The sequence below is a fragment of the Perognathus longimembris genome, chromosome 13 (assembly GCF_023159225.1).
Source record: "Perognathus longimembris pacificus isolate PPM17 chromosome 13, ASM2315922v1, whole genome shotgun sequence".
NCBI lineage: Eukaryota > Metazoa > Chordata > Mammalia > Rodentia > Heteromyidae > Perognathus > Perognathus longimembris.
Genome location: NC_063173.1, coordinates 53172343 through 53316521, shown reverse-complemented (window position 1 = coordinate 53316521; position 144179 = coordinate 53172343). Strand labels below are relative to the sequence as shown.

Sequence of the window (144179 nt, the reverse complement as noted above, 5' to 3'; positions counted from 1 at the left end):
CCCATCTTTCACCTTGTTTCCAACAGCAATCCCGAGGTGTTTAAGCTGTCTTCACTGGATGTCGCCCATGCTACCTTGGTGAATAAAATGTGGAGTTTCGGTGGCAATGACAGGAGCCAGAGATTCATTGAGCGCTGTATTCGGACCTTTCCCACCTTCTGTCTGCTAGGGCCTGAGGGGAGCCCAGTGGCCTGGGCCCTAATGGACCACACTGGAGAAATGCGAATGGGAGGCACTGTACCCCAGTATAGACACCAGGGTCTCATATCTTATGTCGCCTATTCTCAGATACAGGCTCTGGGGAAATTGGGCTACCCCATGTATTCCCATGTGGATAAAGCCAACTACATTATGCAGAAGGTGTCCAGCAATATGGGTAACGTCCCCATGCCCTGTCACTGGAACCAGTGGAATTGTGTGCCTTTGTAAAGCCTGTCCCAAGCCTCGGCCGCGGTGGGGGGTGGAGGGAGGCGGTTGTGCATGTGTCTGGAGAGATGAGTGGAACATTATCAGAAAAGAACACGTTGTCATGAAGTGGATCCTGAGCCCTAGGAAGCAAGGATGTAAGAGAACAACAGAAAACTGGGACCCTGCCCTCAAAGAGCTCATATAGTCTTTCTGTTATTTTCTCTGTTTCTCCTGTTTTGCTCTCACATTCTCAGGATCCTTATCATGCTTTTAAATCGGATGCGTTTCTTTCTGGTTTGTTCTCCTGGCTGACTGACTTGTTATACAAAGTGGGGTTCTGTCATTTTCCCCTCTGGTTTTCTATGACTTTTTTTTTTTTTTTTTAGATTGACTGGCGAGTGCCCTGTCTTCTGAAAGAGGTCTATTCAAAACCGGCCTCTTCTGAGTTACTTCTTAGGCCTTGAATTATAGTCATGTAAGTCAAATAAGAGTGCACGCACACACACACACACATATGTATACCTATATATGTATATATACTTATATGCATATTATACATGCATGTGTATATAGGTATACGCACATGTGCTTGCAATGTGTATAATAGAGTATTGGCAATTATTAGGAAAAAGAGTAAGTTTTGTTACCATTAGTACTAACCATCCTTTGCAATAAGTGATCTATTTCAATGCATATTTCAGAAAAGAGAAAATAGTATTGGTTCTAAAGGCTTGGTTTCCTTAAGCCACAGTGTCATTATAATAAAGAGGCTCTCATTGTAGAAGCTTAAACTACATGGCCCACAAAGGGCCATAAATGTAAGGAGAGGAAGAAGTGAGCACACTCACACTTAGAGAGGTGGATGTTAATTATCTAGGATAGGGGCTATGGAAGCTTTGTTCAGATTAGAGACCATGTCTCTCCTGGCAAGAATGCAACGTTTTGAAGTCAACTCTTTACAGAACAAGGAAGTGTTAGATGAGAGGAAGTCACTATACTATATAAGCCATTCCGAAGTAGCCATAGGAATAATTTCCCATAAGTGCTTGAAGAGATCATCCATTCAAAGCTAGAAAGAAGTGAAAGGAATGTCACTGGATTAAAAATTCTGATGATGGGCTGGGAATATGGTCTAGTGGCAAGAGTGCTTGTCCTGTATACATGAAGCCCTGGGTTCGATTCCCCAGCGCCACATATATAGAAAACGGCCAGAAGTGGCACTGTGGCTCAAGTGTCAGAGTGCTAGCCTTGAGTAAAGAGAAGCCAGGGATAGTGGTCAGGCCCTGAGTCCAAGCCCCAGTACTGGCAAAAGAAAAAAGAAAAATTCTGATGATCCCAGCCTGCTTCCTCAATATATCAGAAAAATAATTGTGCTTCTATTGGATGCCAGCTAAAATAGTAACCCTGGAAGTATCCTGAAATCATCAAGAGAAGAGATTCTTTATGATGAGGAAGTAAGGAAAGAAAAGTCTCCTTTAAATGAGAGAGAGACACAAAGAGAGGGGGGAGGAGAGAGAGGGAGAGAGAGAGCACTATCTTCAGGTCATTGTGAAGTTGTGTCTTGATATCCAGACTTGTTATCGGTTAGCTGATATGAACTAAAATTATGTGAAAACAAATGCAACAATATATACTTAAACCTCTTTTGGGAAAGTAAATCTGAAGAGGAAGACTTTCTAGAACCATCCCTGGCCATGGCCTTGAACTAATTCAGCTATTTTACATCTCTCTTATTCATGGAAGGCAATATATCTTGTAAATAATAATAATAATTCTCTTGATCTTATCCAACGGCTATCCCCTCTTACTAAAAGAAACAAAATTTATAAATCTGTATAAGCTTCTCTTCCCTTATCATTGGTTGACTGGAATAAATATCACACAAAGAAGTCCAGTCTAGTTTCAGGACTTTACTCATTCAAGAGGGTTTAAACTAGGTCCATTCACACCCACCCACTACCCCCCCCCCCAATTTGGCCCCAGACAAGCTCACATTTTGAATATGCAAGTGTTGCTTCCAGTTATGATCCCTGGTTAGTGAAGAACCTTTAGTGACCTCTAGATTCTTGGAATAGACTTGGTAAGTGCTGATGTAGTAGCTGAAGTCTGCTTTTATCTCCTGATTGGATTGGAGAAAGAAAACAAATGGCCTCTGAATGCTGTGAACTCTATGCAAGTAGAAACACAGTTCATTCCAACTCTGACACAAATATCACAGGAAATAATCCCGGCCCCTGATAAAGAAAACAGTCACATAATGGAAGGGCTAAATAAATCTTGTAGCTTTACTGGCATTTAGTTGATATTTAAAAATTTCAAAGTTGAGTGGTCACATGGCTGAGCAATCTGTACCTCAACCTTTGGGCTAGATTTCTTCTCAACTCTGCACATAGACATGTTAATTATTTACAGAAAGTTTATCCAAAGCTAGTACATGGCTGATTTCCCTCCAAAAATGTACCTGACTTCTCTCCTCCCTCTTCAAGACTGAAGACAGTGAGAAAATTAACTAAGATGTTTTCAAGATTCACAGGGACAGCGAGATCAACTCCCAAGATCCCACCCTAACTATCTGAGCACCCAATGATGACTTAAACATCATTAAGTCATGGAGCTTGGATCTGCAAATTAGTTGGTTTGCTGGCTTTCCAACACAAACCTTATCCCAGCAATTTTTGCCACTTTCCCTTTTGAGCTTCAAGTAGACATATGTAGCAGTTACTCACACCTGTTCTCCTGGTCAGAGAAGCACTCTATTTAAGTTAGGCCACTACATCCACCAGTACTCGAAGCATAAATATATTCCTCTGAATTAGTTGGAAAATGATCCTTATTCAACAAGTGGAAAATATTGAGACAAAGCAGCAAAATATGCTTTGGGCTTTATGTATAGCATATTCACCAAATGGTGACCCGTTAAAAATAGTGTGAGTTACAGGGAATGTGCAGACTTTAACAGCCATCTCTCATTTAAAAGACTTAGCATTTTCTTTTAAAGTAAGTTTCTATTTATTCCAGTATTTTTCTTTTCATTCATAATCTGGAGCCATGAAGAATCATTCTTCATTTTAGACCAATAGAACTTCCTGTGACTGAACACTACTGCCTTAGTAATAATTACCATTGGCTGGTAAGCCTGTCTCAGGCCACATGAAATAGAGCTATTTAGGAGATGGCTATCAGTCAGATTATAGTCTGAGGCTGGCCCCAGGCAAAAACACAGGTCTTATTCAAAAAACAAATAACACAAAAAATGGCTGGGGTATGACTCAAGTGGCAGGGCAACTGCCTAGCAAGTACAAGGTCCTGAGTTCAAACCCAAGTACTGCCAACAATAAGTACATACGTAAACAAATAAGTAATACATCATATACACCAGCTTCTTTTTTTATTTTTTACTATTTTTCTTATAAAAGTGATTGAACTCCTATAAATACCTGATTGGGCATACATTATTATTTCCATTTTGGAAGTGACAGAGCCTTTTAGAACTTCATTTGATTCATAGAACTAGTAAAAATTCCAAGCTCCAGATACTTCAGATTTCCCAGACATGTCAGTTGCCCGTTAGGTTATTTATCTAGTATGATAACTTGGCACTTCCTGCCGTTACAAATACACACACCAGTACCCTACACATACATGCATTGCCTGCCTCTTCCACTGATGGTGGTGAGGTCATTTCCTGTCTGATTATGATCGCCGAAGATAACTGACATATCACTGACGGTTACAATATTGAAAGTAATAACTTAGAATTGTGTAATGATAATGGCGTTCATGATTACAATTCACCACTGGATTGTATCACTTCATGAATGAGTCACCACTTTTTTGCCAGATACAATTCTATTTTCTCTCCATGGCACAGGCATCACCAGACTGTACACAGTTTTCAGAGTGATGCTTTACATGAAGAGAAACATCTCAGTGAGAGATGGGCGCCCAGCATTTAATTTTATTCTTCAGTGGAGCCTTTTCCCTCTACCCACCCAGTCTTTCCATTCTTCATGCATCCTTCTCACATTCTTCAGACAGAAGCCTTGGTTTGCTTATGGAAAATTTAATCTTAAAGGAAACAAGAGTGATTACGTGGAGTTGCTCCATTTTCTGTCCATCGCTCTAGGTGATAATGAGCTGTCATTTAGACAGACCTAAGCATTTAATGACAAATCCTCTGATTCACGATCAGACCAATGCTAGAGGGAGGACTCAGAGACCTTCCTCCCCTGGTTCGAATCTATCTGGCTGGCATTCTACCCCCAGAGTTATTGACACCTTCTTCAAGGGCTGGATTCTGCTGGTAACCTTTGCCCAGTCAGAAGACTTGGGCATCAACCTCCTGAGTCTGTTTACTTTTAAATGTTCAAATACTCTCTTCGCTTGGCTAACTCTCCACACTCCTTCTGGATTGACTTCGTTCAGAAGTGCTTCCCAGAATCCTGATGAGAACCACGGAGACACTCCCTGTACTGCACAGTGTCGTGGACCAGAAATGGGCCACATTGCTGGGACAGTGTGTAACTCTTGGAGGGCTGGCTGCCCCTGCCCCTGAGCCCCCCTCCACATCTGCAGAAAAGGACACCATCCATAATCCAAGCACAGGATGGGGAGTGAGGTAAGGAAGAGGGTAAATCACAGATCTCTGCCGTGTCCTACTTCAAGAAGAAAGACAGCCTTTGACCTCCACTGGAAACTGTTTTCTGAGGAATCTGTCAGAGAATGTGTGTACATCATATATCTAGTAATGGGTTAATATTCAGAATATACATATGACCCCAACTACTGAATGACAAAAAAAAATCTCACAATTTGATTTTAAAATGGGCAACACAGGGCTGGGAATATGGCCAAGTGGCAAGAGTGCTTGTCCCGTATACATGAAGCCGTGGGTTCGATTCCCCAGCACCACATATATAGAAAAGGCCGGAAGTGGCACTGTGGCTCAAGTGGTAGAATGCTAGCCTTGAACAAAAAGAAGCTGGGGACAGTGCTCAGGCTGTGAGTTCAGCCCCAGGACTGGCAAAAAAAAAAAAGAAAGAAAGAAAGAAAGAGAAATGGAATATACATGAACTCATTACTTTACTTGGGTAACTGCCCCTGTTCATCACCTCTACAATAAAGATTAAAAAATTAAAACAAAAAAATATATTTTAAAAAATGGGCAACACACTTGAATAGGCATTCCTCCAAAAACAAGAAAAGCAGGTGACCAAAAAGCTCATTAAAAAATGGTTCAAGGGAGAGAGCAAGGGAAGGGGTGACATTGTCCAAAGAGAAATGCACTCTTTCCAGGTACCAGTGGCTCATAGCTGTCATCCTAGCTACTCAGGAGTCTGAGCTCTGAGGATCAAGGTTTGAAGCCAGCCTAGGCAGGAAACTCCATGAGACTCTTATTTCCAATTAATCACAGAAAAATCCAGAAAGTGGCACTGTGGCTCAGGTGGTAGGGTGCTAGCCTTACGAGAAAGGAGCTTAGGGACAGCATCCAGGCCCAGAGTTCAAGCCACATCACTGGCAACAAGAAAAAAAGGAAACAGAGAGAGAGAGAGAGAGAGAGAGAGAGAGAGAGAGAGAGAGAAGAAGAAGAAGAAGAAGAAGAAGAAGAAGAAGAAGAAGAAGAAGAAGAAGAAGAAGAAGAAGAAGAAAGGAAGGAAGGAAAGAAGGAAAGGAAAGAAAAGAAAAATATCTATATCTATTGATCTACCTATCTATCTATAGAGATAGAGATAGATATTCTTTTTACCTTATGTACCCATAACCCCTCTTGTACATCACCTTTATAAAAACAATAAAAAAAGAGATGTTCAATATCCCAAATCATTCAGAAAGTGTGAACAAAACCACAATGAGGTGTTATCTCATCTTCATTAGGATAGCCTCTACTGGAAAAAGCAGAAATTGACAAGTATTGTTGAGAATATACAGAAGCTGGAACCATTGTGTGTGATATAGAAATGAAAAATGTTGTCACCAATGTGGAAACAGTATAGAATTACAAAAAGCCAATAAAACAACACCAGCGTGAACCCCCCTCCCCCAAAGTAAGCCAAGCATGGTGATACATGCTTATAACCTCACTTCCTCAAAAGACAAAGGCAGAAGACTCACAAGTTCAAGGTCATCCTGGCCAATTTTAGGAAGCTCTTATGCAAAATTAAGACACAAATGGCTGGAGAAATGACTTTAGTTGAGATGGACCATCATTCAAGAGGCACTAGGTTCAGTCCTTAGGATAGCAAATAATAATAATGACAAGAACACTTGAAAAATAGAACACTTGAAAAATGTGATCTGGCTATATTACTCCTAAATATGCCACCCAAAGACTCGGTGAAAGGTCTCCAGGTGATGTTCGCATATACTTCTTCATGGAGACATTACTCACAATAACTTTTGGCTCAATCCCACCTGCTCTACTACTATCAGAGCCACGATAATTACATTGTTGGCATTTATGGAGAAGTTACTGTAAATGTATAATCTCATGTAATGTCTATAACAAGAAATACTATGCTATTCCATGTTTTATAGATCAGGAAAGTGAGACAAAGAGAGTGAAGTAAATTGCCTAAGGGCTCCTGGCTAATAAGTGAGTGGCCAGCCAACCAGATGAACCCCCAAGGTCCAACTACTGAGGGGTTTTTAAGAGCTGTGCTATCTCTAGAGCAATCAGTAGGTTAGGTCCTGCATGGCACAGTCACTATTTCCTCCAAGCCCTCCCCTTTAAATCCAGTAGCTTTCTTATGCTAGACCCAAAGGAAGTCAAGGTCAACTACGAAGTAACACAATTGTTGTTTTTGAACCTCAGATCTGCTCACCAACTAAAATATCTTTCACATAGGGTCTTGAGTTTCATAAATCTGTCCCTGAACATCCCTTTTCTCCAACTTTTATCATCCTACATGCTTAGGACAGGGTCCAAACTCATACACATCTGGGATAGAATCCCAATTTGCTATTTACTAGCAGGTCTTGTATTTTCTTCCAGCCTCAAGATCATTAGCTCTAACATAAGAACAGTAGAACCTTTCTCCCAATGTCAGTAAAGATTGAATAACTAACTTAAATGTCTTATGGTATTTCACAAGTAATAGGGGCCATTAACTCTAAAATGAGAACAGGAGGACCTTTCTCCTAATGGTAGTAAAGATTTAATAACTAAATGTCTAATGGTACTTTACGTGATAATGATGATGATGACAATGGTGATGATTCTAATAGAATGTTCGCAACAGCATGAAGCTCTGTCAGGTGAAAATAAAAGGAAGAACTTTTACTACAATTCCAAAACTGATATTAAAATATGAAATCATTGAGAGAATTAGATTTCCTTTGAGATCTCTCTAACTTAAACTGCGGAAGCAGGTGCCATCTGGTCGAATGGGCTAAGATACACAGACTCTAACTTTGGCAGGTCTTAGAGCCTCTGAGTGGATTCCAGGAATGCTCTGCTGCCTTCTCCCCACGTTTTGACAATCTACTTTTGGGGTTGCTACTGATTTTTGGTTCCAGTGCCCATGTAAATCAAAGGAATCCATTCAAGTTTCAGGTGTCCATGGACAGGCAAGCAGTCATCATGGAAGAGCAAGCAGGAAGACTGCCCTCCAACTTGGACCTGAGATACTTATCTCTTTTTTTTTGCCACTCCTGGGCCTTGAATTCAGGGCCTGAGCACTGTCCCTGGCTTCTTTTTGCTCAAGGCTAGCCCTCTGCCACTTGAGCCACAGTACCACTTCCAGCTTTTTCTATATATGTGGTGCTGAGGAATCAAACCCAGGGTTTCATGTATACTAGATGAGCACTTTACCACTAGGCTATGTTCCCAACCGCTGGACCTGAGATACTTTTACAAAAGTTAAAATAAACAAATTATCATTCAGGTTATTTGTTTTTATTAGCATACATTGGTTGTTTGAGGGAGTTTCATCATGATATTTTTATCTGTGCATACAGTGTGTCTCTTGATCAAACTCACCCCCTCTATCTTCATCATTTCCCTTTTACTCAAACAATTTCAAGTAATTTTACAGTTCTATCTTTATACCTGCGTGTAAAAGACCTTGTGCTCCTTCTTCTCCATTTGACCTCACCCTTCCCACAGCAATTCACCTGCTTATAGAACCTCATACATTCGTGCCATTCACTTTCTCTAGTGTGTGTATATTGATGGCACAAAAAGTTTCAACATGCTATTCCACCCACGGAAACATTGTAGTTTGGGTATGGATTCCTGAGTGCTCAAAGAAAACCTTTTCATTTACTTTTTTCAACTTGTCCAGGAGAGGACAGGTGGCAAACACTAAATTAGTCTACTGTAATAACACAAAGGATTTGCCAGGTGCTCCTGGTGGCTCACACCTGTAATCCTTGCTACTCAGGAGGCTGAGATCTGAGGATCATGGTTCAAAGGCAGCCCAGGTAGGAAAAGTCCATGAGACTCCTTTCTCTAATTAGCCACCAGAAACCCAGAAGTGGAGCTGTGGTTCAAGTGGTAGAGCATTGAGTGGAAGAGCTCAGGGATGGTGCCCAGGCCCTGAGTTCATGCCCCACAACTGACAAAATAACAACAACAATAATAATAACAATAATTCAGAGGATTTACAATAGGACCTTGGCCTTCCAGGCACCAGCAGCTGGGCATAAAATTTACAAATTCAAGGTGAACAGACATTTGGGGGCCATTTGTCAAAAAGATGGTTTCAGTGGGAGCACAAGCCTTGGTACTCAAGGTAGGGGGTGGGAATTCTGCTCCTAGGCTATCTTATACACAACCTTCCTTCAGGAGCAAAGACCTCCCTTCACTTCTTATCTGAGTAAGTCTTGTTCATCCTTCAGGTTTGAACTAAACCACTCTTTTCATGAGAGGCTTCTTCATGTTCTGCAGATGCTTCCCGGGGAGCAAGTACTGTGGCTGTTCTCACATGGGCGGCCATTGGAGCCTGTCCGCTGATTCCCTTCGCTTAAAACCAGTCTTGATGTTTTGAATGTGAACTGGGTTTCCCTTTGGGTCACCCCTGGTGATTCCCAGACATGGGAACACTGGGTTAAAGGACAAGCCTGGCTCTTGCGGTAAGCTAGGAAGCCCTTGGTGGGGACTTTGCCCAGTGAATGACTGTGCTGGTTATATGGTTCCTTCCCCATCCTGGGGCTAACCCAGGCATGGAGCACCTGCTTGTAGGGGTTGAAAGGGGCACATGGATGCCACCATTCACTGACACATTATGTATGGCAGGCACGAGGTGCTCCCATCAAGAAAGAAGAGACTCATTGCCTCTCATAAAACAGCCAGCAAAGCAGGGATACATCCCTGGGTGCCCCTTAATACTGAATGGAAGGAGCTTGTTGGGTGACTTTTGTGTCTGGCCTGCCCTCTGCTGGTCAGTGAGGGAAGCACAGAGTGGAGCTCCAGGCTGCCAGAATAAAAACAACAGGTGGCCACTAGGGGAGCCTTTTAGTGTTATCTTCCTGAGGCCTTTTTTTTTTTTTTTTTTTTTTTAAAGCAGACAGGAGGATGGTCACCATTAATAACTTAGTTAAAAAGCTGTACTGTAGGGGCTGGGGATATGGCCTAGTGGCAAGAGTGCCTGCCTCATATACATGAGGCCCTGGGTTCGATTCCCCAGCACCACATATACAGAAAATGGCCAGAAGTGGCACTGTGGCTCAAGTGGCAGAGTGCTAGCCTTGAGCAAAAAAGAAGCCCAGGGACAGTGCTCAGGCACTGAGTTCAAGCCCCAGGACTGGCCAAAAAAAAAAAAAAAAAAAAGCTGTACTGTAAATTAAGAAGGGTGAATAGACTCCTTTCTTTCCACTTTCCCTTCCAGTAAAAAGACTTCCCGATTTCCCTCATAGTCACATCATGCCTACTAAATAAAGTAGCCTGGGTTACCAAAGATGAATGCAGTTTTATCTCTGCAGGCAGCACATTTGGTGTCTACTTTAGGCAGTTGTATACCACAAATTCTTCTGGTCCTTGATGATGAAGAAGAAACTCTAAACTTCCAGACTCACCTATAAATACCCATTGCCCATAAAGCATATTGAGTTGGTGGAATATTATTGATGGTGAGGCCAGAAAAGGAAGGAAATTTCCTTTCAGGAAGTTGCCTGTCTCCTGTTGGACTTCAGCGAGGAACTAAGAACTTCTTTGTGAAATGGAAAGTAGTGGGATCGTGGAGTATCCCCTAAAGGGCTGGATTTTAAGATAGCCTTTGACCATGGGTGTTTGGTTATCTATTGCTGCACAAAGTACCACAAAACTTGGTGGTCTAGGAATTAATTGGGAATGGCAGGATACATTCTTATTATATGAAAGGATCTCCTAACACTATAAATAAATAATGCTTATTATGTGGAAAGATTCCTAACACTATAAAAATAAATAAGGAAGAAAAAATTAGTGGACTAAAACAATCCTTTATCACTCTCTGTTCTGTGGTTCCACTCGACTGTTTCATGGTGTGTTGGCCAGGAGCTCAACTGGGTTCAATGTCAAATGGCTCTGTTACATGTATCACATGTCTATGAGAAAACCACAAAGACTGTGATAAGCTAAACAGCTGGGCTCTCTTTCTCTCCAACAGTCTTATGACCTCTCTTTCCACAGAGCCACTGGGTGACTCAGATTCCCAGAGGCAGAAATTCCCAGACCTTCATAGGTTGTAGAGACAGCTTCATGTCTGCCATATTGAGTTGGTTAAAACGAATCACAGAGCCAACGTTGATTTGCTGTAGGCTAGGCCACCTTGGGAGTACCGATCTTGGAAAGGGGGTTAATTTGGGGACTGATTTGGGAGGTTACTTTAGAGCACAGATAAGAAAAGGATACAATGAAAAAAAAAGAAAAGGATACAATGGAGCATAAGGATAAGAACACAGAGCACAAAGACAGGGATTCAGGTTCAGCTGTAGTCTTGCTACAATCTGTTTAGGTAGGATCTTGTGCGCGACACTTCCTGTCTCTGGGAATCAGTTTTTCTGCTGGTAAAAGTGTGCATGGTCAGGTGCCACCTTTGTGAAGCACTGGGTACATAACTCTGCATGCAAACCTGCATTCTTGAAGTCATGATAAGTACCCACTTGTTCACAGAGGGTTCCTCTGAGGGACCCAGCTGGGGGGAGGAGGTCTTGCTCACTTTACATAACTTCTTTACTAATTCACAACAAGTATTTGTTGCCATTTTAAATAGTTAGCTTGAAAGTGCTGTCTGTTCCTATTTTTTAAGGAGGAAGTCACACTTATTATCCAGGGCTTGAACACCTGACTCTAAAGGCTGTCTAGCTCACATGGTCCTTGCACTACTTAGAACAATTAGGGGATGTGAGTTCTGGGCGCCAGCGGAACCCTCCCAGTCTCTCACCCTCAGTAAATGCTGCCCAAGGCTGGTAACAAAACATCCTCACAGTTGTGTTTGCTCTTCCTCCTGTTGGCATCTGATCCAAGTCAGCAAATGTTTAGCCACCATTCAGCTGAAGCATATTTATGTCCTCTTGTATCCACAGCTAAGCAATGCCCACAAGCTCGCCCTGCCCGGGTCCTGGGAAAGAACCATAGCAAACAAAAAGAACTGCAGGACGGCTTTGGATTTATAATATCATGAGGTGCTTATTCCTAGATCTCACTAGGTTAGCGAGCAGGCAGGATGTGGGGGAGCAGCACAATTCCTTGACCTTGGCATAGGAAGGAACACTGAAAGAGTGGGGAGGGGGGTGTTTTATTGTTTTCACAGATAACCTTCTCCACAGGAAACAACACATCCCAAATACATTAGAATAAATCAATCACACACAATCAATCTGAAAATCCACTTCTAGTAAAACTAAAGGTGGGAGGGACTCTTTGGATTGAAAGAACTGTAGGCCAGACACTGGTGACTTACTCCAGCAATCCTAGCTACTCAGGAGTCTGAGATCTGAGGATCGTGGCCACAAGTCAGCCTGGGCAGTACCATCCTTGAGACTCTTATCTCTAACGAACCACCAGAAAGCTGGAAGTGAGGCTATAGCCGAAGTGGAGAGCACTAGCCTTGAGCAAACCACCACCACCAACAAACAATAACAATGCAGGAACAGAATTTCGGAATTCAAGCCCCAGGACTGGCATTAAAAAGAAAAGTACTAAGCTTTAGCTTTAGACAAATCCAGATTTTAAGTCAGTTATTGGCTCACATCACTGAAATAATAGCATTTTTTGGCCATTCTCCTGGGTATTTCACTTCTGGTAGTTCAAGCCTAAAGAGATTTGTATTGTTCTCATGATGTCACAAACAGTGGGGAGTGAGGCTCAGGTAGAGCCATATGACTTTGGAAGGCTCTGAAAGAGCCCAGGCAGGAGTCTGTGGGGGAAGTCATTTTACTTATGTTCCTGGGACTCAGGTGCACTACAATTTAACCCCAGAATCGAATCTAATCCTCCGAGAACATACAGGGGAGCTCAATTAATCCCAGCCTTGACCTAGTCCAAATTGGATGTGAGATTTGGACTCTCTTTCTGTCTCTGTCTCTGTCTCTGTGTGTGTGTGTGTGTGTGTGTGTGTGTGTGTGTGTGTGTATGTGTGTACACTTGTGCCAGTTCTTGGGTTTGAACTCATGGCCTCGTTGCTGTCCTTCAGATTTTTCACTCAAGGATGGTACTCTACCATTTGAACCAGAGCTCTACTTCTGGCTTTTTGATGGTTTATCAGTAAGAATCTCCTGGACTTCAAACCATGGGTTGGCTTCAAACCACAATCCTCAGATCTCAGCCTTCTGCATAGCTAGGATTACATGACTGAGGTACTGGTACCTGGCTTTGAACCAATTTTGAAGCACAGGGAGAAGGTGTAGGTGTTGGTCATGGATAAGCCTGGAAGGTTGACTGAAGTTTCCTGACCTTCTGGGTGGCCCCAAACAAGTAACTCATGTCTCAATGTTTCAATTACTCTAACTACAAATCAGAATGAATCAAAGATTCTCCTCGGGATACTGGTAACAAGATAACAACACAAATTCTTAACATTGAAAGAAAGAGAAAATTGAAATCGAATTACACAGGGACATTGAAGAGCACATATCCTTTGAGCCTGATTTAAGCCCAACAGAACTGATCGACTGGAAGCTCTGCTGAGTCCTTTCCTTACTTGTTTGAGAATGAGATCATTTCTACCTATAGCTCCTTCGTTATATTCCCATATCATCTTCACAAACTCTAAAGTAGTACAGTAATTCTCATGTCAGACACAAGAAAATGGAGGCAACTGACTTGCCTAAAGTCACATGATAAATAGATCATTCTTACCTATCAACAATCATTATACCTATTACTTAATATTTAGGATTTACTTTTGCAAAGATTATTTTGTTTAATTTTTTGAAAAATGACTTTAGTGTTAGGCACTGAGAACTTCCCTTTTTTTCTAATTTGTGGCTCAGAGACATTGTACAAGACATTCTATATTATATGTGTACAAGATATGCAGCTTAGCATCAGAGTAAAACTGGGGGCTGAGTCAAATACTGATCTCTGAGAAGTTCTTGTACTTTTTGTTTTGTTTGTTATTCTATCAAATAGACTTGGTGTGTCAAATTCTTAGGTTATGTGGGAACGTTTGGTGAACGAATGGATGCAAAGCACCTGAACAGTATCTGGATTTTCTCCACGTGGAGCCTCAAATCGATGATTCTTTGAGCATTGTGCTAGGAGTGGAATCCATGAGCCAAGTCACAGACTTGAGCCCGACTGCAGCACACTGGCTTCCTTGCTCTGTGACCATGTGTGAATTGTCCCAACTCTAAGAGCTGACCTCATGTACAAAGCAAGTGGGTGTGAATGCGCAGGTCTGGAATGTGTCTCAGAGGCTCAAGTGTTAGGGGCTTGGTCCCCAGGCTGATGCTGTTGTGTCTTGTGGCCCCTTTAAGAGGTGGGGTCTTGTGAGGGGTCATGCGGGGAGCTCTGGGCAGGGATTATAGGCTACAGTTCTCCTTCCCTCCCTTTCTCATCCACCAGGTGTCTGGCTTTGTCCTACCACCCACTTCCAACCATGTTATACTGCTTACCTACATCAACAGGGCTGGGACCTCTAAACCCCTGAGCCCCCAAATAAACCTTTTCATAAGATGATTATGTCCGGTATTTGTTATAGTAACAGAAAGGTGAGTAACTCCGTGGGGTTAGTCATCAGGCTGATGTCATTAGATTACTGCCACGATTAACAGGATACGTCCAGGAAATCCCTCTCACATGCCCAGTGGGTCACCTTGAGCTGTCTTGATTATGTCATTGCTGATGTGCATAGGTGAGAGGCAGTGGAGCCCCAAGGATCTGGAAGAATCCACAGGTGTCTAACTGGGGCTCACAGCTGAGTGGGAGCAGAGCCACACAGACTAGAGAAGTGTTCATTGTGAAGCGGCAACAGAGCTTCAAGCAAGAGTGGAGAATGAACTAGAGACCCACATCCTGGGAGAGCTAGAAAGGCTTCCTGGAGGGGGAGGAGAAGAGGGGTCAGCTGAGCTTTAAAGAAAGATGAGAACAAGAGAAGGCTTTTCCATAAGGACACAGTTTGCTCTGGGGTTGGGAGGGGCAGCAATGGAATTCTGGTCTGTGTTCAGATTTCTAGCCTGTGTTCATATTTCTGGCCTATGTTCAAATATCTTCCATCCTGATTGCCAGGAGAGACCCTAAGTGCCCCCTTTCTGATAGTCTCATTTCATTTTCTGGAAGAGACCCTGGTCTGGCCCCAAGCTCCAAACATTAAGCTCCTTCTTCACTGACGAGACGAAGTTGGAAGACTGGGCAAAAGTTCCTTAGTCCAGAAGTAGGGAGAATGAAGCACCAGGTCAGTAGACTAGCTATATGATTTATTATCCAATCCTAGATGCTGGTTGAGACAAAAGGAGCTTCTATTAGTCATTCCATGGGATAAAGATCAGAAACTAGAAGATGCACCAGTCTACCTTTCTACACAACTGTTTGCTGTTGTTCTTTGATCCACCTCATCACATGAATCTCCAGCTAGCTTTCTGATTCATGTGTCCCTGTGACCCACACCCACTGAACCCCACATACAGGTCTTGTGGCACTGCACTTCAGTTCCAAAGCATCCCTTTACTGAATGGAATTTTACTCATCCATGAAAACTGGGTTGGGGTGCCTTTTCCACTTAGAATTTGTTTCTATCTGTTCCTTTGCTTTGCCTGCGTGTGCGCACGCACGCATGCACGCACGCACGCACACACACACACACACCTCTTCAATATTTCAGGGAGATTTTATCCCTTATTCTTCTTTTTTTTTTTTTGGCCAGTCCTGGGCCTTGGGCTCAGGGCCTGAGCACTGTCCCTGGCTTCTTCCCGCTCAAGGCTAGCACTCTGCCACTTGAGCCACAGCGCCGCTTCTGGCCGTTTTCTGTATATGTGGTGCTGGGGAATCGAACCTAGGGCCTCGTGTATCCGAGGCAGGCACTCTTGCCACTAGGCTATATCCCCAGCCCCCCTTATTCTTCTTAACCTCATATATGAACACGAACACACCACTTGGCATGGTTCCTTACCCAATATGATTATGATTTTATTTTTATGATTAAGGTGATGTACAGAGGGGTTTCAGTCAGGTAAAGCATACATTTCTCTCTCGGTTTCTTGGTGGGTCCCTGGCTCTCTTCCCTTTTCTTTCTCTTGGCCTTGAGGTGATGACTTTGTTGGTTTGCTTTTTCTGCCTTGTTTTTTCTGTCTTGTAGGTCACCACAGGCCCAAAGCAATGGAGCAAAAAACAAAACAAAAAAACCCCATGGACTAAAACTTACAAATCTGTGAACCAGAACGAACATTTTGTCCTTACACATTGATCATTTAAGGTCTTGTTTTTACAGTAAGGCAAATCTGACTGTACGGTGTGGAGTCATACAGGGAAGAATGAGGAGGCACACCTATATACTAAAGCGGATAAAATGAGTCCTGTCTTGGGACTTTCTCATAAATTGAGAAAGGAAAAGTTTTTCTGATGCGCTTCAAGCTTACACAAGCTCTAGTAATCCTCACAATGAGAAGGGCTTTGCCCTTGGATTGGGATGAGGAGATCCTTTGCACCTCTTTTTGGGGCAAGAAGGGAGATTCCTCCCAGACCATTCGGGTCTTTCCAAGGCTTACTCTAGGAGGGACATGGGTCAATGTCTATCCAATGAAATGGGATTTCTCAGATGACACGAAGCAGCCTTCAGAACTTGGACCCCATGCCTCCATCCAACCTCATCCCTAGTCAGTCATTCCTCTTCCCTTTCCCTTTTGCCATACTTCCTGTTCTCCATTTTCAACTCAGCATTTAATACCCAGATTTGTAAGCCTGTGCAACATTCAATGTCTAGCCCCTGCCCTTGCTTCCCTCCTAACTTAATTGCTGGCCCCCACTTGAGAGTGCACACTCTTTGGTTCCTCTTCAAAAGTACCATTCTTGTTTTGTTGTTGTTATTGCCAGTCCTGGGGCCTTGGACTCAGGGCCTGAGCACTGTCCCTGGCTTCCTTTTTGCTCAAGGCTAGCACTCTGCCACTTGAGCCACAGCGCCACTTCTGGCCGTTTTCTGTATATGTGGTGCTGGGGAATCGAACCCAGGGCCTCATGTATACGAGGCAAGTTCTCTTGCCACTACGCCATATCCCCAGCTCCAGCCAAATGTACCATTCTTTACTCCAGCTTTCCCTGCCAAATCTTCTCTCCTGTTTTCCAGAACTATTCTCTTTCCTTCATGCCCATGGTTGCAGTGTGAATGTGTGTGTGTGTGTGTGTGTGTGTGTGTGTGTGCACACACACTTGAACTCAGGGTCTGGACACTGTCTCAGCTTTTTCTTTCAATGCTGAGGCTCTACCACTTGGGTTGTCATATAACCACTTCCAGCTGTTTGTTGTGGTGCTCCTCCTCCTCCTCCTCCTCCTCCTCCTCCTCCTCCTCCTCCTCCTCCTCCTCCTTCTTTTTCTTTGCGGGGGTAGTTAATTGAAGATAAGAGTCTCATGGACTTTTCTACCCAGGATGACTTCAAAGCTCCATCCTCAGATCTCAGCCCCTTGGTTAGCTAAGATCATAGGCATGAGTCACTAGCCCCTGAGTCCATGGCCACATTTTAATTAAGGCTCACCTCATATGAATTGTTGCTTCCACTTTTTGCCTCATAAACTCATCTGAGCACAAGTGCTCACTTTGCCAATACAGAATACCTACACTACATTATACACCATTCCCTGCTTAAAGCTTTCCATTCCTTTCTCTTTGCCCTGAGGCAAAGATTACCAGAACAGTGCCTGAGCTCAGAGCCAGTTGGGGTTACTGGCTTGTGGCAATGAGCTTTGGGGCATCTCAATAAATACGTGTGAGAAGTCCTTGTGATAAGATTGGGATTTGGTGTAGTTAATTTGGGGAAGGAGTCAATGAAGCATGAGTTTGTCTGGAGTGGATATGGCCAGAGAGAAAAGTCAGTTCTTCAGTTTGGTGTCTGGACAGTTTGTATTTTTGTTTGTTTTGTTCCTCTGTGGGAATTGCTGTTTATTATCTAGATGGTTTAGTACCAATACAAGACTAGTCACACAGTGGCTTTTCTGTCAGAGCCAATTATATGCCTGTTGCTAGCAGCTATGGTGAAACCCAGATTCATGTCCACACATACGTAACCTTATCACTAGGGAGAGAGAAAAATGTAGCCCCTCACCTCCAGAATTCATCTAATGTCTACTTCCAGACTGTGATATTATGATAGACTAGGCCAAGGCTCACAGCCCGGTGAACCAAAGCAATCGAAACACTTTCATAGAAGAGCAACTTAGTAGTTATCCTGAAACCATGACAAAGTGACACAGAACAGACACCTTCATTACTTTGCCTAAACACAACACAGATTAAAAACAAGGTTACTATGCTACCCAGAAAATATTCACAGAAATATTCACTCTTTTGGGGGGAGGGGTGAATTATAGGGCTTGAACTTAGGGCCTGGGCACTGTCCCTGAACATTTTGCCCAAGGCTAGCCCTCTACCACATGAGCCATGGCTCCACTTCAAGCTTTGTTGTGTAATTTGTTGGGGATAAAAGCCCAATAGCTATGCCCTTATGAATACATAAGATGATGCTAAGTGAAATGAACTCCATGTTATGGAAATGAGTGTTATATCACTGTTATAATCACTTTTACCATGCCATGTGAAACCGTAGCTTTTTTTGTTGTTCCTCTTGTATCCCCTTCCTGTGGTTGTCCCCGCACTATCACTGTATCTTATCTGAGTACCCTGGATACTGTTTATACTGGTATTAAAACTAGGGAAGTGAAAGGGAATATCAAAATTGAGAGACAAAGGATAAAAAGACAAATGACTCCAAAAGCAATACTTACAAAACCACTTGGTATAAACCAACTGAACAACTCACGGGGGAGAGAGGGAAAAGGGGAGAACGGGGGGAAATGAGGGAGGAGGTAACAAGTTATATAAGAAATGTACCCACTACCTTACCTATGAAACTGTAATCCCTCTGTACATCATTTTGACAATAAATTTTAAGAAAAGAGTATTCCAGACTTTCCTACTTTGAGTTGGCTTTGAACTGAGATCCTCAGATCTCAGTCTCCTGAATAGTTAGGATTATAGGCGTGAGCCACCTGTTCTCGACTTCCATGTACTTTTTTGAGGAATATAAGCCACATCTTTGCTTGTGTTGTTTGTTTTTGCATAGGAAGTACTCTTAGATGACATCATTAGCCTGTGAGCCACCACACAGGCCCAGTCAAGCCCCTTACAGAATTCTCCCTCTTGGTCAGCTTTACGGAGGCCTACCCATTCCTTTTCCTTTCTTGTGGTCTTGTCACCAACCTTCATTTGGTTCATTTGGTGTTCAACACTGCCACCAGCTGCCACCAGCTTGCCTTTCTGGCCTCATCATGCAAAGATGGCCTTGGTGGTCCTTGAAGGCCCTGGCATCCTTATGAATTCAGTGGATGGGGTGGGGTGGGGGGAGCCGAGTCTGCAGCATCCTGTTCTTCATTTCCTTCCTTCCAGTATCTTTTTCTTTGTTGAGATTCAGGGTCATTATGTAGCCCAGGATGACCACCCTCTTCATTCACACTTCCAAGTACTAGGAGTGCAGGTGTGTTCTGCCATACCCCGCTGTACGGTACCTCTCACAAAGCAGCATCATGTCCCAGCAACCTCTGGCAGTGACATCTTCCTTGGCTAGGGCAGTGGGTTATGGCTGGAGCCCCCATCTCAAACGCACCCACTTCTATCTTTACATAACTCTGTGGAAGCTGAGAAAGAGCTGCCCTCACTTTAGGACAGTGTCAAATTGACAGCGAAGTTCTGCTCCCTTAGACTCTTCATCAACCGTCAACCACAGCTTAAACAGCATAACTTTATTTATTTGCCAATCCTGGGGCTTGAACTCAGGGCCTAGGCCCTGTCCCTGAGACTCTTTAGCTCAAGGCTAGAGCTTTATCACTTGAGCCACAGCTCCACTTTCATTTTGTTTTATTGGTTTTATTTGGGGGGGGAGGGGAATTATTGGAAATAAGAGTCCTAGACTTTCCGGTCTGGGCTGGCTTAGAGCCACAATCCTCAGGTTGTCTCCTGGATGGCTAGGATTACAGTCATAAGGCACAGGCACCCAGTAACACCCCTTAAATCTTATAGCAATTTCTAACAAGCTCTTACTGGGACATGTCACAGCTCCCTTTGCTATGTGGCTCTTCTCTGAAACAAGAAACCCAGTCTATTGGCAGCTGGTATTGCTCCTAGTTTCTGGCTTTAGTACTGGCTTCGCTCCTTTGCTTAGCTGGCTTCAGCCCCAGTGGCCTGCTTTCATTTCCTTCAAGACAGAAAGTTTGTACTTGCCTCAGGTTCTATGCTTACCAGCTCCACGCTTGGCTAACTCCTGGTGTTCATTTAGAGTGCAGGGGAAATGCAACCTCTTGAGAAGGAGGATTATAGTAATAATGGCAAAGATTTGTTTTAAGAATGAAGAGTCATGATAGAATGTACAAACCCATTCATAGGGCCACAACAGAGCCTGGCTATGATTCCGCCTGAGGATGTTTACCAACAAGAGCTCTGCAGAAGACAACAATCTCCCAAAGTTCCCATTTCTCTCTGGATTTCCAGAGGCTAGGGTGTTTCTAGAAGTTACTGAGCCGCTGCTGGCTCAGGTGTCGATGGTGAGGTTGTAGATGACCATCCCTCTGGCCTTCCTACTCTACCATTTCCTGGTGACCTTTTGATTTCCTATCAAATTCTTCTTTAACATTTCCATGAATAACTAAAGCATGCCTTACCTTGAGCATCTTCCTAATGGATTCCTTTGCCTTCAATTACTTCCATCTCCAATAGAGCTAGAGCTGTCTGAATTGCTTTTCTAAAGGAGAGGATTGATGCTAGCATTTCTGGTCTTTAAAAGCTTTTATAGATTCTCTCTTCAAGATGTCCTCACCTCTCTCCTATGGTCTCATCTTTTTTAACTCTCTGAGAGCCCCAACATTCAGTCATATCTTCTAGCAGCCAAACCTTGCTTAACAAATGCTGCTTCTTCTAATTGCAACATTTTTGGGGAGAGGAAAGGAGGGTCAGTCCTGGGGTTTGAACTCAGGGCCTAAGGGCTGTCCCTGAGCTTTTTCACTCAAAGCTAGTGCTCTACCACTATGAGCCACAGCACCACTTTCCAGGGTTTCTGGTGATTAATTGGAGGTGAGAGTCTTTATGGACTGAGTTTTAGTGGCAGGGGAGGGAAGGGAGGGAGGATAGAGAGGAAGGTGAACAGAGAAGGGTGAATGTAGTCAAAGGACTTTTATGCAACCTGTAAAAATAAAATGATGAACCCAGTTGAAATTGTTTGAGAAAAGCACAAGTAGGATAAGGAGGTGTGATAGGGGAGAGGAGGTACATAGTGTTCACTGAATGGATGTATGGAAATATCACATGGAAACTTACTTGTACTACTAACATACACTAATAAAAATATCTAAGTGAGTTATCCCAGAAGTAATCACATATTTAGCCGCTACTCCAGAATGAGTGTTAACTTCTCTTATTTTGTCATGGGATGGATGGGACACACAGCCATTTGGCTATAGGAAAGGCTAAGGGACCAAAGAAATCAGAGTCATAAGTTGCAAAGTGATAATGGATTCTCCAAGAGTAGGGAGCATTAGAGAACATTATTTATTAAGAGACCATTAGACGTAAGATAATTATTAGAAGAGGGATACAGAGAGGACATAAACAGGAATACCATGTCTCCCAATGAGGTTGGTCTAATGGAGAAGCAGGCAGAGTGTGTGTGTGTGTGTGTGTGTGTGTGTGTGTGTGCACACACGCACTTCCTTAGGCTGTAGTTTTCTTTCACTTTGTAGCTGGAATACCAGCACAGATTTCTGAATGGACTTTTTTGTTGGTGTTTAACAAAGGGCTTGAACTAAATGAAGTTTGAGTTCCTTCCTGTGTTAAGAGGAGGGTGTGGGTGTATGGCGGATGACTGTTAGTCTAAGTGCAGGCTATAACATATCGAGGGTGGTGCCTTGTTTTCTTGACTCCCTTGAGAACCTGCCAGGCTTCTCTAGGACTTGTCTGACTCTGTCAACTGTGCAAGCCATCCTCAGGGTACCGTGAACAGCTGGAGCCTCTACTCTTCACAAAATGGATTATAGTTAGAGGCTGGGAGACTTGAGCTGGTCTTTTGTGGCCAAAGGCCAATAGAGTGAGATCTAGCCTGGGAAGTAAAATAGTACATGGCTTGCTACTCAGTCCAGAGTCTAGCATGGATCTAAGTTACCTTGAGACATTCGATGTTCTTGGGGTTTGCACGTCATTTACAAGTATTTTTAGATAGTCAATGCATCTAAACTATATCACAACCTGTGACATCAGTGGCCATTTCTATTTCATCAACGAGGAAGCTTAGGAAAAGTGAGTTGTCTCCATTTGGAAATTTACATAGGTTTTGCTAAAAGTAAGGTTTGGCACAAGTCTGTACTGGCTTGTTGAAGGAAAGTGAATTACAGAGATGGAGAGTGTATTTCAGGATAAGAGGATCTTGATTATTGGGTGTTCACAATGTGTCCATGGTCTGGGTGTTTTAAAGTGGTTTGGAAGCCAGAATTAAAACTTCAGCCCTTGTCTGATGCTAGAGGAATTAACTCGGCAAATGAATGCTCATGCCATTTCCCTCATCTGTAAAAGAGATAAGATCTGAAAAGACTAAGTCATCTATAATGGTCTGGATTTGTCTGACATGCAAAGTATGTGCATTCTCTTTCATACCACCTTAAGTATATGGGTGAAGTACAGACTCTCACAGTGTGTTTTCATGAATGATTTTCCATGACTTCATTTAGGCCTCCAAACTAACTAGAAATGGAAATGACTTTCATCTGCAGGTAGTCGGTAGGGCTCACATACACAGAGGGCAAAGCACCACTGGCCTGGTAGGGCAGGAGCAGTCAACCTTTTCTAGATGGATCCTAGGAGCTTTGTCCAGTGGCCTGGCATCATGGAGATTGACCTAGCATGCTTGATGGAGCCCGTCCCAGGCTTAGGGGGATTACATTTCATCCAGTTGTTGAAATCACTTGAAATTCCCCCTGCTTATCCAGAGAAAGATGCACACAAAGGAAGTCATTTGTGATCTTGCTGAACAGAAAACTTCATTGTTAGCATTCTTGCATCTTTTATTTTTCTAGGTGTCCCAAACAGTTAAATCCAACAAAATATATATCTTATGTTAAGAATGTCAAGCACTTAGATTTTTCATATCCCACATGCTTCATCAAAAGATTACATTCTCTCTTTTTAAAATCTGTATCATTTTAGTCTTTACTACCCCACCAAAGCTTGTGTGCTGAGACCAAGTTTTGTTTTGTTTTTAATCACTTGTTGGTTTTTAAATGCACCAGCAGCCAGAAGGTTCATTCTTAGGTCTGACACTGGAGGTGAACAGTGGGACAAGGCAGGAGGCCAAATTCTTTTCTTTTAAAAGAATTGCCTAGGCTTAAACACGACACAGACATCCTTCAGAAAATCAACCCAAATCCCCATTCCACTCGCTCATTTCCTCTTCAGCAGTCCTTCTGCCATGCAGGTCAACCTCTCTCAGATCTTGCAGTATTATTTTACTCCTGGTAAGTGCGAGATGATACTTAAGGAGCTGAAGATTCACAAAGGAGTCATTCTAAACCTGCATGCAACTCCCTGAAATAGTCACTTGTCTCTTCTGTTTGATCAGTGGTCACAATGATGAGTCATCTCCCTGGGCTTTTCTCCACAGCAGTCTGAAATAGCAGCCATACCAGGGCAATGACTTTACACTTTCCATTTTTACTAAACCAATGACTCCCCTCAGTCCTGAGCGAATTCAGCTTCTGTACTTGGCTTTCACATCTGTGCTAACTTGCAAGCCTTTTCCAAATCATCTTATAAAGATTTTTAAGAAAACAAAAGGTTCTTACCTCTCACTCATGCATTGCCTTTGGGAAAATGGAATCTCTCTTCCTGTAGACAGAACTTTTCAAAATAAGTTAAAAAAATTACCTTACATTAGCTATACAGAGTAGAACAAGCCTTTCCTGGAAGTTGAGGGAAGAAAGTAATTATTTTTTTTAAATAAAGGGTAAAGGCCTAACACTTAAATTTATGCACCTTCTTATGACTCTATAATACATGATTTCCCTGGATAGTCTATCTATATAAGACCTAAGTATAAGGATTAAAAAAAAAGAACAAATATCTCTTTTCAGATCATGGATCCTTAAAAATTATATACTTCCAAGGGATGGGGGATATACCTCAGGTGGCAAAGTATTTGCCTAGCATGCGTGAGGTCCTGAGTTACAACCTTGGCACCGCAAACAAACAAATGAAGAATGAACAAAACAAGCAAAATAAAGTGAATGCCTGGGTTCCATCTCTAGCCTTTAAAACAAAAGCAGAACACCAAAGCATCACCAAACATACATACTTCTGTGTCACTGCCATGACTTATATTCATATCAGGCTAGATAGCCAGACTGATTCATTGTTAGTCTCTCTTTTAATGTGTCCATTTCAGGAATATGTGATGCAATATCTGCATATTCAGATCTCACATGTGGGCGTTTTTGGTACATGGCTAAATGATTGTTTTGTTTTTATCTAAGTTCCCCAGACTTCTTTTGAGGCACATGGCTATTTTGAAGGAGAAGCTGACACACAGCTCTTCTCAGTGTTAGGAGTACACTCAGTGAGTGCTAGCTGCTTCAGTGAGCTTGTACTATTTCCTGGTTCAGCTTTAAACCTGCCTCATTGGCATGAATATGCCTTCAAATGCAGCTGAACAAAGCTCGTGTCAGGCTCCATTGATTTCTGAAACTTCTAACAGATGTCTGGGCTGCCGCATCTATGGGATATTGAGATACAGGACCGGGGTCACTCAATTCAGGTCCAGAGGGTTTATAATCAGTCCTGGCTTTCTCCATAGAACACAAGAACTATCCTGATAACTCTAAGAGCTTTATTTACACCAATAATGAGATAGCTGAAAAAAATACTGCTGCAAAGCAGAAGAAACAATATAAGTTGGACAAGTGTGAGTAAAATAGGCTTCTTTATGCTTGGTGGGAAACTATGTATTTGTAACGAAACTAAAAAAATATATAATTTCTAATGGTAGCTGGCCCAAATGCTTATCAAGCTAAGTTTCCTCTATCTTGTACTCAGCTAGCTTCTCACATTCAACTCCCATCGCTCCCAGAAAATGCTTTCTGGTTCTCACTGATTATCTTTTCTCAACATTCCAAGTCTACGATTCCAACCCACGACTGACCTCTGTGCCACCAGATTTCACAATTGCAGCCTAGCAAGCAGCGCCTCACATCATCTCAGCTCAGTTCTGTTGTCACCATGTCCCTACTTCTAGATGTGATCTATGACCGCAATTTCAGCCATCCCCACCTCATTTGACCGATGGCAGCCAGCTCTGTGTGTCTCAGGGTTCACTTACTGAAAGGGCCTTCATTAAACTCAGTTGATGTAGGACCTCCAAGATCTTGAGTTTTAATTAAAAGTGTAAAAACAAGCGGCTTTTTGGCCTTAGGAAAATCCACATTTCCTGGCCTCCCAGGCTATCTGTGGTTCTTGCAAGCACATTGCTCGCTGAGCTCCTGTGCTCAGTGTGCAGCACAGAGGCTTTACTGTATATTGTTCTGGAATCTCTGGCGGTGCCAGCTGGACCGGTGGAACCTCACCCTCTCCTCAGGATTAAGTCCAGAGAATGCGAGGCGATAAGAATTCTGTGACTTTTTAATCTGAGTAATATTCCACTCACGGTCATCCATGAGTGCTTTAGTCACGGTGTCTCTATCACTGAATGAAAAGGTACTGAGTATAGTAAATGTGGGGGTCACCCAACCCAACATTTTAAGGACATTAGTACACACTGAGGCCAGGTTGCATCACTGCACATTTCCAACTTCTAAGATTTTGAGAGTTAGATCGACCATATCTTCTAAATGGAATTTTCAGATCTGCAGGTACTTTTTTAAAAAATTATTTATTGTTAAAGTGATGTACAGAGAGGTTACAGTTTCATACGTTAGGCCTTGGGTACATTTCTTGTACTATTTGTTACCTCCTCCCTCATTTTCCCCCTCTCCCCCTTTCCTTCTCCCCCCATGAGGTGTTCAGTTGGTTTACACCAAATGGTTTTGTAAGTATTGCTTTTGGAGTCATTTGTATTTTTATCCTTTGTCTCTCAATTTCTATATTCCCTTTCACTTCCCTAGTTCTAATATCAGTATATACAGTATCCAGTGTACTCAGATGAGATACAGTGATAGCGCGGGGACAACCACAGGAAGGGGATACAAGAGGATCATCAACAATAGAAGCTACGGTTTCACATGGCATGTTGAGAGTAATTACAACAGTGATATAACACTCGTTTCCATAACATGGAGTTCATTTCACTTCGCATCATCTTATGCGTTCATGAGGGCAGAGCTATAGGGCTCTTATGATCCTCTGCTGTGACTAGCCTAAACCTGTGCTAATTATTCCCTATGAGGGAGACCATAGAGTCCATGTTTCTTTGGGTCTGGCTCACTTCACTTAGTATGATTTTTTTTTCCAAGTCCTTCCATTTCCTTATGAATAGGGCAATGTCATTCTTTCTGATTACTCTGTTTTTTGCCAGGTATGAGCAACAATCTTTTTTTTGGGGGGGGGGGCATGAGGACATCTGTTGTGGGGTTTTAACTCAGGGCCTGGGTGCTGTCCCTATTTTATGCTCAGGTTAGTACTCTTATCACTTTGAGCCGCATCCCCACGTTAGGTGGTTTTGAGGTGGTTATTTGGAGGTAAGTCTCATGGACTTTCCTGTCCAGGCTGGCTTTGAACCACGATCCTCAGATCTCAGCCTCCTGAGCAGCTAGGATTAGAGGTGTGAGCTACCAGCACATCAAATAATGTCTTTTTTTTTTTTTTAACAGAAATTGGCTGCTAACTTATGAGGACTTATAGAGGGACTTTAAAGGATAATCTTCCAACCTTTTGATACACATAGACACAATAATAGGGTTCACAATCATCCTTCTAAAGTGATGGGCCACAGGCTTCCAGTGAAGACAAACTGCTACTTGCTGCTGTGTAACTTTCATCAAGTCTCTGAGCCTATTTTCTCATTTACCCAAGGAGAATAACACTACCACCCTATAAGGTTGTTGTAAAAGCTGTAATACCCAGAACACCTCTGGCACAATGCCTGAATATAGCCGGTAGTTAATAAATGTTAGCTATTATTATTTTTATTATCATCATAAATGTTTGAATGGCTAGAGAGTCCATGATTTTCATCTTGGTGGTTCAGTCTTCTCAGAAGTTCTCCAAAACTACAGTCAGAATATTTATCTCGTCTGTAAGGCTGTTAAATGGCTACAGAGGTTGCTTAATGGGTAGGTTATAGTACCAAGCTGGGTGATGTTCCTGCAACCAGTTCCTCTCAAACACACACACACTCACGTGCACACACACACACACGCATGCACACGTGCACTTATATACCAGATAACCTTTATGTTTGTCTATGTCTCCATCCCTACTTGATGAAAATGCTTGTAGTCTTAAGAATTGAAGATGGGAAAATGTGCCCCAGAAAACCCTATGTATTTCCTTGGAGCAGAAGGAAAAAAAGGGAGAAGGCTGCTACATTTTCTTTTCCTTTGCTGCATAACGGTTCTCATGTGCTGGGATTCCCATCTGATGAGAAGAAACAACACGCAGGTCATGGATGGACCTCACAGTCCACTGTGAAAGCTCTTGAAGCACCTTTAGGCCCCACAGCTTCTTTTCAAAGAGGCCCCCATCTCCAACAGCAACAGGCATTCCATCATTTGGGGGGATCTTGTGCTCTAGGAGTACCATTAACTCCTCCAGCTGGTAGGCAAAGGCAGAAACCTGGAGGAGCAGGGTATGTATTGCTTCATGGAAGTCACCTTCAGTTGGGGTAAAATGCACCTTCTGGTCTTCCAAAACCTTAGCCAGCATACCATGGAAGGTACGATAAGCTTGGAGGTTATCTTGGAGTCTCTCTGCTACAGTCAGCTCGCTCCACTGATCAGTACTTGCCACTGGTACACCGTCCACTGAGTCCAGGTTGACATTTTTGTTCAGGCCTTGATGTTTCATCTGCCCAAAGATACACACAAAAAACATCCCATCTACAGTAATTAGCAATGTCTTTAAGTCACACATACCACCACCTTTTTTACTTGGCCAAGAACCCAAGTCATAAGGAAGATACAGTATCTCAGAATGTTTTCATTTGGGACCCACGACTGCACTTTAGGAAGATCCTACATACTCTGATACTGAACGTCTATGCAGCTTCCCTAGAATATACTGCTTTCCTCAAGTTTTAGAGGATAGGATTCTACTGAATTCAAATTTTTCTTTCCTACTTTTTAAACTATCCTGGAAACACCAACATTTTAGTCATTACAGATTTGAGTATTTTAATGAAGACATTGGCCACACCTACGGGTCTTAGGGTAGCTGTTAGTGAATTTTTCTACCTTCCTTACTCTCATTGTCCAATCTCCATGGTGAGATCAAGCCTTTACATCAATTCAGACATCAGGATACTTCTGTTGTACAATGTTAAAATGTATACACTAATTCTATTATCTCTTTCACATGGTTCAAAAATGCAGAACAATGTCAAGGAAGCACCCAAACATAGAAGACCTGTGGTTAATGTGTTCTAGGAGGTCTCAGCATAAAGGCAATCTAATTTTGAAGTGCATCTAAGACATACAGTAATCCTACCTAGAACCCCATATGTGCATGTTGTGAGTTCAGGAACAGCATGTTTCAAAAGCCTGGAGGAAGATAGTACCTGAAAAGGCCATACCCAACAGGTGGCCCATCTATGAATCACTGACTCTAAGATGAGGACTTTCCTAACTGGTTATGGTGCTGGAAAGTGATAGTAAAGAACTGGGTAGGTAGAGATGAAGGGAAAATAGACAAAAGTTAAAACGTAACTTACATAGGATTCCATAAGTGCAGTCAGGTCTGAACGAATCTTCCTTGCTAGCCAGATAGAGCGGCTGCAGAGGTCCCGGCGATGGAGGGTCAGCTGTGGATGCTCTGTGAATGCCATCCTCCAACTCAACTGTCCCAGGAAAGCAGGGAGCGCCTAGATTTGCTTCTGTCTACACTGGCCCAAATAAGAAATGTGACTCTCACCGACTAACTCCACTGGGCATTCTCTAATGGGATTGTGCACCCCCCCCCCCCGCCTGACTCAGAGGTGGCAGCAAATTCCTGGCTGTGGATTTTTGTGCCTGTGGAATCAAAGGGCCCTTTTTAATCAACCTTTTTTTAAATTTTTTGGTCCTGGAGTGTCTACCTCTCTCTCTCCCTCCTCCACTTGGTATTCCCTTGTTTTCTTTCTCATTGTTTTGCTTTTTGTACTTAGCAACAACATCACTACCACATTAATCCTCATGACATCCCTGCCTAATGTAATCTAGTTTACATACATATAATCAGTTCATTTTATTATCCCTTCCCTTAAGTTTCTCAAGTCCTTGCTTTTATTTTTATTTTAGCCGGGTATAGATGCCATTTATTAGATACAAACTATGGGCCAATTACTGTGCTACAAAACTTTAAAACTGACAAGGCAACAAACAGTACAAGAAATGTATCCAATGCCCAACGTATGATACTGTAACCTCTCTGTACGTCAGTTTGATAATAAAAATTTGAGAAAAAAAAACTTTAAAACTTTATTGATCCTTATTACAATGATTTGAGTTTTCCCACTTTCAATATGAAAAGCTTAGGCTTATAGTTAGGTATATGGAGGTTTTGTGCTACAGATGACTTTCAAACCTCATATTTGATGCAAGAAACAGATGATTTGAAATAGGTCCTTGAAAAATGTACCATCTTTTCACCGATCCTTTTGGTTAGCATTTTTTAAAGTTACTGTATATGTGGTTAAGCCTGAGCTAAAGAAGCATCTCTCATGTCATTTATGGCGCCTTCTCAGTGGCTTACAGGATGTGAAAGGCACTGTTTAGGCCTGTTCTTTTCTAAAGGAAACACCCAACCCAACTTGGTAATATTTCTCAAGTAGTCTCAATCAAGTGACAACATGCTTCATTCTCTACCCTGTCCCAGTCCTATCACATGCTTCTTAGTGAAGAGAATGAGCTAGGCGTTGAATCGAGGACAAAAAGAGTTAAAAAGGTGTGTGGGGAGTTTCTTCCTATTGCCTTTGATTCAGTAAGTAATAGCAGTATAGAGTAATATGAGTTGTATTCTCAACTGATCAGTTAGTGCCCACCATTTCTGATCATTTATGCTGCCAGGAACTTGAAGTCCCTGCCATCTCACCAACAGATTTTAAGAGGTAAACAATAAGGGATGTAAGGGAGAAAGGAGGCCGGAGCACAAAATTTTTTAAAGGTAGGTTATTTTTGGTGTTGGTCCTCAGGCTTGAACTGAGGGCCTAAGGCACTGTCCCTGACTTTTGTTGCTCAAAGCTAATACTCTAACACTTGGGCTACAGCTCCACTTCCGAGGATAACTTTTTGAAAAAAATACTTGAGACAGACATTATGTTTTTGTTGTGAGCAAACACCGATATTAATTGCTGCCACAGTATTATCATCAAGAATGAATTGGTGAATTCCCATCCTTAATGGTTTCCTCACTAGATGAATAGGGCTACTCTTCCTACTGAAATATCTAAAAGTTTTTAAAATTGCTGAACACAGAAAGTGCTGGCATTTCAGCACTGGAAATCAAGAACTGAGTCAAAAATTTGACTCTCCTCAATGAACAAACAATAGTATACCACACATAAAGCCAGCTGAGGGCACTTAGTTTTCTTCTTGCTAAGCAGCATTAATTCTTTCACCCCTACAATGACTTAAGTTGATGCAACTAAGGAAGACACGTTGCTTCCATGAAATAATTTTTATTTCTCTTTACATATTTGTTTTGGATGTACCTTACACCTAGATGAAGAGAAAACAAGGATTCTGAAAAGCAAAGTACCCCTTTTTATTATAATTTCTTTTTACATAACCTTCCCAATCAATCTAGATTCAGTCACCTACCCATTTCTCCCATCAAAGGAGAAGGGACCTGCACATGTCAACAGGCAAAAAAAAAAAGGTACTTGGGAAATAGAACTGATCTATTACATTTTCTGTTTTCTCGAGTACATGGAAAATGGGGAAAAGACAGGAGGAGGAAAAACTGGTACATAAAATAACGAGACCATAATAACCTTATTTGGATTGGTTAATTTAATAGATTTTTCACCCCCTCCGATCATGTACAAAGGAGGTTCAAGTACTCTACATGGATGTTTTCTTGTACTTTCCTAGTTCTTTATCCCAAGGACTCCCAGCCAGCATTGGTTTAAATGTGCTGAAATATATTGAGAAGTGTAGTTATAAAAATTACCCTGGGTAAGCACAAACAAGGGGCAAGCAAGCACATCTCCCCAAAATTAGTTATATCACCTATATCCCCAGAATTTAGAATTGCCAATTCAAGATGAAGAGTATTAAGTTAAAGAATAAAAAAGGTGACTCTATAGAGTATGAAATAGACTTTCAAGAGTAAATGAGTTGCATGGAAGAATGAAATAGCATGAACAGGAAAGAAATAGGAATGGGCTTAGTTTGCTTCTAACCCTCTTATGCTAGGCACTCTTTTCTCAAAAGAAAAAAAACCAGTATAATTCATAAAAATACTCGACTGTTACGGTAATTAGTTTTTTTCAGGGACTCATCCACCTTCCCCCATTCCAGAAAGAAGAGGCATTTGTTTTAATGCACTTTGCTTTCCTGTGGATGGCTACTGTATCTAATGAATAACCTTAATGAAAACCTATGGAGATAAACTAAGTGCAATAAGGATCAAAAGTGCAGGATACAGATGCCAGCCAAACAGTACAAAAATTGACAACTGCCACAGACCCATCCCATCAATCTCCTGAATTTTCAAATCCACTCACAAGTACCAAAGTCAACTGTAGGAAGGAGTGAATAATCTATATCCCTTTTCTCCTGATTTCATTTTGGACCCTCACACTGGATGGCAAATCTGCAATTCTCTTAAAGGAAAACAAAACAAAAAACACCCCACAACAATGGCATATTTTCAACTCTTCACTGTAGGTGTCTCACTCCCCATTCTCTGGCGTCCCAACCACTGACATGAGTGGGAGAACAGTAAGCCTCTTTCAGAGATGACATTTTGTTGCTCTTCTTTTTGGGGGGAAAAATAAAGAAAAAATCAAAGTTTGTAGTTTTAGTGTTTGGAAAAACAAGCAGTTTCTTATTTTGTTCTCAGTAAAACTCCATTCTTTCCAACAGCGATCATACACTTGTGACAATGGACAATGAATGAATAGGGGAAGCCTTCAGTTCTAGCTTCTAAGGTTCACAGTACAGGAGCTGCTTTTCTGATTCTCTAAAAATGAGCCCAAATAAGTTTTCCACCTTATGAATTATAAACTAGAAAAATAAAAACTACCTGTGTCTCCCATTGACAGTAATAAACAATACATAGCATATGAAAATCCCTACTCAAGGGAAGTGAGAATTTAGGTGAAAGACAAAGCCATTACATCAATTTTATTTATTGAAGCCTTTTCTCTTCTGAGGTTTATTAAAAGGAAAACAAAGCAGCGACGTTTTCTTCAACTTTGAGATCCCTGACTTTGTTCCTTCACTAATGACAAGTCTTCCACTAACACGGAGCTGGAGTAACAAGAGCAAAAACAAAATAAGAGGCCAGAATCAGGCTTGTAAGGGGGTATATGTAAGGAAATGATTGGGGAAAAAAGAAAACTCACAAGAGAAAATCTTCTATCTGTAATCCAGACCCTGAAAAACACTCTTCTCATCCTTTCAACATTTCTAAATCTTAATGCTCTGCAAAAATGTCAAGAGCACACTAGTTACCACAAACCTATCACCGTTCCCTTTAAAAAGGCTTCCAAAAAAGTACTAGACTACTGTAGTGATTTTGTTAGTTCAGAGGACCAGCTATCTTTTAAGGCCACTGGAGAGCTGATTTTAGAGGCTGGCTGTGCTTCTTCAACCCTATGCTTTGCCTTTAAAGTACCTCTTGTGGAAAGGATCCCATGTCAGAATAATCTCTCCCAGCCCCCCAAATATAGACAAAGGCCCTCCCCCACCCCCAAAAATCAGACTTTCCATTAATAAATAAGGAATCTCAGGTTCCACAACACAAAAGAAAAAAAAAAACACACATGTTCAAAGTGCAAAATTTTGCCATTAGCCTGGGACTTTTCTCATTGATCCAGAGCACTATGGTACAGCCAGAGGCTGTAGATGGCAGCCCATTCCTCTTGGGAGCCTGCTTCTAGGCAAGTGAGCACCAGAAGAGCCTTAGGGAACTTGGGGAGGGGGACTGAGGTGCTGGGATTAGAGGTGGGATGGTCCCCGTGTATCTTTCCTCCCAAACCCAAGGGGAAAGGAGGAAGAGGGGATAAAGAGATGTGTGTTTTAACAGCACATATGGCAAGGGGGGGAGGGGAAGGGAGGGCCCTAAAGTGCCAAGTCAAGCTGCCAGCCTCCAGAGATTAGAATTATATACTATTTGAGGATACATGTGTTGCAGTAGGTAGAAGCCAGAACCATAGGGCAGCAGAAGAGGAGAAAGGATTTAGAAGACAGTAATATACTATTAAGAGTTAAAAGCCGATCCAGAGTACATCAATTACAGGTCTGAGAAGGGGATCTGCCAATGAGCAGGAAGTCTGCTGCTGGCTGGAACTGAGTATGGGGACTGCTTCTTTTTTATCTACCTTTGTGGGAAAGGTAACATCGATATTTTTAGGGGAGATAAGAGAAGGAGTCCAGGGGATGGGGATGGGTGTATGTGCTGTGATCCACAATGGAAAGAGCAGGCCCTTCAGTTATTTTACTAGATTTTAAATGCTTTAAATTGTTGGGTTGTTTTTTTTTTTTTGTCCTTTTTGTTTTAAATACAAAGTCTGAACTGTCCCAGTGCCCAAAGTCTTCCTTTCCACTAAGGTCCAGTAGAGTCTGAATCTTCAATCAGAACCTCTGTGGTAGCACCGAGTATATCCGAGTTCATGACCAGCCCTTCAGCGCCCCCGCCGCTGCCACTTCCCACAAAGATCTTCCCATCAGCCATGAGGCTCACCCGCTCTGTTCCACTGCAGTACGACTTGGACATCCCTTCAGCCTCTAGCAGCAGGCACTCTCCTGAAGTTGAGTTTCCCAAGGGCTCAGGAAGAAGAGAAAGTCCCTGGCCATCTGCAGGTTGTGCCAGGGACTCTGGGTTAGTGCCCAAGATATCTGTGCTGGTGATGAGGGCGCCTGCATTGGCAGCCAGAGCTTCTGCAATCAGCACCTCAGGGTGGCTTTTTGCTTTGTGGGCCACTACGCTGTCCTTCTTCTCAAATTTTTTGCCACAGATATTGCAAGAAAACTGGTAGAAGGAGTCTGCATCGTGTTTTTTCATGTGCCAATTAAGGGATGCTTTTTGTCGACAAGTAAATCCACAGATCTCACATCTAAGGAGAAACAAAGACAGAATGGGTAATCAAAGAGAAATAGAGAGTTCTTACTCAAGGGTCAGGTAAGACCTTAGCCTCCTTCCCCCTGACCTCTCTCCCTGCTCTCCCCCCACCCTCCTGCCCCCAATTTAATTCACTCTCTCTTCTCTCTCTCACATACATCAGTAACATTTACTTTTTGTGAAGGATTAGAAAACTACTACCATGGATATCTAATTTGATTTTTTTTTTCTGTTTGCTTCAAGACAAAAGCCACTAAGTAGCTTCTCTGATCAATATCTGCTCTTTGTCAACAGCACTGACATATTTATAAGGAATAGAGCTAAAAGTGAGGTGTACAACTCTTCCCCAGATGTTTGCCAGCAAGGGAATACTCACTGCAAAGGCTTCTCGCCTGTATGAATCATCCGGTGCACGGCCAAGTTGTGGGAACTCTTGAAGGCCCGAGCACAATATTCACAAATATAATCCCTTTGATCTATGAAGAAAAATAACGTGGTTAGTATTCTGTTTGAACTCTTGAGTATTTTTCTTAGCTCACCAAGGTGCTCTGGTGATCAGACAGGTCAATTAAGAGAAAAAGCAATGCTGTTTTCAATGTATAAACACTGTGGTAAGCAAAATTTAATTTATTCTTTTATGTTCTGATTTTTAGTTTAGTCCATAGTTTAAGTGACTTTTTAAAAACAAGCAAAAGCTAGGTATAAGTAAGAGAACTGCAATCCTAACCTCAGTCTTACCCATAATCCAGATTGAATAAATTGGTTATAAAATAACCACATTTCCCCATGGATTTCATCCTTTTTCTTTTTTGCAATACTGAATTTGAACTCAAGAACCACAAATGAACCAGGCATCTGGTCCTTCCTTGCCTTATTTATTGGACAATATCTTGAGTTTTTGCCAAAGCCAGTCTCAGAGACCCTTTTACCCACGTCCTTTCATGTAACTGGGATTCCAGATGTGCTTCATTATATCTACCATACTTGCTGAGATATACTCTCACTAATATTTTGCTACCAGGCTGGCCTTGAAACTCTTGTCTCTCAAGGAGATTAAATTACAAGCATAAGCTACTATTATCAGCCTGGTGTTTACTCTTATCCTTGGAAAAAGAAACTGACCCATAGCTGAAATAGTAATCTGACTGTTTCAGTCTGGGCTGGACTCATACCTGTGATCCCAGCACTCCACAGGCAGAGATAAGGAGGGCTGGAACCAGTTTGAGCAAAGTTAGCAAGATCCAATCTAAACAAACAAAGCTGTCCTGGTGATGCCATGTGGGTAGTCTAGCCACATACAGGGAGGCTACAGGTAGGAGGACCTGAGGACCTGAGTTCAGTTCCAGGCAAAATAAGAAACTCTGCCTAAAAAACCACTGGGCTGGGCACAGGGCTCAACTAAGGCCCCAGCTCACACTCTAGTACTATCAAAAAAAGTTAACCAGGATAGTTGCTAATATAACTTCTCAAATACATATTAACACTACTCATTTACTTTCCGCTCCTAGCTGCATCTTCTGCACCATTCAACCATCTCCATAACTCTCTTCCCCTAGGCGCCACACCATTTTTGATGAGTAAGGTAATATAGTGTGAAATAATGGGATAAAAGAGCATTGTTTGTACTTATTTGTCTATTTAGTTTGGTTAGAAAGCCAATGGACAAACAGGTTCTCAATGAATATTGGTTAAACTAATACTCTCATTTTCTGTTCCATTTAAAATTACTAAATATATTCAAAGTAAAAATATGAATGTAAATTAAGAGGCAAATAATATCCAAACATCTTTTAAAACTAAGTGTAGAAGAGTGATATTTTTTCTCAATCACATGGGGATCTTATTAAAGCTGACTCACCATGTCAGAAGAGACTCTGACTCTGATGTGCTGTTTTTAATTAAATAGCCATACAAAGAGGTTTCAATTCCACAAGTCATGTTTTAAGTATAATGATTTTTATATAATGACTGCACTTGCTTACCTTTTCTCCCTCAACTTGTGCCCTTCCCACGAACATGTGCTATAGTATCTTAAGGTAACAAAAACTCAAAGATAACAATGCTGACTGGTCTGTGTTCCACACTGTGTACAGCAAGGTTTAAAAATACATAGTCCTAACAAGGAAGTTTTGTCCACTTTTATGAAAATCTGGGAGACACTCAATAGGTAGATTTTATCTGCAAACACAGTTCATAAATGCTAATTTGCAAAAGAAAACCATGAAACTAGTAACATTTGGAATAGAATGTGTTTATAGGACCATTTCTCATAGCAGACTGATGATATTTAGCCAAAACATAACTGTTACACATGGTCCCTAATTTACAGTTAAGGAAAAGTGAGCTACAACTTGCCTAATTTACACAGAGAGCAAATGAAGGGCAGCGTATGTAGCTCAGTATGATGTTAGGGAAGGGGCAACAACCAACTCCCGGTCTTATCAAGATTGAGAAGGGAATATACATAGTAATCAAGTGTTTGGGACATACCCAGTTAGTAGTATGTGCCACTAATTATCAGCCCAATTTGTCCTTTCAAGTTGAACTGCACTGAGGTTGTCAGTGCTACAAATGTGTGGGACTGAGTCCATTCTATGATATAAATTGCACTTTCCTGTAGGAGTAGGAACATGTTATTGGATACAAATTTAACAGCTACCTTTATGAAAATTTCCCAAACTGTCAATTCCAGGAGCTACTTAATGGTTATACATTATAACTAAGCCTCTTTAACTATTTTGGCTTTCTTCCCAATGTTCATGACTTTAAGTCCACAAAAGCTACTACAAGTATCTGCCTAGACCAGAACTCAGAAATCCTAGTTATGTCAAAAAATCAGTCAGCCAATCACAGGTAAATTTCTTACTACTGCTACTACTGCTACTGTTTTTTAACTATAAATCAAGGCTAAACCTAACTTAGGTGTTGGATAGATTATCAAAAACATATATAAACTGTTCAGTTCACCATTGGTAGAAAAATATATGCTCAGTAAATCATCATTATCCTGTTATAAAAGTTGTAAAAAGAAATTAAAAGATGAATGTTCAAAAGCCATTTTGTCACTTGTAAAATTTATCAACATCACATGAATGCAAACTAAAGAGTTTTCTTTATTTTTTGTTGGTTGTGGGACTTTAACTCAGGGTTTGGGAGCTGTCCTTGAGCCCTTCTGCTCAAGGCTAGCACTCTACCACTTGAGCTACAGCATCACTTCTGGTTTTCTAGCTTCCAACTGTGATCCTCAGATCTCAGCCTGAGTAGCTAAGAAAACAGGAGTGAGCCTCCAGTGCCTGGCTTAATTTTTTAAAAATCACTATGAATGTGCGGTGTGTGTGTAATTTGATCAGGTGCAGGGGTATTTCTTTTGTTGCTGTTTAGGCAGGTTTCACTACATAGCCCTGGCTGTTTAAAGAGTCCTCTGCTTTAGCTTCCTAAGTGCTAGGATTATAGGTGCATGTCACCATGTCCAGTTTAATGAAATGTATTCCAATCCATTTTATTTTCAAACTCACTGATAATAAGACTTTTACAGAAGGCTTATTCCTAAAGTACAGTTTATTTGGGTACTTGAAAACATCTTGACCCTATTTCGAAAGTAACCAGTAGAAGAGCTGCCTAGTAGGTATAATGTTTTCTTTGGAGTCAAATCCTAAAATCACTAAAAACAGGAAGAAAAATACCACAGAAGCTACCTGTATGATGTTTAGCATGTCGCAGAAGTTGCTTCTGGAGCCTGAAGAGTCGTCCACAGGAGGGATGGGGACACACATATTTCTTCTTCAGCAAGTGCTGATATTTTATGTGGTGCTAAACAGAAAAGGAAAGCAAAAAAGGAAAACATTACGGTTTCCTGAGAGTTCTTTTCTTTGCTAAGTCAAGAGGTCTAAAGGAAAACCAAGTAACTTTGTTAGGATGAGGAAGTTGAAGAGTAAAATTCTTAAGATTAAGAAGATAGGTTACGTTAATATGCACATCTAGATTCTAATGTCTGTCATCCACCAGCAGTGAGATCTTAGGAGATATACTTACTTAAATACTTTAAGTTACAGTTTCTTACTTGTAATATGAGGAAAACTGTCTCGTAATATTGTTATGAGAATAAAGATCATATATTTTACAGTGTTTAGTACAGCAAATGACACATAGCAAAATAGCAGTGACTGTTATAACAGAACCATGACCATGATCTATCTCATGGTTCTGCTAGAACTGATTATAAACTAAATCCCCACTTCATTTAAAAAAAAATCAGTTCACTAAAAATAAAAAACCCAAATATCTTTTATTGGCTCTGTACAATCAGATTTGAGTCGCTAAATTCATTTTTTCTAATGCACATTAAAATAAAATATATTTTTCTGTATCTTAGTGTATTACTATCATCACCTTTTATATTCTAGAGGTATTTGTTCCATGTTGGGAAATATGGTACCACTCCATAATTCTGAGAGGAGTCCTATGTGGGCTCAGGTTATTATTTAGTCTTTTTGTTCACTTTTTCCCTTTGGAACCAGGATGTGCTAATGTGTAAGTGTATCCCCCAGAGTTCACACACTGAAAGGTAACATCTAAAAGGAAGTATATGAATGTTCTGCTTTCATGAATGAGTGAAATTTGCTAGCATGGAAAGAGGATTGTTATAAAAATGAGGTCACGGGTCCTTCTTTCCTCCTCCTCACCCAAGTCTTCATCTTTGGCCTTTCACTACATTACAGGGTCACCCTTCAAGAAGGCCCTTTCCAGATGGTGGTGCAGTGTTCTTGGATTTCCATAAGATACTAAATTCCTGGTTCTGTATAAACTATCTGGTTTCAAGTATCTTGTGCTAGCAGAAGTGGGATATGTTAGAATTACTAAAATAATTATAAACTTAAAATAATATTTCAGTTAATATTATATGTCAATAATAAAGCATGTACAAATACCAGTTCTCCTGAGGTGTAAGGACAGATAATGGGATATAACCTGAATGGCTGTTATGTTACATCTCTACTCACCTGCAAATAGCGAGGGTGAGCAAGAACAGTTCCACATCCCTCCATCTCACAACGAACATACTGGATTGGAGGTTTTTTTCTATTATCAAAATTTTGGAGAAAAGTTAGCAAAAGAAAAGTGGCATTCTGTATTTTAAACAATAATTACTTTATAATATGAAAAATTAAGATCTCTTCACTAATATATAGGTTGCACAGGATTTGTAATAAAGATAACAAGAAACTGCCAAATGTTCACCAGGGCTTAAAATGGTACAAATAAACTAACAATCCCCTGCAAGAAGAATTAAAATTTAGAAAGTTCACCATCCTGTAATAAAAAGCCATCATTTGTGCATTATGAATACTAGTAACGCCACATTTGTGCAATTTTGTAATAAGCTATTCCAGCAGGTTTAGTATGAAAGCTACATAAGCAAGGCAAGTGCCTAGCACCAGAAAACAGGTGCAAAAGCCCAGGAATAAGCTGGGCCCAGGTGTCTCACACCTGTAATCCTAGCTACTCAGGAGGCTGAATCTGAGGATCATGATTCAAAGCCAGCCTGGGCAGGAAAGTCCGTGAGACTCTTATCTCCAATTAACCACAAAAGTAGCCCAAAACAAACAACAGTGGCTAGGCCCTGAGTTCAAGCCCCAGGACAAGCACAAAACAAAAAACAAAACAAAACAACAAAACCCTAGGAAATAAACTTCTTACCTCCTTTTCGGTAACCGTGGACTTTTGTCATCTTTTCGTCTTCTTCCTCTCCTATAATAAAGAGAAAGTAAATGGTCACATACACTAAACCCTTACTCTTATATTTATATGTGGTTCTGACCAAGTAGGGTAAGCAGATATTCTTGCATGTAGGTTACACAGCTCAGTTGATCCAGAGCTCTGAGCTAGTCCCAGGCTATCATCAGCTGTATTTAAATCATCACCGTGTTTCCCTATCATTAATTTTGTGAAAATATGTCTCTAAGACATAAATGGTACCCAAAACCAGCAGGTAATGTGCTTAATTTAAGCAATCAATGGAAAATTTTAGATCTGTTGAAGGTGCTATTTAGTGGAAGTTGGGCACAATTTGGGAAAGTGAGTCAAGTAATTGTATTTAAGAAAAAGAGGATGAAACAAGATTTGAGTTTTTGGTGAGCAGTACTAAAATGTGTAACAGTAACAGAACACATGCTCCGTGGAGTTTCAAATCATGAATGCCTACAGTATATACAAGAGGAAGGTATATTTAAGCATTATTAGAATACTGAGCTCTTTTGTATGCTGAACACTCATAATTTGTTGCCAATGGCAGTCTCCTTGTAATCACATTCCCTGGATACTAAGGGTCTACTGTATTCTAGATGGTAGGATGGCTGGCAGGTGTCAGACACAAAGAAGGATAACTCAGAATATATAAAACCAAAGATAAGCCAGACTTTATTCTGAAGTAGTACAATGCCACTTTCAAATAAGTATGCAACAGAAATATATGCAATTCATAAACTATACTTTACCATGCTGACCTGAAATTTCAAAATTTCCTGAAGAGTTGTTATAAAAAGTTTGTCAAATTTAATCAGCTTAAATGTAGAGAGTTTATTATCTAAAAACCCTAAAAAAAACAAACTACTTTCCTTGTAATAAAACAGAGAAGTCTAGCACTTAAATCTTATTTCTGAAATGAAAAGGGGTGGATGACAAAAGGCATTTAATCAACTCAAGAATATCACATCCTTTCATTTGTTGTTCTTAGAACAGGAACTGTATTTGCCATATTTGTTAAGAGTTGTTTCTATTCTCTTTGTGTCCTTATAGGTACTGACTCTCCCTTATAGGTACTGACTCTCCCTTGTTTATATGGAGTTGTATTTCATTCACTTAAAAGTTCAAACTTTTCAAGATTCTGAGGAGATTCTCCCGTGAAACTTGCAGCTGATTAAGGCAAAGTTTCTTTTTAAATTAAAAAAAAATTGTATTTTGAAGTATATACATGTTCATATCCCTCTGGTCTCATCCTATTTCCACAAATGGTTTCCAGCCGATTTCATTTTTCATGGACATTGCCTACTTACTTCCTAGGAGGTTCCTCATCTTCTCTAATTTCATTCTCTTCTTCTTTTACCTCTACTTCTACTTCAACTTTAATTTCCTTCTTTTCCTTCTCTTCTTTCACCTTCCCTGATTTCCTCCGTGGCTTTGGGGTTTCCCTGAAAACACAAATGCATTTCACCAGTTATTCTACCCAAGTGTTTTGTTTTTTCTTTCGAGGCAGTCTGTGATAGCAGGTTTAAGTTTATCATTGACCTAGCATAAAATTATGATTCTCAGTTCATGAACTACAATTTCCCATCATATGCACAGTAATGATGTATACATATGGTATGTACAGAAGGAACCCCCAAGGCTAAAAATCCAATCTCATTGTAGTTGTAAAGAGACAGTAAGTAAAAAAATATAAATATTAAGGTTCAGGGCTCATCATGTTACTTTAAAAAGATAAAACATGCACACATCTAATAATCTGCATACACTCAAATTTAAGTTCGACAAATGGAAGAGAGGACTGAAAGAATGTTAAATTTACAGACGAGTTCAAAAATCATACCTTTAAAAATTACTAGTAAATATATTTAGTTTGACAACAAGACAAGTGCTTTCCTACTTATTTTCCATGACAAATAAGAGTTAAATGTGAGGCCTGCCTTTCTAAGTGGGGCTTGTAGGTCTCATCTCTTGGGTCATCTTTGAACGGTATCTCCTCTTCACTGATTAACATCTCTTCTTCCTCTTCTTCCTCACCACTACTAAAAGTAAGCAAATACAAATGAGAAGTTCTGGTTGCAATGGTCCCATCTGCCTGGAGTTAGTGATTTGTTTAGAAGTGGCCAAAAATTCACATAAATTTTTAACCAAGATTTTCATCCTTAGGATGTAGTTGGACTGTAAGCTAGTTGTTTTAATCTATATAATTACCAGAATACAAAATAAAGAAATCTTAGCTATACTATCACTTTATCAAATAAAGATACTGGGGTAACAGTTCAATGACACTAAGAAGCAAAAAACAAATTTATATAATATTATGTCTGGTTATCTCATAGATCACACAAGACCCACCAACAGAGAAAACAACAAGAGGATACTTACTGATAAATTCTCAAAATTGAGTCAAAATACCTTTCATTCCAGTTATGCCTAAAATGGTTATAATAAACCTAAGCACAGAAGTTACACAAGACATGGTCTCTAGACTTATGTATCTAAATATGACAAAGCTTAAGCTGCAATCAAGGTCAAATAAGAGATTTAAGTATAATATTCAAACTGAGGTTAATTTCTGTTACAGCTCAAAATCTTTCAACTTCTGAATTGTTTCATGTGACTGAGTATTCAAGGTTTAAAAATATACTTTCTTACCTAATGCCACCAGGAGACTGATGTTCTTCTGAAACTTCTAGAATAAAGCCAAAACAAAACTTTATATATGAGATCTTTTCTCTGTGTTTCCAAGATTTAAGCCAAATTATTGCATGTGATAATTACATAAAAGGAGATGAAGTAAACTTCCCAAAAGTTAAGACACTTAGGTAAATATTTAACACTATGTTAAAATAAAAACAAACTAGATAGTAAGCAGCCATAAAAGTAACAGCTTGCACTGTACCATAGTCAAGCTGATCTGTAATTGGCTCTGACTTGCAGATGAGCTGCAGTGAACCAGTCTTGGACCGAGAGCTTCGGGTATTCTCAGTGTCCCGTAGGCGAGAGACAGATGTCCTACTACTACTGCGCCAGCCCCGGCTAGGTCTAGTTGTAGCAATGGACACTTCCTGAGGAAGGGTAGACTTGTCTTCTTTCTCTTCTTTGGGATCTGTATAAAAATATATACCATTCTTTTCAAGTTTACAGTTAACCAACAATCACCTCTAAATACCTACTAATTATAAATACAGTCATGAAAAGGCACTTAGGCTCTAGGCCCAATTCTTTTTTTTTTTTTTTTTTTTTTGGCCAGTCCTGGGCCTTGGACTCAGGGCCTGAGCACTGTCCCTGGCTTCCTTTTTGCTCAAGGCTAGCACTGTGCCACTTGAGCCACAGCGCCACTTCTGGCCGTTTTCTGTATATGTGGTGCTGGGGAATCGAACCTAGGGCCTCATGTATACGAGGCAGGCACTCTTGCCACTAGGCCATATCCCCAGCCCCTGGGCCCAATTCTTAACACATCAAAAATGAAATATTAAAAACTTTTCAAAACAAAACCCCTTATCTTTAATGTCATTACCCTAAATGGTTTGTTGCCCTATCTACTAAAAAGTGCTGTACTAAACGAAACATGCAAAATATGTCAGAGTAATTTGATGAAACAGAAGCTAAATTATACCAGTTATTAAAATAAACTAATTGGATTTAATGCACAAATGTAACAGCTAACTAAAAAAAAATCAGGTAAAGGTGACCGACAGAATAAGAAGTATATGTATATACATGGAAATATTAAAACAAAACTCATACATTGTACAATTAATGTGCTAAATGGGGGAAAAGAGGAAAACTAGTGCCTAAGAGAAGGTGGAGAAACTGAAACCCTGTGAAATGCTAGAAGCCATGCAAAACGGAGGGGAGCAGTTGGAGGGCTCTCAAAAACTTAAAAGATTACAACATAGGAAACATCTTAGGCACATGAATTTTGCTAAAGGTCTTGAGATGTGGTTGGAGGGCTATTTTCACCAATGTGTTTGTTTAAATAGGATAAAAGAAATTACTTTTTTAGGAGCTGGGAATGTGGCTTAGTAGTACAGTGCTTGCATGAAGGCCCTGGGTTTGATTCCTCAGTACCACATAAACAGAAAAAGCTGGAAGTGGCGCTGTGGCTCAAGTAGTAGAGTGCTAGCCTGAGCACAGAGAGGCTCAGGGAGCCCAGGCCTCGAGTTCCAGCCCCTGGATTGGCAATAAATAAAGAAATAAAACAAAACAACACATTTTTTTTTTTAAAACTCAAGTTGCTCCACTTATTTTTAATATCACCAAGATTTATTTGGCATAGATATTATACATTATAGATATTATATATCTACATATCATATCTATACCATATGTATGGTATATAATATAGATAGATGTTATTACTTAATATGGATTTTTTTTCATTTCTTATTTGTAGCTATCTCTCATTGCTTACTACTAACTACTATTCAGGGAAGAAGAACTCCTAGGGATACTGAAAGAAAAGGTAATAAAGGATGAAAACTCAAATGAACTTTTATAACATTTCTATAGATATTAAAATTTTGTGACTTTCTAGGTTTAGGCATCAGGTTAATTATTTTGTCTCTTAAATACCCATAAGACTGCTTTGGCTTTAAGAAAGTGAAAGAGGGGCTGGGGATATGGCCTAGTGGCAAGAGTGCTTGCCTCGTATACATGAGGCCCTGGGTTCAATTCCCCAGCACCACATATACAGAAAACGGCCAGAAGCGGTGATGTGGCTCAAGTGGCACAGTGCTAGCTAGCCTTGAGCAAAAAGAAGCCAGGGACAGTGCTCAGGCCCTGAGTCCAAGCCCCAGGACTGGCCAAAAAAAAAAAAGAAAAAAAAGAAAGAACGTGAAAGAATGCTTTTCTCTTTGAATCATTAGCTCATAAAACTAGTGTTGGCTGAAATAATGGTTTCTTTAGGTAACAATTAGCTCGTAGTTGAGATTTAAATAGATTATTACTGAATTCTAAAGGATGAGAAAGTGGCCACAGAAGTAGAGAAGAATATACTGAAGTGAGAACTGGAAATAAGATCAAAATGACTAGAGCAGAGAAAACATGAAGAGTAGACCTAAGTGGAACAGGAACAGCTATCTAGAGACTAGCTAAGGGCTTACTGTAATAATAGGCCACACAAAATAGTTTGAGGGAGGGCAAACACTGAAGACAAAGAATTAGAGATGAGAAATACTTAGCATGAGAAAATTAAAGTTGGGGAATATCTGTACTTAGTACATAAGGTGAGGAGTGGTGGTGGTGGTGAGCTGAGAGGTATTTGGCAAGCACCATGAAAAGAAAACTACCTTTTAACATTAAGCTGTAAAATTACATAATGAAATTACAGGGCATATACAAAGTCACTTAGAATGTGGATCTAACAATTGAGCTAGCTGTTAACTGTTAACAAGACAATCTGACATTCCATATAACCAACATTGTTCGATGTAGTTGATTTTTTTTTTTTTTTTGGCCATTGCTGGGGCTTGAACTCAGGGCCTAAGCACTGCCCTTGGCTTCTTTTTGCTCAAGGCTAGCACTTTACCACTTGAGCTACAGCACCACTTTTGGCTTTTTCTATACATGTAGTGCTAAGGAATCGAACCCAGGGCCTTTCATGTATGCACGGCAAGCACTCTACCACTAGGCCATATTCCCAGCCCCTAATGATTTTTATTACACTAAATTCTGAAAGAAAAAAAACAAAACACCACATGAGACAGTTATAACTACTTTTCCCATTATAGATGGCAACACTCAGGAGGCTGAGGCAAGAGAATTGTGAACTTAAGACTAGCCTTTGTAAGACCATCTCAACAACAACAACAAAAACAACAACAAAACACAACAAATTCTTCCATGGGAACATCTTTTCCTTGGGCCAGTTCATTTGTAGACATTCTTTATCTTGCTATGTAGGGACAAGAGTTAGGAGAGTTTCCCTCCTTTACTACTTATTTTTTTTAACCTCCATTTAATCACTTTGCCCTCAACTCAAAGTTAAGAGTGCCTGCTTAGTTCTACCAGCTCTGATATTAACATTCTACTCAAATGTCAACTTTTGGTAAAGACTTCTGAATGCTCAAATTCCTATTTTTTTTTCCACCAGAGTGCTAGGTTCACTTTTTTCCTGTCTGTGTTAACTTTGTGTATGGTCTCTAGGTACAGTCCTCTCCCTGCCACTAAAAAACACTGGATTAAAAAAACATGCTTAGAATCAGACTTCCATGCATGGGTAACCATGCAACAGACTCTTGCAATTACAACCCCTACTACTGTTTTTCTTGTCTTGCAATCTGTTGGTGGTCAGCACTAAAAATTCATTTAAACAATTCTGAAATATTTGATACATTATTGTTTACTGTTGTCACTGTATATAGTGTAATAGATCACTAAAACTGATTCTTTTGGTCTAAATGAAACTTTATATCCTATGAGAACCATCTTCCCTTTCCATATATATGTAATATATACTATATGTATAACATAATATGTATATATATAATTACATATACATTCAATCATGTCTTTTTCTTTCTTTTTTTTTTTTTTTTGCCAGTCCTGGGGCTTGAACTCAGGGCCTGAGCACTGTCCCTGGCTTCTTTTTGCTCAAGGCTAGCACTTTACCACTTGAGTCACAGCACCACGAATGGCTTTTTCTGTATATGTAGTGCTGGCTTCATGTATACAAGGCAAAGCCACATTTCCAGCCCTTCAAATCATATGTTTTTCTGTGGCTAATTTCAGGCTAATTAACCCAATACCTTCCAGTTCCACCCATGTTGTTCAAAATCATAGAACTGCCTTATTTTTTAAAGGCTGCATAGCGTACTATGTGTGCATACATATACCACTTTTCAAAATAACAGAAGTTAAGGAATACCATCAGGGAAATGTAAATTAAACTCAAACTGCTTTGTACCTATTAAGGGTAACACTTATCAAAAAGAATGGTAAATGATGAAGGTTTAGAGGAAAGGGAACCTGTACACTATTAGTGGGAATGTAAATTCATATAGCACTTTTAGAAAATGGTGTGGTGGTTCCTTAAAACACTAAAAATAGACCCATTGTACTTATTTCTAGGTATATAGACAAAGGAAGTTAAATTGGTGCCCAGGAGCAGAGGTGGCAATCCCATATTCATTTCAGCATTATTCACAACATCTAAAATATGAAAGCAACCCAAGTGCTCTACCATTTTTTTAAACTCCATGAATCAATTCCTTCATATCTACCTCTTGGTCTATCCTACTGGTTCTCTCTCTCTCTGAAGAACCTGGCTAATACAGGTTCTGCTCTGACAGTGGTTCTAGAAGAAAGGAATCTTAAGGAGTCTTCTAAATTGGTTATGGAATTTTTGCACTTAGTTCTCTAACATGATTAGATTTATAATAACTCTACTTCAGTAGTCAAGTAAGCACTGACAGCCCATGGTATGAGGTGGTAATAGAGATAGGCAAAAGAATTACCAAAGCAGACTTCGAGTCAAGGAAAACAGGAAAGGCTTTGGTGACCATGTCTTTCACAACTTTGAACACTGGGGTCAAACTATTGAATATAATGAAATTGGTGAGTGCTGCTAATCAGGAAACCCAAAATGGGCGAAGAGGGGATACCTTCAGGGATTCAAACTGCCAGCCTTAAGTACGGCCTAAACAACCTGAAAGTTTCTGTCTATCCTGAAAAATTCTTTATCCTCTCTAAGTACAGAGCTTAGTTTGCCAAAAAGCAAATAGTCTCATCAAGGGTGGACCTGGTCCACATGTTAGATACAGTTCGTACATACCTATATACTATTTAGAGTTGAACAGCCACTCCAATAAGTGAACTAGTAAAGATACGGGCATTTGATTTTGAGAACATCCAGACCCAGAACAATTAGCTGGTGGATTAAAGTAAGGTAGATTTTGGAAATGAATTACCCTAGAATGAAGTTTTAATCTCCTCACAGTTGTACAAACTATACATATGTCAACTTTGTTTTTTAGGACAGCTACACAAAAATTATCTAATATATTACCAAAAAAAGGGATCCAATTTCCACCATTTCTCCAAATTTCCCGAAAACAATCTAGGGTAAACAGCTCTAATACGTTCATTCCTTCATTTTTCTCACAATCTAAGAATCTCTAGTAAATGAATCCCCAAACACAGAAAATAATTCTTGGCAAATGTAACACTTATTTTCCAAATAACAACGAAGAGCAATAAAACTACTGGCTGACAAAATAATCATGTAAAGCTTTCTACACAAAAAATTTAAATGGTATAAAATATCAGACATTAGTTTTAAATTCTAAGAATCAGAGCAACCCAGAAACCTGAACAGCCATCAATTCAAGTATCAATTCTAATCAGATCACTCCCCTAAATGACATAAAATCCAAGTTTTTATTTTGCCTTACATAGCTGCAAAGCATTCCTTATTAAAAAAAACAACAACACAAAAACTTCAAGTAACACACAAACATACACACACACACACACACACACACACACACAGAATGAAACAGAAGCAGGCTAAGCGGAATGTGGTGGTATGGCACATGCTTACAATCTCAGCTATTTGGGAGGCTAAAGAGAAGAGCAGAGAAGTAAAAAGGGAGGAGAGGAAAAGAAGGAGTAAAGAAGGAAGAGGAGAAAGGAGTAAGCTGTCTGTAAGTGGACTGTGAAATTGGTTACTTCATTAAGTGAACTGCAGGAGTTGGACACTGGCTATGGTAGGACTGGGTCAAGAGTGTACACAATAAATGAAACATGATTGAGAATACATGTTTCGGTTTTAAGGAGGATGTTATGCATTTTAATGTCACATCAAGGAACAGTGGATTACTAGAAAAGAAAAATGTAATAAATGAGCAGCCTGCTCAACATGATGGAGGCAATTTTAATAGACCAATAGGCAAAGCCAGAATCAAGTCTCTTTAAGTATTTAAAAAGAAAAAACACGTTCAGCTTCTTTTCCCAATCCAAAAAAGCAGTAAATTATATTCAGTGTAAATATCCTGTTTGCTAAAACTCTACAGATTTAATTATTCACCAGGTTGAAATGTTAGAACACCTTACTTTCACTCTTTATAACCTGCAATTTTAAGTCTCTATCAGTAAGTACCAAGACTGATGTGGTTTGTTCTGTATATAATACAACTTTTCTCTTGATTCCCTTATTTTCTAAATAATGCAAATATTCTACTGTCTAAATCTGCTTGCTACCAGCTAAATAGGATTCTATCAACTCAAGTAACATTTTATTCAACAAAAGTCCCTTTAAAATGGAAAACTTTTGAATGAGCAGGCTGTAGCTCATTCTACTTTCTAATATAATCAGAGCAGTTTACACATAAGTAAGAATCTTACCTTTATCAGTTATTTTTTCTATGCATCTGAAATAAAGAAAACACAAAAATCAAATGAATAATCTTGTACATTTTCTTGTAATATAACTACTTCTTTCTCTGAGGTTCATCTTCAAAAGCATGTAGCGAAGTACTGAGTACTATTGAAAAGCAAAACCTCATTTTCAGCACTAGTGAGAAGATTCTGTATCTCTACTATTCAATGCCAGTCACACTGGGTTACTGAGCACCTGAAATAGCTAGTGTAATGGAAGAACTGAGTTTTTAATTTTGATTAGTGTTAATTTTAGTAGTCACATGTAACTTTCAAAACAGAGCAGTTAGAATACTGACCTAAAGTTTTTTAATTATAGACATACTGATGTGCAAAAAAATTCCATTAAATGCTTATACATAAAAAAAATTAATGTCCTTATTTCACTCAGATGAAGAGTAACTAGGGATGAAACAATATGTTCAAGATACTCTCTGAAACACTTCTGCCAAGAAAGAAGGGTGTTAGAAAGGCAAGTGTGGGGTTGGGGATATAGCCTAGTGGCAAGAGTGCCTGCCTCGGATACACGAGGCCCTAGGTTCGATTCCCCAGCACCACATATACAGAAAACGGCCAGAAGCGGCGCTGTGGCTCAAGTGGCAGAGTGCTAGCCTTGAGCGGGAAGAAGCCAGGGACAGTGCTCAGGCCCTGAGTCCAAGGCCCAGGACTGGCCCCCCCCCCCCAAAAAAAAAAAAAAAAAAGAAAAGAAAGGCAAGTGTAACACAAAATCTGTGCAAGCTCAGGACCTAGGTGATAACACTGGCTTATTTACTTTAAACATACTCAATAGTTTTCATAGTAAAAACTGGGTATAAACCTCAATAAAACAACCTAAAAGCTGTCTGTTAAAATCAAGGACAGGTGTAGTGACTCATAACTAGCTATATCCAAGCTTGTAGATTGAGGTTAGCCCAGGCAACATGTCAGGCAGCCCCCTGTATCTTAATCAGCATGTCAGATGTTGTGGTACACACCTAATTTAAGCAGTGCAAAGGTAAGAGGCTTGTGGTCTGAGACCAAAGTTGGCTCTAGACAAAAATGGTAGACCTTACCCCTGAAAATAACCAAAACAAAAAATGCCTGGGGAAAGGATACTGTAGAAGGTCTGCCGTGAAAACATGTGCCCAAGTTCAAATCTTAGAACCACCAAGAAACCAAATAAATAAAAGTCTATATCTAAATTCTATATCATAAATAAGTGTAATTTGTACTCTACAGACTAATACATAGCTGGTAGGTATTGTACAGCGAACTCCTCCAAATTATCCCAATCTAGAAATAAACAAGCTTTGGGATTTTATCATAAAAATAGTTTATACTATCCAAACAGTATAAAGATTTTTATTTTTTTGTTTCTTTTGTTTATGTGATACTGAGGAATCAAACCCAGGGAACCATGCATGCTAGACAAGTACTCTGCCATTAAGCCACATTCCCAGCCCTAAAGATTTTTATTTTATGTTTTGCAAATAAAGTTAATACAATTGAAAACTGTAAAAATAGTATCATTTTTTCTTTCATATTTTTAAAAAGGTTAGTATAATTTAAAATTTTATTACAAAACATTCCAATTAACACAAGGTAACTATTCTAGCTGGAAGTGAAAAAAAAAACCCAACAGTAATTGCTAAATATTTTGAAGGGAAAAAAAAAGCTCTTCAAAATGGTTCAATGTGTCTACTACTCTACTGGTGATTCTAGGGTCCTGATCACTTAGGATTGCAGTCTGTACAACTGAAATTCTCTGGAGGCAAAGGCTGTTAGTTTTCTTGACTCACAGTATCAGGGGCTCTTAATTCTATTTAATGGTTGTCATTTTACTTTTTTTTTCTTTTTTTGCCAGTTATGGGGCTTGAACTCCGGGCCTGGGCACCATTTGAGCCACAGAACCACTTGCCACTTTTTCTTTTTATGTGATACTGAGGAATGGAATCCAGGGCTTCATAAGCTAGGCAAGCACTCTATCACTAAACCTCATTCATTCCCAGCTTCCATTTTCCTTTTAGGGAAACAAAATAAACTGAATTCAAAGCACCAGAAAATAAGAATACTTTGTTTCATCTGTAAAATCCATTTGAACCCAAAGGAAGACTTTTAAAAAGACTCAAGTATTGGCTAATAGTTTATCCACCAGTTACCTTGTTTCAAAAAGTATTGTCTGAGTTTTAAAATAGGAAATGCACAGGACATTGTAACAGTGGATAAAAAGAATGAATGAAATGAAGCTATTTGGCATTTTAATCCAGTCTTAGTTTGACAATTCCATGGTTTCTATACTAGCAAAAAGCAGCAATGTTTCAGCATTCCAAAACTACTATACCAACACTACCACATTTCTTATAGAACTTAAAGGACCAAACAACAGAGTATATATAAACTTCTGCATTTAAAGTGAGAACTGTTACCTATGTAACTTATTGTCTAAGATTTGGCAAATGATGGGTCTAATTTTTAAACAGTATGAGTATATAAACTGTCCAAGTTTATCTTTCTTTGCTACTAGCCTTTAGTTTATGATTATATATGTTATACATATTATATAATTGTTTTACAATGTTATACTGTACGTGTAACATATTATTACATTCATACATTCTTCTGTTATGTGTCATGCATGACAGGTGTGTAACACATATTATACACATTATATATGCATTATATATTGGTGCCTGTCCTGGAGCTTGAACACAGATAGGGTCTGGGTGCTGTCCTGGAGCTTTTTTGCACAAGGCTAGCACTCTAACATTTGACTTACAGCTATGTATCTTCCTGCTTTTTGGTAGTTAAATGAAGAAGAGTCTCACAGACTTTACTGTGCAGGGCTGGCATGATCCGCAGATCTCAGCCTCCTGAGTAGCTACAATTACAGATGTGATGGGGGCAGGTAGTGGCACATGCACAGTGGCACTAGGCCTATGACTATATTTGAAATCAAACTTACATAGTTTGATTTCAATTGCCAGTACCTCGTCCATCATTCTCCAAATATAAAAACCTCCATGGGTTCTTTTTGCCCAGTTAGGGGGAAAAATAGTCACAACAGGGAAAACTACTACTGAAGTATAACTACCTCAAAATGCAGACATTTAAATCTCTGAAAAAAAACCCCACAAAACCCTAGTGCTTTTTCACAGGATGGACAGGAGGGGAAACCCACCACTACAAATCATCCATTCATCTGCCATGTCACTACCATTATTCAAAGAACCAAGTTTTACTTAGTATTTACTATAAGGCAAGAACAAGTACTTCACTTGCTACTTAATTTACATAAACTGAGGTCACATAGGTCATTGCTCCACATCTAATTCCCAATAGGGAACAAAATGGACAGAGATTGGTAGGGTAAGACATTTATATCTAAGACTGGTAACTTCTATAGTGTAGAAGACTAAATATAGAAGTATAAAATCCTTGGGAACATAAAAAGTCTCTATCTACAGCTATTACAGTTCTTCAGCTGAAAATTTTCTTAGATTTTGTTACAGAACGAAGTAGGAATTTCATACAGTAAATGCTGTAATTTTTATTAAGTCACCGTCAAAACTCAGAAGGTCATGTGAGTTCAAGTCACAGACTTAACTCCTCATTTTGGAAGGTCTGTTTTAAGCTGTAAAAACATTCTGCGTTCAGTAAGAAGCTAACTCTATTGGCAGAATAATGGGGCGTCTGAAACCAGCACCCCTCTCCTTCAATTTTCCTTGATTATTACTAAGTGTTTTCACCTACGGGGAAAATAAATATGTCTTCAGTAAGGAACTCGACAGTTAAGGTGACTAATCTCTGTAATTTACAAACGTTGTGTGCTTCAGGATTCTTAACCTGTGAACATTAATAAGCAAAACAAAACATGCTCCTGGCTTTGGGTTCGCGATTCCTGTTATTACGTCTAGGGAACAGTTCCTTTCAGATGACGTTTCTACATTTACACAAATGTAAAAAAATAAATCAAAAGAATATATGTTCGCTAGTAGATAAAAAAAAAAAATCCTTAACTCGTGTCTCTTAAAATGGGCAGAGATGTTGTTTATCCCCGAACTAAGAGAATGAGAAGCTAAGTGTGACAATCGAGGGGAGTTTGGAGAACCCTCCAACTACACGCACACACGAGCTGCGCGTGCCCTCATGGGGCCGTGCAGCCTAATGGAGGGGCGCCCGGGGGAAGGGGACGGGCTGACAAAGGGGGTGCGGAGGTCGGAGGCAGGTCGCTCCCCGCAGGGCGCCGGGGTGGGGGCGGGGAGGGTGCAGGAGGGCGCCGGGCCGCGGCGTGACATCTGGCGTGCGGAGCCGGCAGGGGGCAGGGCGAGCGGGCGTCACGTGGAGCGGGCGCTACGGGAGCCGGGAGGGCTGCGTGCGGGCACCGGGGGGTCTCTTTCCCCACCGTCTCAAAACCCCGCGTTTACTCACTGGAGCCGCGGAGTCTTCTTGCCCTGCGCGGGCGACGGGGGCTTCGCGGCCTGGCCCGGCTGCCCGGGGCCGTCAGGAGGCCTGGCGCTGGGGCTGCTCCTCCGCCGACGGGGATACTCGGCCTTCCTCCGACGGGACACCGCGGCAGCAGCAGCGGCGGCGGCGGCCGCGGCGGCCCGGCCCCGGTCCCGACCTCCCCTCAGCACGCGGCTGCTCGTGGTCCCCGCAGGCGTCGCCGTCGTCGTCGTCTCCGCGGGCCGGGGTTGCGATTCCGCCGGAGCCGCCTGGGCCGCCGCCACTCCCGCTGCTAGCTCCTGCTGCTCCGGGAATCGCGGCTCTTCCGTCTCCCCCGGCATCGGGGCTCGTCCGTCCCCCACCCCCACCCCCCCCTCGTCCCAGGCGGAGGCGGTGGCGGCCGCGGCGCTGCTCCCCCCCGCCCCCCTCGCCGCCCGGAGCGTCCGGCTCACTCTCACCCGGACCTGCTCTTCCCCCCCCTCCCCTCCGCCCGCTCCGAGGGCGCCCCCCCCAACTCCTGCCACTCAAGGCCCGCTACCGCTGGGGGCGCGCGCGCGTGCCCGCCACATACACATACATACACACACACACACACACACACACACACACACACACACAACACTTCGCGGACCAATCGGAGGGGGAGGGTCGGCCTCCTGGCGCCGCCCCCCGCGCTCCCACACGCAAAGACGTACTGAGTTCCCGCCTCCTCCCCTGCTTTCAACCAATCAGGAAACGGCTCCAGGGGAGCGCGCGAGGTTTCCTTCCCCGCGCACCCGTTCTCACCGTTAAACGGCTGTGTCTCGCGACAATCCCAAAGTGACCTTCTTTCCCCCTCAACCCCCCTGCCCCCCTCCACCGAGTAGAGCGCACGCTACGGGCAGGAGGAGAAGGCGGTGGATGGAGAGGAAACGCACCTCTTTCCCCGCCTTGCGCGCACCCTGCACCGGCTGCGCGCGCACCCGCCTCCCTAAGGAGCGGCGACTGCCCGCGGGGTTCTTTCTACCCTTCCTTTAAGCCGAACAAATGGCCTGGACGCTCTTCCGCCTCCAACTCGACCCCACTTTCCTGCCTTTGGCCTTTCCTTCCCCAGCTCCGCCAAGTCTGGTGGGAAGACGGGGAGAAATTTTTGAGCAGTCGCTTCTCCTTTAAGAAAAAAAAAAGCCCCCGTCCGTGGCCGGATGAAAGTCTGAAAAAAATGGCGGCGGTAGGACAGGGGCGGGGTTACGCTGACGTCGAGGGCCCGCCTCCTGGCACATGCGTGTGGCTCACTTAGCCAAGGGCAGCCTGGGAAATGAAGTTCTATTTTTGTGAACACTTCAGGGGAGGGGGGGAGGAAAAAAAAGATAGGAAACTGGACGCCGAAAAGAGGCAGGGACGTTCTTATTTGTTTGTTTTACTAATTCAAGACGGGAAAGGTAGTTTGGTCTCCTCAGTCCCTGATCACTTCCGGGGGCTGGGGAAGTCGGGACAGTGCTTCCGGGTTAGGAGGTGTCGCCGGCCACATCCGGGCTCTAAGGCCAGCCAATTACTTGTTCGGGTGGTTTGGATGGGTTTAGCCTCCTTTTTGTGTTTGTTTTTCCCTACTTGTTATACTTGGTGTGGTTTTCCCCGGAGTGACCAGAGCACAGTGCTTATTTCTCTGGCCCAGTGACACCGGCTAGCATTCGTGGCAACATTTCCTTACTCATCTCATCGTGCTGGAGGTCAGGGACCGTTATCATAATCATAATCATGTAAGAAGTTTGTGGTATGAATTTGCCAAGTTGCTTTCCTACCAGGTGTTGGCGCTTTCGGGAGCCGGCATCGGCTCTCTCATCGGTGGTCCCCGGGCTGGGGTGAGGGGGTGCAGGCGTGCCGGCGTGACTGCCCAGGAACCCACGCCCAGGGGCTTGGAGGTCTGGCCGGCTTCCCAGGCCCAAGCCCTCGGCGTCTGCGTTTTACTGAAGCGACAGCAGCACCAGAAGCACCCTCAGCGCCTCAGCTTTGTCAGAAATGGCTTTCCCGTGTCTGGCACGTGCAACTGTTACCTTCCTGAAGAAGAGGCCAAAGGGGCATTTCCGAGTGTGCATCCCCAGGTTGCAGCCCGCCATGCCACGGGGCCACTCCTATTTAGTTCTCCCTTTGAACCACCCAGGAACAATGTGCAAGAACTGCCTCTAACCCTGGTAGCTAAAGCATCTGGGATCAAAAAGGGAATGGATACAAGGTCGGGAAAGATGCAGTAACAAGTTTTACATGGGAAAGTATAGACAAGTACTGAAGTACGTGTCACCCCCCTCCCCCTTCCCAGGATTTGATTTATTTGCCACAGGACATTAGATAAATACCTTTGATTAGATAAATACCTTTGATTTGACACTTTAATTTGGAAAAATGGATACTGTACATAGGAAGCTTTTCAAGCTATGTTTATAGTTAACCGACTTTGGTACAGCGCTGACATCCAATGGCTGCTTAAAGTAATATAAAAATAAAGTAATAGAAAAATTTACACAGAAAAATGTTTCCTTTTTAAAAAAACACCACTGGGGAAGAAAATCAGAGGCTCTGAAGTAAAATTTGTATTAGTGACAAAGCTACTGTTACTTTAGCAAAGTAAATGTTATCTCTGGGGTAAAATCTATTTCAGAGGGTTTTTTCATACTACTTTGAGAAAGTATGCCTTTTATAAATGTTTACTTTCAAAATGAACCAAACAATAGGTAAAATAAGTTTAAAATCTCATTGTCACTCTTTAGAGAAACTATGGTGATGTCACCAAACAGGGATTATACTTTATTCAGACTTCCACAGTTCAGTATCCAGTGTCAAACCTTCCAACTTCATGCTACAGAGATGTTTACATTGTGGACAGCCATGTAATTTGTCCAAAGTGAATTGAAACTTGAATCCATTTTGGTCTTGGTTTTTACAATATATACAGGAAAGCAGGTAAACATAATTTTTTTTGAATAACTAAAGATAGTGAAATTAAAATAAATCTCAAGGATACTATTCTCCTAGGATCCCCCATGTTCATGGAACACAGCTAGTCACTGTGGGATATACACACTAGTAAAACCCCACAAACGAACTCTGATGTGTAATAGGTGATTAGATTTGCAGACTTAATTTTTCATATTTATTACCCTGGCCAATGTACTATCAGAACTTAAATCTTAGAACTTACCTACCATTCTATATCAGTATCTTTAAAAAAAATAAATTTAAAAGAAGAAATTCACTAAATCAAAAGAGAGGAAGTGGTAAGCAAATACAGGAACCAAAAAAGGATTAGAGCGGCTGCTTCACACTGTCTCATTCAGTTCCTTTGTGGTCCCCTTCAACACCACATGCCAGAGCAGCTCTTCATAACCTTTATGACCAGAGCGTCTTGCGTTTAAGACAATGGAGGAGTTGGGTGAGTGAGTTGTTCCTTACAGAAGAAGCACTGAGGGAACAAAGAACAGGCTGTCATGTCCATGTGCGATGGGGTAGATTTCTAGTCAGAGTGAGGATAGTGCTCAAAGACTTTATTACCATTTGTGTCCTCAGCATTGAAGCATGAGGAACTAGGCTTGTTCTGTGGAACTAGGAGTTCACTACTTGTAATGGCACAGTAGACAGGGAGTCTGGTGCTAACCACAGAGTGAATACTCAGGTCATTTTGGACTGAATTATTACTGACGTCAACCATAATGAGCCCTTTTTTTCTTCTTAAGAAGCTACTAGAGATCGTAGGGTAGCTATTACAGCTAGACAACTACAGAGATATGGTTTGGGAGGAAAAAAGGCGGTAGTATTAAAAGAGGAAGACTTCCAGCTTTTTCTGGTTAATTGGAGATAAGAGAGTCATAGACTTTCTTGCCTGGGCTGGTTTTGAACCATGATCCTAATAGCTTAGCCTTTTGAGTAGCTAGGATTATAGGCATTAGTCACTGGCATCCAGCTGCCATTTTTTTTTTTTTTTTTGCCAGCATCCTATATTGAGTTGTTAACTTTAACTCAGTTTTCAAGCTGTACTGATTTCATTCTGTCCTGGCTTTGTGGGTGTTGGTAGGTCTAGGGAATCTAGGGAACGTGCCAACAGCAGAAGATATATCATGCAATCTTTCAAAAAAATTTGCTTTCTTTGTAATTCAAGAGTAGGAGAAATAGAGGAAGGAAGAACAAATAGCAGGAGGAATGAGCTGTTAATGAATGGGGGGGGGAGCATTCAATAAATATTACATTGTCCTAGAAATAACATCTTTTTAGATTGAATCCAAATTTGAGAATCCAAATTCTTATCCTGTATGAGCCATGAGTATTGGGGAAATTTGCATTTTTCTTAAGTTCTATCAGAGTCCAGCTTTTGTACCAAGTATCATGCAAATAATTCAAAAGGAACTAATACTCTGTGACATAAGGTAAAAGTAGATATTTTACATATGTTCATCTTTGGCAGCAATAATCTGAAATAGTATTATTTGCTTTTGTTTATAGATGATGAATAAAAATAAAATGACATTAACCGTAGCTCTTAGGAGAACCTGACACCAAAAGCAGCCTGCACAGTGTACCATAGAAGTGGTTAGTTCAGGCATTCTAACAAATGGTATAACCTTTTTTAAAAATTTGCATATGTGAGCAGGAGCGATGTTAGAGAAATCTTACCCAGAAATACAGAAAATATCAATCAGCCTGAAACATTCTCCAGTTCTCTTCCCAAAATGTGAATTGAGCTCTTTTTTTCCTTCCTGCAGAGAAACAGCATGGGAAGCAAATTGACTCAGGGTAGCAAATATTTTTCTACAGTGCTGCCTTAGAAGTTAGTATCTTGTATCTACTCAGGTTTTACCTAAATGCTGATGGCATCAGACTGGTAGATTGAAAGACCCAGTAGGCTCTGACTCTGAATTAGATGTTACAACCATGGAGATCCCCAAAAGACCTTATTCTTTTCCAGTTAATGTTAACATTGTTTCATTTTTGTGGTTGAAGGACTAGGGAGAAGAACTACAGAATTGCCAGCCTGGTCTCCCCATTGCTGTCAGTAATCCTGTATCTGTCAGGCTGTCATCTTCATAGGTTCTGTAAAGATTTAGTCTGTAAATTAACATGACGGATGGAGTGTGGGCGAAGCTTGCACTCATAAGAAACAGGAAGAGGCCTTTGCCTGTTAACTCATGACCCAGAAATGAGTGTTTCAATAACTTTGATTAGCAGTTCCGCCTAAGGGTACCTTCATCCTTTCTTTTTTTGGTGGCATGACCTTCCCCTTCTCACCTTATTTTATTATTCTAAAAAGACCTTTGACTGCTGGTTGGAACAAAGTTTAGAAAATAGGAAAGGAGTTCTTTTTGATAGAGTGATACACAGTAAAAGAAATGGAATTCTAAAATTCAGAATTGATGTTGGCTATTTGCTATTTTTGATTTTTCTTTTCTTCTATAAAAATGTTCATGATGGATATTTATAAATATGCAAAATTAGAGGTAAGTTCTCAGTAAAATTAGACATATCCTTTAAGCAGCTTAAACAACCTGCCATACTAGTACATGACCTTACATATCACACCCACCATAGCCTTATTAGCTCCTCAATATCATGAATTACCATTATCAAAAAGAATGAATGGCAATCACTGTCACAGGTTCGTATTACCATTATCATACTTTAACAGTTTGTAACATTGACTATACAATGTTCGTTATTCTTGGTTGTTTAATTTTTAAAAGTTTATGTAATGATTAAAATAAGGCTCACATAATGGGCTGCATTATGTATCATAACATTTTAAATCTATGTGTGTCCACCCTTTCTCTTCTTCCCATTACAGCTTACTTAATGAAGAGTAATTTGACTTGCAGAATTTAGCTTTGTTTGCTTATCTGTAAAATGGTGCATAAAGCTCAACATTATGAAATATAGATGATTAAGAAAGCTCTACAGATCAGTTCGGCAACCCCCGCCCCCAAAGATTAGATTAGATCTTTCTTTAAACTATAGAAATATTCATGAAATATTTATCCTCCCCAAATATGAAGTGGATTAATATTTGCTGGTTGTTTTGTTTCAATGACTTATAAAGTTCATTTTTCCTCATCTAAGAATTTAGAAATAATATAACTCAATGTTTTTTAAAACTTTTAGCAATTATAACTTATGGTTAAAAAAATCTACTAAAGGATCCCCTAGTGGAATTTCCTTTATCTAGTGGCTTTAATGTGTAAATGATAAAAAAACAGCTTCAGAGAAGATGTCACAATTAAGATGATTCAGATAATCAATATGAGGAAGGAGCCTATTGCTTCTAATTTATAGTTAGTTTAGGGGTAGGGATCAGATAGCTCCAATTCAAGTGCTGCTCAAACATTCATGAGCCTATGGGAGTTATTTTTCCCCCTATGGGCAAAATGAGGACAATAATACCATCGACTTCAAAGTGTTAGAATAATTCAGTGAGATGTATAGAATCCCAAACGCTGTGCTGCCATGTGTTAAGTTAATAATAATGCTATTATTCATTTCATTGCAACACAATGGTACTAGTTTAATGCTTATAATGTCCATTGGCTGTTGCCAAGAAAATGAGAAAATAAACAAGTCTTGAGTATTTGAATTGCAACATCTTCCTTGATTTCACAATATCTCAATTTTCTCTCCAGCCAATTTTTCTCTCTACACCCTAAAAGAAATAGAATACTTAAATTTTGTTATAAGAAACATGTTGTGCTCTGGGGATAAAAATCAAGATTAAGTTGAGGACAGGTGGCTCACTCCTGTCATTCTGGCTACTCAGAAGGCTGAGGTCTGAGGATCACGGTTCACAGCCAGCCCAGGCAGACAACTTTAGAACTCTTAAATGCAACTAAATAGCAAAAACCTAGAACCAGAAGTGTTGCTCAAGTGGTACAGGGCAAACTGTGAGCAAAATAGCTAAGCAAGGATATAAAGCCTTCAGTTCAAGCCCTACTACTAGCACTAAACAAAGCCCCCCACACACACCAAAAAATAAAACAAACAAAAAAATCAGAGTTAAGAATATGTTGCTTTTCTGGCATGTATTAAAAAAAAGTGCTAATAGTTTAGTTTTTTCTACTAGGCAATATATTTATCATATTTTCATTTGAAGATCTTTGAGTGCTCTTCCCTACATGAATTTATCAATACTTACAATATGAGACATCAAACAGTAGAGTGAGATTATGAAATTGAATGCAACTATAGGAATAGAAAACAAACTACCATCTAAGGAGGTGAAAGGGATCTCCTCATAGGAAGGATACATTCTTGAAGTGAGAATATGAGGAAGGGAAGAGTTTGAAAATAGACTGAATTCAAGAGAAAAAAGGGTAAATGGAAGCATGGTATGGATATTTAAGGGACACATGATTCCAGAAATATACATACCCTGTATTTCAATTCTCTTGTCTCTTGCGATGTAGATGCCTTATTGGAGGAACTGGAACGCTCTACCCTCCAGGACAGCGATGAATATTCCAATCCAGCTCCAGTTTCCCTGGATCAGCATCTCCAAAGGGAGAGTAACCTTGCTGAGATTTCTAAGACCTCCCCTGATGAGGTTCACACAAGTCCCTTGAAGGTACTTAGTTATTTTATGTTTAGTAGATTTCAGAAAGCTACTTCTGTTCTCTCCTAAGTGTTATGAAAAGAGAAGTCTATATCCAGGGATTAAAAACAAGTCTTACAGTTTTCATTTTTAAAGATGGTGGTTTTGGAAAGACAAGAATTATGAAAGTCAGTTAGAACTGTTTTCACAGGGTGTGGTAACAGGCAGCTAGTGCTTGGCTCTCTTTGGGGGCATTCTGATCTTTCTGAGTTCAGAGATACCATGTGTGGTTTGACAGAATGACACCCACGCCAGTTATCAGATATCATCAGATATCATCACCACAAGACCAGGTGGCCGCTGAGACAAGTCTTCTCAGAGGGAATTTTCTGCTCACTTTGTAAAACAACCCAAATTTAGGTTGCCTTGTGTACAAAGTCAGTTGGAATCTTTAGTCAATGCAAGATTTTGACATCTTTGGCAATTTGCAATGTCGTAAAAATAAACTTGTACAATGGAAGCAGCTCAGATTTCCTATAAAAGTTGGGGAGGAATTGAACAAATAGAAAGATCATACCTCATGGGTTTAATTTCCTAATTTGAAATTGTGCAACTCTTGACTTTGATGGATTTGATTCTTGTGCTAAGTTAGATAAGTCCATGCTTTCTATTAGAATGGAATAAAATTGTGGAAGTTTATGATTTTGCAGAATCCATTCTTGGTTATGCTACATGTTAAAAAAGAATCTTAAACAGAGACCACCTGAGAAGCTTTGGCTTATAAGAATATTATTGAGAAGTGCTCTGAATAGGGATAGAAAAAGAATACATGCGAAGATGTTTTCCTCAAATAGTTAATCATTTGAATATTGAAAAACAGAATTGAGGGCTGGGTATATAGCCTAGTGGCAAGAGTGCCTGCCTCGGATACACGAGGCCCTAGGTTCGATTCCCCAGCACCACATATACAGAAAACGGCCAGAAGCGGCGCTTTGGCTCAAGTGGCAGAGTGCTAGCCTTGAGTGGGAAGAAGCCAGGGATAGTGCTCAGGCCCTGAGTCCAAGGCCCAGGACTGGCCAAAAAAAAAAAAAAAAAAAAAGAAAGAAAAACAGAATTGAAACTGGGGGAAAGCGAAGGAAGGGATGACACTATCCAAAAAGAAATTTACTCATCACCGGCTTAAGAAACAATAACCTCTCTGTACAATACCTTAATAATAACAATAACATGTGTACAAAAAAACCCACAGAATTGAGAGTGTCTTCCATTTGCCTGAATTTGCTGTAAACGTTCAGGCTCATCTGCGTGTAGAGGAGTACTGTATTAAAATGTTAGAGTTTTACAAATGAAAGCTATCAACAAGTTTGAATCTATTAACCATAGAGCACAGCTTTGAAGAGGAGAATGAAGTGAAATGAAAACAGAAGCACTGTAGGTGCATCACTTCACAATAACAATAAGTAAATGAGAAAAGGCTGGGATGATATTAAACAAGCCAAAAAAACCAAAACAAAACAAGAGGTATTTCAAAGGAACTTTCCCATATTGCAGCATGAGAGGTAACTATGGCTAAGAGGTCAGTTCAGGTATGTGAACATATCTGTAGCTTCTATTATTGATGATGTTCTTGTATCACCTTCCAGTGGTTGTACCTACACTATCTCTGTAATCTTATCTGAGTATATTGGAAACCGTGTATACTGGTATTAGAAGTCGGAAATTGAAAGGGAATACCAAAATTGAGAGACACAGGGTTAAAAAAAAAAAAAGACAAACAACTACAAAAGCAATACTTGCAAAACTGTTTGGTGAACTGAACACCTCAGGGGGGGGCGGGAAGGGAAAGGGGGAGAGGGAGGGGGGTATGAGGGACAAGGTAACAAAGAGTACAAGAAATGTATCCAAAGCCTAACGTATGAAACTGTAACCTTTCTGTACATCAGTTTGATAATAAAAATTAAAAAATAAATAAAAAATAAAAAGAATAGCAAGAATGATGATTTCTTTGTGCAATTTTGAATATTTAGAGAATTGTTATAAAGTGGTGGTGTTACAGATTAAATTCAGGGCTGGCTCCTGCTAGGCAGACACTGTCACTTGAGCTATGACCCCAGTCCTTTTTGCTTTAGTTATTTTTCAGTGAGGATCTTACATTTTTACCTAAGCCAGCCTGGACTTATTTATACCTCTTCTTATTTATGCCTCTTGAATAGCTAGGATTATAAATATGAACAGCATACCACCAGATCCAGCTTCATTGGTGAGCTGGAGATCTTGTTAACTTTTTCCCAGGGCTGGCCACAAACTGCCTTCTTTTCTCCCACTCTCTGCCTCATGAGTAGCTGGAAATATAGGCATGAGCTACCATGCCTATTCCAGGGAGTTTTTATTATTTTAATTTGCTTTAATCTTTATAACTATGTGTCATTTAAGAATATTTTAGAAAATGCTATTTAAGAAATAAAAGTTGACTATATTATAAATATTATTATTATTACTTTGAAGCAGGGTCTTACAATGTAGCTCAGTCTGGCCTCAGATTTGCACTTCTACTGCTTCAGCTTATTGTCTGTGGGGAATACAACATGCCTTGCCCTAGATTAGAATTATTCTAAAATAATTCTATTTTGTGCCTATAATCCCAGCCCTTGGGAGGCTCAGGCAAGAGGATCTCAAATTTGAAGTCAGCCTGGGGTTCCTAGAGAGACCCAATCTGAGAAAAGACATTTGACTATATAAATTATTTTTAAAGTCTCTTTGTGTCCTCAAGTGTTCCATTTGAACAGCCAATTATATGGTCACTCTAAATATCTGCAATATCTGGAGCTTGTCTTCCTGGTTCATGCTACTCAGGCAGAGTTCACACTGGCTTGCTTATTGTTCTACAAGATGCTGCAGGGGGCTTTCCGGACATTCCTTCTACATGGATCATGCTATCTTGACATCTACTTACTTTTCTCCCCGTCTGTAAGTCCCTGTTCAAGTGTCCTTTACTTAGCAAGTCCTTCCTTATCAATATATGCATATCTTCCATTCTTTTCCTGCTGCCCACTGTCCACCCTCTGATTCATTTTATGGATTAATTTGTCTGCTATGTACTTCTCACCACTAGCGTATAAGCTCTAGGATAGTCAACTTTTATATGATTATTTTCTTTGGTGTTTTGACTGTTACATCCCAGCACTGGTACTTAACAGATAGTCAGTTAGTATTCATTCCTTTAATGAATGAATAAATCAATGAGTAAATTACTGCTCAACCACCATTTAGATTTGCACTTTTTTTTTTCCCTTTTCTTATCCTGGTTAGACAAAGGGAATTTTCTCTGATTCCTGTTGTTTGTTATATGGCTCCTCTCTGACCATGGAGTAGTTTTCTGTTTCATTGCTTTCCAGGCAGCTGGTGGGAATTGCTAATGTTTACATGCCAACGCCTCTGTTTAGAATTTAGCCTTTCTCTGAAGGGATGGCGAGTAATTTTTGCTTTATGAAAGGTGGCCTTAGAGATGTGCTGATTATTCCCTTTATTATTTGCTTCATTTAAAAAATTATTTATTGTTATTGTAAAGGTGATGTACAGAGGGGTTACAGTTACATAAGTCAGATAAAAGTACATTTCTTTTGAACAGTGTCAGCCTTTCCCTTACTCTCTCCCAGTTTTCCCTCCCATCCCACACGGGTTTGTATGGTTCATTTGTTTTATTGAGGCCAGATCTCACTATGTAGTCCAGGATAGCCTTAAACTCATAATCTTTCTGCCTTTGCCATCCCAGTCACTGGGATTACAAGCAGGTACCGTATCCAATTACTATCCCCTTGAAAAGCTAGAAATAGTCTGTAACTTTTATTTGATAATAAGCAACCATATTCTGATAACAGAAAGCATTCTTCATTCTTCTTTGTCATTTACATGGTTTAGGCGCAACTCGTGTATACTTCCAATATCCAGGAGCCCCTTGTCTACAGGTATGTTTTCAGTTTTTATTAGATCTTTTGAAAATATAAAGTTATTAAATAATTGCTGTCAGTCTCCAGGCACTGGTTTGCAATGCAAGTGTTTATTATCAGGTCTTCTAAGAACTCTGCTAAGCTGACTTGACAGCATCTCAGCATGTCTGGTTTCTAGGCTGGCTATCCAGGTTGGTAGGCTCTGCTATTCTCTCTACCACCTGGAAAATGTAAATAGTTTCAGAGTCACCACAGATACTTTGCCCCATCTGTTCCACATATCATGCTCCAGTCCTCAAAAGAGAAAACACACCTGAAGAAACTCAAGCAAGAGTCCCAACAATTCCAGTTCTAGGGTTAAAGCTGAATTTACACAGTAAAGCAGTAGGGCAGGTTAATGGCTGTATATTTGCTCCAAATTTATTTATATTTGCTCAAAATTTATTTATATGCTCTAGGAGTTTCCTTTTAGTTAAAGTTACATGTTGAAAAATATTCACTTACTAAATCATTTCTTCTGGCTAAAGCAGAATTAACATTTAAGGGGAGGCCTTTTTTGTTGTTGTTCTCCCCTCAGTTATAGCTTGCTTTTTTTTTTTTTTTTTTTAGTGTTGGGCACAATTCTGGGAAACAAATTACATGGTTTCCATTCCATATAGCAAAGACTGATACTGGTGGCGAATAATCTGCTGCACTTTATTTGGTTTCAAAATCACAGCCAGTAAGTGTAGCACATAGCAGAGGTAAAAGCAGGAGAAGGACTTGTGGTATAAGAAATCTTTTTTGTTTTTAATTTCCCACTTGAGGGGACTTTCTTCTTTGGTGGGATTGAGGCCAACTGATTCACATGTAGTTGGCAGTTTATTACAATTCTAGGACTTGCAGATAATTCTTTCCTCATAGTCCTCCCCTTGTCCACCCCAGAAACAAATAAAAAAAAAAAGAAACAAGAAAGGCAGGACCTGGTACATAGAGGCTCTCTGTAAATATTTCTTTCTTAAATCTGTGAAGCCAAGACTTCAATAGAAATACAAATGACCACACAAAAATATGTAACATGAAAACCAGCCCAGACAACAGCCATATTTTCAGTTTACCTGAGGGCAGACAGATACTAGTTTATTAATTTCTGTGGTATGAATCTCTCACTTCCTTCTTTCCTTCTCTTGCACTGCATTGCAGGGAGCTGATGCTGCAGTTTGATTTCCATCTCTAGGGACAGTTGGCTCTCATGAGCTATGTCCAATAAGAGGTACTGTGGAGACCCTAGAGGGGGCAAAGCATTTGTCCTAGACTCTTTTCAAAGTGTCTTTCTCTCATTAACAGCATCTCCTTTATGGCTTCAGCTGGAGACAGACAGATGTGCTGTGGTTCCAGCTCATTGGCCTCAGCTTGTGGCTCAGGCAACTTTGTTTCTTTGCTTTGTCCCTTTGGCTTAGGAGTAGGGATGACTTCCTGCTGTGGCTAATTGCTGGTTACCTCAATGTCTTGGGCTTGCCTCTTAACTCTCCATCACCTATGTAAACAAGTCTCTGGGTTAAGTTTTTGTGTACTCAAGGCGGTTTATATTTTTTGGATTGAACTTTGATACAATCTCCATTTCTGAACAATACTTACTATATAGGCATGTGTAGAATAGTGATATAAAGTACACTCATAAATTTGTTATAGACTTTTATAGACCCCAGAGGCCAGTAGTAATTCAGTATTAGGAATCCTAGTGTACACTGAATGAATGTGAAATGCAGAAACTAGGTTCCTACATCTTTTTCCATCTTTCACTCTGGCCTTCATAAATGAACTGTTTATCACTTTAAACATACTTTGAGAATATATTCAATACTAGCTATGACTATAGCAGTGGCCTAACCATTATATATCAATAGCAAGGTGAGTAATAATTTAGCAATGGAATTATGTGTGCATGCACGTGCTTGTGTGTGTGTGTGTGTGTGCCAGTGCTAGTGCTTGAACTCAGAGCCTAGGTGCTGTCCCTTAGTTGTTTTTTTTTTTTACCTCAAGGCTAGTATTCTACTACTTGAGACTCAGCTCCACTTTTGGCTTTTCAGCGGTTAATTGGAGATAAGAATCTCACAGACTTTCCTGCCTGGACTGGTTTTCCTACCCTGGCTTACCCCTCAGATCTCAACTTCCCAAGGACCTAGAATTTACAGGCATGAGCCACTGGCACCTGGCTCTGCAATGTAACTTTTACATGAACAAAAATATTAAGTTTGGTAATAATAGTGAGAAAGAATTCACAAAATGTAAGAGAAATAAATGGGGGGAAAATCCAACACTGAAGCCCTTAAATAGGGGCTTTGTCTAGAGTCTTCCAAATTCACGTCTTATAACTTGTATTATTATAATCTTTGAATAGTTAAGTTATTCCTAATGACATAGCAAGGCAGTTTTACTGTGTTTTCTGTCTTTAATGGGTCAAAAGACAAATCAAAAGGCTTTGACTTAAGTTTCCCTTCTTTTCAGGAACATTGTCTATATCAAGGCACTTTAACCATCAAAATGTGGCAGTCTCATTTCCTATTTAAGATATTACTTATTGACTCAGGATATTATTTATTGACTGTGTATTTATTTCTCTTTAGATGCAGCACTAGAACTCTAGTTAAAAGTAGAGTTCTTTAAGCGTTAAGTATGCTTTGACTCTGAAGTGGGAAGGTCTTATGAATTCTAAGGCCCTAATGAGAAACTATTTATTTTTTGCTTGTTCAAGCACAGAGCAGCAGAATGTGCTCCAAGTTCTGCCAAGAAGCATGCCTGTGGCAGCTGTTACTAAGGGCAAATGACAGAAAGTTTGAGAGAGCCCCTTCTCTGATTTCTAGGGAACTTCCAAGAAATCAGTCAGTCACTTGAATATGGGATCATTTTTAAAGCAAACAAAAGAAAAAAGCCACTTGAGTCTGGAAGAGCCCTGTGGTGAACACAGTAGAGAGTTTTAATTTCCTTTTTAAGAAAAATAATCATTTTCATTCTACATTTTCCTTGTTAAAAACTCAAAAATATACATGAGTCAGCAGTGAGACATATCCTCAATGGTTTCTTTTTTCTTAAAAGACAGAAAGGTATCCATCTTTTCATTGAGTTTTTACTGGATGGTAAATACAAGTTAGGGTATTAAAGATAAGCAATATAGTCTGTGTTTTCATTTTTTAAAATACATTACCAAAATACATTTCCTCTTATTTTGGGGTTTGTATATGTTCGTCAATGCATTTGTGTATATTTGTGTGTGCGTTAGAGAGAGAGCACATTATAGTATATTATGTGTTTGAAAATGATGTAATCTTTAAGATCACTTTGTAGGATAGAGAACATAAACTTGTCAGTCTGCAGACCCCAACTTCATTATCCCACAACTTAGAGAAAAACTAACTTAAGCACTCTATACTCCAGCTGTTCATCTGTGGCAACAAAAGTGAGTGTTTGCTTTTTTCTTTCAAATATATTACTCTTTTATTTTCTACTGCATTTTATAGTTCATTCTAGGATATCATTGAAGATTAGCAAGAGTAGTAAAATCTATCCTCCATTTATCTCTTTAGAAATGTGTTTAGTATTTGACTACTAAATGTGAGGCTTGGTATAGATTTCTTATAGACACATTTTGTCTGGTTGTGGAATTTTTCTTTTATTCCTCAATCTTCAGCAATAGGAATGATGATTTAACCTGATTTCTCCTGTTTTTTACAGCACCTATCAAAATGCTTAAAAAGTTGTCCTCTTATTGGTTATTATAATGAGCTTTATTAATCCTTTTCCTAATGTTGAATCATTTTGGATGACTGATTTGAGCACTAGCTTTCTATGATTTTTTTTTCAATGATGAAGATTGAACTAAGGGCTGTGTCCTCTACAACTCAGCTGCATCTCTTTCACTCTGATTAAAATAAATTCTACTTTTTATTTAGCTTTCCCCATATACTGCCCTTTCTTTGTCTGACTTTAGTATCAACTTTCTGTGATCTTCATAAAACTGATTTGATTTTCTTAATTTTTCTATTCACTTTGAAATTTTATATAATTCAGTAAGCCAATTTTCCTCCCTTGCTTGTTTTCTGCTTCATTAACTTATACTTTAGTCCTAGAATTAATGGTGTTAGGGTTTTACTTAGTCTTGAGTCACATATTTTGTTTATTTCTGAGTTTTCTCATGTTCAAAACTGTAGTCAAGGGGCTGGGATGTAGCTCAGTGGCAAAGCACTTGCCTAGCAAGTGCCATGTCCTGGGTTCCATCCACAGTACCAAAAAAGAAAAGACAAAATGTAAATTTGAAAAACAGCAACAAGAAAACTGTACTCAAGCCTGTGTGTATACTTTCCTCTCTAAAACATTTTGATTTCAACATTAAGGATGTGTGTATATATTTCTGTGTGTGAGAGAGTGTGTGTTTTCATTGTTATTTCTAAATAGTCTGAAAATTCAATTTAATTTTTTCAAGACCAATAATTATTTATATGTGCCTTTTTTTCTTTATTGTAATTTGTACTTTTATTCCCTACAGTCTAAACATGATTTATTTTCTCTCTCTCTCTCTCTGTAAGTGTGTGTGTGTGTGTGTGTGTGTGTGTGTGTGTGTGTGTGTGTGTGTGCTGGTCCTTGAACTCAGGGCCTGGGCACTGTCTCTGAGCTTTATTGCTCAAGGCTATTGCTCTACTTCTTGATCCATAGCTCCACTCCTGGCTTTTTGATGATTAATTAGAGATAAGAGTCTCATGGACTATCTTGCCCAGGCTAACTTCAAGCCAGAATCCTCAGATCTCAGTCTCTGAGTAGCTAGGATTGAAGGTATGAAGCACTGGTGCTTGGAGTCTTACTTTTTGTGTGACACTGAACTCAGGGCCTCATGCTTGCTAGGCAGACCCCCTCTACCATTCAAGCAACACCTGCATGACTTACTTTTTAGGATTTATTGAGATTTATTTTGACTCCTAAAACGTGATTCATTTTACTAATGAATATTCAAGTAGAAGCATTTTACAGAATCTTGAATTTGCTTGAACACAAAGATTCATTTATTCATGATTTATTCACAGTGTGTAAATAAGAAAGCACTATCATATGCATTATCTAAGATTCTTGCAACCTGTCTGTGTTAAGATCCAAGTAAAATATGTCCTGTTTTGTGGAAGGCAGAGCCTTGGTAGCATCTCAACTCCTTTGCTGAGAAGTAGTTGTCAGTGGTGGGAAGTAAGAGGAGGTGGTCACATTGGTCCATGGGCCTCATGTTGATGCATACTTTGCATTTTTATTTTCTTTCCAGTAATTAAGAGGAGATAAAATACCTTATAATGTAAAATGAAGAATCCTATTAATTTTTTTTAATGCAGCATTGTGATTTTAAAGCTGATGGTTGAGGAAAAATGGCCTGTCATGCCGTGTGTCCTGAGAGCAGTGTTTATTTTTTTTTTTAAATAATCAGGGACAAATGGAAACAAGTGTCAGAGACCCTGATGATATAATTCAGATTTTTAGTCTAGTAACTGGGTCTTTGTTTGTTTGTTTGTTGTTGTTTGTCAGTACTGGGGAAATCAGAGCCTTGTGCTTAGTAGGCAGGCTTTCTATCATGATCCACAACTCTAGCTTTTGGATAAGGCTTTATGTGTTTTTTGTTTTTTATTTTTTTGTGAGAGGTCAGCCTTGCATTTTTATCCTCCTACCTACAACTCCAGTGGAGTTGGGATTACTGGTGTAAAACATCATGCCTGGGTTGTTTGTTGGGATGGAGACTTGGTGAACTTTGGCCAGGGTTTGCCTTAAATCATGAACCTCTTAATCTCTACCTCCTGAATAGCTAGAATTATTGGCCCGTGCCACCATGCTCCTGATTGGTTTGTTGTTGTGGTTGCTGCTGCTTTTTAATTCTGTCTGGTCTTAGACTCACATCTAAGTGGTCATTTACATGTGACTTAAAATTTATTTCAGTTTTGATGTGTTAGTATGATTTTTTTCCTCTCTCTAGTGAAATTCAAGAGCCAAAGGAATCACCACTGCCACCTAAAACCTCTGCAGCTGCTCAGCTGGATGAGCTCATGGCCCACCTGAGTGAAATGCAAAACGAGGTGGGTGCCATGGTGAACCAGGCCTTGAAGGACCCCAGCTTATCTTTGTGGGGATCATCTTGGCATTTCCCTGCTTGGGAATCCTAAATTAGCATTTATTTTCCCAAACCAGTACAAACATTCAGTGAAGAAACTCAGCTTTGTCCTGTAGATTGGGCATAAAAGATACTAGGAGGCATGCTGGTCTTGAGCTCAGCCAGCTTGGAGTGTGCTTGGTGACATGAGGCCTTTGTAGCATTTATGGAATTGAGGGAAACTGGGTAAGTAGTTTACCAAAATATGTGGCGAGGTTATGGAACTTGGGATGGATTCTGAGGAATGAAGCGGATTGGGCAAATGGAGGTGAGAAAAGTCCTTTCAGCTGGGATTATCCTCTGGGGCACACACACTGGAGACCTGATGATGCAGAAGGCCTGCTAGAAAGACCTGCAGAGTGAAAGAGAGGAGGCCAGTAGGCAAGCAGAGACAGCACTAGGGAAGACAAAGTAAGTTGCGAGCCCATGTGGAGATAAAAATCTGCCTCCTCATTCTTGCCCACAGACCACGGTCTGTAGAGTACAAATGGCAAGCTCTTATGCCCTGGCAGGGAATGGAGATCAGATAAGAGGATTTATAAAAAGAAAAGATGCCTAGAATCCTTTGGTTAGTGCTGATTTTGAACTCAGGACATGGGTGCTGTCCAGGATCTCTCCTTCCCTCCCCTCACAGCTAGCACTATACTGCTTGAGGCACAGCTCTGCTTCCAACTTTTTGGTGATTAATTGGAGGTAAGAATCTTATGAATTTTACTTCCTGGGCTGGCTTTGAACCACAATCCTCAGCTCTCAGTCTCTCCTGAGAAGTTGGATTACAGGTTTGAGCTACCAGTGTCCAGTCATATCTAAACATTTTTTTTGTCCTGGAGCTTGAACTCTGGTCCTTGGGTCTGTCCTTGAGCTTCTTTTGCTCAAGGCTAGCATTCTACACTTGAGCCACAGTGCCATTTCCATCTTTTTTTTTTTCTGAGTAAGTTATTGGAGATAAAAGCCACACAGACTTTGCTGCCTGGGTTGGCTTTGAACTGCGATCTTCATATCGCAGCATCCCGAGTAGCTAGGATTATAAGCGTGAGTCACTGGTGCCTGGTGGATCTATAATATTTAGAGAATTCAAACACTATAAATCTGGTTGGAGGCTTTGATACACACTTTTGAAATAACTATGAAATACTTTTAAAACACAGTATAATAATATGGAGGGCAGGGATCTTGTTTTTGTGGCTTAGTGTCTAAAAATGTACCTGGCACACTGTGAGTAATATGTATTTATTAGAGGGAAAATGAATAAACACCACAAACATTTTTCTTTTTTTCAAGTAATATATATTTTTTCTTATTTATTGTCAAAGTGATGTACAGAGAGGTTACAGTTTCATACGTTAGGCCTTGGGTACATTTCTTGTACTGTTAGTTACCTCCTCCCTCATTCCCCCCTCCCCCTTCCCCTTTCCCTCTCCTCCCATGAGTTGTTCAGTTGGTTTACACCATCAGTTTTGCAAGTATTGCTTTTGTAGTCGTTTGTCTTTTTATCCTTTCTCTTGATTTTGATATTTCCTTTTGCTTTCCTAGTTCTAATACCAGTATATACAGTTTCCAATGCACTCAGATAAGATACAGTGATCGTGCGGGTACAACCACAGGAAGGGGATACAAGAGGATCATCAACAATAGAAGCCACAGTTTCACCAAACATTTTTCTTTAATGGATAATATTCTTTGATTATCTGAGGCCCTCAGTAAAACTGGATAAATTTGCTCATTATTCCAAAAGTGATAGATAAAGTTGACAATAAGGTATTATATTTTTGTATGGATTTGGTATGTGTCTTGATCTCTTTAAATTTTAAGTAAAAGGTATCTGTTTTTTGTTTTGTTTTGATTTTTGTCTGTTGTGAGGCTTAGACTCAGGGTCTGTGCACTGTCCCTGAGCTTTTTTGCTCAAAGCTAGCACTCTACCACTTTGAGCCATAGTGCCACTTCTGGTTTTCCAGTGGCTAATTGGAGATAAGGGTCTCATGGACTTTCCTGCCTGGGCAAAATATCTGTTTTTAATAAGCTATATATTCACATTATACAGAAATCAAAAGTACAGAGAAGCCTATGCTAAACAGATTCCCATTACTTTTGTTCCCAGTCATCTAGTTCTGTCCCCTAGAGAAAGTTAGTATTTCCTGATTCTTATATATCTGGAATACAAAAGCAAAGCTATGTAGATGTGTAGATTATAGATATATTATTGCATTTTTAAATAACCAGTTTTCATACTTACTATTAGTCACTTTTTAAAGACCTTTCAAAATTAACCTCTCAAACATTAACATTATATAATGGAGGAAAAAAGACATCTTTCAGAGTATCAAAGTATCTTAAAGGGAGTTGAGCGTTATCATTGGTGAGATAAAGGTAAGGTTAGTCCAGGAAGAGAAAACATAGTATAAGCTGAATGGCAGATAACAGACAAGGCTCTGGAGAATGGCAGGAGCTGCTATCCTGAAACAACAGGTCTTGTTCTGTATATTGAAAGATGAGATTGGAAGGTAAAGTGAGAGCAGTGGATAGGAGGCTTTGAACATGAGTTCCATGACAGCAAATCTGATGTGCTGAGTGGTGGCAATGGACAACCATTGTAGGTTTTTTTTGTTTTTTTTTTTTAAGTATCCTATCAGCTAAGCATTAGGTAGATGGTAGTATTGCCCAGTTAGAAAGAAAGAGAGCCAGAAATGAGGACAACACGTTGAAGGACAAGTGAGGCATTTTATTTTTCCTAATGTGAAGATCTCCCTTTAAGGTTTATAGTAATTATGAACCTTTGAGGTCAATTATACTTAGTTTGGAGTTTTAAGTAAGTCCAATCCATCAGCATGTCTTATCCGACCTTCTCACCACCTTCTCCCAGGACACTGCTCATTACATGATAGACTCTGCATCTGATCTTGCTTTTCAACACTCAGTTCTCCACTCAGCCATTACAGGGATAATGAATCAGCTTCCTTCCCTCTCATGCTTGACATCCTTCAACAGCTCTATTTGGAATAAGGTCCTGTGTGACCCCTGCCTTTCTTTCCACCATCTTCTGCTTGGCTCAGTCTCAGTCAGTTTGTCTGTCTTCACGAACATTTTGGCTTTTCTTTTTGTTTTTGCTATTAATATTCCTTCTTTAGAAAGGCCTTCTCTGGTCACCCATACCTAAATCAATTCTCCTTTTTCACCTTACCTTCTATCATTTCTATCTCCATATATAACATATCAACATTTGTTTACCTGACATGGCATACATTTGTTTCATTTATTACTTATCAATCATCCTTATAATACAATTTTTACAAGGTTAGAAACTTGGTTTGTCTATGCATTACTTTATACCACATACCCAGAACAATGATTGGCACAAAATAAATGTTTAGCAAATCTGTGGATTAAGTGAATAAAAGGAAGACATGACTGATTATCAGCTGAGGGCACTACAAGAGCTGGAGAGGGTATCATCTTCATATACTCAATTTTCTAAAGTCAGAAGAGATTTATAAATAGAAGAGGATTGAGTAGATTTCATTTGGCCTGAAGAATTTAGAATGAAAGAACAATGAAAGTGCTGTTTTTACTGGTATTAAAATATTGGAAGTCTCTAGTTCATTAGAAGAAGGTTAGAGTACCAATATATCTGTCAGTAGGGGTGAGCTTACAGAACTGTGACAAGAGTAAAGTATATGAAAGCTGATTCATTCCATGATTATTTCCACTTACCAGGTTTCCGTGAAAGCAGATGCCAGCAAGAAGCCCTTGCTGGACAATCGGGATCACCAGGCCTCCTTGGACTCCATACTTGGGGGTCTGGAGCAGGAATTACAGGACCTTGGGATTGCTACATTGCCCAAAGGCCATTGTGCTTCCTGTAGGAAACCAATTGCAGGAAAGGTAGGGTTAACCTAGGTGTTGGTCCTACAACAGGTGTATCTTGTGTTTTTGTCTCTCTATACCACCAAAGATGGCTTTCTTCTTATATTCTGACAGTTTAGAATGCAATTGTTTATCATTTCTGATCACTTACAGTGTTCTGGGCCCTTGAACTGTGTGTTCGTCATTTAATTGTCCTTTTAGCCCAGTCAAGAAAATCCTTAATGTTCCTTTTCTGAAGATAAGGAAACTGAAAGCTCACAGAGATTAACAGACATGGCCAAGCTTTAGTAAAAAGCAGAAGATTTGGAAGGAGACAATACATACTTCTGAGTTAATAACTGCTTCCTGTATTGCTTTTACTGAGAGGACCTTGTTGACTACTCCCTCTATGCCAACATTTCAGATCTAAATTGTCTGATGACAGTTTTTAGTTGACTCTAACTTCAAATCATAGCAGCGGATTTTCTTTTTTGGATTTTTTTTTTTTCTGAGTCATCCTTCACCAAATCCATGAGAAAGAGCTAGAACTGATTCGGTGATGTGCTCAGAGGTGAGAAGGAGTAAGCACCTTTAGACTTCTCTTCCAAGGATGCCTTCAATGCGAAGACTGAACTTACCTCTTTACCACCAGTGTGTTCTTTGTTTTTTCTATCACTCCTAGGGCAGTAGAAGGAAAAACTATAGGCTTTTATCAGAGAGTTTGGTTAGGACAGTGGGTCCCTATACTATTGATTAAGTATGACCACAGACGCGGCCTTACCCAGAGTGTTGTCTACCTGGGATGCAGACAACATGCATGAAGGGCGCCCTCTGCAGTCCAACAAGCCCAGCCCCTTCAGCATGGCCCTGCTCTCCCGTGTTACCCCCAGGTAATCCATGCCCTGGGGCAGTCGTGGCATCCGGAGCACTTCATCTGTACTCACTGCAAAGAAGAGCTTGGCTCCAGTCCCTTCTTCGAGCGGAGTGGCATGGCCTACTGCCCCAAGGACTACCACCATCTCTTTTCTCCTCGCTGTGCCTACTGTGCCTCTCCCATTCTGGATGTAAGTAAGCCCCTCCCACCAGAGTTCTTTTGAACACTCTTGGACACCTGATCATATTTGACCATTCGGTGTTGCTCTTTTTCTAGAAAGTGCTGACAGCGATGAACCAGACATGGCACCCAGAGCACTTCTTCTGCTCTCACTGTGGAGAGGTATTTGGTGAAGAAGGTAGGCTTGGAAGTTGTATTTTGATTTTGAACTCCAGAAGCTGGTGAAGGGGAGGCCAGCTACGTTTTTCCTTGAGGCCTACCATCCACTACCACCTCAGTGCTTCTTCAGTTCTAGACCACCACTCCCTATTTTCCCCCAAATATTTATTATTTCCAAAACATGTATAAATATATAATTACAATTATAATTCTCAAAAAATACAAATGTTTAGTTTTACCATTCAACTATTATTTTACAGCTAATATTAAGTGTCTTGCTTTCCTAGCCTTAAATTCAGTTTTCTTCCTCCAAATTGTTTTAGCTGTTTCTTCTGGTATTTATTTCTATGTTTAAAATAGTATCAGTAGATATTATTTTTAACACACCATTATATATTGACTTTCTATCAGAGAAGATGAGATGTAGAGATTTTTATTACTATCCTACTCACATATTTCTCCTCTTTCATTCTCCCAGTGTATAATTATGTCATAATTAGAGGTTAGGCAAACATTGACTGTGTTCTCGTTGACAATCATACAAATATTGCTCACAGTAAAGCCATTTAGCAAACCATGATTAGAACAGCACATGGATATTGGGGTCAGGCTGCCTGGGTCACATCTAGGCTGTGGTATTTATTACGTGTGTGATACTGTTTAAGCCATTTACCCTCTCTGTCCTTCTCTTTCCTTGTCTGTAAAATAGGTCTGTAAAATAATAGTGGTGGCCACCATGCAGGGTTGTAATGAAGATTTAGAAGTAATCTATGTATAGTGTTTATAACAGTACCTGACACATGAAGGCAAGGTCATTGTTAGTATTACTGAGATTTTTTTTTTTTTTAGAAATCTATTTTTCCCCTAGAGTTAACATTTGACACTTTTCCTTTGTTTTGTTTTGTGCCAGTTGTGGGGCCTGAACTCAAGGTCTGGGTGCTGTACTGTCCCTAAGCTTCTGTGCTCAAGGCCAGCACTGTACTGCTCCAGCCACACCTCCACTTCTGGTGTGTGTGTGTGTGTGTGTGTGTGTGTGTGTGTGTGTGTGTGCTTAATTGGTGATAATAGTGTCACAGACTTTACTGCTCAGGCTGATTTTGAACCTTGATCCTTAGATCTCAGCCTCCTGAGTAGCTAGGATTACAGGTATAGCCTTTAGTGCCTGATACAGTTGAATATTTTAAAGAATTGCCTTAGTTTTATTGTACATATCAAGAATTTATTTGAGAATGCTGTGAAATCCTTCTCAAAATTGTCAGCCACATTTGGAGATAAGTTCCTTAGGAATGTGTTTTTATTTTGTTCTTGTTTTTGTTAGTCCTGGGCCTTTAACTCAGGGCCTGAGCACTGTCCCTGGCTTCTTTTTGCTTAAGGCTAGCACTCTACTACTTGAGCCACAGCACCACTTCTGGCTTTTTTGCATATATGGGTTGCTGAGGAATGGAACCCAGGGCTTCATGCATGCTAGGCAAGCACTCTACCACTGAGTCACATTCCCAGCCCTGGGCATGTGTTTTCAAAATACTATTTCTTGCTAGCGTATATTAGTTGTATAAAGGAAGTTTTATTTGTGATATTCCCATAAAATGGGGTACAATGAAGTATAAAGTATCTCACAAACATGCCACTTCTATCACTGTCGTTATCCTTTCTCCCTCTTCTTAAACAAGTTCAACAGGTTTCTCTGTTCTATTTTCATACATGCTTATAAGGTACTTTGTTCCTATTTACCCTCACTCACTCTTTCCATTTACCCTCTCTCACCCCACTCGCTGTACAAGCCCTCTAATAGAACTTACTTTACTTGTTCAGCTTTCATATTTTTAAATGTATATTTGTTAATTGTGCCATCGAATTTCACCATGGTATTTCATAGGTACATGCCATGGTACTGGGGAAACGTCTTGTCTACATGCATTAGACTAAAGCAAGACCCCTGCTGCTCTCACCCTGTACAAAAATCAACTCCAAATGGATCAAAGACCTCAATGCAAGATCCGAACCCTTGAAAGCACTAAAGGAAAACAGGGAAAATTCCAGAATATATAGGCCTCGGTAACAATTTTCTGAATAGGTCTCTCCAAAGATTCTTTATTCACAACATTTTAATTATTTGCTTCTGGTGATTAGATCATCAGATAGTATGAAACGAATTCCATCTTGTCTTTTCATTCAATTTTTCCTATAAAAATCATGAGAAATGGGCACATTTGTAGCCAACAGCATTGCAAGTAATTTCCAACTGCTTCTCTCTATTCAGCAGTCCTAGGCCCTGTGGCCTTTTCCCAGGGATGAGTGAGATACCATCATATGAATTCCACAAGTGTCCTGACACACACATATAATTTTCTCAGTGGTCTGATTTAAGTCCCTTTCTTGACCTAAGGAGCACCCAGCGTACAATTTTACACAGACATCTCTCTCTTGATTGTCTTTTCTCTTTGCCTGTTGTCTATCCTCAGTGTGAGTGAAGAGTTCAAGATTTATGCAAATAGTACTTGGCTATCTTTTTGGAGGATCCTTGCAGCTCTATTTTATTTTGGTACCTTGCACATTTCTACTGTGCTGTTGATTGGAGTTGGACACCAGTGGCCCATACCTGGAATTCTAGCTACTCAGAAGGCTAAGAGTGAAAGGAACATGGTTTTGAGGTCAGCCCAGGCAAAAAAATATCTAGAGAACTTATCTTGAAACTAACCAGCAAAAAGGCAGGGTTGGAGATATAGTTTTAGTGGTAGAGTGCCAGCCTAGCAAGCTTGGAAGCCATGAGTTCAAGCTCCAGTACCATCCCCCAGAATGCTAATTAGAAGCCCTTAGAACTTGATGATTGGCAGACTCAACTACATAGTAGTCTGGTATGATGATTATGGCCTTGTGGTCTAGTTTCTACTTTGCCTTAGCCCATTATCTCCAGTAAATATTAATTAAAGAGAGATTCTCTCTTAGGTCATTAAACAGAATAAGAGAATGGCATTTTCATCATTCATCATGTCAGCTTTTGCTTAATTCCAGGTTTTTAGTAGAGATCTTGACTACTTTCTTCAATATACTTAGTATTTTTGAATATTGAGAGTCTTTGGTTTATCTTTTCCAGAAATAATCGCTGTATTTTCTTGTAGCGTAGGATGTATAATTTTTCAATGAATCTTCACACTTTCAAGTAAGCCTACTTCTAGCCTTAAAAAGTATTTTACACAATCAGTTCTTGAGCATCTCTGATGTAACGGAGCTCAGAAGGGCTTGAGGGTTTCTTGTTTGTTTGCCTGCTTGCTTTTTTTTCCCCTAACCATCTTCCCTTTTCAGTTTTCTAATTTATGTAACACAAATTGCTATTTTTTTCAGCACTGGAGTTTGAACTGTGGGTCTTGTAGTTTCTAGGCTGGCACTCTGGTATTTGAGCCATGCCTCTAGGCCTATTTTATTTTGCTGGTCTTGAGTCTTGAACTCTGGGCTTATGTACTGTCCCTGAGCTCCTTTTCCTCAAGGCTAGCACTCTACCCCTTAAGCCACAGTACCACTTCCAGATTGTTCTGCAATTTAATTGGAGCTAAGAGTCTCACAGACATGGTTGCTCAAACAGCTGGCTGGCTGGCTGGCTTCAAACAGCAATCCTCAGATTCAAGCCTCCTGAATAGCTAGGATTATAGACTTAAACCACCGGTGCCAGCTTCTAGCCCCATTTTTTTTTTTTTTTGCCAGTTCTGGGGCTTGGACTCAGGGCCTGAGCACTGTCCCTGGCTTCTTTATTTTGCTCAAGGCTAGCACTCTGCCACTTGAGCCACAGTGCCACTTCTGGCCGTTTTCTATATATGTGGTGCTGAGGAACCGAACCCAGGGCTTCATGTATATGAGGCAAAGCACTCTTGCCACTAGGCCATATCCCCAGCCCCTTTGTTTGTTTTTTTTTTGGCAGGTATTTTGGAGATGGAACATTGAAAACTTTTCTGACTTCAAACTGTGATCCTCCTGTTTTCAACTTTCTAAGTAGCTAAGATTACAGTTATGAACCACCAAGCCCTGCCTCAGTCGCCACTCCTGTAACCAACTTAAAATTTTTGAGACCTTCACTGCTTTCTCCTTAATGGCATCTCCTTTCTTGTCCTTGTGGCTCTTTATATTTTTAATAATTACTTGATTGTAATATTAGTGATGTTTTCAAGAAGGGGGAAAAATAATCCTAAAATGTAGACCCTCTTAAATATCAGGCATATTACAACATTATGAATATTGATAACTGCTCTTCATTTAATCTCCACAAAAACCTAGTGAGAACCATTTTATTCCACATTCTACCTAGGGGTAGATGAAAACGAACCTTAGGAAGGCAAGATTATCTTCTTACAGTCATATAACTAGAAGGAGATTGACGAGATGGGCTTTAAAATCTGGTCTTTCTGTAAATTCCTTTTTTTTTTTTCTATATGGAAACTAGCCTCACCTGCTGTTGAATCTCTTTTCTTTTTTAGTCCCAACATGAGATGCTTGAAAACATACTCAGGTCCAGTAGCATTGACATAATCTACTAGCTAAGGGCTTTGTCATAATTTGCTTCTTCACTGGAGCTTGGCCAGTGTATTTCACAAATCGTTAGGTATTTCATTTCCAGATTGTACTTCAGTGAAGCAAGGTGTTTGCTTTTTTATTGGGAGTTAGCTTAAATCACACATGAAATATATCAGTAAAACATATCATATTGGTAGCCATAGACATCTGAGAATTATTAGTTGAGTAGAATAATCAGTGAGTTAGTACAGTCGACAACACATTATGATGTAGAAGTTACAGGGAAGCTAAACAGGTGACTGGCCCATTTAAAGTAGGGCATACAGGGTAACTAGAAAGCATAATGCAAGTATAGCTACTTTCGGTGGTCTTGATTTGGACCCCTTAGAAATAGGCTGATAAAGTCATTTATGACTTCATGTAAACATGAAACTGCACATATTTATTAATTGAGGCACCTGACAAAAGGGGCTTTTTATTAAACAGGAGCATTTTAAAAGGTTGTGTTTCTGTTTGTATCTGTGCTTTCTTATAAATGATTCTCCTATCATGTGGTCAGTCCATTAATTAGTTATTTTCCTGCCTTTACCTGTAAGTCACATAGTCATACTCAGAGTTTCAATAATGACAGTTTAACCACAGAGCCTCCTGGGAAATTAAATTCATGTGCATTTTCTTTTCCAGTTCAGAGGATTCCTCTTTAAGCCTCAAGTGTTGAAGCACACTTGTCCTTAGCATCCTCCTCCAGGGGCTAGGTCCTCAGTGCCTACCTGTTTTTTTTTTTTTTAATTGTTCATTATCCAAGCCATGTAGATGCTCCCTAATTTCCCTCGTGGCTGAAACTCTCACCAGAATAAAAAACCCCTCCCTCTCTCTGTGTGGCACTTTTAATTGTCAGTGTTACTCATCCATTCTCCAGAGGTAATTGGCCCCAGAGTGAGCCTCTGAGAAAGTACTGAAACTTTGTCAATTTGTTGAATTACTAGGTGCAGGGGTATTGCAGTAAGTTTGGCTGATTGCTTTTCATTCCTTTCCTGAGACTTGCCCAGGTTGAAACAGAGGCTGTTACTTCCCCACTGTCTCACTCTTGAGAATAACTGCCCTGGATAGGCCTTAGATGAGGACGATTCCTAGGTTAGTTGGTGAGCCATTTAGCTTTCTTAAGTAATACCAACATAAAGACAGGCTCGGATTTATGTCACTTGCTTTATGCAGGAACAGCATTACCTAGAGACTTGTTCAAAATACAAAATCTTGGGGAGCCATCCTAGAACTAGTTCCTCAGAAACCTTAGGAGACAGGACCAAGCAATCTGCATTTTAACAAGTTCTTAGGTGAGTAATACATACAAAGGCTTAAGAAATACTGTGCCACACAAAAGCCAGAGAGATAGTTTCTCTTAAACAATAGGATTTATATTCATTCCTTGGAACTGACGATAGAAGTCCTTTGAAAAAGTAAAACAAACACACATTCATGTGGGCTTCTCTGTAGCTTGGAGAAATTAGAGGAAGAACCAAGGGTAACATATTTATACCATTACTAGTTTAGATCGTTAGATCTATATGCCTCAGAATTCTGCTCAATTATTTGCTTCTCATGAGAAAGCACAGGCAAACCCAGCATTACATATCAAACTATGACAGAGGCAAGGAAAAGTGCATCTATATGACTTTGGTCCCAATTCCTGGTTGATATGATTGCAATTTTGTGACCTGGCCACTTAGCATACAGTAGACTTCTAGAAAGAATGTTTCTTGGGTAGGTAAATGTGTATACTTTACTTACATACTGTTTTATTATGTCTGTAATATTTGTGATCAGCTGATACTGTCAGTTCTCACAGAAAGGTCAAGTTTAAAACACATTCAAGCCAGAGGCATGACATTGAAATTAGGCCTGGATCTGTCTCCACTCCTTCACCAATTGATTCATTGTAGCTTCTCTGAGCTTCCCTTCTCTTCTTTGTAAAATGGGGCTAAAACCTACTTCAAATAGTTGGACTTAGTAGTTGAAAACCTACAAAGCATTGGAAACAGTACAAAGCAACTGTTCCATAATGAGATTGATGATAATTTCATATTCATTGTAGGCCATCATTCTGAGTGAGTTCTAAGGAGAATTCCTGACCAGGAGGTTCAACTATTTATACATATTCTAGACAATAGTATACCAAGACTCTTAAGTTACAAAATACTTCTGGCCATAAATTTGCTATTTTAAGATTGTTCACCTGAAAGCTATTTATTCAGCAACTATTATGCATGTGTTAGGTACTATTACAGGTACCGGGCATAGAATGACAAAATGGAAAGTTTCCATTCTGATGGTAAACATTCAGATATCTTCAAAGACAATAAAAGTAGCCAACCAACTACTAACTCACTCTGTATGTTAAAGGAGAGGGCATGATTAGGTACTATTGAGAGAGGATGCCTGGTTGGGCCACTTGTTCTCTTAAGCAATTAACTTTATTACCAGGAATAGATGAATATGTGAATCACTCCATATTTTCAGCATTGGATATGTTTAACAGTTTTTAATACTTGACCTCAAATGAGAAATTGAACTACTAATTAGAAAAAATTAGAACTTCAAACTGAAATTCTCCTGTGACCACCCCGAGGACTATAGGAATGCATTACCAGGCATGACCCCAGATTATTTCTATTCTATATATTTAATATTTACAGCATACTGATTTCTTATACATAGTAAGGTACTATGTTTTCTTGCAATGCCACCTTTTTAAATGTATGGTAAGAACATAAAAATACCAGAAATCTAGTATATGTGAAAACAGATTTTTTTGTGTGTCTTTAGAATAATTAAGTCTGAATTCTTAAAATATTATGTTTTAGGGGCTGGGGATATAGCCTAGTGGCAAGAGTGCCTGCCTCGGATACATGAGGCCCTAGGTTCGATTCCCCAGCACCACATATACAGAAAACGGCCAGAAGTGGCGCTGTGGCTCAAGTGGCAGAGTGCTAGCCTTGAGCGGGAAGAAGCCAGGGACAGTGCTCAGGCCCTGAGTCCAAGGCCCAGGACTGGCCAAAAAAAAATATTATGTTTTAGAGAAGACATTTTGCCATCATTTTGCTTTTGGTTTTTGCAGTGTTGAGAATCAAACCCAGGACCTTGTACATGGTAGGCTGGCACTCTATCAACGAACCACATCCCCAACTCAAAATATATTGCATTTCAAAGTCACTTGAATGAATCTCTTTCTTTTGTCATGTTTATTCAATATATGGTTAATATATTTCAACTTGATTTTATGTTTAAGGATTATTTTTTACTTTTTAATTTTATAAAACAATAATTCAAACAACTAATACATTTATTAACATATTTATTAGCTCTTTGTATTGGCCATGCTTTATAATTAGCAAATATTTTTTTCATGTTTGGCTTTGTTTACAAATGTATCATATATAAACTGATATTTAATTATTAATATTATTCAGTGTTAATATTTATAAATCTATAAATTACTTATAAATTAATGAAATTTGAAAATGTATATGTGTGTGTGACACTCACCTTAAAAACTGGAAATTTGAGCATTATTTATGGTAGTTTTCTCATTTCCAGATTAAATTGAAGTGTTTTTGCAATTTGAATGATTACATTTTGGTCTTGGATCCATTTGGAAATTATTATTTCGTAGTATTTTATTTTACAATATAAGGTACTATTTTTTTTCTTAGCTCCTATTTTAGATACTGGAGGAAAATTGGTGGCCAGTCCAACAATGTTCAGTTTATCTTGGGGCTAATGTTCAGTGAGGGAGACAGGCTGAAATATTATTCCAGATGATAAAAAGCATGCTGTAAAGACAATGAGAAGAGAGGAGGTAGTAAAGAAGGACTGAAGAGACCCGCCCCTCTGATAAGATGACCTTTGAGCTGATTCCCAAGTAGGGAGAAGAGGCCAACTGTATCAAGGTCTTTCCAGGCCAACCAGACACTTAGTAGAAATGCACTGAAGAGGAATAGCCATTAGCAGGGATTAAATGCTAACTGTGCTCCATCCACAAGGCGGAAATATTTCACCTGGGTTACTTCGCTTATTTATTTCAACAACCCTTCAGTATTGGTATCCTTAATTAACCTGGCTTTGAATAAGGATACTAAGTTTGGGGAAATTAGCTCTTTGGCCTCTTCTTTCTTCCAACAGAGCTTTAAGGACTCAAACTGACCCTGTACATCCTGATTTTTATCTCTCCAGGCTTTCATGAGAAGGACAAGAAGCCATACTGCCGAAAGGATTTCTTAGCCATGTTCTCTCCCAAGTGTGGTGGCTGCAACCGCCCAGTGCTGGAAAACTACCTGTCTGCCATGGATACTGTGTGGCACCCAGAATGCTTTGTGTGTGGGGTGGGTATGCTCAGTTGTCTTTTCCATTTAAAGGGGGAAAAAACAGGGGTTCTTTAGTAACAGGCTTCCCACCTCCTGGGAAGGAGTTCGTGGGGTTTCCTAAAGGAGAAATGAGAGACAGTGCCTCTTGCCTTTGCCTGTTTGTGTTACAAGTGGGCAATCCAGTCTCCACCTGTCGAGGACCTGCCTGGCATCCCTACACCCAGAAGACACTGGCAGCAATTTCAAGGCCAGGATATTTGCTTTGCTGACATTTTACTTCTTGATATATGCATGCCCTTTCTCTGTCTTCTCTCCACCCTCAGGACTGCTTTAGCAGTTTTTCTACTGGCTCCTTCTTTGAACTCGATGGACGGCCATTCTGTGAGCTCCATTATCATCACCGGCGAGGAACCCTCTGCCATGGATGTGGGCAGCCCATCACCGGCCGCTGCATCAGTGCCATGGGGCACAAGTTCCACCCTGAGCACTTTGTGTGTGCTTTCTGCCTGACACAGCTGTCGAAGGGCATCTTCAGGGAGCAGAATGACAAGACCTATTGTCAGTCCTGCTTCAATAAGCTCTTTTCACTGTAAATGTACCCAGTTCACATCCTCCTTAAATTTTTTGCTTATAGAATTTAGACCAAGACAAGAAAGAATACACTGCTGTCATTGACCTGCTCACGAGGTTGACAGAGAATGAAAAGGTGATGATCAAATATGGGAATCCCATGACTGGGCTTGCAATCTTACTTTTCAGACTCCATTCTTTGTTTTAAATTCAGGTAGTTGGATTTAGATCTGGATTCTGCTGTCTGGTTCCTCCACAGATGTATTTCCCACATTTGCAATCCATTCCTCTCCTGCTGTTCACCCCTCTCTCTCTCTTGCTCAGATCTGCTGTGCACCCCCCTCCCTGGAATTTCTTTTCCCCGTGAATTAATGTTGGATCATCACTGCTGTGGTTTTTCTCCTTGCTTAGCAACTTTGATAGAACTAGTAAGCATTTTGCATCTTCTTTCTATACATTTCTCTTTTTGATAGGGAAGTAGATTTGAACTAACAGCTTTGATAAATAAAATGGCTTGTGGTTTTAATGACTCATTGTCATATTACTTGGTAGCTAAACTTTCTGTTTCCCGAGTTAACTAGGTGATATTTGCAATTAAATTAATATCTCCCCTTCTCTTTCTATAAAACAGGCACTTAAAAAATCAGTTGAAATTAAATGGAGAGACTCTTACTCTTTTACTCTTGTCTTTAGCTTGAACATAACCATTTTGTTTTATTTGAACTTATATCATTGAATCATCTTAAAATGTTGTGTTATTTGCATAGAAAATAAGGCTCTCCATTAGGTAACTTACAAATTCATTTCTTAAAACAAAAGCACAACAAAATACCACACATTCATTCCTTACTTTCTTTTGTCTTTTATACCTTTTGCCTTCTTCTCCTCCCTTCCCTTTTACTTACTTCCCTCTTTTCTTTTGAAGATAGGGTCACACTAGGTGGCTTAAGCTGGCCTAGAACTTGCAGTTTTCTCCCTCTGCCTGGCTAAAAATTCATTTCTAAAGTAAAAAATAAGACACATGTCTCTCTCAACTTCAAGGTTGCCTCATAAGACAAGTGACATTCTCAGAGCTTCTCTAAAGAAAGATATTATAATACAAGTGCACATGAACTGTTTTTAGCTAGGACAAAGCTATTGTAAGTAAATTTCTAGAACATTTACAAAATATTTCTGATTTTCTCATGGCCTATCTATTTGTAAAAACTTAACATGAAGTCAGCCTTCTATAAATATTGATATGATCCAGACCTAATTCTGTTAAGATATGTACTATTACTATGTGTTTCTTTCTATGGCCTTAAAATAATTATAGGGTTGTGTGCTGTAACAATAAAAACAAGTAAACAAAAATCTGGAAACAATTTTAGAAGCCTATATGCTGAAATGTTACTGACAAAAGTCTTTCACTGGCACTTTAAAAAAGAAAGACTCGGGCTGGGGATATAGCCTAGTGGCAAGAGCGCCTGCCTCGTATACACGAGGCCCTAAGTTCGATTCCCCAGCACCACATATACAGAAAACGGCCAGAAGTGGCGCTGTGGCTCAAGAGGCAGAGTGCTAGCCTTGAGCGGGAAGAAGCCAGGGACAGTGCTCAGGCCCTGAGTCCAAGGCCCAGGACTGGCCAAAAAAAAAAAAAAAAAAAAAAAAAAGAAAGACTCGTAATGTGGCTTAGTGGTAAGAGTGCTTGCCTAGCATGCATGAAGCCCTGGGTTCCATTCCTCAGCGCCACATAAACAGAAAAAGCCTGAAGTGGTGCTGTGGCTCAAGAGGTAGAGTGCTAGCCTTGAGCAAAAAGAAGACAGGGGCAGTGCTCAGGCCCCGAGTCCAAGCCCCAGGACTGGCCAAAAATTTTTTTTTAAAAAACAGGACCAAATTTGTTATCTTTACATGGAAGAACTGAAACAGATTGAGTTGGAAGAAGGGAGTTTTGAGAGTTAAAAGGAAGTAGTGAGAATTCGTTTTATAAAACAGGAACTCCAAATGCATGTAAAATATGTGGGAAGCCACAGATTTTAGAGCCTTCTGGCCTTCTGCCCTGTTAAGCTGGCAGTGTGATGCAGACAAAGCAAAACACACTTTCAACTTCTAAACACCCTCCCCACTCCCCTTGTGATGTCACATGCAGGTGGTAATATGGCAGTGCCTGTGACTGCCTTGCCATGTGACAAAGCAAGTAAGAGTTTAGCCTTTGAGAAGGAATGCTCAGGTACTCAGTATTTTTTTTTAAAGAATTAGTTATTTTGAGTTTCTTTCAGGATCTAAGTATTTAAGAATGTTATTGTTAGTTTTCTTGATAAAGGACATTCTTACTGTGGTGAGATGGAATCTCAATGTTTTGATTTGCATTCCTTTTATGGCCATTGACATAGAGCACTTTTTCGTATGTCTCTTGGCCATTCTCATTTCCTCATCAAAGAAGTCTCTTTTTAAGTCTTTAGCCCGCTTGATGAGGGGGCTGTTGGTTCTTTGTGGTTTTGTTTTGGAGGAATTTAATTTTTTTAGTTCTGCATATATTTTAGATATGAGGCCTTTGACCGTTGTATGGCCGGTAAAGATCTTTTTCCAATCTGTGGGCCTTCTGTTTATCTTGGGAGTTATGTCCTTTGCCCTGCAGAAGCTCTGCAGTTTGATGCAGTCCCATTGTTCAACCTTTCTTTGATTTGTAGCCTTTCTGAGCCTTTATTAAGGAAGTTTCATCCTGTGCCAAGGAGCTCAAGTGTTTCCCCTACTCCTTCTTATAGTGTTTTCAGGGTATCTGTTTTAATTTCAAGGTCTTTGATCCATTTGAAATTGATTTTGGTGCAGGGTGATATATAATGATCTAGTTTTAGTTTGTTGCAGGTATTGAACCAGTTTTGCCAGCACCACTTGTTAAAGAGGCTATCTTTCTTCCATCCTATTTTTTAGCTCTTTTATCAAAGATTAAGTAGGCATAGTTCTGCAGGTTCATTTCTGGGTCTTCAGTTCTGTTCCATTGGTCTTCAGTCCTGTTCCTGTGCCAATACCAAGCTGTTTTTATTACTATAGCTTTATAATTCAGCTTGAAGTTTGGTATTGTAATTCCTCCAGCACTGTTCTTTCTGCTTAGGATTGTTTATGTTGGAGGGGATGTGGCCAAAAGGGAACCCTACTTCATTGTTGGTGGGAATGTAAACTTGTTCAGCCACTCTAGAAAGCACTATGGAGATTCCTCAAAAGGCTAAACATAGAGCTCCCCTATGACCCAGCAGCCCCACTTTTGGGTATCTACCCAAAAGACCACAAACAAAATCACAGTAAAGCCACCAGCACAACAATGTTCATTGCAGCACAAATTGTCATAGCTACTATATGGAACCAACCCAGATGCCCCTCAGTAGACGAATGGATCAGGAAAATGTGGTACATATACACAATGGAATTTTATGCCTCTATCAGAAAGAGTGACATTGCCCCATTCGTAAGGAAATGGAAGAACTTGGAAAAAATTATACTAAGTGAAGTGAGCCAGACCCAAAGAAACATGGACTCTGTGGTCTCTCTCATAGGGAATAATTAGCACAGGTTTAGGCTAGACACAGCAGAGGATCACAAGAGCCCAATAGCTATGCCCTTATGCACACATAAGATGATGCTAAGGGAAATGAACTCTATGATATGGAAACGACAGTTATATCACTATTGTAATTACTTTCAACATGCCATGTGAAACCGTAGCTTCTATTATTGATGATCCTCTTGTATCCCCTTCCTGTGGTTGTACCCGCACCATCACTGTGTCTCATCTGAACACACTGGATACTGTATATACTGGTATTAGAACCAGGGAAGAGAAAGGGAATATCAAAATTGAGAGACACGGATAAAAAGACAAATGACTCCAAAAGCAATAATTGCAAAACCATTTGGTGTAAACCAACTGAACAACTCTTTAGGGGAGAGGGAAAGAGGGAGTAGGGAGGGGGGATTAAGGGAGGAGGTAACAGTACAAGAAATGTACCCAAGGCCTAACGTATGAAACTGTAACCCCTCTGTACATCTTATTAAAAAAACAAAGCATGGGGGTGGGAATATGGCCTAGTGGTAAGAAGTGCTTGCCTTGTATACATAAGGCCCTGGATTTGATTCCTCAGCACCACATATATAGAAAATGGCCAGAAGTGGCTCTGTGGCTCAAGTGGCAGAGTGCTAACCTTGAGGAAAAAAAAAAAAAAGAATGTTAGAGGAAAGTCAGAGTGCACTAACATGCAATTAAGATGTGAAAACATTTTCCTCTCACAATAAAATGTACTGTTTTTATTTGTCTAAAAGGAGATGCTTCTTTGAGGACCAGTCTTTCCACAAGGAACTCACAACTAAAATAGTTTAAAAATAGTCAAATAAAAATTGTTTTTTAAAAAAACCCTCCAACTCAGAAGTACTATTATTTAGGCTGGCATATTTACTCTCAGATCTGAGTAACTTCTGGATGAATGAAAAATAAAACCCACTTCTCAGCATGGGACTTTCCTACCAATGCCTATGTTTGTATAGAAAAGAATACACACCCAGACACAGAACTCTTTTCCTAGAGGAGTCCTTCAGTTGGGCAGGTTATTCTTTGGAATAAACATAGTTTAAGGTGATAAGTTGGAAATACAGTAATTACACTTGCATACACATTTTAGCATATTCCTTTTATGGCATGAGGTAGCCTGATACATGCTCCTCTTTTATTGGCCAGGAAGAAAAGAAAAGGCTCTCTTCTCTAGCTTTTGTAAGCCAAAGACCTGCAATTCATGCTAAATGAACTAGTGTAAGTCATGTGACCACTAGTAATTTGTTCTCCACCCCTCCATGGTAATGTGCAGCTTGGTTTAGACTAAGGTAGATCATTCCTAGATTTAAGAGGCAGGATTAACTGTTTTCAAAACAATGGCTTTGTGTGGGCAGTGTGAATGCTTAAAAGTATGTATATTGGAAGGAGGAATAGGTAGTGAAGTTTGAATTCATACATTCCCAAAAGTGAAAATGTTAAAGACTCTGAGGGGAGGAGAGAGGGCTGGATTCTGTCAGCCAAGCACTGCAATAACTTTACAACCACACAGTAGCTGGGAGGCAGGGGTTTTGTAGTAACTAAGCAAACAGGTGTTACTAGTGTGCCTTGAAAGAACATGTCTGAGAACGTCTACAGAAAAGCAGAGGAATGCCAGGAATGAATGATGGTGTCATAGGAAACTGTGAGAGGTGCTGGTCTCCTCTAGGAACACAGCATTACAAAGCATCTAAAGAGCTGGGTGTTGTTGGCTCACACCTGTAATACTAGCTACTATGCAAGAGGCTGAGATCTGAGGATCACAGTTCAAAGCCCAGGCAGGAGAGACCATGAGTCTCTTATCTTCAATTAACCACCAGAAAACTGAAAGTAGTGCTGTGGCTCAAAGTGGTAGAGGGCTAGCCTTGAGCATGAAAGCTTCGGGACAAAGCTCCATGACTGACAAAAACAAACAACAAAAACATCTGGAGCAGCTTCAAAATAGGAGGTCTTTCAGCTAAAATTACAGTGAGAAAGGGTGACATATTCCTTTAGTGTTCAATGTTGTAGGCAAAGTGGGTAGTGATTGCACACCCTAAAATATGATCCTGAAAAAATACCTATTGCCCCTCAAGATACTTGAGAGGTTATTATTTGCTACAAGTTGCTATTAGTGTGGCATTTTCAGTGTTGTGAACCCAGAGCTAAAAGGAGGAATTGGATCCAGAGGAGGTAAAAAGGATGAAACCTCATTTGAGAATGTGTGTTTGGGCTGTGCTTGTCAAATGTGTATAATGTTTCCAGAAGGCAGCAGTGTCTCAAATCTATTCTGTAAGAAAGGAGAGATTATGTAGGAGGTTTCTTGCCCCAAATAGATATGATAAATACACTCTGTCTAAATTGAAATCCTATAGGACGATGTCTCTTGAGTCATTAACAGACTGTGGGTTCTGGATGAGTTTTGCATCGACTTACTGTCATCCTGGTGGAGTAAATCCATCTTTCCTTCCTGTTTTAGATATCAGTAAGTATTAACAAATGTTATACTCTAGGAATAACATTTTTGACTGAGATAATTACCCCAGTTCCATCAGGGGACAGCTGCTGATGGATAAACTCATATAGCTGAGAATTAACAGATGGAGAAACCAAAGAGGACTGACTTTACTTTCTTTAAAACTATAACTCAGAGCAGAATTTGGTTTGGGACTGGAATGCTTTTTGGTTTTGAGATACTGAGATGGGTTACATGAGTGGATATATTCAGGAATGGAAATAAAGCAAGAGTAAAGTTTTCCATCTTTCATTGCCCTTGCCTTCCATTTTGGGTGTATGTATTTAGAGAAGGCTGACTTTACCCTTAGTTCTCCAGATGAACATAGTTCCATGTCTGGCCAGAAAGATTATCTTGATCTCTGAGGCTAGAGTGTTTGGATCAAGGGGCAGACATGTAACCTTAGCAAAGCCAATTATATTGCTCCCTGGGACCTTTGCTGGATTTACTGGTAAATAAAAATACTCATTTGTTGGAATGCTGGCCAGGAGGGCAATAAAAAGTTATTGCTGCTGAGAAGCAACTTTATTATCATTTAGAGGGAGTCTGCCTGACAAGGCAGCACACAGGAAAGTAGAATGGAGTAATGGAGAGGCTTTCTTTTATAAAGCTACCAAATTCTACTCTGTCAACATCTTAACCCTAGACTGGGACATTATGTGAGCAAATAAAATGTTTGTGTTGAAACTGTCTGGAATTGGGATTCTTCAACTGGTTGAATAAACAGAACAGACTCTTCCCCCCCCCCCAATTTAAAGCATAGTGAAAGGAGTAAATAAAAACGAATGTGGGTTTTGAATACACACTGTGTGTCATTATGAAAACTAGAATATCAAAATAATAATCACTTCTCTGTGCTCTTTACTGGTGGAACCTTTATATTCTAAGGTTAAGCCAAGCTGTGGATCATTCATATATTTAGGACACAAACTTGTTCTTGTCCATAAAATTGAGTAATAAAATTGAGTAATGTGGGTAAAAAGGAGGAAGGGGGTGCTATCATCTGAGATGAAAAAAATGTGTTTGGAATCATATGATTATGCTTTGTTTAGTTCTTGTTCATAAAAAATGATTAAATATCCAAGAAGTAGTGAATGTGAAAGTACATTCGATGTATGTACAGAAATAGCACAATGAAGCTTCTCCTGCTACAATTAACATACACTACTAAGTAGAGAACAAATACTTAATGCTACTTCAGTGTTTGGTGTTTGTCGTGAAAAAAAAATCCATTAAACTCCTGACATATTACTTTCAAACAAAATGGAAAAGTCGAAAAATAAGAGAAATGGATTTTCATGCATACCACATCTTAATCTCCTTTACTCCCATAAGAGAAATGCAACAGATTGAATTATTTTAAATGATAGAAATTAATTTTCTTACAAGACTGGTGATTTAGAAGTTCCAGATCAAGGTTTGGCAAGTTTGTTTCCTGATGAGAGTGCTCTTCTTGCAGATGACTACCTTTTCACTATCTCCTCCACATGGTGGAGAGTGGAGGGAGAAAAAGGAGAAGAAGGGGACAGAGGAAAGAAGGAGGGAGAAGTAGAGGAGGGAGAGAGAGGAAGGAGGGAGGAAAGGAGAATGACAAGAGAGAGAGAAAGGAAGCCATCTCTGATATTATAAATAGAGCTACATTGAAGGGATCATGGCCCCAGTGCATTTTGAGGGGCTCCATACCTTTAGGTACACCATACAGAAAGATTGGTACTTAAAGAAATTTGGGTTTACAAGAGAGTAAGGAAGAAGAAAAAGCGACATTTCTCGTGCTTCTGAGAGGAAACCTCAGAGGCACTCTCCAGTGTTTCAGATGGTGAGGGTGACATTTTTCATTATGTTCAGCTATACTTGGTAAGTGAGGCTTTCCCTCTCGAAGTGCTCTTTCATGTCTCAGATATGAGTTAAGGAACCATCAGAGGCTCAAAAATAAATCATGGAGCTTTGAGGCAGAGTTTCCTAAAATAAGCTGAAAAGTTTGAAAGAAAGGAGCATACTTTCTGAGAGGAAGAAAAAGGTGGAGTGGTGGTTTCTGTTCTGCCCGGTAAGGCTGTCATTTAGATCTCTTGGGTTGTCCTTCAAGTTGCTTAAGAGACTAGGACTTGTGTACAACAGTCTTTTTAGAAGGTACTTTGTGGATGTACAGGTAGGAGACTGGAGAATGAGATGAGGAGGCCAATTCCATGCACACAATGACCAGGTTATTGATATAGATGTTATACTTTTGAAGACCTCCGGGATTTATTTGAGAATTTCAGGGCTTCCACCCAATCTTTCTACCCCACTAATTGCCTTTTCAAATCTCCCTTGCATGCAAGTTGGATGTGCAGCTATAGCCAAGCCCTTCTTTCTCAGTGGTGAGGGGAGTACCAGCAGACATCAGTTCCTGCCCATATAATCCATTGGGGAAGATTATGGGGAGGGAGGAGTCTTAAAGAACAAAAGTCTTCAATTTACTGCCCATCACAATGCACTTCGTGCTGTAAGCCTCTCATTTGCAAAGCTTTATAGTATTCCCAACTCTAGAAACTTAATTCCTTCAGTCAAGGGCAGTGGATTGAGGAAGAGATAGTGGCCAAGGAAGGACTATTTCCATTTGCTTGGGGGAAAAGTGATCAAATTACAAGAATGAATCAAAATCACCCAATTTAGTGATATGGGCTAAAACTGGAAGCATTGTTAGCTTGTGTTAGCTGCTTTCTCTTAGGCTCAGTATCAACAATGGAAAGCGCCTCTGCGGAACATGGAACCTGAGGTGAATTTTCAAGGGAGAAGCAGCACTGGGCACCAAGGTGATCCAATGTTCTAGGCTGTGCTGTTTTGGCATCAAACTCAAGTCCAAACGTTGTACAAACAACAAGTACAAACAGTGTAAACCTTGGTTAAGCCATTTATGTTTCCAAACTTCAGTTTTATAATATACTAAAGATGGGCAATAATGCTTTCCATGTGGGCTTGCTGTGAGGATTAGCCAAGAAAGTACACGAGGAAGGGCTTTGTAAAGTGCAAGGTACCATATGTAGAAGATATTAACAAAATAGCTCTAGAGGGATGTGAAAATGTCAATGCAGCATCCATCCTCCAGAATTTCCATGGAGACGGCAAAACTGCATCAGGCTTTTAGGTTATTTTTTTTGTATGATTGTAGAGAATCTTTTTTAAAGACTCAAGATAAAAGCTGATGGAATTGAAAATGCTGGGAGCTTAAGAGGAGAGCTTGGATTTGAGCTCATAATCTTCTGGCAGAAGAATATTGACAAAGTAATGCTCCAGAGTGAATGATTTACATGGTACAGGAAATCCATCCATTTAGTTGCTTCCCCTCCATAGAAAACAGCTAATCCAGGTCAAGAAAGCAAAGTCACAGAACAAAAGGTCAATGCCAAGATTTTTTCCTGCCTGCCACTGGTCTCACAATAATTTCATGCATGGAAATACCTCAGGGAAACCTTTACGACCATGATTATTTAGAAATACTCAGCTAAAAAGATATAATCTCATTGGCTTTCTGACCACCAAGTAAATTGTTTCATTATGCAAAATCTCAGACTCCTCCATGAGCAAATTATGGTCTCTTTGTGTGTGGCTCATTGGAGACTGATACATTTGAGTTGCAGGTGAAAAGTGGGTCTTGACTTCAGGTGTGGGGTTCTATCTATCTCACCCCCATCACTTTATTAATTCTGTTATCTCATGAATACTACTTAGGTTTGAACCATTTTGTTCATTCACTCAGGGAATATGAAGATATTTCTGTGATGTTTTGTGGAAATAAAGGATGAGTTGGGTTGTAACACATAGAGTTGAGACATGGTTTATTGGAGATGAGGGGAAAGAGATTTCCAAGATGGAGATACTGGAGACTTAGAATTCTACTATGTATGACATGGTAAGTGGAGAATAATGGTATAATAAGGTTCATCTGTGTACTGAACGCTATAGTGTAAACCTGTTGAAGAGGTCTGTGGGTAGAAAGTAGAGCATTAAGTGGTTATAATGGGAAATGAAACAACTGAGAAGATTATTTGGAGTTCGATAGCTCTGTGTATAAGGTTGGAGAGACCAGATAGTGGTTTGTCAGGATCTTCAATGATTTGAACACCGTGGCATGAGGGGACAATGGTGAGCCCAGGTTCCGAGCTTCTTCTGCATTCTCTCTTGTCCAATCTGACGACTTACAAAGTACAAATTCAAAGATAACACTTTTTTAAGATTTTGAAGATGGCAACCACCATGCATTAAATAAAGCTGGGACCATCCTGACTATAAGTTCCAGAGTAAGGGCACTGATTGGTCCATCTGTGCAGCTGGGCCTGTGCTTCCTTTAGTCTTGTTTCAATGCTGTGAAGTGGAAGTAGTTGAGGCTAGAACACAATGGACAATGGATACATGGACCACTTTGTGGTAGAAGAAAGGATACTGATATAGCACAAAGGTAAATTAGGGTGGGAGAAAGAGTTCTGAGAGCTCCAAGGGGGAAACTGTGGGTTCCCTAAGCATGTTTTTGGGTAAATACCATAAGGGAGAGTGGAATTGTTACAATAACACCTGAAAAGTAAGTAGAGGTAAAATTAGAGACAGAGCTGGATCTGCAGAAAGAGGTAGAGGAATTCTGAGGAAAATGAAAGAAGACAGTGTGGATTTGGATGGAGATGTTGAAGTGGAATTAACAGTGAACAGCTCTGGGCTTCCTAAAGGAGATGAAGATGTTTTCCAAGAGTGCAGATCCTGGCGTGGTGCTAATTCCTCAACAGACACTCAGGAAATTCTGGGGAAATTGATAAACAGAAAATCAGAAGTCATAGTGCTGTGGGTTACACTTATAACCTCCAACCAGCCATGTGGCTTGAAGCAGACACCTTTTTACATCTCAGTTGAGTATTTGAGAAAATGGGTTATAGTAATTATATAGGGCGTCATCGTCTAAGCTTTTTGCATCTATCAGTTTTGAAAAATTTCTCAGCAACCCAAACTAGCAAGAGAGAGGAATGGGGAGGCTTAGTGACTTGCATGAATCTTCAGTTCACTAGCAGTGAGCTGGGATGTGAACTCTTGCATTGGTGTCTATGATGGTTCCACTGACCGTTGGTGCCATGTGTGTATTTGGATCTAGGTGACCCATAAATGCCACACAATGTGGCCATGAAATTAACCTTTAAGAAAGCCTATAGTGTCTCCATTACTGTACTTTATACTCCAATTTACTGGCCAGTACTATAAGGAAGAGAAAACTTTGTATTGGTGTTGCCCCCCTCCCCCCCAATCCTATTCCTAGGAATGGTTCTTCACATGCAAAACGTTAAATGACCTCAAGGTGGCAGCATTAACTCAAAGATGAATGGAGAGAAACTAATCTGTGGTGTGCCACTAATGCAAAACTCAGAACAAGGGGCCCTTATCCTTTTTTGTTTGTTTGTTTTTAATACCTCAAATGTAACTGTTTGGAGGTGAAGAACTGAGCTGAGTTTGTGAGGAGCCTTAACAGTGGAGGAGCCAGAGAAGCACAATCAAGGAGCATTCACAAAGGAATTAAAAGCCTTTGGGAAAGAATCAAAGAATAGATTCAGTGCCATCAAGAACAATGACATTCAAATGGATTTAATTTATCTAAGTGATGCATTTGGTAAGTGGAAGATTCTAGGCTCTCACTGGCCAAAACTTAGGACTATTATTCTATTTTATAGTACTAATAATCTTTAGTTGAAGTTGTTGAATATTTTGCAAAGTTAAACATTGAGAAAGAAATGCATTGGTTTTATAGAGCCAGGTTATTAAGTGTCAAATCTACAGATGAAGATTTTTTATTTCTCATTTTCTTCCTAACCTTCCATCCCCTTTCCTTCTTTTCATTTTCCCCTCTTCTTATATCTCCCTCTGCCTCATTCTCTTCTTTAATTTTCTTGATTTTTTTCTAGTAATCAAATTGAATAAGAAGAAGGAAATCTAATTCTTCAAGTTGGGGCATATAGGTCAGGAGATCAGCTGCTAGAGATAATGAAAGGACCTTTGGATTGGAATTACCTAGCTAATCACCAATGTGGTCACCTTTTATTTATTAATTTATAAAGAAATGTAATTTATCATAACAGAACTTTACCCTGAAAATATTTTCAAGAGAGAAAAAGAAGAGTTAGCAAGTAACCTTCACTTGTGTAACTGTATTAGAACCTGCACTTGTGCGGACCCTTAGGGAATTTTGAGAGCATCCTTGTCTTTCTATGTTTATCCTCAAAAGGAGCAGGGTAGGGCACAATGAAAAAGTAGATGGGTGTTGGGGTAGACAGGGTTGTGTATTTCTTTACTGTGTAGAACAACCAGACACTGTCCAATCTACCTCCAGTGGCTGTCCCCCCCTCTATCAAGTAGAAAGGTCTGGCTGTTACCTAGAGACTAGCATGTTTTTCATTTGAATTTATTTATTTTTGTTATCTTTAAGTTATTGGTCAGAGGGATTTCAATTCAACAGGTCAGTTTATGTATATAATGCACCTTGATCATTCCCCTGCATCTCTTCCAACCCCATCCATCCCTTTTTACATCTGTAGAACTGGAAAAAGAGTTAATTTCTCATAGAGTTGAATAACACAAGCAGTTGAATGAAATAAGTGAAATAAGCAGTGACCCTACACTTGGCAAAAGATAGAGGAAGAGGCTTGACATGCAAGAGGCCACCATATATGTGAACTTAGTAATTAATATTAATGAAATGGAACCCTTTGCCTTTTGTAGCTCCATGTTTAAACTCATTTAAGACTGAATCAATTGGAAAAGCACTTTCTCAGTGTTGTGATTTACAAAGCTCATTGGACTTTGCTGAAGTCAGAGCTGGATTTAGGCAAAATGGAGATTTTGATAAAAGGCATTGTCTATAATGTGCCATTTTTGCATTCACATGTGTTTATTATTACCTATAAGTAGTTGCACAAAAGAGTTGCCATTGAACAAAGCAGTTTATGAATACATCTTCATCAATGCCAACATTCTCACCTATCTTTTCCCTTCTTGCCCCTTCCCTTACTCTTATTAATTATGTAGGATATACACTGGATTTTGGTCTGTATTTTCTCTCTCTTCTCCTCTTCATTTGTTTTCCTCTTTCCCCTTGACAACCTCCACCCCTACCCCCGCCCCCATTTTGTGTACCGGTATCCTGGTGTTTTATTTTGCTGAACTTTGATTTTGGCTTTCCAAGTAACTACACTCTTTAAGATCTCCTTTGAATCCACCATAGTTCAGTTAATGCATTTGTATACACTTGCATACCATCCAAATTACTTCCTAATGAGTTTATAAGCTAAATCTGGCTTCCACATATACGAGGCAAGACATGGATCCTTTGTCTCCTGGGCTTGACTGACTTCCCTTAACATAATTCTTTCCAAGTGTTTCAATTTCTTCACATATGCTACAATATCTTTCTTTTTTAAAATTTTTTTAAAATTTTTATTGTCAAACTGATGTACAGAGAGGCTACAGTTTCATACGTTAGGCATTGGATACATTTTTTTTTAAAGTTTTTATTATCAAACTGATGTACAGAGAGGTTACAGTTTCATACGTTAGGCTACAATATCATTCTTTCTAGTGGGTGAGTAAAATTCCACTAAATGCTCCCTCTTATTTAGTTTTAGAGAAAGACCCAGTTTCCAGTATAGATCTTCCATGAGGAGTGGCTATACAGTGAGTATATCCTCATCATATTCCTTTGAAAGTATTTTTGGTGGAACTTTCTCATTAATAATCAGCCTTTGATTAGAAGAGCCTAGACTCCCCTTTGCTCTTGGAGGAGTTTTGAAGGATCCTTCACACCATAGTGATTCTTTAGTTCCCTCAGGAAGTATTGTTTTGTTTGTACCTTTTCATGTCACTGAGCACTGAATTGGGGTGAGACTTCAGGGAACTTGTCTCCACGGGTCCTAAATCCACATGGATAACAGCCTCTCACTGATGTCAGACCTCTCACACAGTTGGGTATGACTCACTTAGGGTCTCCTGTAAGCTGCAAAAGCCGCTGAACTGCCTTTCTACTTTTATTACATAGCCTCAGGAAATCTTTTACTGTCTGCAATCCAAGGTCCTCAGAGATCAAACAGCTTTTTCTTTTCTTCTTTAGACTTTAAGAAGTTGAAGGCCGTTCTGAATTAAGATCTCATAAATCCCAAGGACATAGGCATGTTTTCCCTGACCTCTTTTCTAAAGAAACATTCTGTATACTGTGGGTAGAAATATTGGATCTTTCTAGCAGGAAGAGGCTCAGAAGTTGGTATGAAAGATTGAATTTATTTTTGTTTTCTCCAAGCTCCTCTGCCACATTTCTCAAGAACAGAGATGGGAAGGAGTTTCCATAGGTGATTTTTTTGAATGGTCTTTGTTTAGACAACACCTCGAATGACATTGTCTGGGAAACAAATTCACATGCTTGACCTACAGTTTAATAAAGAGATGGGGAAATTAGCTTGATTTGAGCATCCACCATTATCCACACAGTGGCTGGATTCCTCCTTTTCACTGTGGAGATTCACTACCACCAGATGCCACAATGAAGACCTATTTACCTTATCTTGGGGGTGGGAAATTTTGTCTTATATCGAGAGGATGGCGTGTGATATAGGAGGATTAATATCTCCTTGTCAAAGAAGTTAGTAAACAAATGAACAGTCATATTTGGTTGGAGCTTTAGACCTTGAGTAGTCATTTCACCTAATCACGTCTTAATTTTTTTGTGTGCGTATAGACATGCATGTATAGACATGCATGCATCTTTACATTATCTTTACCTTTAACTACCTATGCATTTCTATTTCTGTATCTATATATTTGTATTTCTATCTCTATCATCTCTCTAGTCAATAAACTAACTATGAAAATATGATTGAATATCTGAACCAAAAGCTGTATAAATTCTCGAACTATTTCTTACATAAATTCTAAAGCATGATTCTCAGCCAAGGGTCTATTAGGCCTCAGGAAATATTTGGGGTAATTTTTAAAGTTTGGAGATATTTATGTTTGTTACAAATAGGGGAGGATGTAGGTAAGTAGAAGCCAGGACAACTTCTGATATTTTACAGAGCATAGTCATAATGGTTATAGTGCTGATGTTGAAAATTTCAGTTCTGAAAAAGTAGATAGTCTTATAATTAATTAGTCACGTAACTCCGAGGGCTACCATCATAGGTTTCAGTTTCCAAGTATGTAAGATCAGGACACTGCTCCTTATAGATTACAGAAGATTGTGACTGCTAAATTATAGAGTAGGTGAATGTGTCAAGAGCCAAAAAAGAAAAGGAGTCAAAGAGGTGGATTAATGCAATGAAAAGTGCTGCTGGTCAAAGGTTAATTGAAACATTACTGGATGAAAATCTATGAAGAAGCAGAAGAAGAATGAAAATATAAAATTCTAAGACTTTGTTCTAAGAACAAAAAGAGGCTTGAGGACACATAGTAAAGGGTTGTGACAGTGTGTTGTTTATAAAGGTAGAAAATTGGAAATGACAGGGAGTAGAATCTATCAGTGTCTCTGTCCCATGGTGGTTTTTCAACCAGTTCTTGAATATCCAGCTATATTACATGTATGGCCATCCAGAAATGACTACCTGATCTGGACCTACCTTCCTTCCTCCTACCCTTCCTTACTTCCCTCCCTTCCTCCCTCCTTTTCTTCTTCCATTCCTTCCTGTGGGCACTCTCTCGACTTCCCCTCCCTTGGCGGGGGGAAGGGGCTTATCCGCCCCTTCCTGGGTGGTCCTTTATCACTCTCACGCGGGAGCGATGGCCACAGGTAGCCTCCTCTCTCTCTCTCTCTCTCTCTCTTCTTCCCCTTGCTTGGGGGGAAGGGGCTTGTCCGCCCCTTCCTGGGTGGTCCATTATCGCTCATGCCTCGGTGGTGTGTGGTCGCAGGGTGCCCCCAAACCTCCAAGAACGACATGGATGCATAGGCCCCTGGAGAAAATCTCTAGGGCTTCTGTTTATTCAAATGAGGAGCCTCCCAGATATACCCCAAAGGCGGGCACAAGAGAGGGGCCCCTGATTGGTCCCAAAGGGCTGTCCCTCAAGTGATGTCAGACTTCCTTCTTTTCCTGTTAAAGACAGGAAGGGGAGGGACAGGCTGAGGTCAGCTGTGGCCCCTTAAAGGTGCAGCTGACCCCAACACCTTCCTTTCATTCTTTCCAGTGATTATTTCACTTATTACAAGGAGGATTTTTTTTGGGCCATTTCTGTTGGTGTTATTAAAAACAAAACAAAACAGCAGCCCCTTACCTGAATGATGGCTGTAGCTAATCTCCGAGACTAAGGAGGCCAAGCAGAACTGAAGTACTTTTTCTCTTTCAGATAAATCGCTGTATCTCCCATTCCCTCCTCTCTTTACAAATTCCCCTCTTCCCTCTTGTGAGCCTGCTTCTGTCCATTCTGGTACTAGAGGTGGGAGAAGCCACCTTAGGCTAAGGAACAGTGCTAGGAAGAGGGAATGTTGTAAAATTAGGTCAGAAGCCTTTCTCCAGTCTTTATCATCATAGTCAAACTCATGATTACTTCTGAACATTTTTTTTATCACCATAAGTTTAAATTAGTATTTTGGCAGGAAGTGTGGATACAGCTAGACAAAAAACAAAACAAAAAAAAACAAACAAACAAAAAACAGTGGCTTGATTGTTGTGAAATTAAATAGCATGAAATAATATTTTAATACTTTGCCATTGATGTTCTGTTCAACTTAACAAATGTTTTAATATGTATACCACGAGCCGTGGTATGCTTTGCAAGCCATGCAGAGATGAATACAGTCCCTGACTTAGAGAAAGCTAAGGAGCTATGGTGTTGTCTAACTAATTTTGTGATAATCAACACTGCATTACTTTGATAGTGCAAAGAAAGGAGGGCTTACTTATAAACAGGACCAAAACAAAGGCTTCTGATAGGAGGTAGAGATAGCTATCTGTATGTATATATACATACATATATGCCTATACACACATGTATACTTACATTCATAATTATACTGATATTAAATGATACTTATATACACATTTTATCTATTATCTACCTATCATTTATACACATACACATTAAATACTATATCTCCTGAACTACTTTTATCCTTAATGAAAGACATTGGAAATTGTGGCTAAGATCTCTATATTTTCTATCAACTAGAACAGGGTTTTAATTATGCTTGCAACATTTACATGTTATGTGACTTTGATCAATAGTCATTTTAGTACTATTATTAATTTGTGATGTATCTGCAGTCTCTATGAAAAGGTACCCCACATTGGAAGATAGTAACCAGCAAAAAAAAAAAAAAAAAGAAAAAGAAAAGCCAAGGCATAAAATATACTGCCAGCTGAAATTACTTGAAAAGTAAAAGTTCTTTAAAACATTTGAATATGTTAAACAATGTAGAATTATTTGTAAAGATAAAATAGAAATTATAAGTGATGGACTGGAATTTATCATATGTACAATTTTTCTTTGTGTAAAAGGAAACTAAAGCTCCAAAGTATTAATATTAAGGAAAAATGATTAAAATGCAAGTAGAGCCATCGGAGCCCTACCTATTATATAGTAAGTGATTGTAACTTCTAGAACTAATAACTATTTAATTGCATGTGCCTAGGATATTTTAGGAAATCTCTAGCAAGGCTACATTATTGAAGTTGAATGAAGAAGACAACCAATGATGGGTTTCTGCTCTTTAATTCACATTTCTTCTTCATTTGCTTCATAAAAATTGAGTAAAGCCTTCAATTTGTATTTATATAATTTGTATTATATAATGTAAATGCTGGGTGCCAGTGGCTTATGCGCATATCCTAGCTACCCAGGAGGTGGACATCTGAGGACTGTAGTTTGAAGACAGCCTGGGAAGGAAAGTCTGTGAGGCTCTCATCTCCAATAACCTCAGAAAACACTGGATGTGGTGCTGTGACTCAAGTGGTACAGTGCTAGCCTTGAGCAGAAGAAGCATAGGGTCAGCAACCAGGCCCTGAGTCCAAGCCCCAGCACTGGCAAAGATAAAAGAAAAAAAAAAAAGAATTCAAACTCTATATTTATGGACTTTGGATTCAGATACATTAGGGATGAATTTTGATGTTGACCTTACTAATGAGATGACTCATTTTATTATCTACCTGACAGGATCAAATGCTATAATACGATGGAAGAGATTAGCATGTGTTCTACTTGTAGTGCATTCTTAATTCATAGTGGCAGCTTATGTGTCTGTTTGTTTGTTTTTTAATCACCCCAGCACCCCCTTTTATTCTTTTATTTGGATTTCATTGGCTCATTTTCTCTAACCACCAGATGAAATTCAAGTTGATTTTTCCATGGAGAATAGCACAGACGTGACAGAATTCATCCTTTTGGGATTAACAGGTGACCCCAATCTCCAGATTCCTCTCTTCCTGGTATTTTGATTTCTCTATCTCTTCACTCGAGTTGGGAATGCAGGGCTGATGATGCTCATCCATTTGGACCTCTGTCTCTGCACTCCTGTGTACTTCTTCCTCCATTACCTTTCCTTTGTGGACCTGGGTTACTCTTCAACCATAGCTCCCAAGATGGTGGTTCCTTTGCACTCAGGGAACAGAGTCATCTCCTATAATGGGTGTGCAGTTCAGTTGTTCTTCATTGGGGTTTTTGCCACTGCCGAGGCCTACCTCCTGGCCTCCATGGCCTATGACTGTCAGGCAGCATGTCATTACCATGACAGCAGGCGTGTGTATCCTTCCAATTAATGGTTTCTATATCTGTGGCATCCTTAATACCGCCATCTACACAGCATATGCCTTCCGACTTTCCTTCTGTGGTTCAGATGAGATCATCATTTTTTTTCTGTGATATACCTCCACTCTTGGCACTTGCATTCTCCAGTACACACATCAGCACGTTGTCCATCTTCTCTGTCATGGGCTTTAATGTCTTGTTTACCCTCTTGGTTGTCCTTGTCTCTTCCCTCTACATCTACATGGCCATTCAAAACGTGCAGTCTCTTGAAGGGAGGAAGAAGGCCTTTTCCACCTGTGCACCCTACCTTTCCTCAGTGTCCACCTGCTATGGGGGGACAGTCATCTTTATGTACTTACAGCCCAGCCCTGGCGAGTTGATACGCCCCTTGATTTACAGCCTGAGAAACGAAGAAGTGACAGGTACTCTCTGGAAAATATTCAACAAGCTCTACCCTCCATCTTCCACTGGAAGCAGGCAAACACATGAAAAGGTGACCTTCTCTCAGACCTAAATTGCTAGCATGACTTTTGAGATCTAACAGGTTTTGGTTCTTTCTCCTCAAAGAAAGTTTTAGGAATTGTATAAAGCAGTACTTAGAAAGGTCTTTACTTAGGAAGATAATCTTACATTTGATGAACAACAACCTGGGACATTTAGATCCTCTTGCATTGGTTTAGTGATGTAATTTAAGGGAGAAGATCAAAGCATGTGACTTAATTTCCCACTTCCTATTTTTAATTGTAAGAAAATTCCCATTGACTATTAAATTTGGTATAGAGATTTCACAGTACCTTCCTCTTTAATAGTTGTCAACTTGAATGCACAGTGTTAGGTTTTTGCATGTCTTTAGACCATAGTTTTGAGGGTTCAAGTTACTTAAAAAATTAATGATTATTTTTAATTGTACAGTTTATGGACTATAGTGTGATTATTTGATCACATGAATCTAAAGTTGTTATGATCAGTTCAGGATAGTTAACACTTCCAGTTATTGAAATATTTAAACAAATTGACATGCAATTTGCCAATACTGGGAAAGGTTTTATTGTTTTTAATAATATTTCAGAGGGCTGGGACTATGGCCTAGTGGTAGATGCTTGCCTCGCATACATGAAGGCCTGGGTTCTATTCCTCAGCACCACATATATAGAAAAAACCAGAAGTGGCACTGTGGCTCAAGTGGTAGAGCACTAGCCTTGAGCAAAAGGAAGCCAGCGAGAGTGCTCAGGCCCTGAATGTGTGTGTGTGTGTGTGTATGTGTGTGTGTGTGTGTGTGTGTGTGTGTGTGTGTATATACATATATATAATTTTGGAAAAGGTATAATTTAAAAGTAAGAACATTGGCTCTAGAATCAGGTGATCTAGGATTAAATATTTCCATTTTCATCACATTCCTGTGTCACTCACTGGTTGTGTTCCTTTGTATTCACTATCTCCTTTGCTAAAGTATTGAGATAACTGTGGTAGAAAATAAAAAGCAGTGGTATATACAGAACTATGCAATGGTTTCAGGAGATGAATTGCTTAAACTTTAACCTGAGCAAGCATGCCTTTCTTTAGAAAACCTGCACTCTGCTCTACGCTTTTGGTTTCCATCATACATATTTACCAAAGCTTGCAGAAGGTTTTGAGAAAAAAAGCCCAAATTTCCAAGGGCCATAAAAGAGTTATTTGTCTTCTGAATCAAAATATTGCATTTCCTAGTACCCTTCAGTTTGGCAAATCTATTGTAGATGCACATAATAAGCTTCCTAGGTCCTTTTTTTCCGCATTCATTTTTTTTCAATAATTCAATTCACCTCTGGGTTCCTATTGCATTGTAGAGTTCTGTAAAATTAAATGCTACACGAATTTTAAAAAATTTGCCTAGAGATCTACTGCTTAAGATAGGAATGGCACAATGATGCACCGTCCACCTTTGAGTCTTGTGTCAAGGGCAAAATGGTGTGAGCAAAATGTGTGTATGTGGGAAGGGAGTGTTAATTAATTTTGATTCTCACACATTAACGGCATGATGGTATTTACAGCTATAAATAATCTAAGACACACTAGAGTTCATGATTTCAAAAATCTCAGATGTAAATATGGGCTATTTTTACTTGTCTAAATCAGGTGGTATAGAAGATCAACTTAGTTTTGAGATGATTACCCAGCATTATGCCCAAGGAAGGCTCTACCTGAGAAGGGCAAATCATAGGCTATGCAGAGAAAGGTGTGAAGAGGAAACTTTAGAATGGAAGATGAAAAGGATGGAGATTGCATGTGACTGCCATCCTTTGGAAAAGAGCTTCTCAATACAAAGCCCAGACAACATCTCCGTGCTTCCTCTATCCTGTGCCTCTCTTCTTCTTCACAGAGAGACCAGGCCTGCAACACATAAAGAACAGCCTTTAAAGGCCAAAGTTCACCCTGTACAATTCCTTCTCAGTGACTTATGGAAGCTACAGAGCTGAGGAGTGCCTAGATTTGGAGATGAACCAAGGAAAGCAGCTATCCAAGCATTGAGTGCATTCTAGCCTTGGCTCAGCCCAGTCCCTCATCTCATATGATTGATTTTTACCCATCCTCCTGCTTCTCCCCATCTATTTTCTCTTTAACTTCTACTTCTCATTTCCTTTGTTGTCTTCTAAACCTTGTTCTATGCTCAGTGCAAACAAGAACTTTTGTCAGTCCTGGGGCTTGAACTCAGGTCCTAGACATTGTCCCGAGTTTTGTTTCCTTGAGGCTAGTGTTCTACCACTGGATCCACAGTGCCACTTCTGGCTTTTTCAGAGTAGTTTATTGGAGACAAGAGTCATAAAAGTCTTCTGGACTTTTTTTGGAACCACGATCCTCAAGATCTCAGTCTCCTGAATAGCTAAGCAATTACACCAAAGTTATTAGCTATTTACAAAAACCTCTCAAGGATAGAATTTACATGTCTTAGGTGTTGTAATATTTCCTACACTCAAGTTGAGGCAGAAACGAAGAGTTAATAGTCTAATGACTTTATAGTTCTATTTTTCTGTTGAGATCACCTCAAATAGGTGCTACATTTGACTGCAAAATGGGCATGCAAAAGTACGAGTTGAATGAAAATCCTTATTCTTCTCATCAGTTTTGTGACTTCAGGCAGCCACTTTAATCTCTGTATACCCAAAGTGCAGGAAAAAAAACAAAACTGAAGACAGCATGAAATGAAGGATGTGACCATTCTATCGTAATGCCCATGATTAATATAGCTGCTGAGATTCCTACACTTCCCCTGTGCAGACTTTGGCAACTCAGCTCTCTCACCTTCCCCACCCCATCTAAGCCTCAACCTTCTTGAGCATAACTTCCTGCCCTGGCAGCTCTCAGTTCTTCGGCAAGAGCATTTCAAGCTGGCATTATGCAAGCAGTGGTTTATAGAAACTACACAGGAGGAGGCATCTTATCACCAGCAAAATGTCAATGCACAGAGTACACATGACTGTGGGGAGCTTTTCTCTTGCACGTGGGAAGTCTGTCATATGGTGACTAAATGCCTATTTAGTTATTAACAATACCCGCCTTCTCTCTATGAGAATGGTCTGGGGAATGAGACACAGGAGACATTTCCTATCTGAAAGGCCCTGAACAGAAAGTGGGAACATGGACTTTAGGGCAATTTCATATATCAGACTAGTCTATCCTTTGGAAAAAGATCATAATCAAATTACATTAAGTGTGAGCCACCTTCTGTGTCTTAGATAATCAGATTAACTTTTATGTACAAGAAATAGAATCTTTTTTATTTTTTGCTAGTCCTGGGCCTTGGACTCAGGGCCTGAGCACAGTCCCTGGCTTCCTTTTGCTCAAGGCTAGCACTCTGCCACTTGAGCCACAGCGCCACTCCTGGCCGTTTTCTGTATATGTGGTGCTGGGGAATTGAACCCAGGGCTTCATGTATGGGAGGCAAGCACTCTTTGCCACTAGGCCATATCCCCAGCCCAAGAAATAGAATCTTAAAATACCAAAATTCCCTGACAAAGCTGGAATTGAAGGGTCATGGACTCTAGTCCCCTACACACAAAAGAAAACCTTTACAAATAATCTGAACAGTACAATTACTAAGTGTCCTTAAAAAGAAAAAAAATTAAAAATAAGTAAAAATTATCTATACCAACATTCTCATTTCATAACGGAAATCCTCAATCCCCACAGTTCAACGTGTTTAAACACACAGAGAATCAAATTCTTCTTGACTATTTTTCAGACTTTACAGTCTACAAGGGGTCTTGGTTTGTGAAAAGACATTTTATAATTTTACTTTCTTATTTTTCTTCATAAGATAGGATTTTTGGTTTTCAGTTTTGCAGTTGAAGAAAGCAGAGCTTTGAGCAATCAACTCCCTTCCTACTTGTTAAAAAGAGTGAACATCTGTACTTGCATGTTTGCTCAGCCTTCCTTATGTATCTAGTTTAGTAAATTTAGTAAATTTCAAGGGAGGTCTTATTTGATGTATACATCAGTTATAGACAACTCTTTTTTTTTTTGGCCTGGGGATCGAACCCAGGACATTGCACTTGCTAGGCAAGCGCTTTGCCACTGAGCTACATCCCAGCCCTTAGACAATTCTTATGATGCATTTGGCAATGTAGTAGGTGCTCTTGGGAATAGAAAAAAATGAGTGTAAGATTATAGGATTCAATTCCTACTTCAGCAAAGGGAATCATCCCACACATATGTGAACTGATGTAATGCGCTTGGAGCTTAATGACTCACCGCTCAATAATCTTGTCAGCAGGAATTTTCCCTGTACGCCACAGAGCACGGATAGATCAGGGCACATTTGTTATTCAATTCCAAAGGATGCAGTTGGCTATTTGATTGTGGCAGCCCACAGAAATAGTCAAGCCTCAGTTGCTGTGCACTGGGACAAGCAGCAGGAACAGCCTGGAAGAACCAGGTGAGAGACAACATTGTTTTGGCTTCAGGAGCAGCTTACAGTGGAAAGAGACTCCTGCCCATAGACAGCTCAAGGCATTTGCATCCATGTCAAATAAGTGGTATAGAAAATGCTAATTAGAACTCATTAGGGACAAGAAAGAAACCATTGGGCAGGGAAGGCTACTCAGAGTGGTGGAACTTGAGCCAGGGTTCAAACGGTTAAGGTAGCAAAAGGTCAAAATCCCAAGATAAGAGATTTAGCTTCTCTAAAAGCTGATGAAACAAGAACCTCATCTCTAAGCATATTTCTTTCTTAAGATGGAGGCAACTGACACAACCCATCCCATGACCAAGGCTGCTGTGAAGGCCGAATGAACTGATAGCTGGGGCAGCCTTTTCAAAGTTGCTACCTTCCTTCTAACCCTAGTGGGGCTCTTGGTACTAATGCGAGCAACCTGGTCGACCCTGGTGTGTAGATAGTATTGGGCTTGACCAGCTGGCACGTTCCTGTGAGGAATTAAACCATCCAGACCAAAAGGGATCGAACCACTAATTTCTCAGCCCATTCCCTCTACATCATACTGGATGAGGCGCGTGGGTGTCAGTGAATGGCTACAGAAGAGTCACACTTTTATAGGAGAATTGCTGCAGCCCTCTACTCAACTATTTAACTACAAGCCCAAAGAGCCTATTTCCTGATCACAAGTATATTTAACCAGCAAAAATATACTGTACATGCTCCTATATATTATCTATCTATCTATCTATCTATCTATCTATCTATCTATCTATCTATCTATCTATCTATTTTTCCAGTCCTAGAGGTTGGACTCAGAGCCTGAGAACTGTCCCTGGCTTCTTTTGCTCAAGGCTAGCACTCTATCTCTTGAGCCACAGCACCACTTCTGGCTTTTTCTGTTTATGTGGTGCTGAGGAATTGTTTATTTGTTTTGTTTTTGTTGCCAGTCCTGGGGTATGGACTCAGGGCCTGAGCACTCTCCCTGGCTTCTTTTTGCTCAAGGCTACCACTCTACCTCTTGAGCCACAGTGCCACTTCTGGCTTTTTTCTATATATGTGGTGCTGAGAAATCGAACCCAGGGCTTCATGTATACGAGGCGAGCACTTTACCGCTAGGCCATATTCCCAGTCTGGTGCTGAGGAATTGAACCCAGGGTTTCATGCATGCTAGGCAAGCACTCTACCTCTAAGCCACTTTCCCAGCCCTTATCTTTTTATTTATAAAGGACTGTCTACAGATCAATGAGAAAAAGACAATCCAACAGAAACATAAAATTTAATTACTCACTTTATTGTCTGTCATTCAGTTGGTTTATTTCAATTTAGGGTAACAACAAACAATGTTGATTTGATGGTTTTGGTCTGGAATCATGGTGCACAATTGTACTCAGTCTCCTTGGATATATTACCTGGAAGTGGAATTGCTAAACTATAGGGTATTTTCCAAATGGACTGTAGTAATTTATACTCTGAAACCAATGAACATCCTTCCATCTAAAAATTATCTGAGCACTTGTTAATAATGTCAGTCATTATTTAGCATATCTATTTTTTTCTAAAAAAAAAAATCCCCATTTCCTTGGAGAATGATCTCGCTTTCATTGGGTAGATGGTGTGAGAATTCCTGGTATTCTCTTTTCTGTCCCAGGACTTTCCCTTATCTGCCCCTTGAGAGAATTTTCCAGAGAGAAAGCATAGATTGTCTAGCACTGTATAATAAACATGACCTCACAAAACTGGAAAGACTGTGGAAATGTCAAATGTTCCAAGTATAGGAAAGAAACAAACAAGAGAGGTCTATAAGCATTAGAAGTGAAAAACCAGCAGAAAAGTGAATCTTGCAGATTCGGCCAAACTTAACTTACTAGCAAATGAAATAATGAAACAAAATCTCCATTTGATTGTATTTTTTTTTTCTTTTTGGTGAACAATGGTGATCAGTGGTGATAAAGATCTGGACTTACTGGTAACTATGGATGAAAGAGATGTTTGGGTTCTTTTTGTTTTTACTGTTGCATGTCACTGACAAGGAAGTTGAGGCCTGAGGAGCAGAAGTGGCCTCTCAAAGTCTCCTGCGCAGGAAGTGGCAGAGCCAGACAGCACTCTCTTCCCCCCACCACCCACCACTTCCTACATCCCTGCCCACAACCCATTTTGTGCTTGTGAGAACAAACGCCTCTGGATTTTTCTGATACAGTTACCCTTCCTCTTTACAAACACATTCCTGTTTCTTTGTCCAAATGATGGTCACTTTCTATCTGAATGATAGACGGGGCCTGGCTAAAATGAGAGAGAATTTTGGCCTCAGCACCAATATGTGACATTTTGAGCTAATTTTGGTCATGTCTTCCCCTTAGGTGTAGCTGACCTTCACATTTCTCTTGTTTAAGTCTACCTATTTGTTGCTGATCATGGAGCTTCCTATAGTGAATGGCAGAAGGAGCCATTTGGGTCTCATAGCCAATTAAACTTCCTCCGCTAAAGGAATCTACCTCCCCCAGGTGATGGATATCCCAGATTGGTCAGCCAGAGGTGCCCAGGTTTTCCTGCTTAATCTGAGACCTTCTGAGGGTCATCCAAGAAGGTCTCAGGAGGTTTTTGTTGCCAACCCAGCATCTTCCTCTGTTGCTTGTTTTCCCTCAGAGGTGCTGCTCAAAAAATGCTCCCTGCTGGGGCCCCCACAAGAATCTGTTTGCCAGTGAATCTGATCCGTGAGGTTGTGCTCACTCATGCACTCTCAGTTCCGTGACAGTGCTGGATGTCCAGATACTATCGTCTTAAACTCTCGTGCTGCTAACAATCTCCTACATAAAAATCTTGAATATTCAACTTTTGATCTTTGGGGGGAAGTAAGAAGCAAACAGTCACATTTTGCTTAATGTGCATAGCATTTTCTTTTCCTGTGCTAAGGCTTTCCTATGTGTGTCACGATCTGCTACAAATTTCCACATTTCTTCTTTCTCATCCTTACCCTTGTTGTCATTTAAGTTATTACTCTATTTTTATAGTGGATAAAACCAAGGTGCAGAGGTGTGAAGTGACTTCCTGAAGACTGAAGAGCTGGAGAAGTGTCACTGCTCGTAAAGGACCAATGTGATATGTGAATCACTTTATAGATGATGAGACTGAGATTTGAGATACACAGGCATCTGTGGGCGGACCAGCATTCCAAACCACTCTGGTTGGCTTTGCAAAATTTTTTCTGATGTGCTGACCTCACTACCTTGTCCTCGTTTTCAAGGCATGCCCCACAAAACTCTAACTTTCACTGATCTCCTCATACCATGTGACTATAGAAGACTGAGTCTAGACCCCAGATTTTCTGAAATCTTCATTCTACTATATTAGCTAGCTCTCCTTGTCAACATGCCCAGAATCTGTAGGATTCCGGCGGCGTTTTCCAAACATGGTTGGTGGAACAGCATTCTCACTTAGATCGCAAAACTCCTCACCACATAAAGAGTGAAAAATGTAGGCCACCTGCCCATGTGATTGTATTTCATAACTTAGAGCTAAAAATAGCTCTCAGCTTGCTTGGCCTGTATATAACACATTAAAAGCTTGTATTGAGATTTGCTTGCTTCTCAGATTATGGCTTTTTTAGCTTCTCTCTCACTTCTGTCTCACCCAGCAGGGAGCCAGTTATGCTTGTCCACATTATTTTATTCATCACCAGAAGTGCTTTTATTTTCAAAAATAGATTTCATGGCTTCCCACTCTTTGTGATAGCTACAAATTTCATTTTGGAAGGCAGGAAAGGGAAGTGGTTCGGGCAGGGTGTCTAGAGCCTAATGGTGGGTTTGAGACTGGATCCTTGGGTAAGGCATAGAACTTTTGTCTTAAGTTACTCATTTGGGAAATGGAGAGACAAAAATTGTACTTATTTCCTGGGATTGCTGTGAAGAGTAAACAAAAATAATGCATGGCCAATAGGTGAAACAGAACAATATGCCAGTAGCATAACTAAAAACAAAAAGCAACTAGCATAACCATTGTGACGATTTGCCTGGGACTTTCTGGTTTTAGCATTGAAAGTCTCAAGTTCCAGGAAAACCTTCAAAATGTCTAAATACTATTGCTTTATTTTCCCTTTGAAGTTAAGTTTTGGTTCACCTCAAAGATGAACAAATTAGAACCGCTGATTATTTCATTCATTAACTATGTTCATTAATGAAGCAAACAAAATGCTCTGAGTTGTTCATTTTTCTGAGAAAGTTTGGGTTGCAATGGATATGTTCTAGACAGGTTGATTGTTTTTTTAAAGATAAACATGACAAAAATGTATCCTGTGAAACACTCCAGATCATCAAAGAAAGACTTAAAAAATGGCAAGTTTATATATGGGGTTTCCTGACAGTTAGAATGAAATGTTTAAAGTATATAAATAGCTTTGAGATGTATTGCTCCCATGGATTATTTATGTCTACATTTTTTTGGGGGTCCAAACTTAAACACTACAGGGAATTAAAAGAGTTGTTTAGAAGAGAGTATTTCCATAAGCAGGTAAGTTAAAAGGTTTTCTGTTAATTTCCAATAGTACTTCATTGACTCTTTAATGGGTTAGTGGACATTTGACTTTCCAATGGGGTATTTTCAGTACTGTTTTCAATTTTCTAACTTTTGGACAACATGAGGTCATATTTAGAACTCCTGCAACAATACTGGTATTCCTCAGGGCTTTAACAGAAAGAAAAATCTAAGTGGTACTGGATACTGAACATAGAAAGCTTTGACTTCAGGTAAAACTATGAAATTCCCCCCAAATAGATGGGACAAGCTAGCTACTGGTGGATCACACCTGTAATTCTAGTTTCTCAAGAGGCTGAGATCTGAGGGTTGAGATCTAAAGCCAGCTGGGTAGGAAAGTCCAGGAGACACTTATTTTTCTCTATCCACCAAAAAACAGCAGGATGTAGAGCTGTGGTTCAAGTGGTACAGTGTCAGCCTTGAGTGAAAAGCTAAAGGACTCCACCTAGGCCCTGAGTTCATGCTCCAGTTCCCTCTCAACCTTTTCCTCACTTATACACACACATATACATATACATACATACATGCACACACACATACACACACAAGGCATAGGCAGCCGAGCTTTAATCAAAACAGTCAGATTTGTGGTTCATAACTTTTTCTATGGTTCGTAAACCTCCTTTGAGAATATGACAAACAGGCAAAAGAATGGAGAATAAGATGTCTCAATCCAGTCTTGAACTTTGCTGAGCAGACTAGAGAGATAAAATAAGTCTTCTTAGGAATTGAAAAATTTCAAGTTGAAGTGAATTTTGAGCTTCTAACAGAGATGGAAAAACATCTTGAAAGACTGAAATAATTTCTACCACAATAAAGAAATAGTTGTGGGTTAGCATGGGATAAGAATAGCATCGAATGCACAAAAAGCCATACTTAGGCAAAAGAATAGCAATCACTTTCATATGTTAAATGTTGGTATTCCATGTATTCTGTGGCTTCATTTTTTATTATTCACTGGTGATGCAATCCTGGGGAAATGACTAAAAGGATTTTGTTTTTTGTTTTTGCCAGTTTTGGGATTTGAAATCTGAGCCTGGGCATTGTCCCTGAGCTTCAGTGCTCAAGGGTAGTCCTCTACTACTTGAGGCACAGCTCCATTTATGGATTTTTGTGGTTAATTGGAGTATCATGGACTTTTCTGCCTAGGGTGGCCTCGAACCTCAATCCTCAGATCTCAGCCTCTTGAGCCTCCTGGGCCTGCTATCTCTCTAAACTTTGTCATTTGAATCTGTAAAGTGACATTCATAATGCTATCTTCTTCATGTGGCTTATGAGACTTCTGTGACATAATGACATAAGGGTGGTTGAATTCACAGTTAAGCTCTTACACATTTGCACATATTCATAGTAATATTAGTAGGTGAGTAATCCCATGATCCTTTTCATTTTGCCAAAGAGGCAGCTGAGGGTACCATTGATCTGTAGTCAATTCATACTATCAGCCACATTGACCTCAGAGGCACCCATAATATGTGAGAAGGAAAGCTATAATTCAGCTTCAGATTTTTCTTCAGAAGATAGATTAAATATCCTTTGTCTTCTCCAGAGTTACTTTTGTCTGAGTCATGCCTTCTCTGTGTGAGTAATAGTTTATATCTTTGGGAGTCACACATTTATCCCTGAGAATCACACCACATCTGTGTGAGTTCTTTCATGGGTTACATGTGCCTTAAATGTGCCTCTGTTTGGGGGAACAGAGATGATTTTAACAAGAGATTTATAATATTAACACATGCTCTTCTCATTTAGGATGCATTCTCTCCAAAACCTGCTGCTGAAGTAATTCCTTACAGATTTAATATCCTTCTGATCTCTCCTCTGTCTGACTTACAAAGAAAGAGGATAGAAAGGGAAAAAAAGGAGAAGAAGAGGGGAAGAGGGAGAAGAAAGGGAGAAAGGAAGAGAAGAGTGAGAAGAGGAAATAGAGCAAGGGAGGGAGAGAGGGAAAGAGAGAGAGAGCGAGAGAGCGCACTATGAAACATAAATGTTCTGTAACTATCTTTTAGGCCAGAAGTACACATCTTTGCTTTTTTTTTTTTTTTGCCAGTCTAGGGGCTTGAACTCTGAGATTGGGCACTATACCTGAGCTTCTTTTTTGCTTTACCACTTGAGCCACCGAGCCACTTCTGTCTTTTTCTGTGATTAATTGGAGACAAGAGTTTCAAGAACTTTCCTTCCTAGGGTGGCTGGCTTCAAATCATGATCCTCAGATCTCAGCCTCTTGAGTAGCTAGGATTACAGGCATGAGCCACCAGCATCTCGTTTGTTTTCTTTGTTTAATTCTTTAAATCCATATTAAAAACTCCTAACAAATTTCCAGAGGCACAATACAGTGTTGTACACTCTTGGAATGGCATTGCACAACAGATCTTTAGGACATAATCACTTTGCACAACTGAACCTTGATCTTCTCATGTTTTCTTTACCCCTGCAGGGGCCACTGTCAATCTGAGTCTGACTCCGTTAGATACAGAGTGTGTGTGTGTGTGTGTGTGTGTGTGTGTGTGTGTGTATGTTGCCTGTCCTGGGACTTGAATCCAGCATCTGGCATTGTTCCTTAGCTTTTTTGCTCAAGACCGGCATCCTACCACTTGAGCCACAGCTCCACTTCTGCCTTTTTGGTGGTTAATTGGAGGTGAACGTGGACTTCTCTGCCCAGGCTGGCTTCAGATCCTCGGATCTCAGCCTCCTGAGCAGCTAGGATAATGGGGGTGAGCTCCCCAGGTGCCCTACACATTCCCTGCTTTCATTTATGGCTTTTTTTTTTTAAGATACCTCATTTTAAGTGGAATGGAGCAGTATTTGTCTGTCCATGACTGACCTTATTTCCTTTATTTTTAGTGTTCTCCAGGCTCATTCATGTTGCTGCATATGGCAGGATTTACTCTTTTGTAGAGGCTGAAATAATATATCTCACAGGTTTCAGCTTTCTCTGATCTCTCCTCTACCCCGTTTAGAAGGGAGATGCAAGACAGAGAAAAGGGGGAAGGGTAGAGAGAGAGGAACTACTAAAAGAAGGAACATTGTATGAACTCTTGAAGCCTAGTGAAGGAATTGATCATGCCTGTGATCTTAGGTTCTCCTGGCTTAGAGATCACTTACTCTGGTTCCATAATCTGGCTTTTTGTAACCAGTGCTGCAATAGATATAAAAGTACAGGTATCTGGAGTATATTCTGATTTGCATTCCATTGGATATATGTTCAAGAGTCATATAGCAGGATCAAATTGTACTTCTTCTTTTCGTTTCCTGAAGAACCTCCATATTGCTTTCCAAAGTGGTTGCACTAAACTCATTAATGTTTCTGTCACTAGTGAACTATAAAAGTCTGCTTCCTTGCCAACATTTATTGTTTGTTTCTTGATCATAGTCATTCTGATAGGGCAAGATGAAATCTAAATGTTTTCATTTGTATTGTCTTTATGGCTAAGGATACTGAATAGTTCTGTAGGTGTTTACTAGACATTTTAATGATCATTTTGAAAACTATATCTATTTGCCCATTTAGGAACTTTATTGATTTTTTTGGTATTTATTGTTGTGTATCCTAGATATTAATTCCTTGTCAGATGAATGGAACCAGATGTTGCTAAATCTGCAGTTCAATTTGAAGAGTTTACAGGTCTGCCTTGGCCTTTACTTCCTGTTTGTGCAGAGCATTAATGTCAGCTACAGACAAAAGGTTGGGAATTCTCACAGTATTTACAGAAATGAAAGAGTCCCATGTATGCACATATGCAAGACTCAATTCCTATTATTTCTATTCACATATTGATTTTCCTATTAATTTTGATGTCTTATGTTTGTTTCATTATGTATAAGACATATGTACTACAAAGTATTGGCTCATGTGATTATGGAGGCTGAGAAGTCTTATGATCTCTATCTACAAACTGTGTCTTCAGGAAACCTAGTGATGTAGTTCAAAGGCCTGAGAGTCAGAGAGCGGATGAAAAGAGATTTTATCATAAGCCTAAAGACAGGAGAGCTAGGAAGGCCAAGGATAGAGAAAGATCAATTTCCCAGCTCAAGGGTATATCAGTGTTAACTCTAATAAAATGAGAGAGCTAATTTTAGAAACTCCAGAAACCAATTCAGAAAACTCATCTTTACAACTTTGTTCTTTTAGAAAGTTGATCAGAGGGAAAGGAGAGTAGAATGAGAGAGAGAAATGGGTGAATAATTATGATCCAAGTATGTAATGTGTATATATGGAAGTGTCACAATGAAACCTACTATTTCAAAGAGTTAATACATGCCACTAAGTAGTAAGTGCTGTAAGTCAAAGTAAGCATAGTGCTATGAAATCACCATGAAGATATTCAGAATGTATCAAAACAAATGTTGTGGGTTGTCCACTGAGGCCAAAAAACATATCTGTATAGCTATTGAAGAAAACAGTTAATTGCTACATTGTAACTGGTACAGTGAGAATGGCCAATTTAGCACCCACTAAATCATCATGTCAGAAATATTATGACAATACATCCAGGGTATATTAACCTTTCTCATTCAGATTTTGTTATTCTGAATATGATGTCTCCTTTTGTCTATACAAGTGACTTGCAGAAGTAAGAATACCATTGCAAAACTTCATTTCAGTGTAGGCCTAAATTGTGCCTTGGTTCATGAAAAAAATTTTTTTTTTAAAGAAATGACACCAGGTATGGGCATCCCACTTAATTACAAGATACTTTGTCTCTTTGGGACTGACTTTACTTAACAATTTTTTTCTGGACAGAAGAGTTTTGTTGTTGTTGTTTTGTTTCCATGACATTTAAAAATTCTCTTTATGTAGTTGTACAAAGGAGTTGTTATTTAACAAAGCAGTTTAGGAATACTATATATCTCGATCAGTGTCACCTCTTTCAACATTCTAACCATCCCTACCCTACGTATACCTTCCCTCACTTAATTTTGTAGGATATACGTTAGGTTCTTGACTGCATTTTCCTCCTCTTCATTCATCTACTTCATTCCCCTTGATTTCACCCCACCTTTTAGAGTACCTGCTTCCTGGTATTCTATTTTTCTGACCTTTGATTTTGGCTTCCTTAAGAATTACACTATTTGATATCTCCCTTGATTCTACCATATTACAGTTAATACATTTGTATACACTTGCATATTACCCAATGTAGTTAGTTACTTATAAGTTTATAAGCTAAATGTAGCTCCACATGTAAGAGAAAATATACATCCCCAGTCTCTCTGGGCCTGACTTACTTCACTTAACATTTTTTTCAGGTCTTTCCAATTCTTTACGAATAGTACAGTATCATACTTTCTGATAGCCTAGTAAAATTCCATTGTATATATAGAACACATTTTCTTGGTCCAGTAGTCCATGACGGGCATCTAGGCTGATTCCATACCTTGGCTGTGGTGAATAGTGCTGCAGTGAACATGGTTGTGCAAGTGGCTTTATTGTACTCTGACTTTTAATCTTTTGGATTAATGCCCCAGAGTGATATTGCTGGATCATAGGGAAATTCTATGTTTAATTTTCTGGGGAATCTCCAAACTGCTTTTGAGAATGGTGAATAAATAAAAATTTAAAAATCTTATTTTACTTCCAACAAAATCTTTGTGAATGCATTCTTGACCTCCTTGTTCCTCAGGCTGTAGACCACAGGGTTGAGCATGGGGATGACCATCGTGTAAAACACAGATGCGATTTTGTCCGTGTCCATGGAGTGACTGGAGCTGGGCTGCAAGTACATGAAGATGATCGTGCCATAGAAGATGGAGACTGCGGTAAAGTGGGAGGCGCAGGTGGACAGAGCCTTCCGATGTCCTGCACCTGCATGCATCTTGCAGATGGTGACAAAAATGAATGCGTAGGATATCCAGATAACCAGCATAGCAAAAAAGATATTAAAACTCACTACATAAACAAGAACTAGTTCACTCACATGTCTATCAGAGCATGAGAGAACCATGACTGCTGGGATGTCACAGAAAAAGTGATGGACCACATTGGATTGACAGAAGGAGAGCCTGAATGTGTCCCCAATGTGGATGGAGGCATTCAGGAAGCCACAGAAATAGGATCCTATGGCCAGACATGCACACACACTAGCTGTCATGGTGTTGGTGTAATGGAGGGGTCTACACACGGCTGCATAGCGATCATAAGCCATGGAGGCCAACAGGTAATTTTCTACAGTAGCAAAGGCTACAAAAAAGAACATCTGGGCAGCACAGTTATCGTAGGAAATAACTTTGTTTCCTATGAGAAGCCCAGCCATGACTGTGGGAGTGACAGCTGAGGAGTAACAAAAGTCCACCACAGAGAGATGACCGAGGAAGAAGTACATGGGGGTGTGAAGACGAGAGTCCTGGAGAATCAGGAGGATCAACCCCAGATTCCCAGCCACTGTGATGATGTAGATGATGAGGAAGGTGATGAAGAGGGGGACCTGCAGGTCTGGGTCACTGGTCAGTCCCAGCAGGATGAACTCTGCTACCTCCGACCTGTTCTCCATCACTGTTATGTGAAAGTCACTAGATACTCCGTGGTCATAAAAAAAGAAGGAATACGATGATAAAGTAAATGAATTAAAAGTATAATGCATAACTACAATATGCATTCTTGTGTTGAACAACAAGCTGTATTTTGATTCCATAGAAAAAGTCTGAAAACCAGATTTGGTACTGTGGAATTCCAAGAATATTATTGGGGTCTCTTCTCAATTTTCTATAAAGTTGATGATTTATAAACCGAATATAGCAGTTTAATAACATGATGTACTGTAGACAACTTGTGCTCATGAATCTAGCTACCAATTCACTATTCCTGAACTTAGGAAGAGATCACCTTTCTTTGTCAGTCATGTGCCGTAAGTGGCTGTTCACAGGTTAGGTGAGATTGGTTGGTTGTTATGTCCACCTAAGTGAAGATGTACAAGTAGCTGAGTAACTTATTTGTATTGCTCAGGTTCTCTCTGGCGATCTGTGCTTCAGATCCATAGCAACATTTAACTTACAGCCAATGGTGCTTAAATTTAAGTCTAAACTAAATTTAAGCAAAATTGAAATAACTAAATTTCTTTTCAGGTTCAAGCTTTGTGTTTTCTTTGGAACAATAAGCATGTTTAAATAGAATAATTTAACTATTATCTCTTATACTATACAGTTCCTTCTCATTAGAGGTAAAACAAAATCAGAAAAACAAAAACAAAAACGAATGATCTTTTCAACTGTAAAAGCATCCTAAAGCAGTGGAAACTCTCTGAATTCCATTTTAATAGCCCCCTACCCCAACTGATACTTATAACTACCAGCCAATCGACACATATTTATAGTGATGTAGAGAAAAACATGAAGTTTTAAAAAAAATTAGGCTGAGAAAGTGTTTGAATGTTGAATCAATGGACCACAGCTCCACTCATCATGGAGGTGATGGGAAAACAGACGTGGGAACAATTTCAACCTCTGGATGTGATTCTGTCAGCTGCAGGAGGCACAGAGCTTAGATTCATGGGACGAATGCTTGTCCTGCCTACCAATTAAGCTCGAGGAGTCCTTGCTCCTACCTTTGCTTCCCTGAACACCATTTCCATCTGCAATGTGAAGCCATTAGTGAGATCTGCAATGAAGTGTTATTGTGAGAATTAACCATAGGTCATGGCTCCAATTGTAGAGTGCATGTCTAGCAGGCACATGTCTCTGAGATCAATCCCCACTGGTTCCCAAATAATAAGATAATGTAAACTAGTGAATCCCAGGTGTTGAACATAGATAATAAGGTCTAATGACTGTGTTCGTATTAGGGTGGGATAATGTGACTTTTCTGTGGGTTTTGTCGCGGTGGATGCTGACACGCAGGTCTTCAGTTACAAACGAGTCTGACTTCTAAAATCTTCTCCAGGTTTCCTTTCCCATATTCCACTCTTTTGCCTGTGCTCTTTAATCTTTCTTGTTTACTTGCTCTGAGCATTGATTGCTGCTCTGAAAAATCTATGTTACCATTCTTTCTCAGAGTTTCTTCCTTGAATCTTTTTGTCCTTTGGACACAACTGTTCATTTTTATTAAGCACAGTCTTTCTTTTTATTACTGTCATCTCCTAGCCAAATCATAGAAATCAAGGCCCAGAGGCCCTCCCCTCCCCCAGTTTATGGGCTGTTCTTAGATCAAAGGTTTGAGTTGTTGTCATATTTTGTCTTATGGGATTAAAAAATATCTTTTCACATAGTAACAGCATTTTAAATTTCTTTCCTAGTGTCTTTTTGGGGGATCTAGGAAGAGGGTTAGATCTCACTATGATGTTCAGACTGGCCCCGAATTCCAAGGCAGAGCAATTCCTGTGACTCAGACTTTCAAGTAAGTGGGGCTACAGGTATGTACCAACACACTTCGTTTCATTTCTTGGTGTGTAATGAAGCCATTAGAAGAAGATGATTCCAAAAGTATTGGCTATTATCTACCATTTTTTCTATTGAACCTTTGTCTAAGTTTCTGAGTCTGCCACATGTTGACATTGTGTTGGGTAGCTCTTAATCACTTTTAGCAAATACCACATTCTACAACCAACTATATGTGAGAGGGTATGTATATCTATTTGTGTATTTGTATGGGGGTGTGTTTGTGTGAGGTAGGAATGATTTTTTTTTATTATTACCCAGCCATTGAGCATCTAGAAGTTACCTTCTAAATTTATGCAGGTTGTCTGAGACAGACTCCAACTTAAAGTAATTTTCAACTTAATTAAAAATGTATGCTTTTAGCCCCATTACTGTCAACAATAACAACAATGACAATAATAATTATAATAACCTATGAGATTGTAGGAGGAAAGGCTAAGATGAATTCCTAGCTCATTAAGCCTTGCAGGAGCTACTTGTAGTTTAATAAGGCATCATTTCCCTCTTCTGGGTTTTTATGTGCTTGGTTTTGTGTTGGATTTTTTTTTTACATCTAATGATATAAATACATAAGGAAAAGACAAAAATCATCAGTTAGTCATAGTGACTTGCTATTTTTTTGTTCATGTTTTTAGAGAAATGGGCATGATGTTTCCCACCAATACCTACCTCATCTCTCTACAGAAGAGAATCTCACATGCATACAAAAGACACTTCAAGTTTTATAATAAAGGTGGAGATTATCTCTACCTAACTCACAGATACATGGGCTCCAACTGCCTTTGACTGGATTGCACTTCTCACTAGCAGTGTTTTTAGGACATAGAAACTTACCAGTTTCCTGGAAGAGAAGTGGCAATCTGGAACAGTGAGTCTGGAGTCATAAAATTCTTCATAGAATGTTGCATATGTTCCTTTAAAGAAACTCCTATCTCTCATGTAGTGGTCAAAAATATCCCAATAATCTAAGGCAGGGGAAACAGAGAAAAATACATTATTATACATCAACTTCCAAACTTATTAGTATAGGTCTAAGGACTATGTTATTATTGTTATTTTGTGGAAGAGTTCTTTGCCTCCTCCTTATTTGCAGAATAAGCTTGATAAAATTATGCCTGTAATGTAATTTACAAATTGTGATTATAAATAACACACAAACAAGGTCTATAAGGCATCTTATGGACAGGTTATTAATTGTCTATGAATATGCTTTTTTTAAGGTATTGGAATTTGTATTCAGATGCTCAGGTATTTTTTTTTTTAACCATAGAGCCATGTCCCCAGCCCTAATTTTTTGCTCAGTATTGTAGAGGTAAGCTCTTTCTTTCTGTCTGCATGCCTTCATACAATCCATCTATGTCAGGCTTCCCAGAGTTAGGCAAACAGGCATACACCACCCCGGCACCCCAAACAGAGCTTTGTTGAGAAGGCAGTCACACAAACTTTCTTTTTTTCTGCCTGAGATAACTTTAAACTGTGATCCCAACTATCCTATCTCAGTCTCTCATGTAGTTAGAATTGCAGACATTAGACACCAGTGCCTGGCTAATCAATGGAGAATATATTTTTCCTTGTTTCCAGACCATGGCTGAAGTTTCAAAGAAAATCTTCAGTTCAGAAGAGGACTTGTATGTACTAACAACAAGTGATATTCAAATGAATAAACGATGTCTAGCAGAGTGTAAAATGAAATGAACCCCTCCTAAAGCTACCTGGCCCTGACTCAGGTTGAGATTTAAGAGGCAAATTCAGGGATCTGGAGAGACTCAGACAGGGTTGGAGATCTCTGGAGATTTTTCCCATGAGAATATTTGCAGATCTCATCTTGCTTTCCTAGGGAGAAGCAATTAAATAGTGTCTGAGATAGAGTTATTTATTTTTAGTAGGAACACATGCTTTGTTCACTTATTTTTTCAAAAACTTCTAATTAATGCATAATTTGCATACACTGATACCTAGAGTTTAATATGTATAGTTCTAATAATTTAACCAATGTGTTCTATTGTATTTGCTACCACCCTTGCCTCAAGAAATTAATCTTCTCTTAGATAAACCTCTCTTCCACTGCTCATGATATCAATAAACTTCTCTGTTGTTATTTTGAAAGAATATTACTTTTCTATAGTACTCTTATGTTCTAGAATATATTGTTTTTGAATCTGGCACATGTTTAATTAAGGCTCATACCTAGTTTCACCTATCTCATATTGAACTTTTAAAAAATCATACAGTGGGTTTCTAGTAGGTAGATATTAGAAATTATTCCATACTGAAATTAAGAAAATTGTGTTGCTTTTAATATTTTGTGGTTGTAAATAAGGCTGATTTACTCACTGTTCAAGGCTTTTCAAAGGGACGTACAAGTAAATTAAACCTTCAGACTTTTTTTTAAACCAATTAATGTTATCATTACATCTCTGGCCAGAGAATGAATTTCTCTGAGAAAAGGGAGGGATTTATTTTTGTCCTTTGCACAGTTGCCTCAGTCCACATTCCGAAGCAAATTTATCACACCTTTCCCAAAGGACATGTGGTTAAACATTTGTCCTGTAGCTGGGCTTTCAGTTCACATATAAGGAAGGATTTTAGTCTTTCATTTGAAACAAAAATTGCTGTCTTGTTATTCTCATAGAATTTTCAACATGATTATGGCCCTGAATATACCATTTGTCTACTTAGGTCAAATATTAATATTAATTATTCATACAGTTTAGTGGAAGACAATACAAGATTTAGTGTCATTGGATTAATCTGTTTGCTTACTGTCATGCTTATGTCCCATTTCTACAAAGGACATATAATAGTTCCTCATAATAAGTGACATGAATTGCTATGTTGGTTGAACTGTTGTCAGGAAACTCAGTCATGAGAAGCAGAGAAGCCACCACTTAAGAGGCCAAATTGTGAGTCTTCATTGGAGAGGTGGAGCACATCTGGTAGACTCATATTTCAAAGCAGCCCCATATGTAGCTAGCACAAAGCTTACAAGGCCAACCACATCATGTGTGAGGAATTAATCCTAACATAAGTGTTACATCTAGGGAAACAATCAGGGGGAAACCAAGGGCCAATTATCTAGGGGAAGCATAGACGCAGTCTCCTTCCTTCATTCCCCACTGGTTTTAGGTACGTGAAATAGAATTACTGATTTTTGGGGGCCTAGGCTGCATTTTGGAGCCTTAGAAAAGTGCAAAGGATCAGGGCAATACCGAAGTCTGAGCTGCAGCAAATCTGAAGTGGCTTGTGTCTTCCCTCCTTGAATCATCAGGCTTCAGTCGCATGTGAAGGAGCCAGGCAGGGATCCCATCTACCTCCATCCCCGAAGATAGGCCCATTGGCTCATCCTAAGTTTTCATCCCTCTTCAAAGTCTATGGAAGTAAATACAACCAAAGAGAGTCAGGAACTGTTAGAAATATAACCAAAAGAACCAAGGAAATGAATGCTTCCAGGAGGTAAAAATGAAAAAAAATGAGCCACATAGGAGAGCTGTGTGCAATCAGACATTCATGAGGCGCTTTTAACAACTGACAAGTAGGGAAAAGAAACAATCCATGAATTTGAAGGTAAATCAGTTGCAGTAATTTTGAATGAAGAGCTTAAAAGAAAAAAGGAACCTTTGTTTTAAACAGAGCACATGAGATGTATTGCATGTCACTATGTGTAACAACATAGGTGTAACTGGAATATCTGAAGGAGTGACGGAATACTGATAAGAACAAGGATAACTTTTGAATGAGCATGTCCCCAAATGTGAATTTGGTGAAAGTAACCCTTTCAATAAGTTTAACAAACTCAAGAAGGATAAATACAGATAAATAACTCCAAACAAATTTTAATCAAGTTGCATACAGTGGAAGAGAAGCTTATAAAAAAGTAGCCTATTGTAAGAAACAAACAACTTGAGACATGGTTTTATCTATCAGACTAGGGAGATGAGAATTCAGGATACTAGTACAGAGACTGTCTTTGGAAGATAGAGCAGAAGAGCAGTAGGAACAATGAAAACTGACAGGTGCAGAGACACAGAAATGTAACAGAATAAATTGAGAAACAGTCTGCACTTCTGACCCTGCTTTCCCAGTAGGAGGGAAAACCAAAACCTCCACCATGAGATAAACTAGGTAGTTTTCATGTCTGATTTGCAGCATATCTTAAGGGTATCTTGTGTTTCTTCTGACAAATAATATCATGTTTATATTGTACAGGAAACTCTACATTTCAGTTAATTTTATAATTAATGTGTATATTGTAATTTCTGAAATATAATCAGACATGAATCCTCTCAATGGTTTCATATTCATTGTTTCATTATGAAGCAGGAAATAATACACATGCTACTAGCCACTTGATGAGACATTACTTCCCTTTAAAAGTATGGGGTAGTGTGAAATGTTCCATGGTGATGGAGTATTTAGGAAATTATTTTGTCCCAAAGTGAGAGAGAAATGTGAGTGACAATGTAAGGAAAAAAATGCTTTAGCAAATCCAGTCTACCTCCTATGTTGGATTGAATGCTGAATGTGAAGTTGATTTTATTATGCATGCATGCCCATCAGAGTGATTGTTTTTCAACAATTAACATGTACTTATTTTATTCATTTATTTATCAAATATTTGTGGAGAGTCTATGGTAAAATATTCAGGAACTGATCTTGAGGTTGTGAATAAAAACATGTCATGCCACTGCTCTTGTGGAAATTTACATTCTAGTTTGGGTAGAAACAGGTAAACAAAAAAAGAAAAAAGGAAGCAAACACATTGTAGGTAAAGGTTGATAAAATCTATAAAAAATAACAATCTCATGAAGATGAAAAAATATCAATAAGGACTCTGTGAAAAGGTCAAAGAGAAGGAAAGACCTGAATGGAGTGAGAGGCTCAATCTCATAAGCATGGTTGGTGCTCCAAAGAAATGTCAGGGAAATTAGTGGGAAAGAGTAGAAGTCTGTTGGGGGGAGGAGGGCAGAGAGGGGTGGCAACACAGACTATAACTCAAGGAACAAACAACAAATGAATGACCAGCATCATCAGCTCTAACACATTTGGTGAAAGGAAAATTGAATGGAGAAGGATGAGGTAAGAGAGAACAAGAGAAGGGTATCTTCTAAGTAAAACACAACAGATGCAGGTGCAAAATACCATGGTGAAATTCTTTAGTACAGTTGGCATACACTTAAAAAAATGAATGACAGCAAAGTAAAGTAGGCTATGTTGCGGGGGTGGGGGGTGGCTGTCAGGGTAGGGAAGAGGGATGGAAAGGATAAATGAAGGTGAATATAATTGAAACATGCTATATGCACATATGAAAATAGAGCAATGAACTTCATTAAATTGTCTTAGGAAGAGATGAAGGCAGTATTAGAGGGGATGATGTTGAGGAGATATATAATATGCATATATGGAGATGTCACAACAATCCCCACCCCCTTGTACAACTAATGGATACTAACTAGTAGATGCCTAAAAGAAAAGTCTGACAGAGTCAACAACAAAGTCTACATTCCCAAACCCTTGCCCAGCTCTCTAGGTCATGTTGTCTTTCTGGTTGATATCTCCACATTTTCTGGAATTTGTAACCGACATTTAAATTAACTCTTATGCACTCTGCACTTTGAGGTAAAGTTGGTTGCAAAAACAACTTGAAAAGTCTGCAGGCACTACTCCCTTTTGGACCCAAAGCACCCAAGAGACACTCTCTCATCCCCCAAACTCTGCAATGTCTCTCCAGAAAGGGAATTTAAGTGACATTTCTGCGTATCCTTATTTTTTATTGTAATTGCTGCTTAACAGCATTTAGTTTTTTGCTTTTCACTTTTCTTCCTTTTTTTTTTTGCCTTTTTGCTTTGCAAATGAGTTTTACTAAGCAGAGCCTATTATAAAATGATGTAAAATTTAGCAACTGTTTATAGTAAGTCTGCTTGGAATTGAAGAATAATTTTTATTTAAGGATAGGTCAAATTCTTCAGAACCAAAAAAAAAAAATCAAAATATAGCTCCTAAGACATTTCTACAAAAAGAAGCCCTTTAACTTCAGTGCAAATATCAAATATAATTCCATATGTGGAAAATATCCTAGAGTTATATGTGAAGTAATTAAGATGGTAGAAAATTAAAATCATAACCCTAAAGATTTCCTTTGCATCCACAAAATGAATGCACTCTTGAGATTAAAAAATGCACATTTAACCTCCTTATTCCTCAGGCTGTAGACCATAGGGTTGAGCATGGGGATGACCGTCGTGTAAAACACGGATGCGACTTTGTCGGTGTCTGAGTGGGCCGTGCTGGGCTGCAAGTACATGAAGATAACAGTGCCGTAGAAAATGGAGACCGCGGTGAGGTGAGAGGCGCAGGTAGACACGGCCTTCCGGTGTCCCATGGCTGAACCCATCTTTAGAATGGTAATAAAAATGAACATGTAGGATATACAGATAACAAGGAGAGCAAGAAATATATTGAAGGTCACGACAGAGACAAGAATGAGCTCACTCATACGTCTGTCAGAGCAAGAGAGAACCATGATGGAGGGAATTTCACAGAAAAAGTGACGGACCACGTTGGACTTACAGAAAGAGAGACTGAACGTGTCCCCAGTGTGGATGGAGGCATTCAGGAAACTAATGACATAGGAGCTTATGATCATCCAAGTACACACATTCATTGTCATAGTGGTGGTATAATGGAGGGGCTTACACACTGCCGCATAGCGATCGTAGGCCATTGAGGCCAACAGGTAATTTTCCACAGTAGCAAAGCCTGAGAAGAAGAACACCTGAGCAGCACAAGCATTGTAAGAGATGACCTTGTCTCCCATGAGGAGTCCAGCCATGACCTTAGGAGTGACAGCTGAAGAGTAACAGAAGTCCACCAGAGAGAGATGACCAAGGAAGACATACATGGGGGTGTGGAGATGAGAGTCCAAGACAATCAGGAAGACCATTCCCAGGTTCCCAAGAAGTGTGATGAAGTAGATGATGAGGAAGGTGATAAAGAGGGGGACCTGCAGGTCTGGGTCATTGGTCAGTCCTAGCAGGATGAACTGGGTCACATCTGTCCTGTTCTCCATCAGTATGATCCAACAATCTCCAGATGCTCTGTAGCCATAAAACAAAAGGAATAGAACGATGAGAAGATCAAATGGACATTGTAAAATATGAGATGTATTCTTTCACTGAAGTAATAATTTGCATTTCAAGGTTTCATGGAATCAGAATAGCTTGCTTCGGAATCCAGTCCAGCGCATCCATTATGTATTGAGCCCTCGCCGTTTAAAGGATCATGTACACAACCCACAATTGTTATACATCTATTAACTGAGATATGGACAATTGTAACTGGATGACAATGACGTGCCTAGAAAAGTCTATCTACTAGTTCACTTCTCCATGTGATATTTCCTGTTGCTCACCCTTAAAAAAACAGCTATGGTTTCATAGTGAAATTGCTACTCTACTCAATATGGTAAGTTTGTTGGCTGTTACCACCAGGAAAAGTGTAAACAGTAAAGGATGAATAATTGATTCATATTTGCATATTTATTAGATGTCAGTGTTGGGCTCCAAATACACACCACTCTTTCACCCATGTTGAATTGTTCCTAAATCTCAGGGTTTAAATTGTATTTAAACTAAGTTGAATGTAACAGAATCTGTAATTAATCCTTTGATTCAAACTTGATATTTGGAATTTTACAGTGAATCAAAGAAATGATTGATGTTGGGGTGATGTCCTGTTGCTCAACATGTATTCTTAGAGGTAAAACAAGGAGAAATGTAGAAAGGTGAGAAGTCATTCCTCTTTCAACGACAAAACTGTTCCAAGTGAATTAACAAGCTCTGAACTGTGTTACAAGTGTCCCTTACTACCACCTGTTTATCATGACTACACACACATTTATATTGAAATGGTCAAAACCATGGCCTTTTGATTAGCTGGAAGATTTTGAGGCAAGCACTCTTGCCACTAGGCCATATTCCCAGCCCTAGGTGGAAGATTTTGATACATCATAGTATATCTTAATGTGTAGGAGGTATGGTAGATAATGGGCTGGGAGCATGGTCCACCTGTACCACCTGTACCACCTGTAACAATTGTGAATAAATTCATACCATCAGGTAGAGCAGGCATAGCTCTTATGCTCTTGCCACATCCACCCTAGGAATCAGTCTTTACCTAACTATGCTGAACATTATATTTCTACCTGTGACCTGGATATATATTAATGTAGTTTGCTTTCAAGTATTATTCTGTTAAATAAGATCTTACATAAAAGATGATACAATTCTTGCTGTCAAGCACAGCCTTCTGAGAGCTAGCTGGAACATTATTGCTCAGGTGAGAAAATGTGTTGGTTTGATTGACGTAAGTTCTGATATTCAGGGATCTGGCTACAGGTTTAGTGTAAATAGCCACCAAAATCATCTGTGCAATCTATTTCTCTGTCTAACCTTTCACCAAACATATACATCACACTCCTGAAATCCCATGAGGCTGTTCTTTAAAATTTTTCTTCCTTGCCATCTATATTTTAGTTTGGAATGAGCAAGTCTCCTGCCTTTAGATCTGATTCTTTCTCATTACTTATCAGGCATGGTCATATCACAGAAATAAAGCTTTGAACGTTGGTTGAACTTGATGGAGTGTCTTTAGTTTACAAATTTATTTAGATGGAAATTCCCACTTGGCAATAAATTTTATTTGAACCTGTTCTCACGAAGCAATCCTACGTAAATTCTTCTATTTTAACTGAAAAATTTGGAAGGATATCTATGTAAACCTAACCCACTTCCCACAATCTTTCTCTTAGGCTTTTGTAACTTCAATTCATGAGCCATTCCTATAAAGACATTTTGCTTTCCAATCTTAATACACACACACACACACACACACACACATGCACACACACATTTTCATGGTTAGTATATATAGTCCTTTATAAACAATGATATTGGATTTATATGCAGATCACCTGTGTGTTGTGAGTATGTATATGACATATACATATATATATAAAGTAGACAGAATTATTATTACTTTATGAATAAGATAACTCAGTATTTGAAGTAAGTTGATGATTGTCTGAACTTTTAAGATATATATGACAAGATTACCTATCTCAGGTAATTTGAAGATTGCATCTATAAGCAATGAATCATAGAGGCTTAGATAATAACTCACAATCGGCGTAGTATCTTGTGATTACCACTGCTGCATTTGTTCACCCTGCATCCCATACAGCTTGTGAGTGTGTACAGGAGAGAGGGACTGAGAGAGAGCAAGGGAACAGAAGACACTGTATGGAAGGAAATGTAGTCATTACTTGACTCATGTAATGGTAATCCTTCGGTATACCACCTCTATAATAACGATAAAGTAAATTAATTATTTAAAAAAGAAGGAATGGATGTATTCTGACTCCAGGAACAGACTCACCTCTAAAAAGTAAAATGTTCTGTTTTAATACTGCAATTGACCTACTTAGCAGAAATATAACTAAATTTAGTTTTTTTTGTGTTTTTTTTTGGCCAGTCCTGGGCCTTGGACTCAGGGCCTGAGCACCGTCCCTGGCTTCTTCCCGCTCAAGGCTAGCACTCTGCCACCTGAGCCACAGCGCCCCCTCTGGCCGTTTTCCATATATGTGGCACTGGAGAATCGAACCAAGAGCTTCATGTGTAGGCAAGCACTCTTGCCACTAGGCCATATTCCCAGCCTAAATTTAGTTTTGTTTTTTTTTAAAGAAATATACTGTTTATCTGACTAACAGAACTCTAATCCCTCTCTACATCACCTTTTTAATAATAATAAAAATGCACTAGAGGGAAAAAAAAGTCCTGAAAATAGCTAAAGTAATTTTTTCCCTATGCATTTGAGAATTTAATTTTCTGAATACTTTAATAATAAAATGCATTATACAAACATGTACACAGGGAATAATTGTACTACTACTACTAATATGAGCCCATTGTCTAACTTTAGAAATTTCATTAACTTTGAGGCTTCTGGTTTACTTCTCCCCAATAATAATCTGCTTCATTCTTCCCAGAGGTATTCGTGAGCCTTACTTCTGTTTTGATGTCCTTCATTTTCATTATAGTTTTGCCACTTACCCAATTATAAACTATGTTTTAGAGTTCTGCTTCTGAAATGTAAATAAATGAAACATGCTATGTGTTCTTTATAAAAAAGTAAAACAACTCATGAAGCCTTTATTATTTAAAAGCCATGATTTTTTGTTTTTGAAGCTGTCCCTGACCATAGATGAAGGCTCACTGCAAAGCCTCAGGTCAAAGGCCTGAGTGTACTTACAATGATTCTCATCCAGTGAATAAATGATTTCCAAGGATTATGGCATGTGGGAATCTCTTCTAAAAGGATATGATGTTGAGATTTCAGAGGCTGCTAATATATGGATTTCTGGAGAGAATTTCATATGAAGTCTTTGGAGACTCCCCCACATGAGAATATTGAATATTTTTCACCTTGCTGTCCTAAAGAAGAATCAATTAAGCTGCCTACAGGGATTAAACTGGTTGCTACTTAAATGTTTTAAATTCATTTTAATTGGTAAATAAAAATAGACATATTAGTGATACACTAGTATTACACTGTGTTCTGTTTAAAACAGTGTATAACATACCTATTAGTGACACAATGATAACATAGTGGGTTACATTTAAATCATATTAAACATGTTTATCTTCTCAAATTTTTGTTTTTTTTTGGTGCAAAGGTTCAAAAATCATCCATTCTAATTTTTGAAAAGAATGCACATCACTATTGTTGACAGAGTACTGTTCTAAGAAGTAGCTTCTTGCACTTACCTACCTTACTGTAACTTATCAATGGATCAGCTTTTCCCATTGTTTTCCTTGGACACCTTCTGATAACCAATGTTCATATGTCAAATACTATGTGATTGAACTTTCCTAGAGGTTACAGCATACCTGTACCTGACCTAAATGCTGTTTTATTGTTATTTTTATTGTACAAATAGTATTCACATACTTGGAAACAATGTACTTTGTGTGCAGACAGTGGGATTTGAACTCCACTTTTCATGCTTGCTTTCATTTGCGGGTTCAGTTGGTGCTTTACCACTTGAACCACATCTCCAGCTTCACTATTTTGCTGAGTATTTTGGCCTTGGAGTCTTACAGACTTTTCTGCCTAGGCTGACTTCAAACCCCGGACCCCTGGGTCTCAGCCTGCTAACAAGGTGTGAGTAGGCATAAGCTCACAGGAATGAGCCATTGTGTGTGTGTGTGTGTGTTTGTGTGTGTGTGCATGTGTGTGTGTGTGTGTGTGTGTGTGTGTGTGTGTGTCAGTCCTGGGACTTGATCTCAGGGCCCAAACACTATCCTTGAGCTTTTTCTTGCTCAAGGCTAGTGCTCTACCCCTTGAGCCACAGCCCCACTTCTGACTTTTTTGGTGCTTAATTGGACATAAGAATCTCACAGACTTTCCTGGTGGCTGGCTTCACTCTGCACTCCTCCCATCCCGGCTTCCTGAGTAGCTAAGTTTACAAGTGTGAGCAACTGGCCCCTCGCTTGTACTGTGGCCTTCAAATAATTTTCTATACTACATGGAAAAGGGTTTTAAGTGATACTTCCATACAAACAATGATCTACTTTAGACACATTTTTATTTATTTATTATTCTATCTCCTGCATTTTAAAACTCTCTTTTGAAAAACAACAACTCTCTTTTGATGGCTTTCCTTATTTTATTTCCAGACATGCATATAAAATGTTGTAATCACATTCATCAACTCATAACACTCTCCTTTTAGGCTCTCCCCATTCCTCTAGATCTCCATTAAATACTCTCCATTTTTATGTCCAGAGGATTTTTCTCCTTTTCTGAAAAAAGGAAGATTTATATCCTAATATAAGAGAAAACATGCAGGATTTGCATTCGAAGAGACTGACTCATTTGGCTTAACATGGTGGTCTCCAGTTCCATCTATTTTCCTGTGAATGACAATTTCACCATTCATTATGGATGAACAGCACACATGCACACACACACACACACACACACACACATTTTCTTTATCCATTAAAGAGTTGACAATCTTTATAGCCTATCCATTGTGAACAAGGCTGATTTAAACACAGATATCTCTATTTTATACACACTTACATACTTTTACATTGGTGCCTACAGTGGTATAAAAGGATTAAATAGCACTTCTATTTTCAACAACCATAGTGGTTGCACTGATTTACATTCCCACTAACAATATTTAAAAGTTCCTTATTTTTCCTCCATAGCTTTACCAGCATTTATTTGTGTTTTGTTTGCTATTTTCTTTTTACTATTAACAAACATTAATTTTGAACCATAATTCCAGCTTCATTAGTATTAACAAACATTAATTTTGAACCATAATTCCAGCTTCACTATTTTGCTGGGTTTTTTGTTCTTACATTAACAGCCTGTCCCTGGTGGATCACATTTATAATCCTAGCTACTCAGGAGGCTGAGATCCAAAAATCACAATTTGAAGTCAGCCCAGACAGGAAACTCCCCGTGAGACTCTTTTCTCTAATGAATCACTCAAAAACAGGAAGTGGATCTGTCGCTCAAAGTGCCATGAGCAAAATAGGTCAGGGACAGTGATAAGCCCTGGATTAAAACCCTACGACTGTCAAAATAATAGAGATTCATTAATACTTCAAGTTAACTTCAAGATAACTATCTTTAAATAATTGTTCAAAGACGTTTCAATTCAACATGTCAATTTATGAGTACAATACACCTTGATTGGTGTCACCCCTTTGTCATTCTGCTCCCCTCATCTGTCCCCACCCCACCCATCCACTCAGAAGTTGTCCAGAAGCTTTTTTACTTTGGTACTACCCTATTTATCAATTTGCACTCTTTTTTTTTCTTCCAAATTTTATTATCAAACTGATGTACAGAGAGGTTACAGTTTCATATGTTAGGCATTGGATACATTTCTTGTACTGTTTGTTACCTCATCCCTTATTCCCCCTCTCTCCTCCCCCTTTCCCTTTCCCCCCCATGAGGTGTTCAGTTCACTTACACCAAACAGTTTTGCAAGTATTGCTTTTGCAGTTGTTTGTCTTTTTTTTTTTTTACCCCGTGTCTCTCGATTTTGGTATTCCCTTTCAATTTCCTAGTTCTAATACCAGTATAGACAGTTTCCAATATACTCAGATAAGATTACAGAGATAGTGTAGATACAACCACAGGAAGGTGATACAAGAACATCATCATCAATAGTAGAAGATACAGCTACACATAAGACGTTGGAAGTAGTTACAACTGTGATATAACAATCGTTTCCATAACATGGAGTTCATTTCACTTAGCATCATCTTATGTGATTCAATTTGCACTCTTAATTTTTGAGTCAAATGAATTGTATTCAGAAAGTCATTGCTTATGTTCATATTTTCTCCTATTTTCTGCTTTCTTGTAAGCACTTTCAGGTCTTAAGAACTTTGCTCAATTTTTATTTTACAAGGTGAGAGATTGGTACTTTTCCTTTTCTTTTGAGTTTTTGTGCAGGGTGAGACAGAATCTTAGTTTTTGTCTTGTACAAGTGGATATCCAGTTTACCTAGCACCATTTACTAAAAGGATACGTATTGCTAGTATCTTCGTTAAGAATATGATGATTGTAGCTCTGTTGACTTATTTCTTGCTATTCTATTTTATTTATTCCATTGCACTATATTTGTGTTTTTCAGGACTATAAATTGTTCTTTCAGTACAGAATTGTTTTGCCTTTTTGTGATCTTTTGTGCTTTCAATTATTTTGTCTTATTTTTTCTACTTCTATGGAAAATAGCATCAAAACTTTGATTAATCAAATTGCATTGAATGTATAGGTTGCTTTATGGGAATTTTCTACCATCTAGTGTCTTCCTCAGTATCTCTCTTCAATGTCTGATAGGTATTTTTGCATTGTTTTGGCATTGTCAGGGCTTAAATTCAGGGCTTCATGCTTGCTATGACTGACACCATGCTCCTTTTTAGCTTTAATTATTTTTTGTGGGGGGGGGGTAGGATCTTCCATTTGTCCTTTAACTGTGATCCACCTAGCTATGCTTCCATGTAGCTGAGATTGCAAGTGTCCATAACTACATGTGGCTTATTTGTGGAGATGAGGGGGTGGGGATGGTCACTAGCTCTTTGCACAGACGGGCACTGATCCACAATCTCTATATCCCAAATCGTTAGGCTTAGAGTTGTGTTTCATTAGGTCAGCATCATTGCAGAGGCTTTTCACCTTGTTGCTTAAACTTATCCCTAGGTACTTTATTTTGAGATGATCTTCTTCATGTTTAACTTAGCATCTTCTAAGATATGAATGGTTTATATACCATATTTACAGAATTTGGGAATTTTGGTTCTGTGTAAGTCATGTTTCTTCTTGCTCAGTTACACTTATTTCTTTCAGATTTCTTATGTGGCATGTCTAATGGGCATGTGTATTTTGATTTTCTGATAAATATTTTCATATCTTTGTCATCCCTAAATGATGGATTTTTTTTCAGTTGTCAGGATCTCCCTTTGGTTCTGAGAGAAGCTCTTGGTACTCTGTGGCCGCTACAGTTTCTGTTGAGATGTCTGCTAAGCAGCACATTGGAACACACTCTTGTGGGGTGTTTCTTCACTTGCTGTTTCTAGAATCTTTTAGGTATTTTCAACTTTGAAATTTTGATTACAAGGTACATTGGGGTCAACTTCATTGAGTAAACTGATAATTTTTGGGATTCCTACATACTGATACACACATACATATATATGCATATACATGTCTATTATCTTACTCTAAGTTTAAGAAGCTTTCTGTTATTATTTGTTTGATGCAGAGTTATACTTCTTTGGCTTTCTCAACATCTTCTTGAACCTCAGTAACTTGAGCATTTTCTCTATTATTCTTGTCTCAATATTCTCATGATTTAATCCTTTTCTGTTTTTTTTTTCTCTTTTGAATTGAAGATTTTAAATAACCTGTTTTCAAGCTCACCAAATACTTTTTTAAGCTCTGTCTTGATTCGATTGATACCTTCTATTAAGTTTCTAATCTCATAATATATTTTTAAGATTAAGGATTTCTCTTTGACTCTTTAAATTTCTACTATCATCTCTCTTACAAGTTTCTGTTGTAGAGCACTGAAATATTCCTCCATTTTTTCATCTCATTAAGTTTTCCAAAGAGGTATTCCCTATCCAAGGTCATGTCCACATGTAGCCCTCAGTAGTGTGTGGTCGCAGGGTGCTCCAAACCCTCCAAGGAAGACACAGATGCGTGGGCCCCTGGAGAAGCCTCAGGGGCATTCTGATTTATTCAAATCAAGGGGCCAGGAGTTATACCCCAAAGACGGGCACAGGAGAGGGGCCCCTGATTGGTCCCAAGGGCTGTCCCTCAAGTGATGTCGGGGGACTTTCTTTCTGGGCGGAGACCCAGCCCCCCAAGGGTTCGGTTCTGGGGTCCCCAGCCATCAGACACGTGCTCGACCCCAGGGGCAGGGGCTGCCTTGCTTCTCTTCTGGTTGAAGTCGGAAGGTGGGAGGGACTACCTTCCCCAGTCCCAGGGCTGGGGGAAGGGCAGCGTCTCTAAGGGAGCCCTAGTTGCCCTTCCCCCCTTAAGGCCAAGCTAAATCCCCAACAGGTAAGGTTTCCTATGGCTTTTATGCTTACTGGAATTCAATGGTCTATGAGTATTGATGTGTTCATTATTTATTCCTATCTATCCAATAAGCCTTCGTGTATTCCTATGTTTCCAGAATTTTAAGCAGGTTGCTTAACTTCCCTGAGCCTGTAGGCATCTCTCTCTCTCTCCCGTCCTCCCTCCATCTTTCCTCCCTCCCTCCCCCCCTTCCTCTTTCTTGCCCTGGATGATACCCAGGTTTATATCTATCAGTGGTCTTCTATTGGAATGTTGTCACTGTTTCAGTACTAGATGACAACTTAAGTGAAAGTTTGTCCCAATCCACAATGATGTGTTGTTCAGCATGATTCAGGGGAGTGGCTAGACAAATAAGTCCATCCTTATAAGACTTTCTGATGGCAGTGTTGCCCACATTCCTTAGCACTTTTGATTTGTCTGTGGAAAGGCACTTCAGGAGCGTGTCTGGTTTTGCAAAGAATCACCATGGGTGGAACAGCCACTGGTTCCTGTGCGACAGCTGTGGCGACTAATGTTGCGGTCCACAGCCTGATAAAACTAGCCATGTACTGGGAAAAGACAAAATTCACACTACAGTGGCTAATATTTAAAATGGTCATCCCTTTCTGTGTGAAAATTGCCACATATACATAGAATTTTTAAGATAATGTTTCACTAATATGGAAGGTCATCTGAGCAAAACAATTGCCAATATAACACAGAGCCTGGGATCATGAAAATTATGCATACATTCAAGGTGTTATGCATTCCTATAAAGAGGCATCAGAAGGATTTAAATTCTCATCTGTAACTCATTGTGAGGATAAGTATAATAGGAAAGAAAAATTAAGAATTTAATAGACCAGAGCATTGAAAATACATTTCAACACACACACATACATACATATACATGTGCAGGTTAGTAATGTTAGGTAAATACAAAAATTGCTAATTGATCATTAAGCGAAGTAGAAAGTTCCCTGGTCACACAGAACATGGAATACAGAATTAATCTATATATTCCAGGAAAATCACAAAGCTTACAAAGGACAGCACAGATATTAACAGAATCTTCTTGGAAGGGAAGACAGAATTCTCACACTGTGAGCTATGTATTTTATTATTTAATATGACCAAGTATGGCTTTGGATATGACCCAGTGGCAGAGTATTTGATTAACATGTATGAGGAGCTGGGAAGAATCTTCAATCCCTCAAAATGAAATAAAATAAAATAAAATAAAAACCACCTAACCAGATTTACCAAAAACTATGAATCACAAAGAAAAAGTTGAAAGTGCAAAAACCACACATTTTAAAGCTGTCACTGTACAGTCTTTTGTGTGAGCCTACATGTTTGTCTTTAATAAATATTATTCTGAGGTAGACCGAAACTTCTTTGATTTAGATTTGCTATACTTAAGCTAAAAACCTTATGTCAGAGTTTAGTTTCCCCATGGCCTTGGTGAAGGCATTCTTAACCTCTTTGTTCCTCAGGCTGTAGACCAGTGGGTTCAACATGGGGATCACCATAGTGTAGAATACAGACGCCATTTTGTCTGTGCCCATCGCGTGACTGGAGCTGGGCTGTAGGTACATGAAGATGCCTGATCCATAGAAGATGGAGACTGCAGTGAGGTGGGAGGCGCAGGTGGAGAAGGCTTTCTGGCGTCCTTCAGAGGAGCGCATCCTTAGGATAGTGATGAATATAAACAGGTAGGAGACCAAGATGACTAGGATGGAAAAGATGTCATTAAAACCCACCACAGAGAAGATAACCATCTCACTAATGGTGGTATCTGAGCATGAGAGGGCTAAGAGGGGAGGGGCATCACAGAAAAAGTGGTCAACCACATTGTCCCTGCAGAAGGAGAGCCTGAAAATGTTCCCAGTATGGATAGAGGCATTCAGGAAGCCACAGACATAGGAGCCTGTGGTCAGAGAGGCACACATATTTGTGGTCATGGTGGTGGTGTAGTGCAGAGGCTTGCACACTGCGGCATAGCGATCATAAGCCATGGCAGCCAGGAGAAAACTTTCAGTGGTGATGAAGCCCACGAAGAAGAAGAACTGTGTGGCACAGGAATTGTAGGACATGATTTTATCTCCTGTGAGGAGTCCTGACATCACCTTGGGGGTGACAGCTGAGGAATACGCAAAGTCCACCAGGGATAAGTTACTGAGGAACAAGTACATGGGCGTGTGGAGACGAGAGTCCAGAATGATCAATCCCATCATCCCCAGGTTCCCAAGGAGAGTGCTGAGGAAGATGAGAAGGAAGATGATGAAGAAGGGGGTTTGGAGTTGTGGTTTATTTGTTAGTCCCACAAGAATGAACTGGGTCACTTCTGTGCTGTTCTCCATTGTAAATTATATGGCTAGCCTGTAGTGATGAGAGAAGAGAGTCAGAATGATGAATGGCAAGCAGATGCTGAGCTCAATTGGCTTGCCTGCCTTGTTTTATTTTAGTTTATCAATGTCTTGTTTTCAAGATCCCCTAGGTATGTCAGGCCTTCTAAGCAAAAGATGGTAGATTAGACACATTCCTCCTTTTAACTCAGTGGATGTTTGGGTAACAAAATGTTGACATAATCTGAAGATGGAATGAAGAGGAACACGGGCAGTCATCACAGAAGGCAAAGAATGACAGTGGAGAGAAATGGCAGAAGAAAAGTGAACATCAGAAAGCAATCCTAGACTTCACCCCAGATTCTATGTCCAGGAAGTAGAGTCTTGAAGCTGAATCCATAATTAAAAACTAAGAAACATACCTGGGTGAATTTATTTTCTAGTTATAATGTAAGTACATACTTCCTATTGGCCTTAATCGAGGTCTGGAGTTTGGTAATACAGTGATTAGTTCTGATACTGTGGCCAGCTTTACTAAAAAAGAACAAAAAGGTATTTTTTCCCCTCCTTTGGTCTCAGACAGATACAATCAAGTGCTATGTGATAGGAAACCTGTTGAAAGGGAACTACTGTGGAAGTTTAGAAACAGGATCAATCAAGACCTAGGGTGCAGGGGGCATCATGCCACAGAATCTGGGTGAGAGATAGAGGACATAAATGGAGTATATGGAAGAACAAGAAATGTATTCATTGCCTTACATATGAAACTGTAACCCCTCTGTACTTCAATTTGGCAAGAAAGGGGAAAAAAAGAGAGTTTCTGATGTAGTTCTGCGGAGGAGTTTAAACAGCAAGAAGCTCCAGGCACTGAAGATCATGGCGGTTGAAGGCCTCATGGTGGCATGGAGCCAATGCTTGAGTATTGTAGTGGAAACAGAGCCCTAAGCCTGTTGGTACTATACTCCTTGGCATCTGTAGCCTGCCCATTTTGGACATGTGCCTTGACTGGCTGATGCAACTGAGATCAACAAGCACAGGACCACTCAAATCAGGTAATTTCTATAGCCTCTTCCTCTTGCAGGCAGGTGAACTGCTGGACTGGGTCTCCAAACACAGACACAGCTGCAGGAAGAGCCTTGTGTGGACCTTTCGCTTCTACGTGAGACTGAGAGTCCCAGGAGCAGGCTTTCTTTTCTTTTTCATTTATATCACGTAATATACATACATTTACTCTTAGGGTTTCCACCGCAGTGTTTTGATATAACAATGTCTGATTGAATGCCACATAAGGAATAGCAAAATGTTTAAGCCTAAACTCTCAATCAGTGAAAGGAGATATGGCTGTCCAGATGCTATTTTCTGCTTACCTCTGCCCCTGCAAAGTCATGCCCAAGTTAATTTCACCTAGGTTTGCCTTCTTGTTTGATCATACCCGCAAGATAGTCCAGCAGCTTTATTCTTGAGTCAGGCTTCAGATCCAAAATTCACTTCTTGAAAGAGGGCAAACCTCTTTACTTGAGGACTCTTCAGGGACTTTTCAGTAGTTTTAAAATTCTCTAGAAGCAGGGAAAGGTAGAAAACAATGCTGTTGGCATTGCCATCAGCTAACACATGCCCTAACCCTGGATCTGCCCTTCTGTCTTTTTAGATAAATCATTTAACCACTATGAAACTCAATGTCCTCACCTATGAGAAGGGAATATTAGACAGGTAGCACCCACAGGATTATTCCTGAAGGACTGATGCTTCCAGGAGGAAATAAGCCCTCATGAAATCTTAGCTCTGTTAAAGGGTGATCATAATTATAACCCCATTTTTTATTTTCCCTTGTTGGAGGCTCTTAGAGATATGCTATTTTAGGCAGAAGGAAATTGTTACTAATCAACTCTTAATAGACAAATAGCTAACTTTACAGAGGTCAAAAAGGCTCTTGTCCTTGGGCTGCTTCTGCTAGTGGGACAAATGAACTCACGTGGAGACACTTGGAATATTAAAATGTGTCCATGTGTTGCAGGGGCGGGGTGTGATTCTATAGTCATAGAACTGGTGACAAAATTCCCCCAAGAGGACTCCCACAGGGCTTAGCTCACATCCATAGAGGATAGGTGATTAAAAAGTTCTGTAGCAATCCTTCTTGGTGAGGGAGATCTGGGATTATTTCCATCATATTAATCAATCCTTGTTTTAGTAATGCCTAAATCAAGCCACAGCCTGGCCTTTATGGCTGTAATTTCACTTAAATATTGAGACATAGAAACACAGGTTCTGTCCATTTATTCCCCGGCCATGACACCCAGGGCTGGGCCTCTCACTGGGGATAAAGTCATCGCCTATGGAGGACTCATGGCTCACATGTCCTTTGTGACTTTTGCCATTGTTGACTGTTGGTTGCTTGCCATCACCATCTTTGATCCTCACACTGCAGTATGTATGCCTTTACATTACACCTCCACCATGACAACCAGCCTGTGTGTTCTCATGGTGACAGGCTGCTAGGTCTGGGGCATTGTAGAGTCTGCCATCCACACTGGTTCACCTTTACCCTGTCCTTCTGCTGATCCTATGTGGTCCTTTCTCTGTGATATTCCCCCCATTCTGGCCCTACCATGCTCAGGTACCTATATGAATGAGATTGTGCTCTTTATCTCTTGACCTCCTATCTGTTCATACCCATTGCCATCTTGAGGATGCACTCAGCAGAGCAGAAGAAAGCATTCTCTACCTGTGGGTCTCACCTCACCACTGTGGCCATATTCTATAGAACTGTAATCTTTATGTACTTGAAGCCCAGCTCTAGTCACTCTATGGACAAGGGCCAGATGCTGTTGATGTTCTACACAATCGTCATTCCCACGTTGAGCCCCATTGTCTATGTTTTAAGAAACAAAGGAGTGAATCATGCATTCAAGAAAGCCATTGAGAGAATAAAGACTCTATTTAGTACATAACTTTAATCAAGTCGACTACACAACTTGTGCATCTGTGTATCTAGTTATCTATTGATATGTAACAAGCGAGCCCAAAATTTACAAGTGTAATACAGTGATTTGTTATTTTTTTTAAGTTCTATGGATGGTGTGGCTCCTTTGTTATTTTTATCTGGGTTCACTCATGATGTTGAGTATGTTCAAGAAGATCACCTGATATTGAAGGTCCAAGATGTTCTCATTTACAGTTCTGGATGCTGATGTTGGCTGTTGTGTAGATCAGCTTTGTACATTTGCCTATAATTGTTTATTCTTCAAAGGCTGGGCTAGCTTTCTTAAATGACATCTATAGGCTAGTATCTTCATAGTCTGACAATTAAACGGAAAAGTCTTTGAGGTGCATGCTCATAAATGCATTCTACTTCTTCTACCATATTATACTGGACAAGGTATAGCAAAGGTGTGGCACAGGCTGGTAGCGGCCGAAATCTCAGTGAGTCAGGAGGCAGGCATCAAGAGG

General features: G+C 39.7%; 7 protein-coding genes, 1 long non-coding RNA gene and 2 pseudogenes across 11 annotated transcripts in view; 5 read left to right on the top strand and 5 right to left on the bottom strand.

The window, feature by feature from the left end:
* The window catches only part of LOC125362690 (glycine N-acyltransferase-like protein Keg1), a 14096-nt gene extending 13483 nt beyond the window's left edge, over positions 1–613 (top strand). Inside the window, exon 6 of the mRNA XM_048361547.1 lies at positions 27–613. Coding sequence (XP_048217504.1) covers positions 27–429 — 403 coding nt within the window. The 3' untranslated portion in view covers positions 430–613. The remainder of the gene's footprint in view (positions 1–26) is intronic.
* A 26270-nt stretch (positions 614–26883) lies between these two features.
* Cntf (ciliary neurotrophic factor) lies at positions 26884–29259 on the bottom strand. The gene is made up of 2 exons (XM_048361644.1): positions 28927–29259; positions 26884–28064 (listed from the first exon to the last, which is right to left on the bottom strand). Exons 1-2 carry the CDS (start codon positions 29038–29040, stop codon positions 27582–27584), a joined length of 597 nt encoding a protein of 198 aa, XP_048217601.1. The 5' UTR covers positions 29041–29259; the 3' UTR covers positions 26884–27581.
* Positions 29260–31219: 1960 nt separating this feature from the next.
* On the bottom strand, positions 31220–54864 carry Zfp91 (ZFP91 zinc finger protein, atypical E3 ubiquitin ligase). Of its 2 annotated transcripts, none has more exons than XM_048361639.1 (11): positions 54012–54864; positions 49572–49597; positions 43126–43332; positions 42879–42915; positions 42164–42265; positions 41534–41668; positions 40179–40229; positions 39482–39560; positions 38177–38291; positions 34858–34957; positions 31220–34476 (listed from the first exon to the last, which is right to left on the bottom strand). In XM_048361639.1, exons 1-11 carry the CDS (start codon positions 54365–54367, stop codon positions 33966–33968), a joined length of 1719 nt encoding a protein of 572 aa, XP_048217596.1. In that variant the 5' UTR covers positions 54368–54864; the 3' UTR covers positions 31220–33965. The 2 variants fall into 2 exon arrangements, with proteins under 2 accessions (XP_048217596.1, XP_048217597.1); XM_048361640.1 differs by having other exon boundaries at positions 42164–42262; positions 54012–54395.
* Positions 49604–50446, top strand: LOC125362733. Its single transcript, XR_007213077.1, has 2 exons — positions 49604–50087; positions 50312–50446. It is a non-coding gene; the product is annotated as an uncharacterized LOC125362733 (long non-coding RNA).
* Positions 54865–55350: 486 nt separating the features above from the next.
* On the top strand, positions 55351–86680 carry Lpxn (leupaxin). Of its 2 annotated transcripts, none has more exons than XM_048361642.1 (9): positions 55351–55762; positions 61439–61596; positions 65482–65528; positions 71491–71590; positions 75376–75543; positions 76395–76568; positions 76655–76736; positions 85451–85599; positions 85905–86680. In XM_048361642.1, exons 4-9 carry the CDS (start codon positions 71561–71563, stop codon positions 86172–86174), a joined length of 873 nt encoding a protein of 290 aa, XP_048217599.1. In that variant the 5' UTR covers positions 55351–55762; positions 61439–61596; positions 65482–65528; positions 71491–71560; the 3' UTR covers positions 86175–86680. The 2 variants fall into 2 exon arrangements, with proteins under 2 accessions (XP_048217599.1, XP_048217598.1); XM_048361641.1 differs by lacking the exon at positions 55351–55762 and adding an exon at positions 56539–57429.
* A 17850-nt stretch (positions 86681–104530) lies between these two features.
* Positions 104531–105444, top strand: LOC125362597 (annotated as a pseudogene).
* A 5482-nt stretch (positions 105445–110926) lies between these two features.
* Positions 110927–120863, bottom strand: LOC125361493 (olfactory receptor 5B3-like). 2 transcript variants are annotated; one of them, XM_048359994.1, is made up of 2 exons: positions 119953–120863; positions 110927–110954 (listed from the first exon to the last, which is right to left on the bottom strand). In XM_048359994.1, the coding sequence occupies exons 1-2, from the start codon at positions 120858–120860 to the stop codon at positions 110927–110929; spliced, it is 936 nt and encodes a 311-aa protein (XP_048215951.1). In that variant the 5' UTR covers positions 120861–120863. The 2 variants fall into 2 exon arrangements, with proteins under 2 accessions (XP_048215951.1, XP_048215952.1); XM_048359995.1 differs by lacking the exon at positions 110927–110954 and having other exon boundaries at positions 119937–120863.
* A 7991-nt stretch (positions 120864–128854) lies between these two features.
* LOC125362596 (olfactory receptor 5B3-like) lies at positions 128855–129808 on the bottom strand. The gene has a single exon (XM_048361414.1). The coding sequence runs from the start codon at positions 129803–129805 to the stop codon at positions 128855–128857; it is 951 nt and encodes a 316-aa protein (XP_048217371.1). The 5' UTR covers positions 129806–129808.
* Positions 129809–135783: 5975 nt separating this feature from the next.
* LOC125361490 (olfactory receptor 5B12-like) lies at positions 135784–140747 on the bottom strand. Its single transcript, XM_048359993.1, has 2 exons — positions 139859–140747; positions 135784–135821 (listed from the first exon to the last, which is right to left on the bottom strand). Exons 1-2 carry the CDS (start codon positions 140745–140747, stop codon positions 135784–135786), a joined length of 927 nt encoding a protein of 308 aa, XP_048215950.1.
* A 979-nt stretch (positions 140748–141726) lies between these two features.
* Positions 141727–143680, top strand: LOC125362595 (annotated as a pseudogene).
* The last annotated feature ends 499 nt before the right edge of the window (positions 143681–144179 follow it).

Bases quoted from the DNA above. Each gene is read 5' to 3' on its own strand.
- Cntf (XM_048361644.1), bottom strand. From the start codon at position 29,040: ATGGCATTCACAGAGCATCCACAGCTGACCCTCCATCGCCGGGACCTC. The intron at 28,065-28,926 runs GTAAGTTACGTT...ATCTTTGGGCAG, and splicing joins CTGCACTTATGGAATCCTAT to ATGAAACATCAAGGCCTGAA.
- Zfp91 (XM_048361639.1), bottom strand. From the start codon at position 54,367: ATGCCGGGGGAGACGGAAGAGCCGCGATTCCCGGAGCAGCAGGAGCTA. The intron at 42,916-43,125 runs GTACAGTGCAAG...GCTTTATTCTAG, and splicing joins TACAGATCAGCTTGACTATG to AAGTTTCAGAAGAACATCAG. The intron at 41,669-42,163 runs GCAGGCCTCACA...TTGTGTTTTCAG, and splicing joins TACAAGCCCCACTTAGAAAG to GGAAACCCCAAAGCCACGGA.
- Lpxn (XM_048361641.1), top strand. The intron at 61,597-65,481 runs GTACTTAGTTAT...TACATGGTTTAG, and splicing joins TTCACACAAGTCCCTTGAAG to GCGCAACTCGTGTATACTTC. The intron at 71,591-75,375 runs GTGGGTGCCATG...TCCACTTACCAG, and splicing joins TGAGTGAAATGCAAAACGAG to GTTTCCGTGAAAGCAGATGC.
- LOC125361493 (XM_048359994.1), bottom strand. From the start codon at position 120,860: ATGGAGAACAGGTCGGAGGTAGCAGAGTTCATCCTGCTGGGACTGACC. The intron at 110,955-119,952 runs GTTGGAAGTAAA...AATATGGCCTAG, and splicing joins AATGCATTCACAAAGATTTT to CGGTAAAGTGCTCGCCTCGT.
- LOC125362596 (XM_048361414.1), bottom strand. From the start codon at position 129,805: ATGGAGAACAGGACAGATGTGACCCAGTTCATCCTGCTAGGACTGACC.
- LOC125361490 (XM_048359993.1), bottom strand. From the start codon at position 140,747: ATGGAGAACAGCACAGAAGTGACCCAGTTCATTCTTGTGGGACTAACA. The intron at 135,822-139,858 runs ATGCCTTCACCA...AAAAAGACAAAC, and splicing joins GAGGAACAAAGAGGTTAAGA to AACTGCAAAAGCAATACTTG.